Source organism: Aphis gossypii, chromosome 3, assembly GCF_020184175.1.
Source record: "Aphis gossypii isolate Hap1 chromosome 3, ASM2018417v2, whole genome shotgun sequence".
Lineage (NCBI taxonomy): Eukaryota > Metazoa > Arthropoda > Insecta > Hemiptera > Aphididae > Aphis > Aphis gossypii.
In genome coordinates, this window is record NC_065532.1 from 32062710 (window position 1) to 32184211 (window position 121502).

A 121502-nucleotide genomic window follows, 5' to 3' on the forward strand; every position below is an offset into this window, starting at 1 on the left:
CATAGATAACTAGACGAGTCTGTTGACATAAGTATAGTCTTAAATGTTTATACATTTCTCGGTTCTCCACAACTATAAATTACCATTATTGTCTATAGGCATGATTAAGATAATAAATCCAACTTATTTACTAATCCATCTTAAGAATTAATTAAGAATAATGAACTAAAATATTTATTTTATTAGTCCTGCGAGCCTGTAATAATTTGTTCTAGTCTTCAACTTCAATTTCATGAATACAAGACATAGGTAGGTATCGTAATTCATAGTGCCATATAATTAAACTGCCATTTTTAAATTGATTAGGTTCCAACAATTTTCGTTTCCTTTGATACGTATTGTAGGTGTTCGTTTTTCTATGACTATCTGAACACACATGAATTAAAAAGGGTTACATTTGATACCTTAGGGCTTAGGTTGAAGTATCAAACAAATTCTGTGACTTCTTAGTGTTCTACTGTTCGAACTTCGAAGATGTGTACTATTAGTACTTACTAGATGTCTAGATAGTAGATGTTTAAGATATTATGAATTATGACTGTAGTTCATTAATTCTATATTAATAATTTTTAATTTTTATTTATTATGTTTATTGTTTATGAAAATTATCATCAAAATACAATGTAGCCGTACTATAATTACAAATAGTTATACTGACAACACTGTTTACAATCCTTGTTTTTAACCTCAACGCGCATGCGTCAGATACCTGAACCTGTTTTGTTTGTCGGCATTTCAGACTTCAGTTTCCACTTTCCAGCAGGTGAATCAGTTTATTCAGTGTGTGTGTCGTTGTTCGGCGTTGGTTATGTGCTTGTGCGGCTAAAGTTTGTGCATTCAGCTCTAGATCCGTCCGTTACTCTATAAAACAATGTTTAATCATAATTAATTACGTGAATTTTGAGTAATTAAATCGAATATTTTTATTATTTTTTTGTTCCTGTGAAGTATAAAAAGTTTATTAATTGATATTATTAATTTCAGTATAACATCAATAAATAATATGCCAGAATAGTTGTCTACTCTTTAATTTTGGTGAGTACCTTCTTACCATATTAAATTTAATAAATACCTTTATATTTTTTCAAGTCACTTAGCAATTTTAGCTAGAATATACCTAGTTATTTAGTTAGTGTAACTTATATTTTTATTACTTTAGTTTATCATTTTCTTTCAACAATTTTTGTTTTGCATACTTTTTTAGTTACATTTTATTTATGTAGGTAGGGTTTCAAATGTTTCAATAATTTTTTTTATCCATAAATAATTTTATAATTGTATGGAATTATTTGTATTGTTGTCTACAATATTAATAATATTATATAAACTACTTAACCGTGTATTAACTCATTGATGGAAAATAAATTAAAATGTTTTGGTATTTACTACCTACCTATTTATGATTTTTTTAAATCGAACCAGGATATCTTACTTGAGAAAAACATATATTATTTTAAATATAATATGCAATGATTTATAATCATTACTTTTTAAGTTATAAGGTTGAACTTTATTTTTAACTTCAGAGTTTATTTTTCTAATGAAAGTTTACTGAAATGTAGGTAGAAGATACTATTAAAAAATAGTATTTAATACTACTTAAAAGAAGATATTATAAATTCTTTTAAATCATATAACCAGTAGGTATCTACTTATAGTCTATATTCATTATAATTAGGTATTAGATTCGTTGTTATATACCTAGGTATACATTATACTTTGTGTTAATTTATTATATCTAAATTCACTCTATGGATTATTTAATATTATGGAAAAATATCCATGTTTTATAATTTCAGTACAAAATATATGGTTAGAAAAATCCCAAGGACTAAGATTAATTTCAAATTTAACCTAACTTATATATTTTTTTAAGCTCAGAATTGTATGCATTTGCATAATATTTCTTTGTAAACTGAATATTATTCAAAATCCAATTGGTCAAACATTTGTTTGATATTCATAAACTCATAGTATGTATATACAATTCAATTCCAAAAATGTATATTGTATATTTTTGCATATTTTACTAACTTAAAGTAATTATGTTTATTTAAAGATTTTATATATGCCATATGGCATATTATTATGTTAATGTGTGGTTTAATATTAGATTAACAAAAATGAAGTTTAAATTACCTATAGGCTATAAGAGAAATATTATTCAAAAATAAAGAGCCTTTGTGGTCGTTTTTGTTATTAATCATACTAAAAGTTTAATAATTATTAAGAAGTATATTTAATTTAATATTAAAATTTTTATTAAGTTTTAATAGTCTTAAAAAAAAAGATAAGTAATTCATTTTTTTTTATTATTATTACAATCTTTAAATAATTAAGATTTAGGTATGAAGTTCATTTCCATAAAAATGCATAATATGTAGGTATGTATTTCATTGTTTTCAAACTCAAAAAGTTTATACGTTGTTTATAAAACTAACAATATAGTTTTATATTTATGGCATAAGTCAAAAATATAATCATTTATGTAGGTATTCAAAAGAATTTAATATATTGTTGTGTTGATACACAGATGGTTTATGAAGATCGAGTTAAATGCATAATTAATTATATTAGAATTTTTCTTTATTGTTAACAAATAAAATTTCTTAACACTTCTTTGAGCATAAGCTTAGATTTAACATACCTAGTTAATATCTATATTAATTTATCTCAATTGGAAAACATAGGATTATTTTATTTTAAATACAACTAATTTCATAAAATATAAATCATTTTCTTATATAATTTACTATTATTTTCCATTATGTCCTATAAAATTACATTTATTGTTTTTATTTTAGAAATCTACATTATATTAAAAGTCGATTTTTGTACTATGTGTTGACAATTTTAGATTTTGAGTAGAACAAGTGTTTTACACCAAGTTTCATAGTATGATGTAATTTTTCTCAAAACTTGGTTTCGAATTACCTTATAAAAATATATTCACATACAATTGTTCATCTATTGGTAAATAAACTCAAAATATATAAATCTGTGCGAAACTAATTATAAAAATCTTAAAAAAAAAAATACGTGTTTAAAATAGCTTTTTTCTTTAAATGTTCATAATAATACAATACTCTATTGAAGTAAGTTGAACATGATGACTGAGGCGAGTATCCAACACCCACTACTCAGACTCTGTATCCTGTTTGTATACCATTTTAGTATTAATACCCACAAGTATTTTTGTACATATTCAAATATTAAATATCCGTACTATTTTAAAAAAAAGTTTTAAAATTATAGGTACCTACTCAAAAATCAAAATGGTAAAACTAATAAAAACTTTAAAATATTTCGTACCTCTTGTTTAATCTAACATTATAGTGTGTAGAATATAGATATTTCAGTAATATCATAATATCATAATCTGCTTATTAAGTAATACCCGAATTTAGTTTAGAAATGGAAATATATTTTATATAGAAATCAAAATATCTGTATTCTAGGTAAAAATTCTTTATTGTTAATTATAACTTGTAATACAATATCAATATTTTATTTTTATTTTTCATAAGTATACATAGTATAAATTATATACAGTAGACTCTATAAATAGGTAGTTACTAAATATACTAATTAAAATTAATCAGTTATTATTATTATAGATTTTGTTATTTTAGGAAAAATAAACATTTTTTGTGTACACAATTCAAGTTTAATTTATAATATAAACGTATGTATATAGATTATAGAGTATAAACTTATAGTTAATGCAATATTATTAGATCCTGTTTCTTTAATAGTTGATAGTCTATACCGTTAACAACGGCTATCTCGACGACTATTATTGCATTTTATTGAATTATTCGTGTAGTTTTAAATATACTCGTTTAATAGCGTTGTTATAGTTACAAAACCGATTTTATGATCATGTTAATTATGTACCTCGAGGTATTAAGTATTTCTATGCTATATAATCAATGATTTTTTTTGAATTACAAAGTGATTCATACTATCAAAAAATATTTTTTCCATCCTTATATGTTGTGTGGGAACGGCTATTGTATTATATTATTAAAATATTGGGTCCATTGTTGTGTGCCTAGCAGCCACAATAAGCATTAAAACATCAGACAGCTGTGGTTAATCATGATTCACAGACCTGTCTCGTATATCTCCCATCATATCTTCGCTTGTTCATCATCCTGAGTACGACGTTATACGCGTATAGACAAAAAAATTGACATTTTTCACAGTGTTTATATTTTATAATTAATTTCCATGTTTTCTTATTAAAGGTAAATAAATTTCTTCAATGGTTTTATAATGGTGTATTTATGAACTATAATTTTACTTAACATAATAATGTATCGTATAAAAAATTAAAAATGATATTGCGTGACTGTTGTAATATGCATATAAAACAAATAGTATGTAGTAGTAAAGTATTACTTGGTACATTATATATTTTATTATACTTTGGGTTTCTATTTTATATTATTCCAGCATTATTTACAATTATAATTTAAAAAAAAAATATTTATATTATTTAAACGTTGTGTTATGCAGTTAAAATTGAAATACTATGAACGAAATTGTAGGTAACACCATCCGTCGTTTTATGTGGGCGACCAGATTTATGTGTATGTAGCCAAGACATAATGCATAGTGAACCCACTATTTTATTGTTCTTTGTATCATCACGAACTACATCGGTATTAAACGGAAAGAGTAAAATGAAAATAAATCTGTATTGAGATAATATTTGTGTAGTTAAAAGGACACGTTAGATGACAGGTAAGCGGCACAAAAGACCCAAACATTCCAGTAGCGCTCATTGTTAATCCAAAATTGTTTACACGTAACAAAGAATAAATAAAATGAAAAAAAAATACCTACAAATCGTTATTGTGTTTCTATGCATTTTAAGCCTTATAAATTCCGACATTTCAACAATATTTTGCTTTTGACCCACTAAACTATGTAATGTATTTGAAAAATATAAAATGGCGGACAATAGCGTTATACTCAATGAGTCTATAGTTGTTTTGTACCCTTATGTGTAAATTACATGGTGATTGTGTCTGGTTTGTCAGATGTTATACTTGTTTCTCACAAGGTACATCCGTATGGGCCCTTAGGTTATACGCCTACTGCCTTAAATAACACCGTATAATCACATTTCGGTGCAAAATGTTACACTTATTAATTATTATGTTATCGGTTAATCACTTTTTTCTCTCCCTTGTTCGTTCATACGAGCAACATATTACACAGGTAAGTGTGTACCTAATTTTTCTCCGTAACAAATAACGAGATGTTCTTTGTTTGAATTCCAAAGAAATGAAACCTATTCAATTCGAGATTATCAAAGGGTTTGTTAGATGAAAAATAACCAACATAAACGATAAGTTATTATGTTTTTTTTTCAACACTGCCATGCTGTATTTGTTAGATCCCATTAACGACTATCTTGTTCCGATCCATAGAATTGTTATTTATAAAACTGTAATGTAACTAGATGTGCACATTATTTAATTCTATCTTTGTTAAAAAAAATGCTCGTCATGTATTTCTAAATCTCTGTAAACATATAGATAAATGAAAACTTAACATAATAAAAATAAAAATTCTTGGGCCCGACCTGTCTTATTTCGATTAAAGTACACGTATATTTGTAAACTAAAAACTCGTTTTGTGTTCCATCAATGAGTAAAAAAAATCATTCTTAAATCATAAAACATTAAAGTAGTAAAACAGTGATGAGTGATACCAATCGTAACGAGTTAGGTACTTGGGTATGTGAGACGTGATGGTACAGAATATCCCCTATATTAGTCAGTAAATAGGTACTTAGTACTTTTACCGAAACGTTAAGAAACACCTTAACGTATGTGTAATAATCTCTAAAACATCCAAAATAAATCAACTTCCTCCTGTAATTGTAACCCATCAGACTTGATTGATGTTGTTTCTTGCTTATAGGATCAGATTTCCACTACTCATTTTTACTGTATTTAAAGTGTTTAATTTGCCGGCTGAATATAAGTAAAAAAAAAACATATTCACGTCTATAAGTATACTGTATGGTACGATTATATAACCGGTTCGAAAATATTTATACAGGCATCGAATTTGTATAACAAGCACCAGAAAATTCGCATTGACATCGTACACAAGGAAAAGAAAAACATTTTCGTTAACTATATTACCGAAAGAGAGACTGGTTTCCTTTTAAGTATACCGATTGTATATTTTTTTTAAACAATTAAAGCGGAATTTTTGTGCTTTACTCGCTCCTATGTTTTCATTGCAGCAACTGCTTATTGTGATATTATTATATAATATAGTCTCCAATGACCAATACCATTGTAATTAGTATTTGTTCAACTTTTCAATCATTACCAATAATTTATTTGAGGTTTTTTTTTGTATTAACATCAAATGCATTGAAATAAATAATAATACATTGCTTTAAACAAAATTATTGTTTTAAACACTTTTATTTAACAAACTATGCGTATAGAAAAATTCTCGGAACAATTTGTACAACTGTTCAAGTTCTTGATAGGTATACCTTGATATAGTATACTCGTATTAATAATTTTTTATTTTTAATTAAACCTTGTAAAATTATTTATCACAACAGTAGACACAACAAAATGATGAATGATGCTGAATTTAATTATTTCGTTTTTTTTTATATATATTTTTCTATAAAATAAAAATATCCGTCTTAATATTATAATATTCATTAATATTTCAAATCAAGGTTCGAAAGTTATGAATAAATTTATTAATTTTTATAATCCATTAGGTACTATTGCTGTTCAACAATTGTCAATCGTTAAAAATGTAAAATGCACTGAAAGAATTTGTATTTGCATTTATTTATTTTTATTAATAGGTATTATTGCTATTCTATCCATAAAAAATACTCCTTCAAACAATGCCGGTTTTGAAGGAATAATAAATATAATAAATAAACCTACTAGCAGCATCTACAACAGTAGTAGTAGCAGCAGGTCCGGGTTGGGGAAGATTCAGCATTCCAGGTCGGTTGTTGTATCTTGTGGATGGTTTTGTTCCACACCAGTTCAGGTGCGTTCATCCAAAGACAAAACATACACACTGCATTCTCTTATTGGATCTTCAAAACTAATATATTATTCTTGTATAGGTTGTTTTTCTTTTAATTCATTCGTTTGGTTGAATTTTCTTAACAAAAAATAGTTTAAAAAATACTTTTGTACGAGATTTATCTTAAAACGTCTATTTTAATTTAACGTTCTATAGTATATCGCTGAATATAACTCTGTGTTTGTTAACTGGTTTCCTTGTAATAACGCACCTTAAAACTGCATTGTATTGTACATAATAATATGAGCATTGAGCGTCAGTGTTTCGCGTGCCTGGTGCATGCATATCTGTGTCCAGCAAAAAAAAAAAAAAAAATCGTAAAACGATTCCTTAATTTATAAGATAAAATTATACTTAACTATTATTTATGATTAACTAATAAGTATAGTGTGTACTCTGATTTAAAATAGACGTAGGTGAAATACACACAGGATTTGTTATCCAAAATGCAATTTATTTTTTTATACGTATGTATAATATATGTACATTATATATTATATATATATATATATACATATAGGTATGTATAATCATTCTATCCAGACAGCACAATATGCAAACCAACACATCTTTTTACGTCCGCTTCATCTTACATGTCCTTGTTTCCACTCTGTACACATTTTACTAACCAAACCAGACACATAAATATCGTCTTAGAATATTATTAGGTATTCTGACTTAACGTATTTCTGTACATTAGTATATTTCATTATCAGTTACAAACACTGTGTTTATATTAGATGTTTACAAAGTTATCGATACTCAAACATGCTTATGTCGTGTTTATGTTTATATATTATACACTTATGTATATAATATTTATATAATAAAAATATGAACATGTTGACATTGCATTAAATTATTATTATTATTATTTTTATTCCCGAATCTGTACAATACACTATAGCCAAAATCTTTACGCTAGCATTTTTACAAGTGTCAATACTCGATAATCGTGTATAAGTGTATAACACAGTACATTGTTAATTAACACACCAGAGAATGGGTAATCGTCGTTGTGAATATTGAATAAATTAAATAATTAAAACCCAACCTAATTTATTGACATAACTAACAATATAATAATATGTGAGCCATTGTAAATATTTATGAAGATTTTGTGCCTATAAATGTCTTCGTACTTTTAATTATAATTTAAATGTTTCTTAAATTAAATTTTATAAACTCGCGAAAAGTATTTAAATAATTATAAACCAAAATGTATGTTGATTTTTTAGTTTCATTTTAAAACAATAGGTAGGTACTATTATTATAATATTAGACAATATAAAACTCGGATATTTTTAATTTATAAAAGTATTATTATTTTGTCAGTAATAATATGTTCGTTTATTATAGGTCATATAACGTTATCTCTCTATATATATTTTTTTTTGTGAAAAGTATGAGAATTAAAATATTTTTTGGATAACTTCCTGTTTTGCAATCGTTTGAATTCGAACCGCATGCCATACGATAATTAATGCCTATCGATGTGACGGGCCCTATGATACTGACCTAAAATTGTGTATTCACAGAGACAGAATTAAATTTCTCTGTTGATCAAAGGAAATTATATTCGTGCCACTTAACAGTTTCGAACAAATATAATAATTTTACCTAGTGTCTATAAACTTGAAAAATAATTATATGAACATAATATTAATACCAACATTTCATTTAACGAATTAACAAACACGACTGATGTTAACTTCATATTCAAATGGTTCATTAATAAAATTAATGCAATTAAATAACTTTGATTAACTAGGTAGAAACCTGTAAGTTGTAACTCATAAAGAACTTATAATATTTATTAAATTAATTTTTGTATTTCGCTTAGGAAATATAAGCGTACCTATAAGGATAATTAAAAAAAAAAAAATGTTATTTTAGAAGGAATAAAATTTAATAACTAATAATTAATTGTTTTAAATTATATAATGCAAAAAACAAAATTTCGAAAACTTTAACGAGTACTACTATAGAATGTAGATAGAAGAAATTTACAAGTTATAATATAATATACAAGTGACTATACGTATACCTATGAAAATTATTTCGAATTACTACCTATATCTATTTTATATTAATGTGTTACTCTACAATAGTAGCTAACGAAATTTTATCGGAAATAAAAAAAAAATGTATCTACCTTTAAGAACTGATTCCTATCCAAATAACTAATTTTACTAATTTTAGCATGTACTCGTATTATGATTATGAAAACATATTATCGATATGTTACAAAAATTATTACTTATGTTTTTAAAGATGTTTTAATACATCTTAAAACTGAATTATCGCTCTCCTAAACTTATAGTGTAACAAAATAGAAAAAATTAAATTATTTATCACTATTGTGGCAGAAACCCTTATTCAGCTATCTCCTGTCTCTAGCGTTTAAATTACATGATTTGTGCGTTGTGCCCCATTGTCACAAATATGTGTGAATCTACATGACCTTATGTCCTTTTCATCAACGATGAAAGATTTACATTATTATATTATTTTTTTTCTCTTTATATTTATTAAAGGAATCATCTGCACACAACAACTTTACCATTGTTTATTTATTATATTCTTTTAAAGTGTTATCTATATGTCAGCATATCATTACAACTAAAAATCATTAAAAGTATTTTGAAAAAAGCTTTCCTACGTTTTCAATTAGGTATTTGATTATGCAAAATAATTTAAAAACATCGGATAGGTATGTCGCTGAATTGTTTAGTCGTTGACTAAGCATACCTTATAATATTATGAATTATCATAATATTAATTATTTAAGTTAATAGTTAATACGGCAGTATCAATGTACCATATTAATACCTTAGTGTAAAATGTAAATAGATTCGCAGTATAAATAATTTAATATTAGTGTAAATATCATTATGTATAGTAGCTAAATAGTAATATATGTAGTATTAAAAGGTTCAATAAATAATATTTTTTCTAACAACAAAATAATAAAAACAATTTTTATTCAATATACCTATATCCAAGTTTATTCGATTTTTATTAAAAAAATATATTCCATTTGTATTTTTGTCGTTTTTACTTTCCGTAAGTTATTGTACAAACAACTTTTTACAGTGCATATATTTTTAATTACAAAATGGTGTCTATTATGTATTTTTAATATTAATTTAATTGTATTTAATGTTTAAAGTTTTTGATTAAGCTTAAATATTTTATTAACATAAAAAAAATGGAAGATTAAAATTATAACTTAAATAACAGCGGTGTTTCAAAAAAAAAAGTTGTGACTATGTTTTTAGATAATTTTATAATGATATACTTAAAGTATACTGTAAAATATTCAAGTATCCACAGTTATTCATTTTAGAATTTCAAAAAAAAAAAACAATATTATTATTTTAAAAACTGGCCACGAGAATTTTCGTTTTTCAATTTGCTAGATTCTAACCGCAGTGACTTACATATTAAGTAATTGAAATAATGCTTCAATTTTCAACTTTAAATGTGGCTTTACCGCTTTGGAAAGTAAATCGGATGTAGATATATGTACTTTATAAGTTCAAAATTAAGAAAAAATTATTAGAACAATATTATGAATACACCGGCTTCTGGGTGGTACCAGAAACTTATAATTTAATACATAGTACCCCTATAAAATCGTTCTTTTATTTCGCATGATGTTAAATCCATTGTTAGTAGAAATTTGACACCTATAGAAGCCCTTATTTCCTACATGTTTTATATCATATAGGGGTTTGTTTTTTCTAGAAGTATTATAACAATATACTTCATAACAACAACTAGTAACTATTGAAAAAAATGTAGAATTGTACCTAACAAACAATAGATAATTGTTTTCTGATAAAAAAAAAGTTTTGTTTGGTCTACCTTTTTGAAATTAGAATAATATTATATCCTAGTCTATTGAGATAAATTTAAATCTGTATTGAAGGATTTATTATTTCTATTCAGTTGATAATTTTTGGCAATTGGAAAATATTTATTTTATATTCGATGATACATTTTAAGTGTTAAGATAAACTTAAAGTCATGAACTCATGAATACTGTCAATATTGAAGGAAATAAAAAGGATTTTTTGTCTCATTAGTAGTATTTGTAATCGCGTGCAAAAACGCCAAAAACACGTTTTAGTGTGCTAGACTTTATAATATATTGCTTCCTAATGTGATTTATTTAAACCACCAAATAAAACTACCGTAGTGAATAACGTGACATTCTTGTTTCCCAACCTTGGTAAATACAGGTGCTTCTTCTCGCTTCTTGTAATTCTTTTTTTTTTTTTTTTAATATCAAATTTTATGCCTGACAAAAGCATTCAATTTGTTTTAAAAATAGTAACTCATATGGTATTTCTATAATTCAATTAAATAATTACTTTATTTAGTGTACTTAAAGCTTAATATGCTAATATCTAAATTAATAACACACATAATGTGTTAAACAAATTAACATGGAAATGCAATATAAAACTACTATATTCACTATGTATATCTTCTTCATCTTTCTCTGTTAAATAAAAATGTAATAAAACTGGTTTTAACATTATTTGAGAAGTTAACAATTTTGGACACTAAAAAACCTGAAATTTATTACCTGAAATTCTTAGATTTTATATCTATTATTTTTTTTTAAATTTTGTTTTTAATGATGAGTTAATTTAATAAATAATGTCTACACAAATAACTATATATTGGTACCTACATTAATATAAATAGATAACTAAAACAATACTTAGTATTATATTTCAATTAATAATTACTTTGTTTTATTCCAGAAATAATAATGAAGTGAACTACCTAAGCCAATAATTACAATGATTTATTGGGGAGTTTTAATCCCAATTTTAATCATTTTAGAATTTTCAAGAAATACTTCAGGTACGATAATAATTTTTTTTTTTTTATATTTAAACATATATTTTGTTTGATATTTTTAATTTTTTGTCATCATTTTATGAGTATTTATTAATCTAATTATAACTTATCATTTCTAGCAATTGGAATCTATTTTATAAGGTCACCTGAATCATTGGTAGCACCACTTCACGATGAGGTAGTGTTTGACTGCACTCTCAATATCAATGTAGACAATATAAAATGGCTGCATAACTCAAAGGATTTTATACATCCAGCTCCAATACATACCAATAGTAATAGTAGACTTGTTGTTAAAGTAGAGAGTATTGCAGAAACTGGTGATTATCAATGTGTGGCTACTATTGGTGCATCATCTTTAGCATCCACAGCTGCAACATTGAGTTTGGCTACGCTGAAGGAATTTGATAATCGTTCATTATTATTAAGTGATGATAAATTTAAAATTACGCCAGGAAACACAGTTGCTTTGAATTGTGGAAAACCTATTCAAAGTGATCCACCTGCTTTAATTCAATATTATAAAAATGGTCAACCATTACTCAGAACTACTCCAGTAACTTCAGCAGGATCAGTACTGTTGAAAAATATTCAATCTGAACATACTGGTCATTACACATGTTCGGCAACAAACAATATTTTATCCCAAGTAGTAAATTCATCTATGTCTTTATACTTGGATGTTCGTTCAAGTCATGCTGCACTATCACCAAGGTTTATAAGTAAACCATCATCTTTATACATTGCTCAAAAATGTAAATATTTATTTTCAGTAATAATTATTGGTTAATTATTTATATACATTAAATATTTTAATTCCTATATTATATTTAATAATATAAAACATGCTGATTTTTATTTTAAATAATTTAAAACTCATTTATTTATTGATTTTAACCAATATATATTATATTCTAATAATTTTAGATTCAAATGTCAGTATTGAATGTGCCCCTTACGGTGAACCAATGCCTACAGTTAAATGGCTCGGGGTTCATAAGAACATACTCATAAATGACAACAAAACTATTATTGAATCGGGTTTGTTAACTATACGTAATCTTAGTATTGAAGATTCTGGTGTATATGATTGTATTGCTGAAAATAGTTATGGGAAAATCAGTCATTCTATAACACTTCAAGTTCAAGGTAAATATTTTTTTGACAATTGTAGTAACATATATATTATTAACGTATCAAATTATATTTATATTTTAGAACTACCCTATGTTAAGAATGGTCCCAGTGAAACTGTGGTAATAGATGAAGGCAGTTCTGAAACATTAAAATGTGAAGCTATGGGAACACCAATGCCCAAAATTATTTGGTATCTTAATGGCAAACCAGTTAATGATACAAATATACTTGTTAAAGGTTAGTTATTTATGAGCAATAATTAAAGAATTATAAATTATTTAAGAAAAATTATTTTATTCAGGGAGCGTTTTGACTTTGAACAACACTAAAAAGTACCAAGCCGGATTTATTCAATGTTTTGCGTGTAATATCTTAGGATGCTCATATTGGGCTGCTATGATTCAAGTCAATCCAAAACAAATTACACAACTTACTTCTCAACAACATTATTATGAAGGTGATTTCAATAATTTTATTAGTAAAAAAATTTTCTGTTAGCTTATTTTATTTGTAAATATACAAGCTCCCTTTGGAATATTGAAATAGGATGCTGTACAATAATATTAACATTAAATAATTAAGAGTTAATACATTATTATATATTATTATGTATTAACCATGCATGGAAATAATTGTTTTAAATAAATTTTTTTGGCTTTTACTTATTTTAAATACTTAATAAAAATAATTATGGAAGTATATTGTTCTATTAAAAACAGAAAATAATATTAAATTTTTATTAGATTCTACAACACGGTCACCTCAAAGAGATAGAAAAGATAGAAACCATAAAGGAAAAGGTAGAAAAAAAGATAAAAAGAAAAAAGGAAATGGTATGTTAAATTATAAAATATTGTATACCTAGTCTATGTATACAATTTATTCTTTTAAATTGTCAACGCTTTATATTTTTATAGAGATGGTTCCTCCTTCACAACCAAATGTAACCAGATTAACAGAAAATTCAGTGATGGTACGATGGTTTGTTCCACCAAATGATGGACTGCAAATTCAATTTTTTAAATTGCAATATAAAGAAGTTGGTGGTAGTTGGAATACAAGCAGTGATGATATACAAATGCATATTCGATGTTATCAAGTGGACAAGTTATTACCTGATCATTATTATATGTAAGTGTTCAACATAAAAATATTGAATCCCTAGGTCTGAGTTATTATTTTTTTAATATAATATTATCTAAAAATAGGTTTAGCATAAACTAATTTATTTTATAATTATAAATGGTGATTTTACTGATTTAAGAATTACAGTTTTTGAAGATGAGTTTAATACTGTTAAAACAAAATAATTTACAGCTGATGGACTATTTTTATTTTTTAATAACATTAATCTCCATTATGTTTTAGATTTAGAGTGGCTGCAGTGTATTCAAATGCTGATAATAAATCTGGTCCTACTTCAAAACATTTCTTTTTAAGTAGAGGACCACCTAACAGATCTTTAATACCTCCAACTTTAGTATCAGCCAGAGCTGTTGATAGTACTTCTATATTATTAGAATGGGAGGTATGTAGTATAATATATTTAAAAAAATTGTATTTTAAACATTCCTATTAAACATTTATGATTTAATTTTTAGTACCTGAATTCTGTACTAGCTCCAGTTCAAGGGTTCTATGTTTATTATCGAGCTACAAGTACTGCTGGCGATTACACAAAAGCCATTGTAGATGGCCAAGATACCCGTGTATTTGTTGTTACACACTTAACCCCAGATACTTCGTATGATTTGAAATTACAAAGCTTTACTGTACATGAAGCTTCTAATTTTAGCACCATACTCACACACAAAACATTTGGTATGTATCCTTTTATTTTATATCAAAATAAGTAACTTAAATAGTTAATTGTATACAAATTTTTAACATGTACACAGGGTTGGGCAGTATCTTAGATACAATTGTATCTTGTATCGCGATATATTTACCTATTTGAAGTATTAAGTATCTTGTATAGCGATATATTTTTAGTCAATGTATCGAATATTTCATAAATTAATTTTATCAAAATGTACTCGATTTATTAATGTGGTACTATTTGCTTTTTACTATCAAAATAAATTTTTAATATAATTTAATATTTATTTTACTATTACAAATATAGATAAGTTTTTTATTCACAAGTGATTTTTTGTAGATTGTTGGAAATAATTTTTCAATTCATTACCAATAAATCATAATATATGAATCTTGTCATCACTTTTAGAGTTGATAGTGATGAAGATTACGAAAACTTTTTTCATCTCAACCAGAAACTTCTAGAACCATTAAAAAGCTGATTTGAAAGCAGTTAGTTTTTTAATGATAAGAATAAATCTTTAAATATCTTAAGCAATTATTTTATTATAATAAAAACTTTTTATATATTTTAATATCAGCTTGTGCTCTTCAGCATCCATAGAATGAATGTTTCCTTGGCAAGATTTATCAATAACTCTACCAGGAATAAATAATCAGATATAACTTTTGAAAAGAAACAACAATCTTTGTTGTTCTCATTACTTAACAAAGTGGCCACCCCTAAAATAATATATATAATTTTTAAAAACCTATGACTAATTTATTCGAATGTACCTATCGAGTATTGTATCTAGTATTGTGATATTTCAATGCCAAGTATCAAGAATCTATTATATAATATCTCAATACTGCTTTTTATTTCTTAACCCTGTACTTGCATAAGTTTTTGTTTTAGTTATATAGTATATTAACATTATATTATATTATATTATTTAACATTCAAAAATTTAATTTTTAGGAGAACCTAAAACAAGTACAGATACTCCAAAATGGACTGACAACATACCGGATAATGTTGCAAATAATAATAATGTATACTCGACAATTAGTGGTGTGAAGTCACTCTACGTTTTACTTGGTGCAGTTGCAGCTGTAATTGGAGCTATTGTACTACTTATATTTTTTACCGTTTGCATATATAGCAAACGAATGTCATCACACTCCAATTCGCCAGGTAAATAACTGTTTTTTTATAAACTTCCATGTACTGTTATTACAGTTTATTAACTATGTTTTGTTTAATTTTTAGAACTTAACAAGAGTTCTGAAGCAGTATCAGGACTAGAGCCATTATCAATGAATGGTTTTGCCCTGAAAAATGGTAAAATGGTTAATGGATGCACTTTGCCAATGTCTTCCGACAATACGCACGGGCACACTCATCCACCCAACGGATATGTGATACATCCAATTAACATTACTAGTAATCCACTTGCTCCTGACGCTAAAGTAAGTTATTATTTTATTAATTTCAAAAAATTATTTTTATTTAATTAAAAATTATAAATTTTTTTTAATTTTAGAATGCTATAGAGATCTCATATTTAGCAAATCATAATAACAATTGTTCTGAAAATGAAATTAATTCATTGCCCAGACAAGCTATGCCCTTACCCACAGATACTCAAAGGACGTGGCATTCTAAAGATGCAAAAGATGAAAACTATGTCTGAAGTAAAAGTATAGAAACCATTGTACATACAATGTTGTTTTTAAATAAAGAACAGTGTTCATATATCAGACTGAAAGTGGTTTTTTAAACATATAGATAAAATAGAAATCTACAAGACTGAATGTAAAGTCCTGCTAATGAATTGCTCACTGATAAAATACTTTTATAATTATAACAACTCAGTTTTATTATGTGAAAGATTATTTTTGTGTATACTTTTTTTATAAATGTACAATTGAATATTTTGTGTACAATTATCAGTATTGATATTTCAATAATTGCTCTTATTTGTTTGTTAACTATTTTTTTATTTTTACATTGTTTTAATTTTTTAGTTATACAGGGTACTTATGTGATTTATATTAAGAATTTATATCGATACAATTATAGAATTTAGTTTTTAGTGTACCCATAAATAGTTGTGATTTGTGTGTTAAATTAATTTCAACTAAAATGTAATTAATCATGTACATTAACAATATTACTAAACAGTGGCATGTTGAGCTTGTTTTAAATGAACATAAATACAAAATATGTCATTTAACATATTCTAAAATGATAGTTAATTTTAATTTCAATTTTGGCATAAAACCATATAGTTTACTATCTGACTAGTAAGAGAACATGCCGATTTTGTGTATCTCTGCTTGGCACTTGACCATTAAGACTGGCTTAACAATAACAGGATGTTCCATCTAGATCAGTGGTTAATTGCTCCACAAGGGATAAAACACGAATTTTTGAGGAGTAAAGGCTATTTTTTTTTATGAATTTTATATCTTCTATTATTAACTCTGCATCAGTCATATGTACTTCGATTGTAAAAGTAATTGTAATAATAGTTGTTAATAGTTTTGGAGATTACTATATCTTATTTCTTAATGATACTTATAATTTTATTACTTTCAAATAATATTTATTTATTATTTTTTTGGAAAGGAGGGGTATTTCTTAATATTTAATTTGATTTATGGATAATAGTCTCAAAATGGTTGGGAACAATGGGAACTGCTGATACATACAAAAAACTGATTTTTATTAAGTTGCAGCATGTTCTCTTGCTAGATAAAGTATAGTAAAAGTCTATATCATTGCCATCTATGATAGTTTTTGTTTCCTTAAATACTTACAGTTATTTTAATTTATATATACATAATTTTTAATCTCATATTTATGTTCTACTACCTCATCAAACAACCGTCCAAATAATTGCTTTTTAAAAAACTGGTCCACACACGTCACTGTTATAAAATATTCTCTTACTATTAACGTTGTTCGCTCATATTGTAATTCAGTATTAACAATAACTATTTTCTACTTCCTATATTTGTGTTTCTTGTATTATGTTATCTGAATTTTTAAAATTTTAATGTATAGTTATAAATAATTTAACAATGTGTTAAGTCAAGTGCAATTTTAGTTTACTTTTACATAAATTTTATTGTAAATTCATTTTTATATTACATTTTTTTTTTTTACGTATTCTATTATTTTCTTTACAAACCTTTCTTGAGTAACCATTCCTTAACTTTTGATACATGATCCCCATGAATACATAAATGACCACATACTTCATGTACTTTAGTAGCTATTATTTTTTTATCGCCATACACTCTTGTCAAATATTTCTTTATGGCTGCTTCTAATGCCCATATGTTACCATCAACATTATTTATTTGAGTTATACGTCTTGTTCCTCTCATGGAAACTTTAAGATATACAGGTAGCATATGATTACGTGAGCGATGGACAAAGTAAGGATATTCTCCAAATGTTGCTGTAAAATCAAACCATGAATAATAATAAAAATGTGTAAATTGTATAATTTTACACTAGTTACCTAATAATTACATTTAATAGTGGTATAAATGTATAACTCAGTATAATTAGATAAATATAATTTTTAGTAAATACCGTTATCTATTTTATTTTTAAACAATTTGGTAATATCAAAACCTAACCTGTTCAGGACAAGGATCGACTTCTTTGGTGGTAATCAGGATTCATGATTTGTGTGAGAGGATCATCAAATAATAAGTGGCTTTAGATAATGGCTTAACTTTAAATTAAATGAATAGTAGTATGATTAGAACAATAAACAAACTTAAATTTTTATGTCATGGTGGTTATTATTATTTTTAATAACCTAAAAAACTGAGACAATTTTAAAAAGGAAAATTTATTGGAGATTTACAATTTAGAAGAGCAAAGTTGAACTGTTTGCCTAATCTATGTTCACAACTACACATCATAACTCCAAGTGCAAAAATATTAAGTTATAACTGATTAACTACTAGTTAGAAATTTAGAATAGTTATAAATTGAAATTAGAAAAATATTCTGCTTGGTAATTTAATATTAAAATATTTTTTTTTTTAGGAAATTTAAGAATATTTTTTATACTAAAATGTTAATTTGTTGATATTATAAATTATTTTATTTTTTAAAATGATTAATGTTATAATAATAAGACAATTACGCTATAAATATATGAATAAATCAGTGATTATTAACTGGTGTACTGTTATAAATACCATTTTATTTTACAACTATGTTCTGCTATTATTCCTGCTTCTAACTATCTTAAATGTTCCATTATTCAAAAAAAGTTTAGAACCGCTGGTAGATATACATACTACATATAATATAACAGAGGTGACCAAACCGCGGCTCGCATTTTATCGTAACATTTTTACAAACACATTTTTTTAATATCAATTTATGTATTATGTAATAAAATGACCTTTTTCTTTTACATTTTTGGCTCTTTCATGTTTATTAATACATTTAGTGGCTCGCGAGTCATCTTGCTGGCCACCCCTGTAATATAATCAATGCATTGTATTGATGTTGTTTACCTGTTTGTGGCTGCCATCCTGATGGCAAATCTTTCCTGTCAGATGGTGTTGGTATAAGAGTTGACGGAAGTAGTCTCTCTACAAATTTCCATTCTTCTGGAGAAGATGATACTTCATACTTGGCATAACATGATGGATCTTGAGCTATTGGGCTTGAACGGTACGATGAATCACGTTTGCATACTAAATTCTGTATAATAAATTATTAAAATTTGTATAGTTTTATACATAAATATAATTAAGATAAAAAAATTACAATTTTTATAAATTATATTGTGTTTATTAATTTTATTTGTTAATGGTATAAAACCAAATTAAAATTTCTAATTTAAAAAGTATATAACTGTCGAAGATCAATGGATAATTCATATAAATTTATACTTGAATATCCAATGACAATTTAATGCTTTTAGGTTACTTTGAAAACTGTAAAAATTATCAAAAAACTTTCCTGATTAGGTACCTACTTTGCATACATGAGAGAAATAATAAAAAATCAATTGCTTGTAGAAAATTACAAACATCTTTCTTTGTACTTTGTACACAATCGTCAATTAAATTTTCATAACTTAAAATATTTTAAATCAACTCACATTTAATTGCAAAGGCATTCCACTTCTTAACGTAATGTTTTTGAAAAGAATTCGCAGAGCCATGACGAATAACAAACAAAATTGATCTAACTAAAAGGTAAAAATTACTCTAATACAGTAAAATTGTTAATTATGAATTAATGAATTAATAACTACAAAAAAATAATAAATAAAGGCAACTACTCTTGGTATGATCACAGAATATGTCTATCTCCGTGCATATTTTATATAAGCACGATTTAATGCATAGACATAAAATATATGATAAAGATAACATTTATTTTTTATCACAGTCCTTATCATATTTTGAGAAAACTACTTCCCTTTTTGCCGTATAACTGATGTATGTACACAGATATAGATAATAAACTGTTAGCTGTTAGCAATCTAGTTTATTATCTATATCTGTGTGTATGTATAAACCTAATGTATGTATAGCGTCTAAACCACGGTTTAAGATGAATGGTTAAACCACAGAATAGATTAAATCTATTCTGTGGTTAAACATCGAGGTCTGATACATAGATATATAAAAATATTTTTAAATATTTTTTTTATAAAGTATTTTTATATAATATCAGATATACTTTAAGATAACAAATAAAAGTTTTGATAAACGTACACATACACGGGAAGTCGGGAACGGTCCAGTAGAAACCCATTCTTTGAAGTAGTATACACATTTAAAAATTTAAAATCATATCTAGGTACCTGTTATTTTGAACAAAGTTTTATAGATACAATTTAAGGTTTCACAATTATGCCAAAGGGTAAAAAGTTAACGCTTTGTACTTAAAAATACAATTAAATCTCGAAGAATAAAGCGTAGTAGTATTCGACAGTCTTCTGACGCTTATGTTTAATTCAATCTGTATATAATTTATATATTATACTCGCTTATTACTTTATTTTTTAGATTCTGAGCGGAGCGATGAATGTATTGATCTTACAATGTTGTGTGTTTTTTTTGTGTGTGTCTATGTGCACGAGAAAGTGTCGAAATAATACTTCGATTTTTAACTTCAGTAGCTTTTTCGGTTCGTAAGTGAATCTAGTTGGTGCATTGAGGAGGTCATTTTTTGAAATTCCCAATAGTTTTCAAAAGCACCGGGAAAAACCAAAAAATCATTTTTTATATGGATGTAAATATGTAATTCAAAAACTAATCACTGTAAGTACTAGAAATTTTTACTAAATGTTTATGTTAGTGTTATCTATATACATTTAAATTTTCAAAAATGTTTGACTTTTTTTGAGTTATTTATAGACTACTGAAATTTTCGATTTTTATGAAAATTTTTGTTTTGAAATGTCGAACGATTGTTTGAATGACCAAAAAGTTTTGAAAATTTAATACAAAGTTCCTTATGACTCAGTTATAAGTTGTTCTTATTGTAGCTAAAAAAAAATTAAAAATTGTTAGTCACAATTTATTTTTATAAGCGTTTATAGTTCAAATTTTTACGAAATCTGTCGAAAACGCGAAAATTTGAAAGTAATTTTGAAGTTGAAAAATCATAAAATTGTTTGTGTTTATAACTAAGGATTAAAAATATATTATATATCACTAAGTTTTCCACAAGTTTTCCTTCAAGTAGCTATATAGAAAACTCGAAGCATCATTATAGGAAAAATTTTAAGTGCGTTTGAATTTAAAATCTTTTTCAAATTTTTATATTTTAAAAATAGCAGTATAAAAATAAAAATAAAGTTATTTAGTTATTACAGTAAATTTAAATTTTAGATTATAAAATCACAATATTAGGTAAATTATTATACAATAATAATAATAATTTACCATGAAATTTAATTGGCGAATGTACACGTACAACATCGTTAACTAAAAAATACAGATTACAGACAAATAATATAACTATTTCAGTAGATAGCAACGATAAGCAATAAATGTAATTTAACGCCGTCGTTATTATTTGATATTTGGTATTGTCGCAACTCGGCTATCGGCCGATAACATCGTAATAAAACCGATTATTAACTGCCCGATTGAATATTTGCAATGAATTATGATATAACTATAATCTGAGTTTGATAAATTAAATTAAATATTCTATATTTATATTCTCTATTCATAATAATACTATTACAGTAAATAACAATATAATGAAGTACAATTGTTGACAGGGTCCCGAGTTTTGCCTTCCGCATTCCGGATCCGGACCGCGGTCCATCAGTAGCCGTAGCCCATTCGGCTCCCATTTTCCTAAACGGCTCCTGTTTTACAAAAAGATCAATTTCCAAACGGCTCCCGTCAAAAAGGTTTTACGAACAGGTAAATTTCCAAAACGGCTCCGGTTGGCTGTAGCCCATAAGCGTAAAATATGACCCAAACACAACCCAAAAGCATAAAAATAAATAACCCGCATAAGTGCAAAAAAACTTAAAACTGTCTCAAAAGAGGTGTGGTTAAACTTTTGTTGGTGTAAACTAAGTAAATCATAAAACATATACAGAAAAATTATATACTTACTGAGAATTCTTTTATTAAAATAATATTAAATTTTAGTGTTAAAAATATTTTTAAAAATGCATGTATAAGTAGAAATATAAAAACAAAAATCATACATTAGGCATTTTTTTCAGTCATAATTTTATTTATATAATCCATAAGTATTATTTCACTACCTATAGATGAAAATTTGTTTCCTAATGAACTCTAGTTCTTTTAAAATTTTAAGTGTAAGTACTGACATGACTGAATTTTAATTTAATTTTTTTTTTCTACGGGAGCCGTTTAGGTATTTACCTGTTTGTTAGACCTTTTTTGGCGGAAGCCGTTTGGAAATAAGCAAACAATAGACGGGAGTCTGTATGGGATCCGACGCCGCCAGTAGCCGACCCTAGAGAGCCTATATAGCCGACCCCTGTCTTAAATAGGTAATAGGTAGGTGGAGAATGGGCATTGGTGATGTCGTTATCAAATACATCAAAATTAAGAAAACCTAAAAATTACAGCACTTATTTTATGATATTGATATACCATTATACCCAAATGACAAAGTATAAAACTAATACAAAACAGCAATGGACATACAAAATGCCATGTTAAAAAAACAATTTTATTTATATGATATAAATAAAACATATTACATTCTAAAAACACGACTATTTTTACAATATAAAATAGGAAGTCACCTTATAGATTTCGATTTTCGAGTATACTTCGCTATTAAATATGCCATTCAAATAAACATGTTAAATTGATGGGTACATAGGTACGTGATTATTACGTATAGGTACTTATACGATAAATGATTCTAAGCGGAGACAGAATTGTCTACCAGATAGGCAAGATGTCAGTCTTAATTCCTAAGGATATTTTGCAAATTAATTTAAATTATACTACTTTCGGTAATTTATTTTTTTTAATGTTAACATTGTGCAGTACAGTAATATTAAGTTGAATTGATTTTTTCCAAAAAAAGTCGCATATAATGTATTATATTTCGTAGATATTATGAAATTATAATAAAATGTTAATAGACTCTGATCTTAATAAAATAGTTATGCTCTTACAAAATCATAGGTACTGATCTATTCTTAACCTTATACCTAATAAACATATTACATATTTACAAATGTATACATTCAAAAATCAAAATAAACATGAATATTCTCTAATAATAAACCTCATTGCAGACATTATCTATTGGGAAAATTGATGGAATTGACTCTGAACTATGCCGCAAAAATCGGATGTCGACAAAAAAAATCAATTGAGTATTTGAGGAGGTTAGTAAGTATACAACATAAGTTAAATAAATATACTTGATAAATATTTATAGTGTTGTACAATATACAACAGTAATAGGTATAATATATAGTTTTTTATATAAATATACATTATACACACACAAACTGATGTAAAACGTGCTTTAAAACCTACAAATCACAAATGTAAAACTTATAAACTGTAAGACACTCAATAAAAATTAATCAATGTAGGTATAGGAATGGGATATTAGAAAAAAAAGTCCGCGGAAAAATTATTTAATTATATAATAATTATTAGATTAAAAGAAAATTAGTTATAATTAAGTAACTATTAAACAAATATGTTTTATTATTAAATGGGTCGTCATTTTTTCAAATAATTTGTTTTAATCACTCTTACTATAAAGACAGTTTTATACACAATATGTCAACATCACAATAATATCTAAATTATGGTTATAGGTACGGAAAAGGATGAGTAGGGAGTAGTAATAATTTGTCGTTTAATGTAATGTATATACTTAATATACAAATAATTTTAAAATAATAGTTGATTGACAACTTTAATTAATGCATAATTTAATAATTATGACGTATATAATAATATTATTTTTTGTTCGGGATTTTTTTTTTCACCAGACTTCTTATCGTTTACCAATTTACCATATTGTACGTTAGTGACTAGTAAGACAAAGTCAACACATACAGGCGAGACGAATAATTAATTGTTTGCAAACAACAGTTGTTATAATTATATTTACTTAACGAATACTGGTTAAAACCTTCACCAGATGTCCATTTAATAATAATATCATTATTCATTAGGGTTAAAATGACGAGCACAGAAATTTTCTATTTAAAATATGCCAATTTTTTTTCCGTGAATTATGATTATTTTGTTGGACATCAAATTTGCTGGTCGAGCTTTGTTTGCAACCAGGCCCCAGGGGGCAGGGACAAAACATTTATTGGATACGACCCGTTAATGCTAAACGAATTAAAATTAAAATAAGATTTTCAGATTTCATATTAAAGGTATTTTAACTAATAATGAGTTATAAATCAAAGGTTTAAAACCATAAACAAAATTCCGAAGTACAAATTTGGCGCAAAATATGTATTTTAGGCTTTAGCTTTCGTGTAATATAGGTAGGTATCTACTCTAAGAACATAAGTTGTGATTCTTTCTATGCTGAACAACTAGGTAGGTACTTCCCTAACTTATTTTTGATGATATTATATTATGGTGGCATGGTGCGGCTTCACTCTGGTCTCTGGACAGTGGAGACCAATTATTATTATTTCTTATTTCTTATACCGATACGGCGATGAATAACTATTGTATATTTTAAATTGCAAGTGTGGCTAATAAACTTTATTATCCAAATTATATATCAGTGAATGACGTCGGACCGTAGAGCTTAGAGCATTTATAAAATATAAATAATTGTTCTGTAATTATGTATTTATGATATACCTAACAAAAATTATAGATTCAGCAAATTAAGTAATTTATTGGCTATACAGCGTTGATTAGTTTTTATTATTATAATCTAAATAGTTTAACTCGTGAGTCATGAGTAATTATTATTAAATTATAATAATCATTTTTTCATCTTATTTAAATGATACCTATCCATGAGACCCAATATTTATTATTCTGTGAGCTAAATGCCAAAGACATAATCATTGATCTAATTACTATAAATACAAAAGCATATTATGTCGACATAATATAAATATTGTAAATACAGACTTCTCACAGAATTCAATTAAATTTAATTTCATCTGTATAAATCTATGATTATCTTTCGATTGCAACGTTTGCAGCTATAACCGCGACCACTCGATTGTCATAATATGATTAATATGGCACATTAAATAATATGATAATATCTGGTCAGTTTAATGTATACAATCACAGCGGTCAGCGACACAACTTAGTATTTGTTAATTGTTCTTCGGAGTCGACGGAATTCGTATGTTTTTTAGTCTATGATATTCGTATTTTGTTAATCTTTAATAGTTTAATACAGCATTGCGTTTGCGTCAGACCTTACAGTCTTTAAATTTAATATTTATATTTTAAAATAATTGTGATATTATGCATAATAAGTAACTTAAAATTTATTTAGGATTAGGGTACAGACCTACAGAAGTAAGTAGTACAGTTACTACAGTTATTACATATTTACATATTTCAATCAACGTCCAACGAGTCTATGTTCTGTGCTACGATTTAAGACCGTTTTATTCTTCCATTGTAAAAACAGTCAGCTGGCGTGTCATCCGACATACACTGTCTGTACTATATAATATGTTAATGATAAGAGACAACAAGACCTTTTGTTGTTTTCTATAGCGAAATATCTAATGCTATTTTTTTCAAATACTTAACTAAATAGAATGTACAGTGATACACTATTAATTTTGTTATAATTAATTGATTTCTTATTATTTTTACGACGATTTTCAGCCAACCGCGTATAGATCGTGTTCACGGACATTGGTTTTATGATCAATCGTCTTTATTTAATGTCCAATATGTTCTTATTGATACAATAACACAATAATTAATTATTGATCACACTATGAATACTACACAGTTTTAATAATAAAATAAATTATTAGTTTTATTATCGGAGATTGTAGTGAAATGGCCGGTAAAACCCCATCCGAAGTATGTATCTGCTTATACATTGTTACAATTACATCTTAATTGCAAAAACAAAGTTAATCATTTTTTATTTTTTGTAGAAAAGACTCCATAAAGAATTGATATCGCTTGTTAAAGAACCTCCTCCAGGAATGGTTGTAGATGCTGACCAAGCCGAACAAAATCTGAATGTGTTAGTACATAATTAATCTCTACTGATGTGTTGGTTATAAGTTTATACAATTCTTATTTGATGATGTATATGTTATAATATGATTACAAGTATTTATATTTTATATATTATTATGTTATAATATTATAAAAATCTTAAGAGGATGTCATACTTAAATATATTAAGTATCTCCATATTACAAACACACAACATAGAAAATTTACCTTTTGGAAAACCAATTTTGTACAGTTTACTTTAAGATGGATTCACACGTAGCAAATATTTTTAATGATAACAATAATTAAAAACTTTTAATAAATTGGCTCAAAATAAATAGTTCTCTTACAATTAAACATAATTGCTTCCTGCATTTCTTTACATTTGGTACCTAAGAATCCAACTTTAGCATTAGATTTAATTGACCTATTATTAAATTTAAAGATAAAAACCTTATCTTTGTTAGTTTCTTTGGTTATTTTTTATAATATATAAATTTTTTTGCAAATTATAATTGTAAAATATACAATTTAAAATGATTCATAATTGTTTTAAGTTGAATAATCATAAAAAACCCGATTTACAAACGATTTCAAATAGATATTAATATCTTAAAATTATAAATTCACTCTAATGTGTGCTAACAAAAAATTTATTCAACAACTAATCAACACAAATTTCCTATGATGTCCGCTTCCATAGCTATTTTTCATTTAAAGTTAATTGGTTTTACCTAATTATGAATTTTTGTTTAATTAGTTGTTAAGTATTAATTACTCATATGAAACTATGAAAGTATACCAAAAATAAATGATTTGATATGAAAACCAAACTTTTAGATATTCTAGGTAATGTTCAGAAGAATAATACTCAATTTTTACTTTCAAAAATACTAATTTTTGATAAAACATGTCAATGTTTTTCAATTTAATTAAAATAATGTACACATTTCCGATTTATTTTTGTATGTTGATTAATGGAACAATTAAATAACTTAAAAAAAATATATGTTGAAATTTTTAAAAGTTTAGAAGATACTTAAAAAATATGCGTGGTAGGTTTGGTTTTGTTAAAAAAATAAAAAAAAAATAAATAAAAAAGTTAGACCCCCTCTTTAAAGGGTATTTTGCTATATCTTCATCATTCTTAGTATATTATCATATGATGTTGGCCAGTCACTTCCTTCTGGAACACATTGTGTATTATGATGTATAGATTTTATTATGTAAATCTAATATTAATAAAATATTTATTACTCATTTTGTAACAGAACTTTGTATGTTATACAATACAAATTATTCAGCTTAGTTGATTATCTGATGTTTTAGTCTTAAGTAGGTTTATTAATATTCACATTTGTATCAGATATGATTAGGATAAATACAATAAATGAAAATCATTTCATCAAATGAAAAATTAGGTAGAGAAATAAATAAATAATTATTATTCAAAAAATATAAACCAAAATTTTCTAATAATCTAACTATCATTTTATTATTTTTTTCCTTAGTATGATTATTTTTGTTTTAAAATTAATTAATTTTAATGAACCAAATGCTTATATATATCTTAATTAGTATATTGTGTGTTATAGAGATTTTATTTTCTGTTTAATATTTAAGTAATAAATTTTATATTGCAGTTGGACTATAAATATGCAAGGTGCTGAAGGCACTTTATATGATGGTGAACAGTTTCAGTTGCAGTTCAAATTTGGTTCCAGTTATCCTTTTGAATCACCTGAAGTAAAAAATATTTATTTTATTTTAATATTATATTCATTTAAATTTATTTTTATTTTTATTTATTTTAAGGTTACATTTGTGGGCCAAAATATTCCAGTTCATCCACATGTGTATAGTAATGGGCATATTTGTTTATCTATTCTTACTGATGACTGGTCACCAGCACTATCAGTTCAATCAGTGTGTCTTTCAATTATATCTATGCTGAGCAGCTGCAAAGAAAAGGTTATTACACAAAAAAATACATCAATAATAATACATAATAGAATAAAAATTTTTATTTTTATTTACAGAAAAGACCTCCAGATAATAGTTTTTATGTAAAAACATGCAACAAAAATCCTAAAAAAACAAAATGGTGGTATCATGGTAAGCAAATAAAATTCCATACTTATTAAACCATGTGCAGTCGTTGCCAGATAAGTTGAGACGGCGGCTGTATTACGACGGTTATCTGTATTTCAATGTTACTAATAAAAATATATTAATATATATTATATATATATAAATATATTTATTTTTATACATAGATAGATTATTATAATTTATACATAGATTTTACTCATCACGAATAGTTTGAGATATACCTATTGAAAAGCGCCGTCGTCTCAATTTATCTGTTAACAACTGTACTTTTGTAGTTTATGATAAAAATCAAGATTTTGTATTTAATTATTGATTAATTTGTTTTATTTTTTTGTTTAGATGACAAAGTTTGAAGAATTAAACATCCATTATTTTATCTTTTCACTAATATATATTCTCATTAGTGAAAATTGTGATCTTATTATTATTGCAATTAAAATATGTACTCACGTTAACAAAATCATTAATTAGACTCAGATCCTGTTAAATGTACATTTGTTTATTATGTATAAATAAATATGATTACCTTTTAATTATTATACACACTTATAAATATATAATGTACTATTATTTTTCTTAAGTTGAATAGTATATTATATTAAAAAATAATCTCAACCCACATTGCTATTAAAATAGACCATTAACATTATAATATTACAAGGCAATTGTAAAAAATCATATATTTATAAACATCGGTACATTTATGTATTAAATTGTAAATCATAAATAAATGAAGTACGAAGTTGTCAACCAACAGGTATGTCAAAATCACATGAATGATACATTTTGAATTTTTTAACCAATTGATATGGGTTCCAAATTTAATATGTTTCAATAACAGCATTGTCGATGAATTTTATTTCATATATTTTTATGAAACTATATGCACTCTATCTAAGTATGTATTACATTAAAAATATAATTTGATTTATTATGTTTTCAAACTTTTTTAAATATTTTATTTTGTTTGTTTTTCTATTTAATAGTTTTTCCCATCAGTAGCATTACTTTATTTTTTCCTACTGTCAAGCTACAAAGATTTAATTATTTTTTTTTCTATAACAAATAATAGTTAAAGAAAATGAATGTCTTGAAAATTCATTGAATAATTAATCATTTAATGTACAGTTTAGTTAATCATTAGTCTACAATTTTCAATACTTACTGTCTCTCTACCTATTTAGTATTATTATTTATTTATTTAATTTTATATACTTACTTTTTAATGTATATATTAATAATTAATATATTATATATATTTTTTAACTACTTAATAAAACAAAAATATTTATCATTTGCAATCTCAACAAAGTATTTTGTTAGAAACTTATAATTTTGTTCAAAAAAATTGAACTCTTGCAGCTCATTATATACCTATACAGTAAATATATGTCTTAAACATAGCGCAAAATAGGAAAGTTATTAAACTATCGAACCAATGAGTTTGAATTTTAATGATTTTAACTAACCCTAAAAATGTTATTAGTCCATTTTGATGATTAATAAGTATTTTATCGTCAAAAGGTCCAGGTACTGAGCTGGGCTAAATTTTATGTACTCCTGCCAGCCCTCCAAGCGTAATGTTATCTAATTAATTGTATATTATAGTTTTGTTGGTATTACTGACCAATACAGACTTGACACCGGACAATGGTACAGTTAGTACTGGTCTGTCTAGTCAGTCTACGCAGCTCGCAGTAGTTATTAAGGTCTTAAAGGGTGACCTTATGTTAGTGTGCAATTGTGATAATTATTATTATTTTAGTATGTTATAATTATTTAATAACTAATATATATATAAGTTAAGTGTTACATTTATTCTGTCTTTAATTTGATTATCTATTCGCCAAATAAATTTTAACAGTAACTTTTAACTTTTTCCGATCCTGATGGTTTGAACTGACTGACAACTTTTAAGGATCTTTGAATAAAGCACAAAACTGCAGCTTTAAGAAAAGTGGGTGATTCCATTTTGTAAGTATTTTACTACATTATTAAATCTAATAATTATTTATGAATTGGAAATAATAATACCTATTAAAAAGGTTAAAAATATTTTCGTACAATAAATTTAATGATTTTTTAGGATAATGGATAGTCGAAAGGGAAGTACATTTTGTGTGGGGCCCCTCGTTCATCCAATATCCACCGAGTCCCCTTTCTAGTTTTTTTTTTTTTTTAAATCAAGCACTGTATACAAAAGATAGTTGGCTAGGCTATGGTGCACCATGTTTATTTACCATGTTATAGCCTGATATGAAAATAATGTATTTGTGATATTGAAATCATAACTAATACCTTAATCAATGCAACCGTATTAAAAGCTAATGTAAATTTAAATTCACTTGTAATAAATATTTATTATAAACTGCGTCTTGAACTAACATAATATTTTAAATTATGTAATTATGTATATATTATGTGATACATATGTATATAAAATATATACAAGCTTGTCACCCCTGTGGATAGTTGTTTGCAAATTTTGGATCTGTTTCTTTGTCTTACAGTTATTTTGATTATAAAATGCTATAAAGTGTACCTTAGGCACGCAAAATAATAATAATTTAAGGTGTTTATAAATTTGTATAAATCTACTAATAAATAATAATAATATAACGTCGTTAAATGAATAACAATAATAATGATTATTAAACAAAAACAATGGGCAGGGCGTTCTGTGGGTCTTCGCATCATACAGCCAATCAGCGCTTACTTTACTACTTTACTACTTTTCTATTGGTTATTATTATTATTGGACGCGTTTAACGTATCTTTACTACTCGAGTCTTAAGATTGAGTTCGTCAGTCGTAGTTAGAACGCAGTGATCTACACTAAAACCCCGCTTAAACCGTTCAAAGCACCAATCCGTTGTCACATCTCATATACGTCGCAAAATAATAATTGATTCATCGTCGGTATATCGTCGTATACACATTTTGAGGTAGGTCTTGGGCGATTGTTTAACTATATGCTTCAAACAATTATTTTAATATATTATAATATATAGGTAATACATATAAGTCGAAATTCAAATTTTATAGGAGAGGCACAAAACTTATTTAAGTATATGCTGACAAATGATCGTTTATCTGTTCAGAACCATTTTTCACTATTATGTAAGTACTATCATTTATCCGTTACAACTACCAACTTTATACACTTGACATCGTATTACACAGCAAAGCAAGTTTTCCCTCATTTATTAAAGTTTTGTCTTAAAAACATGCATTGGTAGGTACTTGAATAGTTGAAAAGTATCAATTTTAGTACCTATTAAATACAAATTAGCTCAAATAAGCAATAAATTATTCTTAGCTTTAAATGACGCTTTAATAGTATTTTATAGTAAAATTAAATAGTATCAAAAAGTATACAAATAAAATGGAATTAATGTGGTGATTTTTTGTAAATTTGTTTGTAATTTTATAATTTTTTATAGGCATACCTTTCATCATCTTATTAAATTTTCTTTGTTCTCAGATATTCTAGTATTTGGTTACGTACCTACAGTCCTACACATTATCGGATACGTGTAATAGTAATACCATACCTAACTTCATTCGCCGAGTTAGTGATTACTGCGAGCTTTTGACTGGTGATGAGAAAAGGTGATTTGGGTGACTACAGTGGTCAGTGGGTTAGAATATTAAAATACGTAATTATATTATAATAATTATTATTATATCAACAGAAAGAACTCTGCAGTAATGTACTATTTTTGCCTATAGTATACGCCGGGTAACATTTTATTAAGGTTAAAAACTAATAAATTATATTATACTATTTTACTGCCTAATTATTTAAAATAAATATATTTAATTTAACAGTAAAGTATTTAATTGTGTAATTTGAATTGCTCTATTTTTAGTCATTAGTGGTACGTGACTGATTAATAATACCCTTAAGTGGTACGCAATAAACAGTTTGAGAACCGCTGATCTAGAGTAAAGATAGAATTTCCACTTCTAAAACCGTATTACTTTCTAGATGTTTTTAGAATAGGATAATCATTTAACTATTGCTAAGCCGTCTAATAATTTAATTAAACAAAAATCTCATCTTTAATTCATGGCTAACAGTGTGTTCTTTGAAATTCAATTGTTATGTAACCATCAACACTTTTCATTGTCATACACTATAGCGAGAAATATTTTACTAGTTTTATAAGTTTGTGACCTATTCACACATTTCTCTGAGTTTACTGTTTGAAACTGAAATGATTCTGATTTGTGAAAGTCATAGTAAGTATGTTATCAATCATTTTATGAATGATAAAGAAAGATATATCTTTTTTTACTATCATTAAAAATATTATTGTGGATACCAACGTACCATAATTAAGGTAAAAAATATTATTTGTTTTCATAATTGTGTAGGTATTTTGTTATTTATTAATTGTGTATATATTACTTATATTTATCTCAGTCAATACATTTATTATACTTTGAAATTATATGTTTATTTTTAGTTGTCAATGTAATATTTAACTAAGATTTTTTAAATTGTTTTTACGTATTATGATAATACATATCATCTAATATCTATACACATATTCTCATTTTATTTTTAGATTCTGAACGAAGTGATGAATGTATTAATTTTCAATGATATGTGTGTGTTTTTTTTTTGTGTGCCTGTTTACAGCATAACTTGTAGAAATAATGCGTCAATTTCAAACTTCAAGGATGGTTTCCGATGGCAAAGTGAATATCCTTGGTGCATTATAGAGGTCAAAAGTAAGAATTGTCTAACATTTATTAAAAAAATCGATTTTTTTATTAGGTTGTAACTCAAAAACTAATAACTGTAAGTACTAGAAATTTTTTCCAAATGTTTATATTAGCATTACCTATGTACAGTTATATACCATATTTTTGCTTTTTTTGATGATGAAAGAAATTTTCAATGTTTCTGGGTATTTTTTTTTTTTTGAATTGTTAAAAAAAATTTTAGCTGCCCAAAAAAACTTGAAAATTTAATACAAAGTTATTCATAAGTCGTTCTTATTGAAATTAAAAAAAAAATCAAAAATTTCTTTTATAAGAGTTAGTTCAAATTTTTAAGAAGTATGTCTAAATCGCGAAAATTTACAAGTAAATTTGTAGTTGAAAATTCATATCATTTTTTTTTATATCTAAGGTCAACACTAAGTTTTTCATAAGTTTTCCTTCAAATAGCTATAAAAAAAACTTGAAGTGTGCCGTTGTAGGAAAAATGTTATGAGTGTTTGAATTTAAATTTTTTACGAAATCGCGTAACGATAACGATTTATCCTCAAACGATTTCAAATATTTGTTATTATTCAAAAAGTATAAGTCGTAGAGATGCCTGAAAATTTCATAAGTTATTTAGATTGGAATTTTCTTTATATGATTTAGTTTTCAAAATATTTCGTTTATTTTAAGCCTTTAAGGCTATTTATAATCATTTGAAATATTTTTTTAGGTTCTGAACGGAACGATGAATATATTGATTTTACAATGATGTGTGTGTTTTTTTTTTGTGTCTGTGTACAGCATAACTATTTACTAGTCGAAATAATGCTTTAATTTCAAACTTCGGGAGTGGTTTTCGATGGAAAAATGAATATCCTTGGTGGCTTGGTGCTTTATAGAGATAAAAAGTAAGAATTTTCCAACAGTTTTTAAAAAAAAAAACGATTTTTTTTTATATGATTGTAATTCAAAAACTAATTACTGTAAGTACTTGAAATTTTCACTAAATGTTTATATTAGTATTAAAGTTATTCCAATAGAGATAAAAAAAAACTAAAGAATACATAGGCATATTTTTTTTTTATTAGCATTTGAAGTTAAAATTTTGACAAAAATCGTCAAAATCATGAATATTTACAAATTATTTTATAGATATAATTCATAAAAAATTTTTTTAAGTAGCTTAGAGTTAAAAATTTAATACAAGATTTTCCATAAGCTTACAATAATTATAAAAGAACTTCAATTTTGGTGTATTCAGGCCATTAAAACATATAAACCACCTTTTTCACCAACCACTAGAAATTATTTCTAGGCTGACAAATCATCTCCGTTCAGAATCGTTTTTCGTTTACAATGATACTTATCAGTTATCATTGGATTCAAATGTATACATCCATTAGAGTGACCTACTACCTATACAGCAAGTAAAAAATCGTTACTCTTTTTTTCTTATTGATTTTTATAATATCGGCTTCTAATGCCATTAGTTTAAATCATATTTACATTATGTTTACAATATAGGTTTAAAGCTTATACTCATTTTTATATTATTATATATTATATATTTTATTCTATTCAATATTATGTATACTATATAATTTAAATAATACATAATATCTAGTCAGTCGTTAGAGTTAAAAAATAATAATAATATACATCATTTAAAAAAAGGGTTTTTAAGTGAAACAGTTTTAAGAAATTGTAAAGGAAATTATAAATATATTAGATTTATCTTGTCAATTTACGCTTACCTACTTAACAATAGGACGCAATCGGAACACAAAAAAGGTAGGGAAAAAATCGTTTACCTGTGTCAGGGACGCAATCGACGAACTCCGATCAACTATATATGTACGATGTACCTACTTAAATACTTAATATTATAATAATTAATAAATATAAAATATAATATAATACCTATTCATTTTATAACTTTAAAAATTAATATTCATGAATCGTGATACATACATATTATGTAGGTATTTGTATTTAGTTTATACTGTAATTTTTTTCAAGTGGTTCTTTTTTTAATATTGTATTAATAGGTATTTAATTTATATTATTATTGCAAAAAAATGTTTGAAACTGAACTTTAACTGTTAATATAATATATACTTACAACTTACTTACCTAACCGGTTCAATTCATTTTAGCACTCGGAAACCGTTGAGATTTGAAAAAAAAAACAGTGGTCCAAAATTCACTCTTTCATGGTACGTTGATTATATTTTTTCAATATAGTATTATTGTGTTCAGCCAAAAATTGTTTTCAAATTTTAATGATTGCCGAGTTGTAAAACGAACTAAAGCTGGCCAAGTTACACCTAAGGTAAAAAAAAATTACTAAGGATTTATAAATATTTAACCAATTAACCATGGAACGACTATATAGTGGAACAAAAGGTAGAGATTTTCAGCCGTTTCGGTCATCAACAATAACCTAACGGATGCTTAATTTTTAAACAAATATGTTTGTGTCTCATTGTCAGCTTGTTGTAATCTGGTAGCTATCTGTTTTAAATTTTATATATTATCACTTTATTACTCGACACCACGGTTTAGGATCTTAAACCGTGCTCGACACTCATCTATCTCGATGTCTATAGTTCAGTCGTTGATAATAAAAGATCATAAATTATCTATGAGTCCAGTGCTTTCGAGAACATTCTCTTAAGTTCGTGTCGTTTGTGATCAAGTTTTACATCAATTACATTACGCAGGGTCATAGCTGCTGATAATAAAAAATTATCTTCTACTATCTATGAAAGATGAGATAAAAAATATTCTTGTGGAGTAGGCCAACCGAAAAATGTAAACAAACTTAACACATCGATCAGCTGATTAGATATTTGAGTGTTGCTTTAATTTTGTTCTGTGGTATGACTGTGCTGTTTGTTTTGATTATAATTTAATGACGAATAAAAAGATTATAGTGACTAGTGCGCACAAAAACAACGTAAAAAAACTGTTGTGATTATTACTTACTGTTTACAAATACGGAAAATTTTTAATCAGACCTACATTGAACTAAATTCGCGGGATTCGATTTTCTGTCGTTAAGCACTAGGTTATTCGAGAAATCCAACGACGCGTTTGTAAGTAAAACTGTACGAGTCCAGTGTCGTTTGATCCGAGAAAAACAATTGCGCATTTAGCGGTTTTAACCAGACGTAGGTAAGACGATGACAATTCCGGTTGTCGGTAATTTTATTTGACATGTGCGGATGTTTTGTTTCGCTAGAATGAGAAGATGGCTGCTACTCTGCTAGAGAATACTAAAGGATGACTGATTCCGAAACTCATCTGCTGTCTTTCAGTCTCGATAATTTGGAAATCGACCCCACCAGGTATGCATTGTTTGTAGTACAATTGATTTGTAGGAAATGTCTGTGTTTTTGTTTGAGTACGTACATTAGTTAATACGACTTTAGGAGTATCAGTTATGGGAAAAAGTGATTTAAATTATTATTTATTATTCTATTTAATAAATTTCGATTCACGAGTAACTAATATTGGTATGTTTTTATCAGATTATTATGTTTACTTAAGTTCTTTGAAATTAATGTACTTGATCTCAGTGTTATTATTATTATTATTATTATTTGACCCCTCCCCCAACCCTACCACCACAACCGTCTTGCAGGACAGCTTCTTTGTGAAAGTAGAAAATAGATTTGATACATAAATAGAAATATCTATTTTCAGTTTTTGTCAAAGGTTAAAATTTTGTCAATATCAAAGTAGTAATTTATTTATGTACACATACAATATATTTATTTTATTATGGTAAAATTATAAATTAAAACTCTCAATAATGTTAAGCTTATTAAATCATAAGTATCTCATTAGTCGGGTAGATGTCATTGTTTTTATGAATTTAACATTAACTTATCTAATCTTATTTTAATTTTATACTGGCCTGTTAAAAATTTAAATGAAGCGCCTAAACTAGAATTGAATTGTTTTAAACTAAAAAATGATTGTTACATTTTTTAGACCCCATAAGTATCCCGGAAACGTCGTGGAAAAGGACAATGACAATAAAGAACCATATCCTACTGGTTGTGTAATATGCCGCTGCATGAATACAAAATCATTAACCTGTGCTTATCCTCAAAAACAAAATACTGAATTGCCAACAAAAGATTGCATTCTAAGGCCTCCCAAGTTAAACAGAGTAGAAAGGTGTAAGCAACAATATGCAGCAGCATCTCCAGTACCTGTCAATCGAAGGTTTAATCGTAAGCAATTAAATCGAAAATGGTCAACCGATGATGAATTTCTATCGGAATTATCATTGAATAATAACAACAATAGTAATGAGTGTACAAACGTCATACCGTGTACAGACGATGTAACAATTGACGAGTTAGCCAGTTATTTTGAAGATCTAGTACACATTCCTAAAAAAATGTCCGACATGGCTGAACTGATGTACAATTAAACATACACATATAGATCATATTTTATTGTTATTCTGTTTGTTTATCTTTTAGGTAAAACTTTTATCGGCTTAAAAAAAAATGTAATAATAATAATTTGTTGTAATCAATCATATTCAATTTGTTATATTACATATAGCAATTGAGGAGAATACTGATTTAAATGTTATTACATGAATTGTTATCAACGATTGTTTTAAAAGACCAAGTCATGTAACAGTATAATTATTTAGTCACTTTTTGAATAATCATATGATGTGTACAAGGAAGTAAATTACTAATACTTCATTACTATTCGTTATGTAATATACTGATAGTCAAGTGTGTATTCTCAATAAATTTTTTACTAAAATAGTTTGGTTGTAAGAATATAAATTTAATATACATCTACTTATCACTTTTATTAATTTAGAATTTAATTTCTCAATTGCATATAGTTAACTATTTAAAATTATACAAATTCTATATACTATATTCACAAATTATATTTTTTATTAATTGTAAAACAAACTGCACATTTAATATTTTTAATAAATGAAGCTAGTATATTCAGAATAACAGAACATTTAAAAGAAAATTATTTATCATTAGCTACGAATAAATTGAAATTGTACATTTTTTTTTTTTTTTTTTGTTTAATTTCATTATGTAAAGACAAAATTTGTATTAATTTTAGTAGAATTATGTAAAATTTATTTTGCAAAAATCATTAAATAATAGTTATTAACTAAATTATGAACAGTTATTAGATTTTAAATATGTACAAAATACCATGACATGGGTTGAAAGATTATATAAATATTAGAATGTAATAATTGATCAAAATTTATATGTAATAATTTTTATTACTATTAACAAAATAATGTTATCTTATAATTTAAATGTATTATTTTTCTCTTAGAACATATTAATATATCAATTCATTTTTAATCTTACAAAATAATAAGCTTTCAACTTTCTAGAATTTATATAAATATCTTGTTTAACTGTTGTATAATTATAAACATGTATAATTTAAATTAAACATTGTTTTATTTTAATTCAAACAACCAAACCAAATTAATTTTAGTAATATTACCTATATTATGTTCTGTTTTTGAAATTTATATACGTACTTATAATTAAATGTTTTATTTATCTACTAAAGTATTTTATTGAATATTTTTTTTTTCTGGAAAGGGTAATTATTTGTCTAACTAATGAGTGTTAGTGATCTTTTGTTATGTCAAATGTATGTGATTTTATAGATGACCTTTTATTATCAATTAAATTTAAATAATTTTGAAAGTATAAATTTAAAATTACTAAGAAATATTGTTTTAATTTTGTAAGTTTTTAAAGTAAAAAAATAAAATAAATTTGATTGCCCAATAGTACAATTCATCTTTAGTTGTTATTTAAAATATTTTGTAAAATATTATGTGAGTGATAAATAATGTAGTCACAGTCTAACATCAGTTATTCCATATATTTGATATCTTTTTCAAGACATGCTCAACAAATACAAAACAATACTGTTGTCAGAAATTTAGTAAATTATAATCATTTATATAAACAAGTAGACACCGACACAATGTATTATTTGAATAGAAAACCAATCAATCATTTGTTATTAGAACAGCCTATTTTTTGTGCATCACTTTTTGGACCATTTGCACATCCCTTCCCACAACAACCATTAATAGGTCGATAATTTGGTGTCCAAGCACCTAAACTATTATTACTGTAATAATCCATCGGATAACTTTCATTAGAATTGAATTCAATTTGATTCATAACTACAGCGCCCTCATAAGGCGACAAAAATGGTTTTTCGAATGCAGTGCCCCAATCGATAGACAACCTCGGACATGCAATCTGTATCCAAGCATCAACTGTATCTCCAAATAAGGATAATTTTTGTGGAAATATCTCTGATAAGAGGATAGTCACAGAGTTTTTCATTTGTGATCTCATTTGTTCCTAGAAATGACACAGTACAATATAAATTGAATATTATTGCATACTAAACAAACAAGCACATTTAAGTATTAACCATACATGAAAATAATCCAAAACTTTGGTACTTCCTTGTCTGCCCAGAGTGCCTAAGACCAAACCAAACGTTTTTGCACCTTTGGCTCGTTCAATTGCTTTCAGTCTTGTAGCTTTCATGACATCGTGATCATAGTATTCCCTGGTCAATTTTCTTTCATAAGGGTCATACCTAAAGTTAATACATATGTCATAAATACTATTATATTGGCTAATGAATAAAATATGTCTCATTAATGAATTGTATAATGTTACAATATAAATTGTAAAGTTTTAACTGTTAATACTTATTTTTCATATTTATTTAATTAATTTTTTGAATTAAACTTTATTTCAGTTTCACGGCTTGGTTGTTAGTGTTACATGATTTATATTTGTTAGTATTTAATAAAATAGGCAAGTGTTCAAAATACTAATTTAAAACAATATTTATCAGGTACAACATGTTTTAAGCAACAATCTATAAATATTTGTAAATCGTATAACCTAGTATAATATGGAATCTAATAATCTAACAAATAATTGTTGATTTAATACATGTGTTACAAACAAGTCATAATGAAAGAAAATTAAACAAATGTATCCGTACTTGTTTACCTATATGCTTCGAGTTCAGGATTAGCTATCATTATTGATTCTAAATGGAAACGGCCATCACCTAGATAAATCAAGCAATCAGCATCTGAAACCTTTGGTGAGGTACATCCTAAAATTTCTCCGGGCGACAGTGGTTTTTCTTGAGGAACTTTCACAGAATAACTAAACAGAAAAATTAGGAAAATAGAAAATTCTTCAATCGAGGTGTTAGTTATTTATAACAATTATTAAAATGTTCAGCTACTAACCCATCTGTTTTTAATTTATTAATCAACCCTTGCAAAGTGGTAACAAATTGAACTGTGCTCACAAACAACAACCTCTGTTGTTTAGTGAAGTTCAATTTCACGGTTTCGATAAGGTGGATGGCGTCAATCTTGATGTCGACAAATACATATAACACTTTGACTCCTTCGGTTTGATCAACGGGAACGAGACAACTGTGGCCATAGTGCACTAACAGGTCGACACCAAGTGCTTTGGCTGTGAAATCGTCAACACAACAAGCACCGTAGGTAACATCGCCCATAATTACCGCATCTGCACCTGTGAATCTTTCGATAATGTCGCACAACTGTACAGCAAACATAGTCAGGCCTTCGGGCATTTGCAGTGCAACGCGTTTGGCTTGCATTTGACGCAGTCGCCATATGGTCTTCGGAAGTTCAAAGTTGTAGTTAGGTGGTAACGTTTGTATAGCGGCGATTAATTCAGGGTCGTTGGTGATTTCATCAGGTATTTTGTTCATCACTTTGGCTGACGGTCTGAACACCTTCCGCTCAGTCTTAGCCTTAACGACTACGGCATCAGACATGATTTATATTTTAATTAATATGCCGGTACGTTATAAAAGTAAACCAACTATGTTCATATTCATTCGGTTATTCACAAATAATATTAATGACCAATTATTGCTTCAAATCTTGAACATCGATAATATAATTTAATAGATTCTATAAAAAATTTAAATTTTGAATAATAGGGCATAGGCTTACCGCTTGAGTTCTCCACGCACAAAATAATTAAATAATATTAAATAAATTGTTATCATAATATTTTTAAGATTTCGAGTTTTATCATTTCTTATCAAACATCACAGAAATTACAGAATAACAACTCAAGCTTAAACGTCTAACTCCACGGAAATACTTCTGTCTTCTATAAAAGTGTTTAAAATCATAGAAAAAATTTATTTTATTCTATAGTGAAACCTTAACAAACTAAATTGAATAGTTTTGCAAAATTTGCTGTTAACTCGAATATTGCATTATTGCTGATACATAAATACTTATTTAATCAAGCATGTTAATTCTACAATAATTCTCCCCTACTTATTCTATAATAAAATTATTTCTCTACTTTGTACAAATATTAGTTTTACTTTAATATGGTATGAACTATGAATGTGTCATGTAAGCACATTTAATTATACAAAGTACACAGGAGCAGCAAAAAAGTAGGACTTCAACCCTTTATATTAATTTAGAAACAACAGAATACACGGTAGTCAGTAGGGATAAACCAAAGTCTAAATAATAAAACTTATTAAAATATACTTGTAGTATGATGCATGTATTCACTGGAAGCATTAAATACTTTTAATTTCCAGAAGATCCATATTTTAGTAGGTACAATCTAGAAACCAAAAATTGTATTTTAATCTAAAGTCATATAATTAAGATATTCAATACTATCCATTAAATATTATATTAATTATAGATACTACTTAATTTATTTATAACAAATGATAGTACATAATTCATGAAGTGTAGGTATCGTTTTATATCGTTATTCTGGTGACAATTACATAATATTTTTTGTAGCTATAATTATAGGAACTGTTAATAAATGCACGCTAATATTAAATTATAAACATAATATATATTTAAAAATTTACAGATACAAATTATTTTTTAAATAATTATCATAATCTTTTAATTGAGAAAGAAAACCAGCATTAGGATTAATAGTTAATCTTGTCTCTTTAACAAGTTTAAAAGCTTGATCAAAACCAATTTTTAAATGCTTCATAGCATATGCTATAACAATTGTTGGTGAACGAGATATGCCAGCATTACAATGAATAAATACACGACGATTCTGTAAACGAATATTTTCAATGTATAAAAAACATTCATCAAAAATACTGTTCATATTAAATGATGGCAAATCATAGGCTTCAATAAATTTGTACATAAAATCATTGTACTTGGGCACTGTAACACCAATACTTAATATATCAGTTATTTGTAATGCATTTAAAATATTTAAGTCACAAGCAATATCTTGTGAGCCAAAATATAAAAATTCAAACACATGACCAGCATGAAGATCTGGATTTGAATCAACAATAAAACCATAAGTTTGTTCGTTCAACAAACATTGTTTTTTAAAACCATCTGCTGATTTTATTTCTTTAAAAATAAGACCACTTTCTGTAATTACTTTTGTTTCAACACTTTTTAAACTACTTTTTTTACTTTTTAACTGATCTAAGAAGCTCATGATTTTTAATCTTTTCAATCGACTTGGCAGTACGGGCTGCAAGTGAAATTCTTCGATTTTCTATACGTTGTTTCACTATTTCTTTTTTTAAATCTAATGTCATTTCCACAGGACTTTCATCTTGAACTGGTTGTTCCAATTGATTGTTTTCTACTGGTAAAGTTAAGTCTTTTTCATCATATCCAATGTCGTACAAATATAAGCCATGACTTGGTGCTGTTGAAACTTTTGTATTCCAACTATCAATCGATGGATTATTAAACATGTATTTAACATCATCATATGTAATTATTTTTTGTGCAACTTTAATAAGTATACCAACAGTACGTCTAATCTAAAAAAACAAAACAAAAAAAAAATAACAATTTAGTTGAAATATCATGATTAAATGTCTAATCACATAATTTGTATTTATAAAAGGGATCTTAAGTTATTTTAAATAGTCAAGATGTGTAAAAGTCTTCATGGTTATAAAAGTAGAGGCTTAGAAAATTGTTTAAGTTTACAAGTGTTTAAACAATCAATAATTAGATTTTGAATTATGAGAAAAGTTAAATATGTTTTAGTAGCAGATCTTAGAAGTTGTAATTTAGTGGTAGATAAATGAAAAAATGAAAATGGTAAATATATTTTTTTTAAAAAAATATCTAACATAATGTCTTTAATATAACATTATTTATAGGGGTTATTAGGAAAAATAGCAATATTTTATATTAAGACTTATGTATATGAAAAAATTATAGAACTTCAGAATATTCAATGCTTGAATAATAAATAATTCTGTTTATCATAAATTAATTTTATAAATAAAATAAATACTTCTGCTATTAAATTAATACTTAAATATTACTAATGAAAATAACAATTAAAAAATAATTATTAAGTTATGTTGATCATAAACTCTTACTTGTTTGTAAAGAAATGATTTTGCATCAACATGAATATCCCAATAGTTATAATATTTGTCAAATTCCGTCGGATAAAATGAACGCCCTGGAACTATTTCAATATTATTCCATGTGCGTATTGTACTCAGGCTAGAGAAAACAAATTTAAATATCAAAATTCAAAAGTGTAAAAATTGTAATGTATAACATATGTAAAATACATTGGTTAAATTGCTCGAGATTTAGAATCTACATTTTTTAATAATAATATATGCAACTTATTATACAATTTAAATGTTTTTTTCTTATATTGCATAAATTCTAAAAAAATAAATCATCAATGTGTCAAGATAATATTAGTAAAATATAAAATATCAATATTAATGAACTACAAATTTATATCACTAGATATTTTAATTTTTTCTATGGACTTATAATTATATTTTCTGGGATACAAAAATTAAAAATATCAAATAATTAACTCAGTCAAATGAATCAATTAGAAGGTATTTTAGACCCATGACTATGGTTTAATTTAAATTAGCTTTAATCATATTTAATCAAAATTATAAATATTTAATATTCTATCTATTTGTGTTATAAAGGAACTTTGGTAGCAATTAGTTTTTTTTTTTTTTGAGTGGCAGTTAAACATCTATTTTATTCCCTAACAGTTTAGTAAATCCATAACCCAATGAACAAGTCAAATTGACAAACTTTTACAACTAATAATTATAATATTTAATATTCATCTTAACTGTATTTTATAATTTACACTAATGATAAATAAGAGTAATTTAAAAATGTATCATAATATTATAAAATAATATATATTATAATAGGTAAATAGAAATGACTAAAGTAGTATTGTTTAATATTTAAATACTCTTCATTATTTTTACTCTGGTTGAGTGGTAAAGTTGAACAAAGTCAAATTGACGAAGATCTTTTTTAACGTGAATAGAGCATATAATTTATAATATATTAAAAAAAAAAAAAAGTACTCAGTATTTGTTCCAGATTTTCCCATAAATGTTTTAAAATCTTTAGTTCCAATAAATAGTGGTAGTACATTCTTCACTAGTTCTACATCAAAATCAGTACTTGTACTGAAATCAGACAAAAAAAACAAACATAGATATTAGTTTCAAATTAAAAGGAATTATTTAATGATAAGATAATAACTCACTGAATAAAATAGCAACGTTTCTCTTCTGTAATTGGAATTGGAAACACAAATCGTTCAGTATATAGATCTTTAAATTCTGGTTTGAGTACTGCTAATCGATATAAATACTTTCTCCACTTGGCGCATGCTCTTGCATTGAAATCATTGGGAACTATTTGAGCACCAATTAGCCTTTTATATGATAAAACATTAAATTTTTTATATTACTATTACATTGAATCAATACAATAATTTGTAAAAATAACTTTTAAAGGACCTACCACAATAATAATGAATAGTAAAATATACAATTATTATTAGTTGAATCGAAATTTATTCACAATCTATAAAAGTATGTTAGTTACTTACTAATTATTAAATAGTTAATATTTTAAATATTTTATAACTTTAATAATCATAATTTGATGATTTGAAATAAAAAATAATATAATTTATTATCATATATTTTAAACATACTTAATAGGAACTTCACAGGAGCTTAGGAAGTTATTCACCTGGAATACAAGTTTGTTGGGATGACATTGATATGGTAGTTCTAAATCTAAATGAGCAGATGACTTAAACGAATGAACTCCTTGATCTGTCCTATAAGTAAAATAAAAAATTACTTATTAATATCAAATTTTGAAAACATAATTTCAAATTTTAGAGCTGAATATTTAATACTATAATAATATTTATTGCAGAACATAATAATATAATAAATAGCAAAAACTTAAAACATGTGTTATATATATTGTAATTTAGTAAAATTACTATTTTAACATTATGTGAATTTAAAGAACTTTAAAAATTGAAAATAAAATCAGTTTTGAATAATTGATTCTTATTAGTTAGTTGAGGATGATTTAAAAAAAAGAATCTACTATCTAATCTAAGTATCTATGTAATTGATCAAATAATATTCACATAGCTTAAAATTATATTAATTTTTAAAGATATAGAATGCCACTATAATATTATTAGAGTACAACATATATTTTATACTCTAATCAGAAAAAGAAGATACCAGGTCGGCTGACTACTACACATGGACAAGTTAACATTCTGTGCACTTTGCTTACAAACCATTTCAAGTGAGACTTTGAATAATTTTAACTTGACCTGTCTACTGCCAATGAAAACTGGTTACCACCTGGTTACTTTCCTATTCTGAATAGAGCATAGTATATAATAAGTAAGTTGTTATAATTTTGCTCTCAAAACAAAAAATTATACTCAGTATTATCAATACATTACTATATTAAATGTTAACTAACCGGCTTGATATATGTAATTTTGGAGTATTTAGAGGTTGTAATTGCTTTAAAGCATATTCTAATAATCCTTGTACTGAAGATGGGTCATCATTATGTAGCATATCATAAGTCAATTGTCGTTGTACTCCGCTAAAAATGTAAACATAATCTAATTCAGTATGTATAAAAATGTTTAAGACTTCAATTAGTATTATACAACCTACATATCTACTTAAAGCCCAACAAATAATACAATAAATAATTAAAGTTGTAACTGGTTTGTTAAATTTAAAAACATCACATTTTGTAAGTGAGATTTCAGTATAGAGTTGAGATAGGTACTATATGAGGTTAATTTTTATTTATTTCAAGTATAATATTAACTCACTCATGAAAAAAACAGTATAATTGATAATGCACCTAATACTCAATATATAAATATACATATATTTCTTTTAAATAGATAATTAATTTCTTAAATTGTACAAAAGAAATGTTTTTTTTACTGGATGGCAAGATGTCATCAGCACAATTAATAAAAAAATAATAAAAGGTTGTATAAGAAAACATTTAAATTATAAATGGTGAACTAATCGTTCCTTGACATAATTTAAAAACCCATGATCGTTACATTACATTTTTTATGCAACTTGGAAGTTGGGATTACATATTTACATTTTTAATATACAAATATCGAAAGTTATAACATAGAGTAAGTACCTTTAAATTTCTTACCGAAATCTAGTTCCAATATATGAAAAATATATTAAATATCGGTTTATAGTCATATTTTTTGTTTGTAAAAAGTGAATTGAAATAAAATAACAAACGCAAACGTCAACACGTGAAATAATATGCGTTAAAATAATAGAATGTTAAATGCTCGACGCTCGTGAACATTTTATCTTCTACCGACCGGCGACCATGATACAATTGATAATATTATTATTGTTATTAGCTACTGATAAAAATATAAGAACGAGAAGTCCCGTACTATACTGTAATACTGTAGTCCTGTAATAGAATTTGTATTTCGTGACTGCTTATTAATTTTGTCAGTAAGTCTTGTAGTACTATAACTACTACTGAAATGCAATAATTGTTGTACTTATCAGCAGTGGCCGAACTACTTTTAAATAGGTGGTGCAAACACAAATTTTAAACATTCACCCATGCCTACCTTGTCGCCCTCAAAAATATTATTTCCATTTGGCCATCAATGATCAAAGTATAATTATGGTCATACCATTAAGTGCCAGTTTTTCAAAAAATAATATAGATTTCAGGTTGCGCAAATGCACTGCCTTAAGTACGTATTCGGAGCCGCGGTTAATCAGTTATCAATCAATTTTCCAAAAGATGAACACGAATGCTTAGGAAAATCTTAGATCATAGTATCATACATAATAATTATATACGTAATATTATATAAAAAATTATTTAATGGAATAACCAAAATATGAAATAACTATAATCAACTGCATACAGCCCGATACAGGAGATGCGGCCTCTGTAAACACAAGAATTAAATTATTTTAGAAGGAATCTAGAAAGTTTAATTATTTTATATATATTATAATGGATATAATTTAAATAAGAAAAAAATTGTTCTGCATATTTACTAATGTAATGATGAATTGATAAAAGGTCTTCAGTGGCTCTCCAACTTTAATATACCAAGGGGTAAGAATGGACAGGTCTAAATAAATAGGTAAGTAGGTACCAATAATACTAGATCAACGATTAGGATAATAAAAGTATACTGTATAATCAACTCATATAATATTATATTCTGTTTTAATAAATTCATGATTTTTTAAACAAATTTATCAATTAAGTTAATCTTTATATAAATTATGACAATATTAATATATAAACTAATACATAATGTTTAATTAAATAATCACTAAACTTATTAGCTATTATTGTAATTAGTAGGTATTTGAAAATATAACATCTTTTTATTTATGAAGTTACAAAATTTGAGTAAGTAGGTACTTATAATCTTACAAAATCACAAATTATTATCTCCAGCTGATACTATAATATATAGACGTATATAAGTATTTATAACAATTAAAGCTTAAAGTTCATTGTAAATTAAAATATTTTTATTTCCTGTGTATTTTTGAATGAATTGAATTCCTTGACATCCATCTAGAGAAAAAGCCAAGTCTTTCTTTTGAAGATTTTTTTTTTTACAAAATGTTTCCAACAAATTAATATCGATGTTATTATGTCTGTATTTAATAAATGCCCATACCTTTGATACACCAAATTTCACGGATACAATCGTATTTTCTGAATATTGTTCGTCATTGGTAAGTTTATACGCTTTTTGTATGGGCTCCACTTCTAAATATCCTATCACCTTAAAATTGGGTAATACCGCTAAATATATAGAATATTTATTTGATTGAATATTTGTATTTGAAATACCATATTCTAAGCACACAAAATCATTCACATCTTTGATTGATTTTTTTATGTTATCATTATTATAATGGTTTTCACGTAACATTAAAATTTTAAAGAATAAATCATTTTGCTTAATATTAACAGTGTCATCATCTAATACATTGCCATTAAAACGTAATTTATAAATATTTTGATGTAAAAGATTGTGAAAAGATTCGCTCCAATAAAGAGGAATATCAGTTGTAGGAATTCCACAAGCGCAAAGTTTTTTTACATGTTTTGGTTTTAATGTCGATAAAAACACTGGGACTATAGCTCCATTTGGCAACTCTACCATATAGTTATCTTTACCTGTATCATATTCTAGACCAATATCTTCAACAGTTTCATTTGTTTTCACACAGTTCTTTATTTTTTTCTTATCACACGATTTTTTAATTCGCAAAATATCCGATGAACTTCCCAGTGTTTTTTCAAGTGAACTTTTTAATTTACTTCGTTTTGTATTTTTTATTTTAGTATTAGTGGTTTTTTTAATTTTTAATTTACTAGAACGACTACAATGATTACAAACTGGTTCAGGTATTACACTTTCTTCAATTGTTAATTGAGAATTCGATCCTTGTTTAGAAAATGATTTTGCTTCATTACTATTGGAATCGTCATTGTTTAATTTAAGTTCTGGTTTAAACATTTCAATTTTATCAACCGTTTTAGTTTGTTCAACTTCTGTAGCTTTATTATCAATTAAATTTGGTACGTTTATAATATCGTTTGATGGTTGTTGCTTTACTATCTCATTACAAATATCTAAACTTATGTCTAATGGTGTTTTAATTTGTATAATTGAATTATCTGTATCGGGTGTGGGATAAAATTGACTATTTGTATTACTGCTGTTTTCTTTTCTAACGATTAATACATCAGATAGACTACAATCTGATAATAGTTGATCTAAGTTCAGTTCATTATTAGTATAAGGATATTTTTGTTGAAAGTTAACAGTATCAGTTTTTACATGAGAAAAATCAAAATCTGTTATATCTGATGACATCGACGATTCTAAATCGTTACTAATATTTTCGGCAATATTAGAAATATCAATCGATGTTGGTCGTTTCTTATTTGTTAAACTCGAATAAGATTCATTTTGTTTTGACTCTTTGCTAACAGGTGAAGTATTAATTTCTTTATTTTTTGATATAATTCTTAAATATTTTATATCAGGAAAATCAGAATCAGAAGAAGATTCAAAGGCGTTTGCAAATTCTTTATTTAAATCAATTGAATTACGATTTGCGGTATTTTTATTCTTAAACCCGTGTTTTTTTTTCTTGTAATTCGACACATTTTTTAAACCAGATAAATTATATTTATCCTTCGATGAGTTTAATGAGTATGATAGAAAACTAGAATCTGATTCATATATTGGTTTCTTTCTTTTAAGTTTTTTAAAATATCGTAATGAGTTGTTTGTAGTTTGGCGTGATAAGCTTGACGCTAGTTCTGTATTAAAAGTTTTATTAAAATCTATTTTAGCAGAATCAAGTTTTATATTATTACTTCTAATTTCATTTTCTGAGTCTGAACTAGTAGATAAATTATAGGAAGTAGATGATTTTGAAACAGTCGCCATTGTGGTTTTCTGTATTTCTGAGTTTCTAAATTTTTAAATTTAAGCTGGTACTGGCTAGGTCACTATGTAGGTATGTGCTATTTTGAAAATTTGATTATTGTATTTTTATGAATTTCTGAAACAATATGTACTAAATGATTAGGTACCTATACATTTTAGGAAATATACTTGTATAGTTGTATGTCATAAAGTTAGGTTAGGTTATAGTTAGGTTAGTAGGTATAGATATCTATATTATCCTAGATAATTTTTAAACTACTTAGTACCTAGGTATGTAAAATTAATAGGTAAGTTAGTAATCCTACAGATAGTTGTTCTACGATACATGTACAATGCACTCTGCACATAATGTATTTCAAGGTGTAGAGGTTAGAAAGGCCCCATATAGATCTTCCCATAAACACAAATACTTACAGCGTTAGCGATTTTTCCCATAGTCTAACGCCAATTGTCTATAATAATTATGCTAGTAAGAAATAATAATAATATACAAATAAGTAGTATAAACTATAAATCTATTAATACATAGAGGCTAATGAAAAAAATATGCATTTTAATATTTTATATACCTACACAAAATAATACACTTTAGAAAATTATTTAATTATTATATTTATAACAATTTATCTACATAATTTAGAATACAAATTATATTTGTATTCGTCTTGATTCTAAAAACGTATAGAAATTTAAAAATTTTACATATTAAAATGTCATTGCTTCTATATATACGTAGGTATAGCAAAATTGTAAAATTCATAAATATAATATAACAGATGTTAAAGTTTTAAATTTCTACAAATAATGTTATTAAATTATAATTAAATAGGTAGGTAATCAACATCGTTATTTATCGTTCAAATAAATAATTCCGTTTAAATTTGAGTTTAAAATTTCTATAAAAAATTATTGTCTTTACATACTTTTCATATTTCATGATTTCAGAACAAACAACTCATAACTGATTTTATGAGGAATTTTGAATTCAATTTTCAAATCTAAAATATAAAAATAATTTTTTTATAAATTTCAAACAAAATAATTTTCTATTAATAATTTTGTAGAAGTTCTAACTTTAAATACATAAAAATATATAGTGAAAATAATTTTTCGATATTTTGTAATTGAGAAATTAACAACTTATACTTTTGAGGCCTTGTATTAAATTTTCAAGCATTTTTACCTAGTGAATAATTTTTAATTGACGTAAAAAAAAAGAAAAATTTCTTATGTTTATAAACATCCCAGAAATATTTTAAAAACTATATTTCGTAATAAGAAAATGACAATATTATAAACATTTTGTGAAAATTTCAAGTATATTTGGTTATTAATTTTCGAGTTACCTACACAAAAAAAATACTGGATTTTTTTAAGTAAATCTAATTGCTATCTATCCAAAATTACCCTCAACATTGAAAATCAAAGCATTTTATCAGCTATCATGTTCCTAGACATAAAAGAAAAAGTACACATCATTGTGACATTGTAAAATAAATATATTCATCGCCCCGCTCAGAATTTAAAAATGAAATTTTGAATTATTTTATTATAATTCCATATTGATTTGAACTATTTGAAGTAAGTTGAAACATTATATTTTTTTGAAACGATTTAAGTTTCATAATACGTAGTCATTTAAAATGAACTCCCAGCATCGGACATGACAAGAAGATAAACTCATTATATTTTATGTAAATTATTTGTAATAAGTTATGAGTTATGGATGTTATAACTAATAATAAATAATGATTAGCTACCTATAATAATATTATTATCATAGAATGTCAATATATTTTTTGAAGTATTTTTATATTAGGTATATTTGGTATAATAATAGGTACAGGAAAATACCTTGGAAAATATTTATTTTTTAATTATTTATATTATTTGAAGATGGTTCGATTGAAACTAGACACTATATAGTGACTAGTTGTTTTGATTAAATTTAAAATAATATTTTTTGAAATTCATGAACTTTTTTTTAAGCTACCTATAAAAACTATTTATTCAGTTTATGCTCATATTATTTTAACAACTATTAATAACTCATTAAGTTTTGTTTAATATAAGTACAATATTAAATTAAATAGATACCGACCTAAACATCTAGTGATACTCCATATCATCTTGGGCCTTTGCCTGTTTCGTAAATAAATATTAATGTGTTCATCAATAAGTTGTTATTTTTTCAACCAGCAGAGATTTAAATGAAATATACTGAATAACATAATGATTATTATTTTAAATTATAAATTGAACAACTATCTTACTTACTATCTCACGGCCACACAGTACATATTATGAAAAATAAATAGGACAATTTATTCTTGTTCTATCTACTTGGTGCAACGTTTTTGGGGTTTCCGTTTCACAAAAAAAAAATATAAATAAATAGTTGATTACTCGACTAGGTATTCTAATTGGCATTATCTAACAATATGATATTATACATCTCAATAAGCCATAGAAGTGGTCTTTAATTAACGTGGACCGCGATAAAACGTAATAATAGTTAATACTACGATACTTGTCGTATTATTTTGACGAAGAAAGCATAAGAGATTACGGTTTTGAGACTGAATTAATTAATTTTGTAATTAATTCGCCCATCGATATTGTTCTGTAAATCACATACTTAAATAGGTAATTATGAAAAATATATCAAGTTATTAAGTATAAAAATTAAATCGTTATTACTTTTTGTCTTTACGGTAAACAGCTAGTGAAGCCACTGACCCTAGTATATAAATAATTTACGTATAATTCTAAGAATATTTATATAATAATATCATAATAATTATTACAATTGGTTGTTTTATTTTTTATTTTTCAATACTATTTTGCAGTTTAAATTGTTTACAATGTTTAAATACCTATAATATAAGTAGGTAAGCCTGTACCTGAAATGCAGAATTACGAATTATCAAAAAGACAGTTGTTATCTTCAGATTACAATAATATGATACAGTGCTAACGAAAATACAAACGTAGAAATTACCAAATTACTGTTCACCCTCGGTGACATCCCCGAGTCACGAAGGGATGCCCAACTGATTTTCTGGGATCATAATAATATTATATATTATCACAGCTGCTAGTAGTATCTACAGCCGCCAGCCGTGACTCGACAAATTTTGTCCAATTCTTTGTTATCCTCCCGCGCAATAACCGTCAAGACATTCCACAGTTGCCGGACGCCAGTGGACAGTCATTTTGCGTCTAGGATGCTCACGAAGAAGACCGTCAATGCTGTGAACGCTGTAAGTACATTGCCAATTATCATAAATCATTTAAGTAGGTAGTTAAATAGTTTTTTTGGTCAAAAAGTTATCATCATTTTTTTTTTTAGATACGAATAGATGTAGGTATTTATTTTATATTTGTATATACATCTATCATAACTAGTAACACGTAAACATAACTGCTTAATTGTATTGATTTTTTTTATACCACATGGCATAAAATCTTTAATTATTTATTAGGTATGCTATAGAAATCGGTTATAGGTAACGAATTCCATAGGACAGTGAATTTTTTTTTATTGTTACCGGTTAACATGAGAGCTCATCGAAAAATAAATATTTATTTTACTTATAATATATAATCCATATTAATACCATAGGCGTGTCCAGACCTTTGGCGCAGAAGGTGAAACCTGACGCTTATCCAAGGGGCTAAGGGGCCTTAGCAAAGTATGCAGTTAAATATGTCCCCAAAAAAATTAATACACCAAAATTTATAGTTCTAAAAATTATATTTTTTCTTTAAATATTTAATTTTAATAATTTTATATTATCTCTCTAAGTATTACCTAACTAAATTTTATACCACTTTATTATAATCTAATCTACAATTAAAATAAAATGAGTCTCTATTGCCTTTATGAGAAATTATAATATAGGAACAGTTAAATATAATAATTTGTGTCTTTGATCATGAAAAATATTCACCGAAGTTCATGATTTTCGAAACATTTTTAAAATATGTTCTTATTATCAAAAATATATCTTTTGAACCCAAAAATGTCAAAATATGCAAAAATATCTAGTAAAAAGTAGAGAATTTGGTCACAAACATGTGAAATGTATTGTGTACCTAGATACTCGGTACTTTGCATACAAAAAAATTAACCAGAAAAAATATGCAAATGCATAAAAGTCCTTGCTCTACATATTAATAAAATGTATTTAGACAGGTTGTCTTTAATATGTACATAATAAAAAAAAAGATAATCATGTATATTTTTCTCTATAGGTAATTCGTTGTATTTTTTTTTTTGTAGCCAATATCTTGCTATAATATACTATACTCTAAAACATAACATATAATCATATTGGCTCGTATTTGGACTTAGTATTTTGCTCATAGTAAGCTATACTTGTTATAGTGCTTTCTACTGTATTATTTAATAAGTATAAACATAGGTGAAACAACAGGTCAGTCCATGGCCTGACCTAATACTGGCTGGATATCATAGTATCATACTGACTTAGTAGAATTTAAAATAAAAATTTAGAATTTTTTTTTCATATTTATCACTTAGCCTGTCCTAATAAAATTGTCTAGTTTCACTTATGAGTATAAAGTATAAATTTTTTCACAGTATACCAATAATTTATTTATTTTTTTCCAGGGCCTTTTATTAATCACTGTTTTTGTTTGGTCATATGTTGTTGCTGCTGCTCAGATGATTCATCAACAAACATCATCTTGTAATTAATGAATTATCACATCTAAAATATTTGATATTTATAAATCTTTAAGAGTCCTTTTATTAATTGTCTTGGTTGTGTGAAGTAAACATGGAATCAACTACTGCAAAGTCGTCATTTGAATCGTCTTTTAAAACATTATCAAAGGAAATTAATGACATGTTAATTAATATTGAGAAAAACCCCGCCGAAAATGATAATTTCCATAATGTTTTACAAAAAATCAATCAACTTCAAGAGTTGTTAAATGATTCCAAAACATTTTTACCTGCTTATAATATGAAAAAGAATTCTGATGAAATCAAAGAACTTACTAAGTGTTACGAACAATTGCATGAAAAAATGCAGCCCAAGAAGAAATTTACTTTTGGTAAACAACCAACTACATCAGCAGTTAAAGCTAAAGTAGAAGACAAATTTGAACCGATAAAAGAGTCAAAAGTTTATAAAGCAGACTGTGGATTTAAAAATCGTTCTAACGAAAATCATTTAATTCTCGAGGAAGATGAAACTTTTATGAAAGATGTAGCTTTAGATGAATTGACCAATTGCATTGTCCTTATTTGTGGTACACCTAGTACCGTGCGTGCAACATCATTGACAATGGTTAATGTATATGTATGTGCAAAAACATCAATTTATATTGAGAACTGTAAGGAGTGTACATTTATATGTGGATCTCAACAGTTGCGCATTCATGATACCGTGGATACTAAATTTTATATGTACGTTACTAGTAGCGCTATAATAGAAAACTCTAAAAAGTTACAATTTGCTCCTATTTCATTCAATACAAGCTTAATACTTAAAAAAGCATTTGAAATGGCTGATTTTGATTTGTCTAAAAATAATTGGAAAATTGTTAATGACTTTGATTGGTTGTCTTCAGATCCATCGCCAAATTGGTGTGAAATACCGGAACAAGAACGTAAACAACCTTATGAAGATAACATGTTACTTTATTTATTTCCAAAATTATTAAATAAAGGTGGAACAATATTTTCATAAGAAAATATGTCTTTCACTTTTACATCGATTAATTTAATTTATATTTATGATTTAATCTTAAAATAATTTTATTCTTATAAAGTTATTTTTTTTTTTTTTTTAAATTAATTAATTTTTTTTAAAATAATTTTAATTTATTTCTTTAAATAATTTTCTTTTATTTTTTAAAAAATAATTAAATTTTTTTTTTTTTTTTTATAACTAATTTAGTTTTAGGTTTTTTTTTTAGCTTTAATTAATTTTTTTTATAAATTCAATTCAACTTTTATAATAGCTTTAATTCATTTTTTTTTACAACTTAAAATAGAAACTAATAGAATTAATATACTACTTGTAATATTAGTTTTAAGACATAAGAAAAATAATTCATTAATATATTTTGGCAGAATTTATAATACATTGTGTTAAATTTTTAACTTGGTAAAACTGAACAAACCAAGATACAAAATTTTATTTTTTAAATCTATGAATTATTCTATGGGTAATTGTAAAACTAATAATAAATTATATACATGCATATATTGCTGGATACATAGTACAATATTGAAATCTGTGATTATTACAATTTTTTTAAAATACTTACTGAAATGCTTGTAACATGTTCTTTTTGAAATATGTTGTACTATGTAAATTACGATTTACTATTAAAACAATATCCTTGTACACTTTACTTTTTGCACAATTTTAAGCTAAGTGGTTAGCTCAGTGGCCAAATAGTATATCTATCATTTAGGTATTTTTGGTTCACATTTTGTGACTAAAAACAGTGTATTAGTATAATCAGATCACATTAAATACTAAAAATTGATAAGTGTTGCTTATCATAAAAATATTAATATTCTGGAATTACTTACAATGACTACACTGTTGTTGGGAACTGGTTTCGGAGAAGAAGAGTGGATACTTCATACCTAAAGAAGTCTACAGCACATCATTTTCAGATGTACAATAGTTATTGATTCTACAGTACCTTCATACCTCATACTATTGTACTTTTCATCTACTAACTTGTGTTTTATTGAAATAAACAGCCAATTAAACTTAAAGTGACACTATTAAATAATTTAATTCTACAACATTTTAGTCACAGACAGTCTGCATTCTACATTCTATTGTTATTTACCAAAATACATTTTGGTTGAATAGTATCTGTCTGTAATGACTATAATGTACTAAATAATTGAATTAAAGTAGTTTTTTTTTTTTTTGTAAGATTGCACTACCGGCTCTTTTTTTCATTTATCTTATAATATACTAAAAAAGTAAGGATTGTTGCCTGTGTAGTAAATGTATATCATAGACACTTATGCAATTTTATATTGGGTATTATTTTATTTAAACATAATATATTGGTGCCTCACATTTTTTAATTCTCAAATCAAATTTTTATTAACTATTTACTTATTTATTCAATTTGTAAAACTAGTTCAAAGGTATAAAACTAATTTTTATTAAGTATTCATTATTATAAATGATCAATTTTACAACAGAAATTACCATAAAAATGATCAGGATTTATTTTATTCACTGTATTCAAAACTTAAATAATTTAAATAAAATATGCAAAACATAGTTGATGCACTAACACATGAATCAAGAGAAATAAATTAATTTGACTTTGGTATTTTTCCAGTTATATACCACAACTATAACTTCTATTATACAAGTTATCACCATTTCAGGAAGCTAGAAAAGACTTTAATTTATGAAGGTTTTAAAATCATTGTGTTTGAATTATTTTCATACATACTTTTTCTAAATTAAGAGTATAATAATTAACAGTTTTTAATGGTTAACTAAAAATAATATTAGTATGATCTCATGTACCTATAGATACCTATATTACTGTATGAAATAATATTACCTTCATATAATAATATAATCCATTTACTTATAAAATGCACATCACTGCCATGTTGCGAAGAAGAAAATTAATGATAAGTGTTTTTAACCTAAGGGGATTGGTGACGGTGATTTCCTGTCTTTGTCTAACCGACGCACAACATAAGAATTCTAAAAACAGATTTGAATTTTTCATCTCAAGTCTACTTGAGAACAGCCAGTACACATTTTTGATATTAAAGTATAACTTTTTAAACAATTGAAATATGACAATTTTTTAATTATTCATTTGTAATATTTTATGCCGGCAGTACACATTCGCCGAGACAGTCTCGACGAATATACGAGAATGCACAAGTATGAACTAGGTGCTCTTGTGCTCGCGACTCGAATAGCCTCTTGTCCTTTGACTCTTGCAATAAAAACCGCCTTCCGACCGAGCGCCGTCGAGGCGAGGCGAGACAAGGTGTGAAGTGACACGAGCGCGTCTAGTTCACTCTCCCGCTCGGCTGCTCTTGCGAAGTCTCGGCGAATGTGTACTGCCGGCATTAGGATTTTGGGAAATAATATCAAAAATGTGGACTGACTGTTCTTAAGAAGACTTGACAACAAATTCAAATTTCAAAATTCTTATTACTTTACTGTATCAATCGGTACAGTGAACAAAAAACATGTCTGAATTCTTATGTTGCGCTTGTGTTAGATAAAGACAGGCAATTACCATCACTAATCCTCTTAATGAACTAAAACCAGAAATACATTTTTGTATATTATACACAAACGTTAACTATTTTGGTCACGTTAAAAAAAAATAGGTTGAATTTCACTTTGCAAATAAAAATATATTATTCATTTCAAAATACTTATTTTAATTAATATAAAATATATGAGTAGATTTGTTGATAAGTAAATATTATAATTTATAAAAATAAATAAATAACAGTTGAATATAATAAATGGTTTTTTTTTACATCCAAGTTATTTTTGTTGATGAAACAATCCCAAAACCAGTCTTATTTAAAAGGATAATGCACTTATTAAACTTTCTCAACCAAGAGAGCAATTCCTTGACCTCCTCCAATACAGGCAGAACCAATTCCATACTTAAAATTTCTTCGTCTGAAACCAAAATAACAAATATATAAATTGTATGTGTGGTTAATTTGTGTATAGCTTACTATTGTAAGCTTATTACGGTTAGCTGTGAGATATTACTGTTGAGCACTACAATGAATTAATTAAAAAATTAAAATTCTGTTCATCATACTTAGACATGATTTTCTTGACCAGATTTTTCAAATAAATCTTTATTTGACTGTTTTTACAGTAAGTTTTAACTTTTTGAAAAATTTAAATTTACAGGTTTAAAATATAAATATACCTACATAAAATAAAAATTAAATGATATGGTTTGTATAATAAATTAATCAACTAGATATTTAAACCATATTGTAAACGTAGACAGATAGTAGAAAATGATGGCTGACAACAACATTGTCACTATATTTAATAAATGGGGGATGCATCATTTACAAATTTGGATGGGATACAGTTTAATTTTCATGTGGGCGGAATATACACCATAGACTTGTAAAAAATTTATATTTGCTATAATTTATAGTATTATCATCTATAAGTATGTAAAACACTGTAAACAATGCAATGCGTTAAAGACTTTTAGAACTTAGTAAAATGCATTAAAATCTAATTAATTACACTTAGTATTTTTAAGAATAAGGAGAAAAGGTATTTTAAATTTAAAGAAACTGAATTAATTTATAAAAGGTTCAAATTTGATCCTTTAAGAAAACAGTTAAAAAATGGTTTATTGTGAAAAACAATATTTAAAGCATTGTACTTTAGTATTTATAATAAAATAAAATAAAATAAAATAGGAAAACCGTTTAAGTTCAAAAAAGAAAAAAAATTTTAATTGAACATAGAGTTGCTATAGGAGAAATAAAATAAATTTGAAATTTAAGTTAATTATTAATTGGTTATAATACAAAGTGCAATGTTCATTAAAATGCTCATTTAGTTGATGATTATTATCAATGTTTAAAAGTCTTATTGTAACAGATTTCATGTATGTTCGGCATTAAAAGTGATGTAATACATAAATAACATTAAGAGGTCAAGCTAAATATACACTTCCTAGTTGTAATGTACCAATAATAAATGTGTTAAAAATTAACTTGGTTACCTGAGTTCATGGACAAGATGACTAGTAATTCTGGCTCCCGATGCTGCCAATGGATGCCCAAGTGCAATAGCACCACCATTAACATTAAGTTTTTCAATGTCAAGTTTTAATTCTTTTTGGCAAGCAAGAGTTTGAGCTCCAAATGCTTCATTAATCTTAAGAATACAAATTATAATGAATACAATATTCGATTGTAAGTTTGGAGAAAACTATTAAAAAAAATAATTTAAGTTACCTCAACTAAGTCAATATCGTTAAGGGTTTTTCCAGTAAGGCTTAATAGTTTTGAAATTGATGGTGCTGGACCAATACCCATTATGCTTGGATCAACACCTACTACTGAGTAACCAACTAATCTTGCCAGCGGAGTCAGAGAATGTTTTTTCAATGCTTCCTCGCTAGCTAATACAACAGCTCCTGCACCATCACATATACCCTATTTATTAAATAAATTATGAAGAATATTGGTAACCTTCAAGAAGAATAACATTACAAAGATTAATACACCAAAAATGCTCTTACAGATGCTGAACCAGCAGTTACAACTCCATTCTTTTTAAAAACTGTAGGTAATTTTCCTAATGTTTCAAGAGTAGTCTTTGGCTTTGGATGTTCATCGACATCAACTACTACATCTGCTTTTTTTACTTTTATGGTCACAGGAGCTAATTCAGCATTGAATACACAGTTATCTTGTGCTAGAAAATAATTTAAAAACTTGTTAGTACAATGTGTACAAATTTTGAACTTAAATAAAGTTATAAAATTGTAAGTAACTTTTTTTTTACCTTGTTGCCATAAAGTTTGTGAACGCAAAGCAAATTTGTCTACTTCTTGTCTTGTGATTTTGTATTGTTCAGCTAATTTTTCAGCAGTCAATGCCATTGGTAATTGACAATATGTATCAGTTAATCCAGTCCAAAGACTGTCTTCAAAAACATACGCTGATCCAAGAGGTATACCAAAACGGGCATTACGAACAACATGTGGAGCCTGACTCATGCTATCTACTCCTCCAGTCAATACAACATTAGACTCGCCAGACATGATACTCTGATAAAATACAAAATACATGTTATCTAACTAAGTATTAAGCAAAACAAAAATATTTTTGAACAATTTTAATTTTTAATAAATATTTTGATAAAATACAAATAGGATGTCATATATATTTCATAAGTTTAATTTTAAGTAGATACCTGTGCCCCATTAACAATGGATTGGAATCCAGATCCGCATAATCTGTTAATACCTAATGCATGGCGATCTTGCGGAATTCCACAATGAAGTAGTACATGTCTGGGTAAAAATGCACCATCTGAGGACGTATTCTACACATACAAAATAAAAATTATAAATTATTTGGTTTTGGAGTATAATGCTTAGGTTGGCTAATTTGGGATGACCTTTGTCCACACTTTATTTATATTTATTTAATAGGTACTTTCTATTGTTATAATTTGTTATATATTATATTACTGTTCATAATGTTTTATTAAGCCTGTCATAATATCTTGTACATTAATTTTAAACAGCCGTTAAGCATAAATATTCAAAAAATAAAAATAAATAAATATATTCAATAAAATAATGTAAAATAATGTACATAATAATAATAATTTAAATAACTGTATGTATGGAACTTACCATTAGAACATTTCCAATGACAACTGAATCAACAATATTTGGGTCAATGTTACCAGCTGCAAGTGCAGCCTTTGCAGCAACTATTTGTAGTTCAGTAGATGAAGTTTTCACAAATTTACCACCATATGTACCAAAAGGAGTTCTCTTAGCCGCCACAATAAAAACACCTGATAGAATGAACAACAAATTATTAAAATTTAATTTAAAATTATTAAATTATAATTATAAAAAATTCATAATACTATAATGATTGTTTTGATATAGGTATAACAATGAACAGTTTACCTTTTGCTAAAGCCATCTTGCGAATTGTAATTGATCAAATCTGAAGAAAATATTTGAGAAATAACTGGCTCGATGGTCAAGCAATGACTGAAAGTGGGATTAGTGCTAGTTGTAGGATGGATTGAAGAATAATGAGTACAGTTAAAATTATTATTGTTTTGGTGTTGTGACACAAGTGTCAAGTACACTGTACTACTGTAGTACTGTATACGAACGCAACAGAAGAACCATGAACAAAAAAGTGGATAACATACGTGTAATCATGTATATAGGTATAGTTTTATGGTATAATATTCATATTATTTATTACCTAATCAAATTCCAAAGTCAATTCTCAAATGATTAAAATAAAAATAAAAACTGATAAAGATAAAACCATGGCAGAACAGCTGTTGATTGTTGATTCATGCATGGTCATTCTGTGTTACTACGTCACTGAATCTTTAGTTTAAACATAATTGTTACAACTTTACAAGTACTTATACTAATACCATTGAGTATAGATAGTATACTATCTATACTCAATGCTAATACCTACTACCTAGACTCTAGAGTCTAGATTATTATTATTATTATTATTATTATTATTATTAATTTCTTCAATAAGTTTGCTCTTAAAAAATTCGACCAACATTTTCAATTTTTTTAATACATTGTAATAAATCATATGCGAATTCAGTCAAACGGACTTCAAAATATTTTGGAAGATGTTTGACTGTATTACTGTAAGTTGTAACATTTTCTTCTTCAGCATTTTTTTTAAGTACTTACCTTCTTTTTTTCTAACACCAGACTGGTGAAATTGGTAAAAGTATGTTGAAGTTGAAGAACAAAGTTGTATAGTGTTAGATAATATAATTCTATCATATTATAGTAAGTAACTCCCAAGCCAAAGCTGAGCGATAAAGGCCAGTCTATTAATAAGGGTCATACGGTCTATGCAAAGATGTATTTAGGAATTTTGCGCCCCACGTTATATCTGAGTGCCATAACTTTTTTTTATCACTCAAATAACCTAGGTAGGTACCGTATTATATCAAAATGTTCTCCAAAATTTACCGCCCCGGGCCCAAGCTCCCTTAGGCCCCCCTAAATACGTCACTGGGTCTATGCTAAAATCTAACAGATAATTTAATATATATGAATTAATACAACACACAAAAATGAATATAGTATTTAATAATATAGAAAAATAATATTATTTGCTAGTTTGCTACGCAATTTTGAATATTGTAGTACAGATTTCATTTTTTGTACTACATAAAGTGTGTCGTAGTAGGTACACATAATTTTAGGGCCTGAAACATAGGTAAATATTAACTAAGAATAAGTGGAATTATTTTATATTTAATATTTTAAACATTTATTCTTAAGTTTAAATTACAATAAACTATTTATATAGGTAATAATTACCTAATATGATAGGTATATTAGGCTGATAATAGACTAGGATAATAAAATAAAATGTTTTATTTTATTCACACAAATTTATTAAATTTTCATAAATAATATGTTTTTATTTTTCATACATCTATATTCTATGTATAAAAATTTATACCTTTAAAAATAATTTAAATACATTGGTATCAATTTAGATTAAAATACATGTACCTAATAATGTTATAAATTATAATAAAAGATTAAATATACAAAAATCAATATATGTATATATATTTATATGTTTATATGTGTTAAAGATATAATAAACTGTTAAACTTACACTAAAATAAAAATAATTGAATACATGTGTACTTTTTTGCATCGAGGAATGAATCTTAACAGTTTTAAACTGCGGAGATTAATATAAAGATTAATATTGAGTGGTTCAGTAGCTTAAGTTTGGTCAAATATTTGGGGGTCTTAAAAGCACTCAAAAGCTCATTATACTATTCTCATTGTTTTAATTCTATGGTGTTTATCACATTATTAATTTAATTATTGTTTATTTATAAATGTATTACATTATTCATACATTTATTTTCATCAAATTATAAGTGATACTGAGTATAGAGAATAATTATTTTTATAAGTAAATAAAATATGCATCTATATATTTATAATATAGGTATACTATGTACAGACGACTGTATAAAAGTCGTACAATGGAGAAAAACATTACATAAAATCATATGATATATGGCTAGGTATCGTATACCTAAATATTATATATGCTTACCTATAAAACTAGAAATAGTATAGAGAATAGAATTGAAAGTATATATTATACTACCTCAATGGCTGTATATAGTATACAGTGTTCTACTGTAACTATAGATTACGGTATAAAGTTTTAACTAGGTTTATAACATATAGATACTAACTAATATTATTGTAACTGCTATGAAAAATAGTTTGATAATAATAATAGGGCTCGAGTTTTAAAGGATAATAACTAATTATTAAAAAAGTACACGATTGTTTTAAAAAAGCAAAAAAAAAGTATTTTTTTTTCTTTTATAATTTTATTAGAGATTATACAATCTATATCTAAAGCCTAAAGGTATAATAAGAATATGTGCTACATTATATAAAAAACATGAATTTGGTTAGGGAAGAAACCATTCAGTGATCACATTTCCTTTTAAAAAAAAGCATGACCAAAAATTAAAATAAACTAGTTATAAAAAAAAAATAAAAAATTTAAAATGTTAATTTAAATTAGAAAAATAATTAACTACTATGTATTTCTCTAGATATTCAGAAGTAGGTAGTGAAACTGACTTTATTTCCCGACACAATATTTTTATACGTAGAAAACAAATTCTTTACATTTTTATCTATAACAAAAATCTAAAATTATTTGACAGTAAATCGTTATTTAACGAGTGAATACAAATTTAAAGTATGGATAAAAAATTTTTTAATTGGCCAACTTTCAAGTACTTTTATAATTATTGCAAGCCAAACTTATGGAAAATCTTGTAAGTATTAAATTTTTAACTCTAAGCTACTTATACGAACATTTTTATGAATTATCACACTATAAAAAAATTTACAAATATTCATGATTTTAACGAATTTTTGTATTTCAAATGTTAATAAAAAAAAATTGTGCCTATGTATTCTTATAAGTTATGAAACACCATAAGACTAACTATGAGGAGCTTTAAATTACATTTTCAAGTATTTTGACTTATCGATATTTATAAAAAAAAAAAAACTAAATAAAAACGAATATTTCAATTTCCTATAAATAGCCTTAAGATAAGCAAAATATTTTGAAAATTAAATCTTGTAAAGAAAATGCCAATTTTGTAAACTAGTAAAATTTTAAAGTATCAACGACTTATACTTTTTGAATAATAACAAATATTTAAAATCGTTAGAGGATAAATCGTTATCGTCAAGCGATTTTGTAAAAATTTAAAATTCAAACGCTCATAACATTTTTCCTTTAACGACGCTTTGAGTTTTTTCTATAGCCATTTGAAGGAAAACTTACGAAAAATTTAGTGTTGAATTTCTTAACCTAAGATATAAATACAAACAATTTTATGAATTTTCAAATACAAAATTACTTGCACATTTTTGCGGTTTTGACATATTTCGTAAAAATTTAAACTTTAAATACTTATAAAAAAAAAATTTTGACTAAAGATTTTTGATTTTTTTTAACTATATAAGAAGAACGGCTTATGAGATACGTTGTATTAAATTTTCAAGTGTTTTTGGGCACTCAAAATTTTTTTATCGACACTCAGAAAAATCAAAAATTTCAGTTGTCTATAAATAGTTCAAAAAATGTCAAAATATTTTGAAAAATTTAACCATATATAGATAACGCTAATATAAACATTTAGTGATAATTTCAAGTATGTATATAGTGGTGTTAGTTTTTGAGTTAACACACACACACTTCGTTCAGAATCTAAAAGCAATAAAAATGCAAAAAAAGCATTTACTTAAAAAAAGCCAAAATAAATTGTATCAGAATGACGTGAAACGAATTTCATGTATAAAACATAGATTTCTATCTCACATATAAAATAAAAAGCTTATGCTTTAAAATCCGAACCCTAATAATAAATAATACTACTATAACTTAACCTTATAAAAAGCAATTGAATTATTAAAAAAAGATACTTTCAGTTAACTTTCTTGGAGTTTAAAAAGACCCATGAAACAAGGAGTTTTAAAATACGATCTGGGATTTCTATTTATTTCTGTATATATACCTATATATTTACATAATGTGCAAATAATTGTAATTCAATATTTCTTAACTATTAGATTACTGAGTATTTATTACTATAGCATAAGGAGTTTTTTGACAAAATAAGGAAATTTAGCTGTCATGAATATAGTTTAACGCGTTTTAATGTTGACTAGGTATACCTCCTACTGGCCGCTATTCTCGCGTAACCTATTTGATCGCGTACCGGGTGAATTTAATTCTTGCATCGCAAATCTATCAATTTTTATTTTTATTGTAGAAAAACTATTTGGCACTCGTATAATCGTATATGTTGTAAATTATTAAGATACTGATAGTACGAACTTAATGTACTTGATACTTGTGTAGTTACGTGTAATGTATTAATGTATATACGTATATATACATGTAATTTGTATATTTAAGTATCAAATATATAATAATATTGAGCAAATATAATAAGTACATATTTCGTCTTAAATTTGGCAACAACTAAATTAAATTTTGGTTTTTATAACAATTTTAGTTACCGGTTATTTATTTTGGTTTATTACAGTATTTCTGTATAAAAAAATATTTTATAATTGTTATGAATAAAATTAGATATAGTTAGGTTAAAATGAATAATATATTTCTAGATACATTTATGTTTTTTTATAGAGGTTATTTTTAAATTTTTTCCAATATTTTTATTTAAAATGCCGTTATAGTTTTGAGTTTGAATACCGATTTTAATTATTATTTTTTTTCTTTTTAAATTTCGGATTTTATTATATATACCTACCAGCTACTATTTATTAGTTTATTACTATTTATTATTATAACGTAGTATCCATTTATTGGCCGATTTTTATTTCAACAGTTTTTCAAGTCTTAAATTATTTAGTCAAATATTATTATCTACCTATATATATATAGAGAGAGTGATCAGTTGGTTTCACAGACCGTACCTTTGACGACGTCGTCCGTGTACGCCACCATTATCCGGTAGTTGATCTGGTTCGGGTCCGTTTTGCCGTACATATACTTGTGCAGACTGTTGCTGAGCATCCACACCCTCTGCGCTGGCTCCTTGTCTACCTTGAGGTCGTTGGGGAAACTGATCGGTGTCGGGCCGCTGGACAACAGGCCCTGCGTGACCGATCCGAACGGGCGCTCGGTGTGCCAACAGCCCACCTTGCCCGCGGTTACCAGGTTATAGTACATGACGCCCTTCGCGTCCATCGCCATGCCGGACGATTGGCACGACTGGTGGCGCGCGCACCGCGACTCGTCGAGCGCGAAAAAATGCTCTATGATGTCGCCTTCGCTGAGCGTGCCGTTACGCAGCGATGCGGTGGGCACGTAGAACTCGTTGTTGCTGGACAGCGAATGGAAGTAGAGCACCCGCTGACCGGCACCGCCGACGTCCGGCGACAGGCACATGCCGAAAATACCGTCCATCCAGTTGAACGTTATGCCGTCCATGCTGTAATGGCAGTACAGCGGGTCCGGATAGAAATACGGATGGTTGATCCGGCGAGAGGCGTCCTGTACGACACAGTAAAAAAAAAAAACAAAGGTATGTACTTATATGGGTAGGTACCTATTATATTGTCTTAACGATTTTAATACGATCGATCGATGAAGCGCGCACGACCGATAGAAGACTACTGAGCGCAAGCTAGACATGTGCAGCGAGTTTAGGATTTATTATATAATATAATAAAACAAAGTTGTTTAAAATAAAATAGAAAAATAATGTTTTGATAAGCAATAAAGAAATCTGATTGGTCGTCTATTACGTAAGTATATACGTACCTCCTTATAGCTGTAAACAACCAATCCGTATTGAAATACGTCTGACATGTAGGCGTACGCGTCTTCACAATTATCGTTGAGAATCTCAACGACAATGTTTGTAAACAGCGAATCTTTTAACGTTTGATTTGCCGGTATGATAAAACGCCTAATGTGTGTGTCGGTTTTCAAATCGAACACGTCTAGTTTGGCCGGACATAATTGATCGACACTGTTCGCCAAGTTTATCGCGCCTGTATCCAACACCCACAATCGGTCACACTTGTCCACTTCCATCCGGAACACGGACACCAAACCATGACAGCGGTTCATATTATTAGCGTACCTGGAAATTTATGAGATACGATTACGGTTTTACGTACTCAGTTCGCTACGATTTTGAACCACCCGACCGAATCGTGGTCATCAATTATTTTTAAATTAACACTGTGAAAAAGAGATAAAAAAAACCAATTACCAGTTCCACGAGGGATATGGCTTCAGCATTGGAGACTTGGTGTAACTGTTCAAATCCACGTACGCTAACGTTACTGGTATTCCCGGTCTCCACTGCGGCAGGCTTAAAAACATCTTGTTTTTCCACACTTCCAACCCCAACAGTAGATTGTTAATCGGTATAAATGCACCGGTATTGATAGCCATCTGTTTCGTATCTTGATTGGGATATTCTAGATCTATTTGGCCCCACGTAAAACGATCTTTAAATCCCGTGTTTTCGTTTCGGCCTTTTCTGTATGGTTTTTTCACATTTTTGCGTTTAGGGTAGTCTGTAGGGGTTTTGTTTCCCATCATCCACATAGATAATAGCCATGGCACCAGTACTTCTGAAATATTAAAATTAAAAAAAATATATATGTATATATAATAATAGTAAATAATACTTTAATAGGTACCTATCTAACTATTTTGAGGTATATATTTAACGAAGATAATACAAATATAATAATAATAATATTAAAAACAATAATAAATATAATATATATATACATAAGTGATGGATATTAAATAGCTGTCTATAAAGACGATTAAAATTTAAACGACCATGTATGTTTAACTATGAATAATATATTGTAATAAATACATTTAACAATAGAAAAATAAAAAATATTTGGTAATTTATTTCATAAGAGTATAGAAATTATTATATTTTTAAGTTGTTTTACATTTTCTTGGAAGTTTAACCGAGTCTATTATATTACCCATTTGATCGCTGTGTTATAATATAATATACCTAGTTTATAACTGTTAGAGTTGTTTCACGGTAGATTTGTTAAAAATTAGCAATAGTTGCTTATTACCTGACCGTTTTGGTATCAGGAGAAACACTTTTCCCTTTTACTTTATTTTACAAAAAAATCATTTTTATCTACGTTCAGGGTCTTCAAGTCACTGCGCTTGGAAGCGATTCATTTAATGGATTTTGAATCATTACCTGTTGATGACACTGGGAAGTTTACTTGGCTTACTGTTGAAACTTCAGCATGATGCTGTGGTTTCATCCAATTATAATCTGCAGGCCAAACGTATGAGTGAGGTTGTTCGTATTGACCCATCTAAAATAAATTATAGTTATATGGTATAATTTAATTAACTGACTTATATTTTTGTTATTTTATTTAGATTTTCGCAAGAAAATATATATAATGTGTAAATAAAATACAACAAGCATATTTGATAATTTACAAAATTATAGGTGTTTAAAAGTCAAACTATCAAATATAGGCATAGAACTTACTTATAAGTATAAACTATACTAACTATGAACTAATCTATTATAATTAGTAATTAAACTAATATGATATTATATAAAATTAAACATTTTTTCTAATCATCATAATGAATTAAACGATATTTAATGTAGGTTATGGCTATTGTATTTAGATAGTATGATACCTATATAGATAGTCAAGTTACTGTCAATAATTATTGCCGTAATATCAAATTCTATTGCGGTAATACTTACTGGAGCGAATCGGTGTGTTATTTTAAACGTTTGTTAAATGTGTACAAATAGTGCTTTACAGATCTATTGGTATATCGTAAATGTATAGGTACCTATGTATAAACAGATTTTGTCTTTGTAAGAAAAATTATTTTAGATTAAATAAAAATATAATAGTTTAATAAATATTGTTATGTGTTTTTATGAAATTATTAAAACTCAAATAAAAAATAATTTAGTAGTAATAACGTACCTGAAAGACATATTTACGCATATGTATATTATAATATTATTTGGGTAACTATTCTAATATATTTTCTTATTATTAAGGTATCTACTACTAGATGAAATTACAAGCTATAATAAATTAATATAATCTTGTGAAAGTATTTCAAAGCCTTTAAACTTTAAAGACATAAAATTTTATTTAATATTTAGGAAAATATGATTTATATCATATACTGATTACATGCAAGTAATCGAAGACATTGCACCTTTGATTCCATGAATTTTAAAGACATAAATAAATATTAGAATTAGTAAAAAATATTTTCTGAATAATTCGTATAAATTATAAAAAACGAGTGTGTAATTAATAAAATATTTGTTTTAGTTTATGAAATTAAAAATTGAAAAAGTTATAACAATTTAAATATAAGCAATGTTTGTATTAAAAAATAAAAAACATTTTGCTGCACATAATGCAATATTATATACTTTAATATAAAATATGTAAGTATATAATATGAAGTTAAACATTTTATTCGAGTTAATTTACTGAAATATAATACATATGTGTATTGTGTATAATAGATATTCGTTACTTACTGTAAGTTTGTGACAAATCCACTTTTAATTACAACCGTAATGTATAAATTAAGTCGTTTAGGTAGGTATATTTAATTGGTGTAAATTATAATTCGCGGAGAACACGTCGCGCGTCGGATTGTCTAAGTTATCGTTTGATTCTGATCCGCATGAGAGACGTTAATGCGGCGTTGGAATCGAAACAGCGACTAAAGACTGAACTGTCCAAACGGCGAATGTGCAGTAATAAATAATAATAATAATGGTTTCACTCAATCGTGCACAACAATGGTCTCCGGGTTGTGGCAGACGTCGTCGTCGACACGACGCCACCACAGTGTTCCGCACAATCGCGTTAGATATTCGTGACTAGGATATAGTATAAGAGCAGATCTTTATGAAGTCATGGCAGTTGAATGAAAAATTACGTGTTCAACAGACTAAATTAATATGAAAAAAAAATTTTAAGCGAATTAATTTCAAATAAACGGTCGTTTTGCAATTATAGGTGCCCTGCAAATGAATACATTTGGTTCAACTGTAAATAAACCAACAGTGACGTAACAATAATATTCATAATTTATCCTGCTCAGTCTAAAAAATGATTTTTACATTTTTTATTATTGCTCATTCTAAAATGTTAATTTTTTGAGCGATTTAATGAAAATTGTAGATATATTATATATTTAATAGTTGTCGAGCACTTGTCAAAAAAACAATGAATAGTAGAATACTAATTGTGTATTGTTATTGGTTAGTATACAAAAATCGACTAATTGTAAATTTGTTAAAATGTATTTAAAACAAATTTCCTATTTTTTTTTGTTTAAGTATAATTTTGTCTAAATTGGTAAAAATTCAAAGGATTTCCTAATTTAGAATCATGGGTTTCAGGAGAACACATAAGGATGTAATTTTATTTGACTCAAATTATCACAAAACTTTGGAAATGTCTTTAAACTAGATAGTACAAAGATTGAAAAGGCAAGGACACAAGAATGCGACTGTGGCGGTGCACCATCAGACGATGCACTCATCAATGGATTGCAGTGGATGGGTGGTGAAATGGTAAGTAATGGTATCCGTGATGAATGAATTTTACATGGAGTCATGGAAAATATTATAGAAGGTAATAGGTATATTGGCAGATGATAAAGGATTGCAGGCTGCCACCAGTAACTTTCTTCGCAACAACAATGATACGGTAGAAAGAGATCAAAAGGAGGAACGAAATACGAAGGCGTCGAGTTCAGGTCAGTCGCAGCTAAGGTTGAAAAGTATTATTTACTCGATATGAAGAAAAATTGTAATACACTAGTGTACGCTGAAAGCAAAAGATAAAGAGGGTAGAGCTTTTTTATGATTATTTTTAAAATTATTGTTTGGGTACTCGTATAATTTGCTACATATCTATACCGTAAAATGTTATCTACCAATAACACTGTACTTACATTATATTATGTACAGCAATTTTTTTTGGCTTTGATCGATATATTTTTTTTTTTTTTTTTTGGGGTAATTCAAAAACGAATTACCGTAGATATTTGAAATTCTTACTAAATATTTATAATAGTTTTATTTTTATAATAAATTTATAATTATTAGTATAATGCCCTACTTAGATTTCTTTGATATTTTAGTGTCAAATAATATGTAACAGTGTGAAAACAATTTTTAATATTGAAATCTCAGGTGAACGTAGACAGGATTTTATAATAATAAAATTGTAAGAGTACATAATATTTGATTTATTTTAAATACCACAGCAGGCAGTTTTATTCTGTGAAATGAACGAATGTTAGACACTTATGTGTGTAATATACTATTATGTAATATTTACAAAGGATAGAAGCATTGTAGTGAATATAGTGGTATATAGATACCAATTATATTTCTTATTATTATTTTATTTTTAAGACGTAATCATATCATGATGATGACATGTGATTTAAAAATAATAGTTAATAACTTGGTTTTTGTTAGTATCTTGTTTTTATTAAAATTTTTCTAGAACGACACTCTATTATTGTTAGTTTAAATAAAACGTGTGTGTTTTTAAATTGCTTATATAATTTAAAGTTATCTTTGATAAAATGTCATAAAACCTTTAACTGAATATAATTATTTGGTATACTATACCTTTTATACCTGATCGAATTTTTCGTTCCACTTATTATGTACTGCAATAAGTACCTATTTGGTTGTAATCGTTATGATTTACGAATAACTACAGTTTATAATGTTTGTATTATAGTGAGTGGTTATTATATATAGGTACATAAATCTAAAGAATGACCACATTTTAAATTTTAGTTATTTTTACCATTAAAAATATGTTATTGATATTATAGATAAATGTGTAATGTTACTTCTATACCAACATTAAAGAATGATGAATAAAAAACTAGGATATAAAATGTAACGTACTAAAACTTGCCTTTATTAGACCATTTTTTGTAGTTATATTGGGGGGGAGAGGTTTTAGTAAGCTCTACTGATTTTTAAAACTAGTAAACTCTCTCAAGTTGATATAATGTTTATCTGAAAGGAATATAATATTATGTATGTTCATAACATATTAATGTAAAAATTCAATTAAAATATTTTGTATTTGATGTTATTTAATCATTGGTTTTTTTTTTTTTTTTAGTTCTTATTTCAACTATAATTATAGCTCTCAACTAAAGAAATTTATTTATATTATTATTAATTATTATTATTTTTATACTTATTATAATTTATAAACTTAGACTTTTTTAAACTTTGTATGTTCATATTTGTTATAAACATTAAAGAATTATAATGGTATAAATGATAATGTATAAACGAAGTTATTATAGATTTGGGAGAGTTTACAATCACCCATATTTGAAACACAACTAGTTGATAGTCAAATAATGCACTACCTTAAGTGCGTGCACTGACCTGCTCCTTTTATTACGCATCATTTGTACTAGTATAATGCCCTATGAAGAGATCAGTAAGATATATTCAACATTTTTTTATAAGAATAGAAAGTGGCTAATCTTATTTCAATAGTTAACTTTTATTATGATTTCAATTTTATTATTTCAGCAATACATTTTAGATGTCATTAATACTATTGAATTACTTTTATAGTTATATATATATATGATCTAATATGTATTTCTTATAATGATTGTTTCGAATACTTGAGGTGTAGTTTTGTATTTTTCCAATACTCTAAGAAGTTTTTTAAAAATGTTTTATCTTGATAAAGTTACTCCTTTCTACTATTCTCTTATTATAATTTATTTTCGTAAAATATCACTTATTGGCCTTTCTAATGTTTTTTGAATGACTTGCTTTTTTATCAAATTCTCAGCACATGATGTATTCAAAATAAAATTGTAAATGAAAATTATTCATTGAATATTAATAAAAAGTATCAACATTTTATCTACAATTATAGTTTTTTTTTATTTTTACAATAATTATGGAGTCTGCCAGCGGGCTTAATCATAAAATGTGTATTTTATTCTTATTTGCAATATGGTATTCAAGTAGTATTATAGTGATTAGTGGTGACTCGTAGATATCAAAAGGATAGATTTATAATTTAAAATATATTCAACAACAAAGGTTTCTGATCTATCGCTATCCAATCACTTAAACGCGTCACATTGTCACTTACTGTTACAGTAATAAGTTCATCTCAATATTGTACCTTTTAACGCTCATCATTTTTTTTTATACCATAACTGGTCAAACATTTTAGCGTTGCATATTACGTCGCTTTTACTTATTTGTTAAGAAAATAAAGTGTACCTAACTCTAATTTCTCTCCTCATTAAGTATTATCATTGATTATCAATGGTACTATCCATAATTATTTTGGGATATATAAAACCAACGTCTTGATCTTGATATTCTACATAATTATACTGCTCATCGTGTACCTACTACCTACCATAAGATTTTTATTTAATATTTGATTATCTGTGACCATGGTATCTCTTCTTTGACGAAAAAGAGAATTATATTTTTTCAAACATCGGTAAAAAATTAAGCTTAAAACTAACTAACTAAAATAAGTTTTTTATTTTGATGTACCTAAATTAAATTATATTTTTATTACTAAAATGAGCTATTTAATTGTAAAATTTTGATATTTTTCTTCGAATTGGTAGTATATATCGTACAAATTATTACCACTTTATCACGGGCATTATTTATTTAAGCGTTGAGTTTATTATTTAGGTATTTAAATGTATCATTTAAAAAAAATATATTTTTTTTAAAGGTTTTCAGCATTACATTTTATCAGTCTATTTTTGCTTAAACTTTAATACAATAAGTCCTAAAATCTTAACTAAATATATGGTACACGAGTATTCACACATAAATTGACCAAGCTGAATAAGATTGATTTTATTTAGAAGGTAATAAGTAACGAATTTTAAAATACAAACTTTTCAATAATTTAAAATAATTATATATTGTATTAATATACCTATACATCATTATAAAAGTTAGTATTTAGTAGTAAAATCAATACATTCCTCGCCTCTTAAAATATGTTTAATAACAAATAATTCAACAATATATTAATTTTTTTTTTCGTCTAGCCGCGGTAAATACTTATTTATGATGAATATAAATACTATATTTAAAGATTTACTATTACCTACTATAAAAGTACCAGTTGTATTAAGTAATCAAGTGGAATTGGTATTTTTGATTTCATAAAATATATTATCCATAAAACAACTTTATTTACAGAATCGCGTTTTATACATTGATATTTCAATTAATATGCTTCAAACACGGCAATTTTAACTTGTATTGTATCACTTATAAAACGGTATAGGGTATAGATCAGAAATTCCCAATCGGGGTGCCGTGAACTTTTTTTAGGGTTCCGCGAAATTATTTGAAATGTATTTTTTATTATATTATTTATGCATTAATAATTAAAAATAAAAATATATAGTTCATTTTAAATGTAATAATTTGTTTTATAAAATATAATATGTGCAGTGGCGTGCGGTAGTATTGAAAGCTGGGTAAGCGTAAAAAAATACCGTCACTTATTAAGATAAATTATTAATTATTTAGGTTAATAAAAAATAGTTTTTTTTTTAATGCATATTATTTATTTACCTTTTTATAAATAAAATCGATTCGTCTATCTTTTTTTTTAAAAATTCATTGGTAACTTTATCATAAACATCTAAAATTGTGTTTTGTTTTTATTAATAAAATATTATAAAAAAAATATTAAAATATTGTATCGTGATTAACCAAAAAAAAAACCAACTATCGAAAGTTTGGTACCAGAAAAAGTATTTAAAAACGCTCGATGTAGCTTCGGACTGTTGCATAAAATTGTAGACACCCCACCCTACCACACCCGACTATACCTACCATACTATATGAGCCAGGTGCCCAGGTGATCAAAATCCGAAGCGCTTCTGTCTATATATTGCCTACCTACATGAACTTAATTTATTAGTTTTCTTATCAATTACTATAAAATTATAAAATAGATGAAAATAGTATAGAATAGTATTGCTCATTAATAAAATGAATTAACTATATTTGTTTTTCTTCCTTTTTGAGCGGGTATGCAACGTTTACCTCGCTTGCCCTGACTGCACGCCACTGAATATGTGTATATAGTACATTATATCTACATTCTACATCTTACGACTTTTGTTTATACTACTTATGCAGTTATGCACTGTTAAATAAAACCGAAGTTGTCAATAGGGTGCCTCCGAATTTTTAGAAAATGACTAAGGGTGCCGTGAGTCAAAAAAGGTTGGAAACCTTTGGCATAGATAAAGCGCAGCTCGACCGCAAACGAATGACCTTTGAAATCCTTCAAGAGACTATGAGAGTATGAGGACTGCAGCTATTTAAAATTTTAAATTATATTCAAAAACTGATAAACATTTTGCAGGATCATTTATGAAAGTTAAATTTATCTCAACCTTAAATATTTATTTGATATATTAACTGAGTATACAGTATACACCTATCGACTATAGCCTAGTACTTAGTAGGTACTTATTATGTTTATTTTTTTTTTTTACTGTACCTATACATAAATTTATTTATTATTAAAATTATGCAATAAAAATAAAAATATTAAGTAAATATGAGTTTTGTAATTTTATTGTAACAAAATTAAAGCCTTAACCATGACCAATGGCTTCAAACATAATTATTATTTTTAATATCCATGTCTAATTTTTTTTTTTTTAATTATTATATACTTCAAATAATTTTCATTTAATATTTTACACATTCATTATACCTTTTATCTACAAATTGAGAACTCTTGCCCTCTTTTCCACTAAAAAATATTTAGTGGGCCAACAATATTTTTTTAAGATAAATTTTGAGTATTATTATAACACATAGGGAGGATTTTGGGGGTTAATCAACTCACTGTTTCGAAATTTTTTTTTAAAAACATGGTGACATGGCCATGTGAGATTAACTTGTTTACATACCATGCGTTAACACTTATTTTTATAATTTATAAAATATGTGTGTACATAATTTATTTTGTCATATTAATTTAAGATTAACGATAAAAATATTTATTTTTTTTTCATTTAAGCTTTACATATATTTACAGTAATACCTATTACTAGTAAACTCAATACACATAATAAGTAATAACTAATATCTATAGGTAATGAGTAATGACTAACGAAAAACGAGTATTTATTAAATTTTATATTATATAATATTAAGTGAGGTCATATGGGTTGCATACGAGAAATCAAATCAAGAGTTTTTCTGGTCATAAATTGTCATCATATAACAACAGTTGGATAATAAACTAATATAATAATTAATCTGTTATAAAATGTAAACATAAGCAAAACGTTTAAATAATATATGACACATATTCTTATATTTTAAATTATCTATTCGAGTAAGTATATGAAAACATGGTAAACACTATACTTAAAATTATATACAGGTTGTTAGTAAAATATTTAGTTAGATTTTCTGTTGTACCTAGTCGAGCGTTAAGCTTAAATTAATAATATTTTCAATAATTGATTACAATAATAACTAATAAATAATACTTGTTTGTACTGTTTTATGAGCATTATGTTGTAGTTGCACGATTATAACATATTATTTGTTACTTATATACTAATTCACAATTTACATTTATAAACTTATAATATTGATTATGGGTAACCATTTAATAATTATATAGTAATAAGTCATAACTAATAACGATAAATATTATTCAATCTAGCCTTACGAGTTATGATTATTATTCGTTTTAAATGTATAGGTATTCACAAATCACAATCATTATTATAATCACTGTAATAATAATAAAAAAAATTTAAGGGATTAGGTATAGACAAACGTCATACAGTAATGTAAATACGTCTGTTTTATGAAAACGTTCGTAGAATCACGCAGAAGACATCGTAAGCTATCTTTAAAATTAAAAAATTAAACTATTGAAATTAGTCTCAGTTATGTACGCGTATTAAATGTATTATGTAGACTATATAGGTATATCTAAATTTAATTTAAATTAAATTGTATAATTATTTCTCGTCGTCTAAACACATCACCTAATTTTCTTACAATGGTTTATGCACATGCACTAATCACATTTAGAACGTACAATGTATTATTTTATTATTCAGTACACACTTACTTATGTCTTTCACTTAACGCATACACACACCGCTAACGTATATAATTATAAACTAATGAGCTTCTGGAAACAACGCGTGAGACTACTTCCGCTATATAATATGCGCATTACGCAACCGCGATCTCTAAACATAATATGAGTACAAACTATAGATAATAACGCTACTGACGTATTGTATGTCTTATGAGGTTATGTACGGTTTATACATATATATATTTAAAAAAAAATTAACTATAACGCTGCAGAAGTCGATTTTAAATTACTTCTGAAAATGATAATAATGGATCGTTGGAAGTCGTACGTCTTGTACGTATACAGTCACACACAATGATCACAATGGTCCGCACAAGCGACAATCATATTACAATATTAACCTAATCGGTGTCACCTAAGAGGACCGGATCCGCGTTTCACTCGGTTCCTTCGACGAGACTTGCCCAAACAGTCGTTGTTTTTCAGTTGACCGTTGACCATGTTCATACGGCAGTCGTAAGACAACGACGTCGGTTTACCGTGACTGTGTACGTTTACGTTTCCGGTCAACACCAACGACTTGACGGGTGTCCGCTGTACGCCATTTTTGTTTTCAAACACCCTGGAAATTCTAGAGTAGCTCCACGGTTCCGTGTTCGCAGGTAACACACGCCATTCGTGCAGTATGTTATCATCAAGCGTTTCGACTAAGAACTCATCCTCATTATCATCGTTGAAAATTGCGCTATATTGAAAAAAAAATTAATTAGTATTATGAATTTAAATGTGTACCTCTTTAGATCATAATATTGTGATCTAGGGTGTATCCCTAGATTCCGACGAGAAAAGGATTATATAAATTACCGCAGCCAGAGAAACCAATCCGTATAGATGTGAAGCCTTTTTTTTTTTTACAAAAATACACATTAACTGCTGCAATACAAACATATTATATTTACAGAAAAATATTTTAAATAAATTAAATATTTATATATAATATATACAATATATTGATTATAAATAATAAATACTATAATAGTTCATATAATTTGTTAGTCCTTGAAACATTATAAGGTTTGTTAGTTATTATATAAATTATACTAAAAAAAATGTGATTCCTTTAAATACATAATTGTGTCAAGGTTAAATAATTTTGTGCAAATATGCATGTAATCGTGTACCAATTTTTCACAGTTATCACAAATTAAAGTGTAAAACTACGTCAACTAATATATATTACACATTAATTTTTTTAATTTAATTTTAATAAACATTTAAGCAAGCATCCCTTTACCGTATTTACTTCTTTTAACCACTAAATACTAAGCGATCTTTTGTGGGGTCAAGATTTTGTACATCGGGTGGCGATTTCATATCGACATTTCCAGACCTCTTATCGCATCCCGTGCGTTTTATCAAATCGTCAACTCGACCAACCAGCACCCTGTACTTGACCGATTTACGATTTGTGACCATAGTTGTGAAATGATTTTGAAGTTGACATGACACTGCCCACACTTTGTCACCCACAATTTTCATACCACTGGGAAATTGAAAATCTTCGTCACTCTAAAAAAATAACAAATAATATATGATTATAAATAATAATAGGTAAGTATTTTGAGTTGTATGTAAAACGTAATATCTATCTTAGATGGATTCATGTTTTCTATAAATTTATTGTTAACCTGAGATTTAACTCTTGACGTTTTTCATAAAACTGAAATATCATCCTTAAGAGTTTGCCAGTAGTCAATGATGATCCATAAATTCACTTGTCTTATATAAGTAATGATCCTATCAATTTTAATATGTATCTTTTACAAAGCTTAACTCGTAAAATGTAATTTAATACAAAATACGGAAATTTACACAGTGACGTGTTTAAATCGTCATGTATACAAAATGAAACTACATACATCATTATACCTAGTATTAGGTATCGATAATTTAATTAATTATATGAGAGTAGTAATAAGTTATTATATTCACCTTATATATCGTGTGGGTGTGTTTTGTTGTAAATGGGTCCTGGCTGTTCCAGCAACCTAAACTGTTATCCATTGATGCGTATATAAGTACTCCACTGTCTGTCATAACTTCAACACTAGATTGGGTGTCTCTGACTTCCGAGGATAAAAAAAATGTACCCGAACCGTCGATTAAGCCATTTTGAAATAGCGATTTATTTTGTAATGTATTGGTATACACCCACGATTCTCTAATGCTAGCGAATGCATGGAAATATAATTTTCGATCGTTTTTTGTTATAGGACCTAAACATTTCCGAACATAGAGACATTATAATATACTATAGTATAGTCACTAATAAAATTTAAAATATATTACCTAAGGCTAACCCTAATACTCCATCCATTAAGTCAAAGTTAACTCCTTTGATTTTAAAATGAGCTTTATTTGGATACGGATAGAAATATGCTTGATCTACCACCCAGCTTTCGTCATTTTTAAAATCGTACACGACAAGTTTATACGCAGTAGTATCAGCTATATAAGCAAATGTATTACGGCCTTTTGAATCTCTGACATCGACTTCGATGTTAGTAAACAACGAAACGTCTTTAACCTGTGATGATGGAAATTTATATGTTCCTATATAACAATGATAATGAGACAAAATTATAAAGACGTCAGTGTTTTGAAAAAAATATAATAAAATAATTTCCAGACTTAATCATAATATTTAGACTTACTTATAACCCTATCGTCATTTTTCAAGTCAAATATTAAAAGTTTTGGGGGGCAAATGGAGCGAGCTGTCATCTCAAATTGGTCCAATGTGCCGACATCAACAATCCAAAATCGACCGAGATGGTCAATCTAAATATATAGGTAAGTATGAATTAATTTTGAAATAATTTTTTATAGTTTGGTTCAACTCGTTCACTCACTTTCATTCTAAATACGGAAATAATCGTATCGTCGCAATTGACCGTGTCTTCCGAAATAGTATTAGCCTTCCAATTTGGGTAGGGGGCTAATAGTACTGAGTCAGGGCGATCCCCTGGAACTATTTCTGCGATCGATGCAGGATTTCCCGGTTTGATACGAGGAATAGTTACGAACACTCGTTGTTTGGAAGCAGAATTTGAATTCGAACCCATATAATTAAAGTATAATTTTCCTTCAGATGCACCTATAAGTCAGAAGAGAAAGTAAAATGTTTTAAATTATTTACATATTATTATTTATTTGCATTATAATAAGGCATTTGTTATGTTCACAAAGAATAATGCGTTATATATAATTAATTATTTTATGTTAATAACGATAAACATAGAATTATTTATATAAAAAAATAAATAAATAAATATCTAAGCTATTTTTTTTTTAGATTTGCACATGGTTGAAACGTAATATTAATACCTAGTTTCGTAATTCATAGAGTCAATTATTTTAAATTATATTAAATATTTAAACATTTCATCATTAAATATCATTAATAAAATATAATAGTAATAAAATCGAAATATATTAATTAAATGCAGCTAGATAATAATGATGTTCTATTTGTTTTTTATTTTATACAAAATTCATCATTTATTATAATTATTATAAAAACTTTGCAGCACGGAGCTTTGCAATAACCCGTTTCTGAACGTTTTGGGATAGATTTCAAATGCAAAATATTAATAAATATCAAAAAGTATTATATTTTCTGTCAAAAAATAAAATAAAAATTCGATAACAATAGCGGTTACTTGATTTATGTGTGACGAAATGGAGTTTTTATTCATTAAACAAAGATTGATTTAAATAGAAAAAAAATACTGTGATATACCGGTGGATTTTGTTACGCACAGGAAATAAAATAAAACGTGCATATTATAATATGTATAAAAAAAAGTAAACACATTTTTTCCACTTTAATGTCAATAATAATAGTATACAATTTGTGTTCACGTTATGACCTGTAATTTTTCGCGATACCTACTGAACTAATTGTAAAACAAACGGTTTAGGTGCGAGTGACTATAATATAATACGGATTAGTGATTTAAATATATATATATGTATACATTTCAGCTACGCTTAAATCAATACACACACAATTTGCATATATAGAAATTTACCGAAGATTTCGACAAATGGATTACAAGTAGGTTGCTCATAAGCGTAACTAGACCTGGTAAATGATAACTGGGGTAGGGGGCTCAAGTCTCGCATAAAATTATTTCTTACTTAATAGACCTTGTTCAGTGAAAATGTATCGATTTTACAATAATTTGTGTTTTTATATTGTGTTTGTGTATGTACACGTTTAACGGGAAAAATAAAAAAATAAACACTTCAATCTTAAATTTTGAGGGTGGTTTCTGATGGTAAATTGAATCTATAGTTGGTACTTTTTAAAAGGTAAAAATTGAAAATTCTCAGTACTATTTGTCAAGCTTTATATCGATATATATATATATATTTATATTTTGCTTGTTTTTAATATACTCGTACTAAAAAAATAATTTTGACAAAATAAATAGACAATACTATGTAAATTAATTTATGTATATAATGTAAGTACCTAATATATAATTACATGGTTAATATACTTTAGATCCCCTCCCCGATCTAAGACGGGGCCTTGGTGCATGTATATATATCAAATACCTATGCAACAATATTATAATATGCTATTTATATAATATATATAATATATATAAGGTTTACGTGTACTCAACAAAACAATTAAATGACACAGGAATAATAGTGTACTGAATACACATATGACACATCGTGTCTGAATCGTGTCGGATTGTCTTTTATATTTTATAATTAAAACGTGCAACACACTATTATACATTATATTCACCATGAAATTTGTCGACGTCCAGTATGACACAGTTTTCCGGAATGAACTTCCTGGAATTTATGGCTAGTTCCCGGTGATTGGGGCTGGCGAATGTGTAGTCCACGTACACCCAGCTGTATTCGACGTTCATCGTCCCTGCAGCCGCGCTCACGAGCACCGCCGCCATCAATGTCGAAATCAACCCACCGCCGCAACAGCAACGATATGGCACCATCGTAGTGGTTTGAATTTACTGCACACTGAGACAACAATTAAATGAGACGTTATTCGTTAGTATATATAGTTGTTTACCTGTACGCTATCGAATATAATATATATGATGATATGTGTAGGTAATAGGTACTATTATAGGTACTGCGGCCAAAAATCATTAACACGGCGGACCGGAACGAGGAAAAAAACGGCAAAACTCGTGATATTACATAATTATTTATTTCGTATAATAGTCGACATTTATGAAATAGTTTGCTTGGTTTTTACCGCACGTATTATTCTATGTATGAAAGAATAAAATTGTCCAAACCGTCTCTGTACATACGCTAATAACGCATGCAAGTTTTTATAGATGCTATGAATCTTGCAAGCCGTCAGATACAAAGTGCATGCTATATATATATTGCATGAAAACAAAATTGGTTTCTTCAAAAGAAGATAAAACTGCTGAACAATTTATGAACTCGTCTTCTGTTTATATATTATATCCGTGTACCAGGTATTATTTATTTTTACCTTATATTTTCTCCTATAGTCTTATCGAATTGTTCGTCCAAAGCAACGAAAACGTTTAACTACCTACTTATTATAACTTATAATATATATATATTTAAATGATGCATTATACTGACACTGAGCACTATAATATATAGTGTACCTACCGTTTATATGATGTGTACCTGTACGGTAGAAGTACTTAAGGAGAATGTTGAATGTGCAATACCGTGTATTATACGGTGTATACTCGTATAAAACAAGGGGCAGAGAAGTATATGGATATCAATTCTTAAGTTAGTATATCTACTTTCAAGACCACTGAAATCGTCGACGCGCAATATAATATTATCTATTATAATTGTACACGAAAATACAATGGGCTAAGGTGACCGACCAGATAAATAAAGTTAAAATAGGATTACAATTTAGACGTATATGTATATGTGTGTGTGGTGGCCAGTGTGCTGTAAAAAAAAAAAACACTTAGCGATAATAGAGCTAGTTGACCACTTGGTGTCATAGAACTTGTGTTAACAACAATTTTCTGACGTGTATGCATAATAATATATTAAAATGAATTAATAAATGCGCCAGTTACCTAGCTAAATCGTATATAATTATTATAAATTCGTATTATTATAATACGAAAGCGGTTTTAAATTTAAGCGACCGGGGTGGTCCGACCGACCCCGGCCGAATTCGTTTAATTATAAGTTATAACTTTCGCATAATATAATATTATGTATACAATTTCAAACGATGATATTATGACGTTGTACGTGAGAGCGAATAATAATTACTTATCCGAGAATATTTGTAACGGAATCTCAAAAATAAAGTCCAATAATAACAAAACCAACACATCATACACACATATTTTTATATTGTCGGTTGAATGGAATAGGAAAATATTATGAGAAGGTACTATTATTACTATATTATGTATACATGCGTGACTATATATAATATACTTACATAAACAAGTATTTTAATAAGACCACTGGTGCACCGATTTTTTTTCACTTTTTTAAATAGTCGATGACCTAACGAGGATGAGTTAAATTCTTTAAACCGTTAGAAAAATTAAATAATCGTTACATTACCTATATATTAGTATGAGTACTTATAATAATGTATCTATACGCACTAGCTACCTATAATATTTAATCAATGTATGCGTAAAAAACGAATTTACCTATAATAAGTGACTTAGACTTTACGTAAATACATAACATCAAGACATTGAATTTCTAGGTATACGTAAATGCACAATGTGTAACTTGCTTTAGAGAAGTTTTTCCAGAAACGATAAATTTTAAATAGGTCCAAATCTTTACGTTTCACTAGCGTTTACAAAACAAACAGTTCATAAGTTGATCGCTCTAATAATTATTGGGTTTTTGATAACAATAAATTAAAAACACTAAAAAAAATTATCATTGAACATTAAAACATAATAAACTAAATATATTGTATATTTATTCAGACTTTGGATCATCAATCTTAGGTTAGCTAAATTTAAAATTAGACATGAGGTAGACAATCAGACAATCTATTGGTAAATAATATCGTTCTATTAGAACTAAATACCTGTATTAATCGCGATTTTTTTGTGTATTTGATTAACTTATACTTTATAGACTATTACACTCGTTACAATATACTTATTGGTGTTCGATGACCGTGACCAATAAACGTAAAATGCAAAAAAAAATATTAGATTACGAAATGTTTATTTTAATTCGGATTTCGGAGTTATGTGTAACACCATCCAAACGTTGTGGACTTAATTTGATTACTAATTCGGTAAAATAATATGACCTTTAATTAATCTTCATTAATTAAGCGAAAAACGTTTTTAAATCAAGGCTGTTTTAAAATAAAAACAAATGTTAACGTTTTATGCTATTTACTATATTACCTTTTTTTTCAAAGATCGTTTCTTCATCCTATTGTTACCGCACGTTTCGCATCCATAATATATAGGACTGATTATTTAAATAGTTATTTAAACTTGAGTATAAATTAGTGTTAAGTACTCGACCGCCTAAAATAAAAGTCTGGATTTGAATAGTTTTTTAATGAAAAATACTCTAGAGTCTAGATTAGTTGTTTTAAGTCTTAACATTACTTATTTCATAGGTACAACTGTATACAAGGTACATAAAGTCAGTTAGGTACTGCTTGAAAGGTATAATTCCTGATTTCCTGTGAATTCTGTAAATTTGTTATTTCTGCTAACGATCATCACATGGTATTTAGTTTCATCTTGTTTTACTTTGAAACATGTATGTATCTCTTTTCCAAATTCATAATATTTTTCATATATTTACCTTATTGTAAACATATGTTTTGTAGTTACTATAGCGGACTATACCCTCTAATAATAAACCCATTTTGGTACTTCTATATATTATGTAATGTTCTTATAGGAGAATTTTCTAGTCTATGTCATATTGATGTTGACAAATGTATACAACATAATATATTTATAACTTTTGTGTACTCGTACATTGAAAAAAAATTCTTCTTCTGGTTGAGAATTTCCCATAAAATTATTAACATAAATAAATATTTTATTAAGTATGATATTAATACAAATATACAATATACCTAATACATATTACTATTTATAAATTTACTTGTTTAGAAGCTTTTTGTTTTTAATTTAGTAGATAATTTAAGTCATGGTTAAGGTCTCTAATAAAGGAGACTGCATCGATTTCACCATCAAACACGACAAGAAAATAAATTTAATTTTAAATCGATGCTCCGCTTCAACAATAATACATACGCTCGTACATATTTTTGAAATTCAGATTAATAGATTATAATATCAAGTGATTTTTACGGTTTTTACTAAATAGCATTTGAAGTGAGCGTCTTTAGAAATTACTTCAAATCAGCACATCTAGTAACACGTTAATAAGAATTTGATTAGTTATGCATACATATTTAGTTATGTTTATATAACGACATAACACAATATATAAATAAATCACATGCTTATATTCGACACTATTAACGTTAGAATAATGATTACTCGTATAATATATTCTATCACATAGGTAGAATCGCGTTACGCCGTAAATAATAATAATATATAAGTACCATGATTTTGGTCTGTATAACTACTTTATATATTACTCGCTCTGATGAGTTGATGTATAATGCTTGTAAAACGAATTCACCGTATAAAATATAAAAATTATAATCATTGAAATTGCACCCGATCAATTTCGTTTATTTTCGTCACATTTTATCCATATTCATATACGAGTAGGTACTATAAAATATATTAAGTTATCTATTCATATGTATCATGTATGTACTATAGATTCATAATCGTTCGAAAACCTATTTACTTGTGTACAGCGGATCAATAGCGAATTGCATTAGGTACCTACATATTTATTATTATAAGCCACGGTATATTTGTATAAAATGAAATGTCAATATGATTTATATTACAACATGAATGCCGAATGGTTTTAAATTCCGAGTCGAACTATGTATATAAGTACCTATTAATCGATTAAATATATACATACATAGACAAGGTTATTTTTTCTAAAAACACTTTTAACAATAGTATAAAAATTGAGAAAGTTCAAAGTACTTACAAAACGGATCATCTATTTGACTATTTAAATATTTTAATAACAAATAATATAATATTATAATATTATGATTTTATACATTTTTCAGTAGTTTTAGAAGAACAACGTCAAGGATCATTAATATTAATGCTCTCCATTACGCCAAAATAGGTTTTTTTAAAAAAAATATAGACTATCTTTTGTGTTTGCATACAGCGTTTGTATAAATGTTTAATTTCCTGACCGTTATTGCCATTGATTTTTGGTCCGTGTACTCGTGTACTTGAACTCGAGTGTGTCCTTATAGTGGCGCAGACATAGAAAACACATTTATATTGAAGGACATTATCCCGAGTCAATCATCGCCGGTCCTGACCAGGAAATCTGATTTCAAGTATTTTTGTGCGTGTAAAAATAACGAATAACCAGTGTCCACAATATATTATAATATTATTGATTACCTATTATAGTCTATAACAAAAATAACAGTATAAAACGACACGATATTACAATAACATTTGGCGTGCCGTATTTAGCTATAGGTACATAACAATAATATTATTATTGTGTAGGTATCTATAAACACGCAGACCACTACATACATCACTAATATACAGCAGGTGTGTATTGTAGGTTAGAACGGTGCATACACATTATGCATTTATCGTTATATCAATACGTACATAGATTTAGTTCATGTCATAGATAAACAATAAATGATAATAATTAATCTACTGCGAATGTCTTGTGTATAAAGTACAACAAAACCATAATATAATAATGCATAATGCATGTTAAACTATCAATGAAATTAGATTTCCTGCAGTTATAATATTATTATTTATTACATGTTTATTATTATTACGTATTTGACATCGCGTCATCGCGAGATGGTTTATAGCGTTTTTACTCGGGTTTTCTCGGTTTTATTTTCAGTTTTGTTTTTAGTTCTATCCGCAGCAGTAGCGGCAATTGTATCGTTTACTATATAGTTCTTCTGCGGCGACAGCGTTACAAATGGAAAACGAAAAATAATAAATCACATCTCGAATTCTCAAACTCATAAATTATACCCAATAATTATAACTAATATTTAACATTAACGGATAAATGCCAGTTAGAGTTGCACAAAACGAAATCGGCCGTGATCACAACAATAATAAAATGCTATCGCGGGCACAAAACGCGGCAACAGTGTAACAGATAATAACACACCAACGCCACTACTAGAAACACGCAAAAATGCGATTTGTATTGAATTCTGAAATTGCGAAATAAAAAAAATCGATCTCACACTTTTTTGTTATTTTTGATTAACTACACATAAACGTTGTTGCCCGTATAATCGAAATTGTACATTGACACGCGGGCAGATAGAATAATATTATTACTAGGAAACCGTACATTAACTATATACCTATTACGTTATGATATTTACTATATGACGTATAAACGATAAACTGTTTATATAGGTACATATTATATCGATAATAGTGTTATTGGATTTAAATCATACGATAAATAACAACAGTTAAAGGCTTATAATAGTTAAATTTCAACATCTATTTTTTTTTTTTTTTTTTGTTACTAATAAGGAACTTTGAGGGCCACATATTATTAAATATATCAATAAATTATTTCCAGACGTAACAATATTATAGTCACCATTAATTATGCTCACAAAAGAAGCAATTTAACTTTTAAACACTATAATCTAATCATTCGCCTTTTTTCATTCGCTACGATGGTACGAAAACACATCATCACCTCCGAAGAAACTAAATATAATGATTTTTATAACTTCTCATCACGACTCTCCATAAAATTAAATTATATCTTGTATGAAAATAAATAGGTATATAGATATTAAGTTACAAGTTTACGATCTAAAAAACAAAGTTATTATAATCGCGTTCCTTCCTTATTTATTGCTAATAAAACGTTATTCATTTATTATAAACGAAGGAATTCAAGAAATAAAATAAACGTGTTTCAGAAAAATTTATTTTTGTCTGCTTATTTCTGTATCTGATTTACACTATTACCGTATGTCTGTATGCTAGTAACAAGTTTGGAGAATACTTAAAATTTATAACGGCTCATATTATCGTGGTGTAAGGTGTTAATTCATTAAATGTATCTGTATAAAATATATGGAAATATATTATATTCTGTATAGGTATAAGCTTGTTAAATGTTAAATGTCAAAAAATTAGAAATTAAAAAAATAATTGAATATTGTAAATAATATTTGAATTTGATTTGAATGATGATCATAACTATGAATTATGATTATAGTAACATTACTATGATATAATATAGGTATAGGTATATTATAAATATATTTTTATTTATTAAAACCATTTCACATACCGTAGATCATTATATATATATGTATATAATACATAGTCATTAGCCATATATAAGATATATCCTATATATTCACTATAGTGAAATGTAAAGATATCTAATACTAGTTTAGATTTCGATTAATAAATATTTGTCTCAATAATTGCTCCGTTATTGACCACCAAATACATTTAACTGGACCTATATATCGGGATTTAAATAGAAAAATAAATTGACAATTGTAATATATATATGTATATAAATTAGAAAACATTGAACATTTATTACGTACAGTATATAATACTATAATAGCGCTTGAAAATTGTACTAGGTACTGTAAGTCTGTAACCCTGTAATCAGCTATAGTAACTCATATATAGTCATACACACGTCATAAGAAGTAGGTAATAGTAAAATGTTACGCTGTTATTAAGTATTATTTTTGTAACAATAACTAGAGAGCTCTTGAATTCGTTTATTACACTTGATGTTACAGGCAAAATATTATATTATATATATATTGTATACTTATATATTATGTATTTATTAGTTCATCACCAGTATCACAGGAAACATATCTGTGCTATACGAGTATTATAATTAAAAATGTCGTATAAAACTTGAGAATAATTATTTAATATTTACTGATTACTAAGTTCAAGTATAATAATAAATAAAAATTAAAAATCATCTGATTTATGTTATTAGATTTGTTGACATATTCAAATTCTAGATAGCTATGGGAATACAAATATTTTTGCATAGAAAAGACAGCTTTGTTTATGTAACTCTCATCAAATTATATTATTAAAAATTCGAGTTTAGACTATAATAAGACAAGTAATTATACTAATAAAGTTATCTGCAAAAGAAAGAAATAATGAGTGTAATAGCCCATAGGTAAATAGTAATTTATTAATAATTGTTTTTGTAGCTAATATATACATATTTTCAGTTGATAAATATTAATTTTATAAATGTTTCATTAAAAACAGTATAACTAGTACAAAATCCTATTCGAAAGATATAGTTATACAACAATTTAAAAATTTTAACGTTTATTTTAAGCGTATAGGTTTAACTATAGGTAATACTATTATACACAATATAGGTACTATAATATTGGTAATAGTATTATTTTTTTATAGATTATTATAAATAAGTTTATTTTTAGGATTTTTAATATATACATTACACATATTAGTTTATTATTCCTTATAGGTATGCTCTATAAAGTAGGTACTTAAACTGTTTTTTACAACTTAATTCATAGGTATATTATTCTTTTGTATTAAAATAAATTATTTTGATGTTAAAACTAAAAATAATCGCCGTTTTATCGTTTTTAAATTTATGTATACAAATGTAAAACATGCTTAAAAAACTTAACATTCACAACATAAGTAAAGTCAACAAAAATAATTGAATGCTAATTTTTACTTATGAACAATGCGATTTTTATTTAAATTATTATCTATCCTTTTTTAATGGATTATACCTACTAGTGAAATTTGGCAAAACTACGAATAATTAAATCTTAAATTAATGTAGACTTACGTTTGTATATTTTTTTCTTGTAATTATCACGTGTGGCACTATTTATAAACATTAAACATCACTTATTAAAAAAAATTTTAATTTTATTGAATTTCGTAAAAGCCACTAGAATTAGTTAAATTACAATTATTTCAGTTAAATGTACACATTATGTTTACTACGATGTTGATTGCATAGTACTAAATGACCGTTAACACCGACAGAAACCCGAGCGAAACGTAAAAAGTATTTTCCCTCCTTTTCCAATTAATCAGCACTCGGTTTGCGAGTAGGGCCTGTTTTATGTTACAATTGTCTGTGTATAATATGACTAATATTATTATTTTATGTTATAACTTGATATCTCTTCGAACCATCTTATTTTAACCATTTGCATACCCAAGTCATTTATATAATCAATAATTAATAATAGTACGTTTATTATAGTAGCACTATATTTATAAGTATAAACGGAATAGTTCTTAAAACACGTTATTATTTGAACTACAATATTTTAATACAAGCACCATTAGAAAAATTCTCGATATAATACCAGTTTGTTATTAATCTGCTTTCAGACTGGACTTAAATTATAAATTATTATAATATGCTATTGTACATGTGTATAGGTACTTATATTTTATTTTTCGGAATAAAGTAGTTTATGCATAAATACCTAACCTAATCGCGAGTAGCTTAATAATATAATTTATTGTGTAGTATATTATATAATATAAGTTAAAATAAAATATATCTCAATTTAAATAAATGTAACTCTGTGAATAAGCTGTTGAAGCTATACGAGATATATAAAATAATCAATAACTTTAAAAAAAAAATTGAAATTTTTTATCTGAATACCTATATTTTTTGAGAATAAAATAAGTTCATTTTGAAAACATAACATATTTTAATTATCTATACGATAAACTAATACACAAAGAAAATAATGGTAATAATAATAATAATAATATTATGTAATTGTACTTACAAGGTTATATTTTTGATTTTACCAAATGAATCTTAATTCTTAATGTTGTGGTATGTTAGAAAAAATGTATAAGTTATAAACGTTTTCAATAATAAAAACAATAACTTTATTTGTGATCAACAAATATTAAAAGTATAACTTAATTAAAAATACTTAACAGTTTGTCGATTAATTAAAATATTTAACAGCTAAAAAAATGTTTGATATATTCTTCGCTGCACGAAAAATAAAAAATATTTTTATTCTAAAATACGATTAAATATAATTAAAGCACCTAAAAAGTAGTAATTACATTAATCATTGGTTATTAGGGGTAACTTTACAAAAATTCCAATTAAAATAATAATACCTAATAATAATAACAACAGTAAATGTAGACTGAATGTTATGAATTCCACCAAAAGGTGGTGTACTAGCGTCACACAATTCAGAGGAACCCGATTGAACATAGTTTACCTTTTTGAAAATTCGATTGAGAATAATCAAACGAATATAATGTTGCCAATTTTTCTATCTCGTTTTATTCGTTAGTAGTTTTACTATAATACGAGTCGACCAGAGTCGTATCAGAGGTATAATTTAATCGTAATAAGGCATGGTGGTTATTTTCACTGGTGGTTTAATATTTATTATATCCTATAATATAGGGTAGGGCATTTATAATAATATTTTTTTTGTCGTTGTGGTAAACATTTAAAAATTTAAAGTAATAAAAAATTCAAAAGATCACTTACTACTTAGAACTTTACTGAGTGATTTTTTCTATTTATTTATATTAAACCTATTAAAATGGAAATAAAAACTAATGATTTTTAAATGAATCTGCAATAAAATAAATTATGACTAACTAAATCAAAACATCTAGAAAATCTAAAAAATACATTTAAGCTAAATTATTTATTACTAAGTACTTAACTATATACAATATACATAGTAAGTAGTAAATATTTGTTATGTATTTTACTATTTTAAAACTTAAACATATAAAATATTAAACGTAAGTACCTACATTAGAGATTGTATTTATTATAATTAGGTATTATAACTATTTACAACAACTAGTTTTAGATATTTTGTATATGTGTGCGAATGTGACTGCAGTAAATATATAACATGTTAGACAATATATTTAGCCATAGGTAAATTAATTTTTTCCTAATTTTCAAAAATCAATCAATGCAAAAAACGCGTTTAAGTTGTTAGTACCTACAACTTCATTATTTTAAAATTATTCTCATATACATATTTCCTTTGTTAAATTCTCCAATATATATTAGTGAATTACGTAATATATACATTATACATATATCGTACATACGTATAGCACCTATCAATAATATTTTGACTTATAAGTTATAAGTGTTATAACTATCACTTATTTTTCAAGAGCATAAAATGACTCCAACAGAAGAAAAGTTTAAAAAAAATATTAAATTATTAAATATTTGATATATTTATCGTTTTGCGAATGATTTATTTCGCGTGTTTCGTATTATATATGTTTGTAAAACAAATTGAATTCACTACAATTTCTATTTTATTATGAATAATTATATGATCCACGCAAGATAACAGGAATAATATATATCTAATATACAATGTCCATCCTATGTGAAAGGAATTGGCAATTATTATTAACGAAAACTCTAGCTCAAGTGAGGAGAATCCATAACGGCGGAAAAAATATGTTCTAAAAAAATAATAAAGAGTAGTATGTACGGTGACTATTTCTAAAATCTAGCAAATGACACGCTTTTATAAACACATGATTCTGTATCTATGAAAGTAAAGAAAATGGTTTTATAATTAAATTAAATTATATTATTAACATTTGTAACATTCGTTTTCGGGATACATATTTTTGAAGTAGCTATATTATATAGCGTATAAGAGTATAAGGTCAAGTTTGAATATTTTTATTCATGTGAATTTCGAAAAAAGAGATTTTTCTCGAAATAATTTTTCTATTCATGTCTTATATTATTTAGTCTGTAAGTAAATGCTTTTATTATTCAATAAACATGCCAGCATGTGATATGTCTAAAATAAACGTATAGCATAATGGATCTAGGAAATGGCTAAATTAGATTGTCTATATTGCACGTGTTCATGTTTTCACGGCCAACCAAATTTACGTAATTGCAAGTCTTTAAAGTTATTCCATTATACACTCTAGTAATTGATTGATCATATTGTTCAACGGTCAAATTAAATTAAATATTTTTAATATAGCAAATATTTTGATTAATGACGTTCAAAATGATTTATTCGTTAAAGAGCAATGCAACATAAACAAAATATAGGTATACTTATTACTTATATATCTAATTGTTTTTATACATATTATAATTTGTAGTAAATAGTGAAAGTACTATGCCACTACGCCGGCACATGTTAAATAAATATATGCTTTAAACAAAAACAATGACAACAGAAAGAAAATTATTATACAGAAATAGTGACAATAGAAGGAAAATTAAAAACAAAAAGTAATTAAAATAATTAAAAAAAAAAAAAAACGTTTTTAATCGTAATTATTAATATTGGCGAAAGTCAACATGTAAACATTAAAATTAAATTAAAAAAAAAAAACGATTTATTAGATGTTATTTCTATGTTTGAGTGGTCAATTTATCTAAAATGATGAACATTTACAAGTGTTGTTCTTGCAAATCATACTACTTTAATCAATTAACCAATTAAAATTTGAAAATTTGAAGTATTGAATTTATTCTAAATTAATGAAAATTATAAATTAATTAGTAATAAACTTGATTTTAATCATTTATATCTTATCTCTAATCGTTCATATTTTATTGCTATACTCGGAGTATATCTGATAAAATTATGCCAATAATAATAGAGTTACTACTTTCGTTTTTTTTCATGACTAAATAATAGTTTGTATTTGTTTTTTTTTTTAAATAAGATCAGGAAATAAATTGATAACTATTGACATAAACAATCAATACAATTTTATAAAAAGTGAGTACTTGACATTATGAATAATAATATATGTGCTGACATTTTCAACCATCTGAAATTGTTAGGTATAACAATTTAATATTTTTATTATCGCTATGTATGAATTGACTTTGGTTTTAAATTTTACAATTTTAATGATAATTATTGTTTATAAATCTAAAAGATAGTTAGTTCTATTTTAAGATATTACTAAATTAATTTACACCTATAAACAGATTTAAGTATTAAATAAACATTGAAAAAAAGTTATCTAACAAAATAAATAATAAACAGAACGGAAAATAATGAACTTTTGATCAGATGAATACAATTACATATTATAAACCGACAAAAAAAAACTACACTTATAATAATATGTAGTACCCACACACACATCATCGTAAACCACTCCTGTTAGAATTTAAAATGCTTCACTTCTTCTTTTATTTTTTTAATTTTTAATTTTTTGTAAACAATTACAAATTTCAGACGGAATATTAAATCATCAGCGTATTTTAACCACAAACACTATTGAACGTTGAATTATAATTTATGAACAGTTAGTAAAGCTGTTTAAACGTTGATCCAAACTACATTGTACAGCCTATCACTTGAATAATATAGTATAGTAAATTAGTAAAGTATAGTATAGTATTACAACACTGCTGTTCAATATTACGATATTATGATTTTATACTTTTTATAGGATAACGATAATAAACACATTGTTTGTAATCATTGAAAAAAAATTAAACAATTGTCTATAATTCACATGGATCTACAGTAAATAATACATTATTTTTTTGCAAATAACAAGTACTATTAAAATAAACCAGTTATGTAGTTAACTATATCAGTAATCAAGTAAAAATTACCATAGATATCAACATTGAAAATAAATCTTTATAACACATTTACATATTTGACAAATTAACTTAGATTTTAAATAATCTACATAAATAATACATAATACAATCAACTCAATACAAAAACTCGTAATATCACTTTATGAATTTTAACAATAACACAAGAAAGTTATGGTTGACTCGGTATGGTAAGAAATCGTTTTTAAATCCAATAGATAAAACTAAATCACATGCACCTAAAGGCTAAAATATAATACGCCTAAAATACAATGCTTACCGCATTGAAATTATTGAATATACATTATGTAATAATTTTCGAATAGATACAAACTCCGACTACAATGAGGTAAAACAATGTTCAAAAGCAAATGATACTAAAAATAATAACAAACAAGACTATTCTAATAAAATTTTTGAATCAAATAAAGAATGTAAAAACTCAGGATTATCAATAATAAGCAGTCTCAACACTAGATACCAACTAAATTTTAAAAACTATATTCAAGAACTTTATAAAGCATTAATAAAAGAATGTAACTATAACTTATTAGATTTAAATTCAGTAAACACGTCATTAGACTGTGAGTCCTTGACGAGTGTCACTAATCGAACATTGAAAGCTATACAGGTACTCTAGAATAGATTAAAGGATTAAAAAGTTTAATAAAATACACAAAAAAAATAATTATATTAAAATATATACGATTGGCAAATGCAATTTTATTGAAATTTGTATTCCTAAATCCTAATGTATTAATAAAATTATTAATGTTCCTATTTAATTTACATTTAAATTTTAAGGTCGGGAGTTTTTGTTTTTTTTTTCAGAATAAACAAATATTTTCTATATTAGGATATTTCCCAATAATTTCTAAAGAGCTGAAAAACCGTGGTTGGGTGGAAAAACGAGATCCGCACAGACCACCAATAAATTATTCTCAATATTTAAAATCATCACGTAAATATTTTATCAGCATTCATATTTTCAGATCAATTGCATTCTTTGTTATACCTATCAATTTAATTATGCACAATTTATACTTTAAGCATATATGGTTAATTGGATCGAATCACCTCCACTGATATCGTCAACTAATGAAAAGGAAGGTGCCATGGAACGCCTGAAAAGCTTACAATCGTGGAGTATTCTTAAAAACAAAAGATCTGATTTTATTTTCGTCACTAGAAAGCACTTGATTAATTGGTCCACTTTAAGTCAATTTACATGTGTCAGTCAGATGACAAGACATGTATTTTGTACCAAAGTACTTACCAATACATACCTATTTACAGCTAGTTATTAAATATTTGGCTTATTGACAAATTAAAGTTATTTCGGAATAGCAAGTGTTCATCTAAATTAATTAGATTTTAATTACTAAAGCTACAACCTCTAGAACACTTGATTGAAAACACTTTCTGGATAGTTTATTTAGACCAAAATCATAAATAAATAAGTTAAGACGTATTTGAAACGTAAGTTTCTTAGATATTATTTTTAAAATGACATACCGCCTTTATAATTATTTTTTTTTATATAAATTAAGTGTCATATTTAATTAAGCTCAGCTTAGAAGAGGCGGCTGAAAGTATTTTTATTCGAAAATGCTTGTTTTGATTATTTTTATTATTAATTAGTCTTTACATAATTTCTTACAATAAAATAAAAACTATTTATTTAAAATATCTCAATTTTCCTTAAAACACAAATGATACATAAAATATTATACTTCAATATAATATAACAACATAACGAATTAATTAGCTGATCAAACTATATGATGAAATACCTATTTTGAAATACAGAATGGTTTAGCACAATGTTTGGAATCTTATAAAAATGTTCAGACAAATTTGATGTTTCCGAGATGTCATTATATTCGAAATGAAGCAGACAGTGATGCGTTTGTGGAAGACTATATTACAACAGCGTTAGTAAGCACACTAAAAATTATTGTAAAAGCGATTGAAAATAATAAACGAATTTTCAATGTAAATGGCAATGTAAGTTTCGACTCAATAGTAAGTGTACAATATTATAGAAATTGTTTCCTTCATGAACTCACTAGATACCATATAAAATTATCAATTTTGTGGAACAACGTATTATAAAATTTCTGAATAAACAAATAACTGGTAATACAGAAACAGGTATATGGAAGTTCAAGAGTCAAAAAGAAATATGGAGCGAATTTATGATTTATTACACAAAACTGATCATTGATAGTAATGCACAATTTAATCAAGCGTATACAAGTGAATTAGAAGTAAATCGATGTCGTGTAATAATTTTTTAAAATAATTGTTGATAATTTAAACAAGGTATGTAACCGCTCTCTGTAAAGTAGGGGTCAAGTGTATACTACACTTACTACACTGTGTAGTTCGTCATTGAGTTAGGCCATTGTAATAGATGTGTTAAATTTGAATTCAATGATAAATTATTGGTATCATTATTTATACTTATTATACTTATAATTAAAATTATTAAATTAAATTAAATAGATAGCTTATAAATTATATATATGTAGAATAAAGGGTTAAAAATTATGACAGTATTATATGATATAACTGATATTAGATTGATAACTTATAATATAGGTAGTAAAGGAACTTGCACACGTGTACCTTTTTTTACCATGTAGGAACTAACATAATATATATTTTGTTTACCTTCTAGGTCTCGTGTAGGAACTTACGTTCACCCAAATTTTTGATATTTAATAAGAACTATTTATAAAAAATTTTATGTGTGTACTCTTTATGAAAAAAAATTAAACATATTTTTATATAATTTTAGCTACAAAACATTTTGAACGTTTTTAATATATTGTATTATATTATATAGTCAAAATTTGAACTTCAAATGTTTATTAAACATAAAAAGTCTATGTGTTTTTAAATTTCTATGGAATAATTTCTATAGATCTCTTTGTATTATTTTTAGTAAGCTTAAAAGTTAATAGCATGAACTAAGATATATAATAGATGCATATCTATTTCGTGATTAATAGTTTATTATCAACAACTTTTTAAAAAAAAAAAAAAAAATAATTTTTTAACACTTTTAAAATTATTATAATTTAAATATTTCGAAAATTATAGTAAGTAAATAATATTTTATTATAAAAATTCGGTGAATATACATATAGTATCCTGTATCAAGTATTTACAGTAGTTTTTTTGAATTAGAAAAAAATGTTTTTGCATTAAAATGCATTTTTTCTATCTATTAATAAAAATATTAGGAATTTTCATTTTTAACTTTCCAAAGTACCACTTATATTTTCTATTATAAAAGATAAGATACCTATAATGTTTAAAAATTAAAACATTTTTATCAAAGTTAGGAAAAACCGTAAAATAACCACTATTACAAAATTAATAGGTACATTCATCGCTCCGCTCAGAATTAAAATGTGTAAGAGGTTTAGAGGTTGAGAGATTTTGTATCACAACAACTACCTCCTTTCCGTCCTCCGAGTTTTGGAGTATCCCAAAAGAAGCGAGGTACACTTTTAAACACTGGGGTAGTCTGTTTGTACTCATATTTCACTATTTCAGATTATTTCTTGTATTATAAAATAATAACTGAATTATAAATTATTAAAATATAAGGTGAATATAATTAAAAAAAAACAAAAATCTTATAACGCCTAATTCTGCCTTTATCAAATTGTTTAAAGCATTTTCCTACGAAATTATAACGTTTAGATCATGTAATAATCATAAATTTACAATACAAACAATATTGTTCAACAAAATAACTTAATTAGAACTTTATTTTCTAAAAAAATGGTATTCTCAAATAATGCCATGAAATGTATGTATGCTTTATACTTACATTGGTCGTAGGTTTTCCAATTTTCATGAAAGCATTACTTCTTTGAGTCAATTTTTCTGATATTTCAATTTTCGTCACTGATGACACAATATAAGTTTAATATTTTTTGACATATTTTAATGGTAAAATTATGATCACATCACACGGCGTTTTTGATAGACTATTTTAGCTACATCACTGTTAGTTCATTTTTCCAGCCATCTATAAGGAACCTGTAAATGACATATTTTTTATAAAAATGACCTAAGAGTCGAGAGGTAGGTAAATATTGAAGAATTTTCTATAGGTGATTATATTTAAAAATAAAAAGATGTGTTTTGAATTTTTTTAAAAAAAGAAATAATTTTATTGTATTAAAATTAAAAAGTATTGCAAGCTAACTTTTCATAAGTCAGAATATTTTTTATTAATTTTTATTATATACATAGGGAATATTGTTATTTAATTATTTAATTCTGAAAGTTAAAATATTTATAACACTCAAAAATTTGTAATTTTGCTAACAATTCACTACAGTTAAATAATAGAGAAATCCAAGTCCTATATAGTTTATAAATTATATGTATTCTAAAATATTTTAAATTTTTTAATCAAATTACTATAAGTACCTACATAGTTATCACACATATAGCTACGATACACGTATTTTAAGTTTTTATAATATTTTTTAAATATTTTGATCTACCGCATTCAAAAATACTTTTGAAGGTCTGTGCAGTTTACAAGCTGTACTAAGTACTAACTATATTTCTGATACTAGTTGTATTGATGATTAGCAGTAAACATATTAATATTATGATAATTTAGTATTTCTACGCATTACGCAAAAAAACATACATATTGAGATAACTAATAACAAATAATTTTTCAATTCACAATTAATTAAAAAAAAAAAAAAAATCAACAAAGATTTGCAAGTAAAATCACAGCATTGGTTTGATATCGATTTGTCAGTAGAATTGTGATTAATTCAGATGTTGTAGTAATAAGAATAATTAATTGTTATTTTGCTACAGCTAGATGTTTACGCGAAATGTAAATATTTACTGGAAAAAGTGAAACCGTATCGTCCTCAGCACTATATAGACGGTATTACCAACACATGGATCATAAAACCTACGTCGAACTGTTCTGGTCACGGAATTATGTTGTCTAGGGATTTGCCAACGATTTAACGAAAAATAACTGAAACTGATATCTTAAGAAATAATTATATTTTACAGAAATATATAGGTAAAAATAGTCTGAACTAGTAATATTTAAAAATAATCAAGATAAAAAAAGCTACCAAAATCGTTTTTTTATTTTTAGAGAGACCCCTTTTAGTTTATACGTGTAAAATTGATTTGCGACAATGGTTTTTAGTGACCAATATGAGTCCAGTGGTTGTGTGGATGTACAAGTTAGTATACCAAAGCTTTTATTTTTATCATAATTTGTAATAGTCAAGATATCGTAAGGACTACACTAGCACAACGGTTTACAAAAAAAATGTTTATTGTTTTTTTTTTTCACAGAGAGGGTTACGTCCGATTTTGTGCTAACAGTTTTTCCATGGAAAACACGCACGAATCTATTCATCTCAGCAACGTTAGACTGCAACTCAAATATCGAAAAATAAGGAATTCACAAGTACCTGAAGAGTGTATGTGGGATTACAAAGAACTGCAAAACCATCTGAGGTATAAAACGTGCGACTGATATTAGGCGTATAAAATAACCGAACTGTATTTATTTATTATTATTATCGTACTTTTTAAACTGTTTTAAACTCGACGGATAAATGTCAAGTTAAAACATTTATCAACCAAAACTCGTCCAAAAATTTACTATTGATTGTTGTCTGACCGTATATTAAAATAAACACACACGCACAAAAAAAAAACTATACGATCGAAATTATTTAATTAACACTAACACAAACTATATTAATACATATTATTATACTGCACACGATCGTAATCCCTGTTGCGCGTTTTTTCTAAATATTTTTAACAGTGTAGGTATTTGCGTGTCGCCAACTTTGCAGTCTTACGACAAAATACCCTTTTCAGAAATATTGGACAAGAATACGTATGGGATGAACTGATATTTCCCGGAATGAGCGAGAGCATTTACGCCGTGTTACAAGCTGCTACGGACACTTCGTTTTACCGCGACAACACTTTTCAATTGCTAGGAGCCGATTTCTTAATCACGGACAATTTTATACCGTATTTGATCGAGATCAATTCCATTCCCGGGCTGAATCCATCTACGAGCGTTATCGCCAACTTGGTGCCTAAGCTTCTAAGTGACATCGTGAAAGGTAACTCATTTTTTTTTAAACTATAGTGTTGTAAATTATTTGATTTTATCGATTTAAGCGTGTTTTAATACTGGATTAATGTGTTTGGCAAGACGTAAGCAAGTACGCATACGTCATATATGGTATAATAATTGATTCAATACGTTTGTTCTTAAATTATAATAGATATAAATATATATACATTCTAAAATGATCTCAAAATCGTATTTTCCGTTTCAAGCAAATTACTATACAATGATAAATACATATCGTAATATACTATATTACAAGCTGTTATATTGTATTATAAGGTATATTTTCTAAATTGCTAATCGATTAAAGATAAATTTAAATCAGTTTAAGTCACGTTTAAAAACAAAAAACTGTTTGAAAAAAATGAACTTAGAAATTTCCGAAACACTTTAAATTTCCCAAAAAGTATTTATATACTGTTAAACATACTATTTATAGTACGACTCGCACTTTAATCAATGTATATTTAAAAGTACATGTTGTGATTTTATTTACTTTATTATAGGGATAATTAAAATTATTAAATTTTTTTTAATTTTGTATTTGATAACTGAGCTACTTTATAACTTAATTTTCTATGATTAAACTGTTTCTTTCGTACAACTCGGTATAAGTACCTACAATTGATCTTATGACAATTACCACCGTAATGCTGGTACCAGATACACATGTTTTCCATTCACGAGAAATCTTAACATAAGTAATGGCCAACACGTTTTATTTGTATTGATGCTATAGTATGTATGTATTCGATGATGTAGATAAAAAAGTTATTATACTTGTTATGCATGACCTATAAATTATAACAATGATATTATATTGTTATTATTTAAGCAGGCTGACGAGCAAAATATATTAAAAGTACTACGAAAATATAAGTTGTATTTTATCCGACCTCGTCCGTTTTATAAAAATCAGTACACGTGTGATATGTACATTAATATCATTGTAGAAAATTAATATTGTACTTTTATTCGGCCAAACATTTGTATAGTGACGGTGGACTACAAGAAAAACTCGAACGCCGACACTGGGCTGTTTGTAAAGGTTGTGCCAGAAAAATGGAAACCCGCCTCGGCGGTCGTGGTGGACAGCTGCAATCAAATCAATTCGTCGACGACTGAAGTACCGTTCACGTTCGATTACCACCGTCGGTGGATGGACTTCGTCAATAAAAAGTTGGTGGCATTGCGGCTAAATAGGTAATGAAAAATTTTAAATATAGGTATTTTAATAACTGTTGCTGTATTTCTGTATTATGATTATAGTTATTTCAATGTATCAATATGATATGCCAGATACTCGACAATGTCGATTTGTTTTCGTATACGTTTAACACGCATGTAGTATGTTTAGGTACATATTATTATTTATGGTATTTTTATAATGTATATATATATAGTAATTTATATACTTATCGGAAACTGGAATACGTTTTCACACCGTTCATTATACTATTTACAACAATAATAAGACGAATTCAAGTTTTCATGAAAATTATTCACGCTCCGGATTCCTTCGAGCAATAATTCACAATGCGTCAATGCTCGTCTGTAGCAGAAGTTGTGGGCAGCGCGGTTATAGGTTAGGTTAAGTAGTAGACACTACTTATGTACAAGGTGATTCTTTTAAAAATAAACATTCATTTTTCGAAACGTATTAACGTTTTTGAAAATATAATTTATTAATTTTACATAATATTATGTTATTGAAAAACCACAATAAATCATAATGTTGTTACTGAAGCAGAATATTTTTTAGAAAATTACGATCCATAAAACTAATTTTTGTAGAGCAATTAATTAATTACAAAAAGTATTTTGTGTATAGATAAGCTATAAGTTAAGTGAGGTTCCAAGTGACACAAAATATTTTCATTATCGTTAATAATTTTTTTTTTAAATACTCACAGAGTTCTGTGATAAATGAATCACCCAGTACACTAGTATGAATATTATAATATAATCTGCAGCCAACATACTATAACATTAAAAATATACCTATAATCATAATTATAGATAAAACAGTGACCACTGACTAGTACACTACATTTGCGGTTTCAAAAAATATGTTGTTAGAACCACAAACCCGTTCGCAAACTCCCGTAACGGACGTCACATCCCAATTGACGATTATTATAAAATCGAAAATTAATAAACCGAAATAACGAAGAAATAAAACATTGACAAACCCAATTGATGTCGTGGTACCTATTATATTTATATATTAATACAATACAACGAACACTATTTTGTGAGTAGGTAACTGGTCCGCGGTCATCGTTTTTGACGTTCGTTGATCGATAATAATATAATATGATATAAAAATATAATGAAAGCAAAACGTCTGTAAGTACACCATGAATAAGATAATATGTACCTATTGATGAGTGACATTATAACAATATTTTATGTTATATTTGTATACAATATTATAAATTTATACGCTAGTATTGGTACGATGCCACTTCGACATAATATTATTATTATATACCTATACTCGTATCAATGTGATTAAGCAACAATGTTAGCACAAAATAGTTTTCAACCGGATCTCAATTTATCACAGACGTATACTATATTTGAACAATTGTTGACCTACAATCATGGGACATAAAGGCTAAAGAAAATAGGGAAAAAAAAATCTATTATGAGTTATGACTGTAAGTAAATAAAAAATATGTAGGTACCATACACGTATACCTATGTATATTGTTTAATTTATAAAAACGATAATGATAATAATTAAGTACTTAACATACTAACATAAATAGCTGGAAAAAAATATACGAACCTAACACCAGTTAAAGTTTAGATCATTAAAAAAATATTTAAAAATATTAAATATTTTTTAATAAAATCAATTAAATTTGAATTATGTTCAATCGATCGTCACTGACAAAATTCAATAGCAGTAGGTATTTTATTTTTTTGTAAATATCGGAATATTATTTTTTGGCAATCATACAATTTGTTCTATGTAATATTTATTAGCAGCAATATCGAGTAACTTTGAATTTTTATATACTTAATGATATTTAATTCAACGTCTTTGTTAACGTACTAAAATTAATCTTTAAGACTTAACATACTTACATACCATTCCTTAACGTTATTTTAAATTATATTAAAAATCCATGTTTATCAAGATCTATTTTCTGTATGAATCATGTATGGTGGTATAGAACTAATAATACCTAATTACATTTGATATGAACTTAGCATATTCATACTCTACATATTTTTATTATAGATAAAATAATTTTCCCTCATAAAGCATAACTATAGGTACAATATAGTATTAATAAAAGTATAAAAGTGACATTCATTTTTCTATAAGTAATAATAAACAAAGCTCTATAATAACGTAAGTACGTGTTTCAATAATAATAATGTTAATATTAATATTAATGTTATTTTTAATGGACTTAATTAAATGACAACCATATCATTCAATTAATATTTTTTGTATAGTTTCTACTTTCTATAGTTAAATCCGATTACTAGATACATTTTTTTTTCTGATCGATTATATTACGCTACATTATACCTATTGGTTGGTCCTAGCAATCGATTCATAATATTATTATTACATTACAAAAGCAAACGCAAACTTATTTTTATTACTTAATTTACTATAAGTTTTTCACGCTATAGTAGTTCTATTAAATTTTAAATTTGTGATTATGATTTCGAATTCTGAACGTCTGAAAACTTTTCGCAACAGTGTTCTATAAACGAACATTGAAAATTCGAGTTGTTTATGATCAGTACCTATATTAGTCCGTTCATCAACAACTGAAAAAAAGTATACGCAATATTAAAATTTCAACGTGAAATATATACTACAAGGGTCAACAAAAACGTGTATTTATTTTTAATTCAAAAACTTTGAAAATATAAGACTTATATCTTACATTTTTCTTGTAGAAATTAAAAATATTAATTAATATTTCTACTTGCATTTTAAATAATATTAGTTGTTATTGTTGTATTTCATATAGGTAGGTATATATATGTTTCGTAGATACTTGAAATTAATTGTTACTATATTATTAAATTGTAATTTTATATAAACAACAATTTTTCAAAATATTTAAACATATTTCATATTTATGATATTCATTATACCATGAACCTATTCAAACGGTTCTATATTATGTATAGCAGTACACGTTATTAACTCATATTATAATGATTGATTATATGATAAAATATGTGAATGTGTTGTTTTTTAAAAAAAAATAGTTCAACGTATCTACTGCGTCACTAAAAATAAAAAATAAATTACTAATAGTAAGTATCCACAAATTATAAATTTTCTTATAGAAACAGAGGCTGCAGACATACTAGCTCCATTCTTCATTTACAGTGATTTATGATATTTATCTTTTAATTCATATTTAAAACAACCGTAACAGTGACAAACTCAATAACAACTAACAAGGTTCACTCGAAACCTACAATACAACTGAACACTTCCTCTACGATTTTAAACATGACTCTAATTTCCAATCAAAAGTTCGAAACCAAATCCCGATATACTGCAGTACACTTGGGTACCCTATTTTTCGACTGATGAACTTAAAACTTCCTAGGTTTAAACTGTTTAAAGTACTTCTAATCAGGAGTAGGTATGATTCAGACCTATAACTATAATTCCAATCTCTTTAAAACTGCGAACTTTGATCCAACAATTCGATATTGCAAAGCCACAGGTGAAACCTTATATAAATGTTATACCAAAATGACAATTATATATTTCTTTCATTTTAACGTATCAGTTGACAGTTGTAATATTTTGTTAACTTTATCCTGTACTAATACGACTAAGTGACTTAAACGCTCCTATAAAAAAGACATATCTAGTCGTTTTTTTAATAGTTGTATTGTATATTAAAGGTTTAACGATACCCATTACTCGTTATATTTATAGATCTTTGCAATGATGTAAAATAATATATTATATACAATTCATATAGGTAAGTACCTAATAAGTAATAAATAATAACCCATAGTTTAATATTTATCTTATAAATTACATTATACAAATACAACTAAGAAATAAGAAGTATAAAATATATAGACACCATTTTATGTCAATAATAATAATCGGATGCCATAAGAATATAAAATTTTGTCCTGATACATGTGAAAATAATGGAATCGCATAACTATGTATAATATTATAATCGCAAATCGGTCTTGAAAAAATAAGATAACAAAACTGTATCACGAGGGTATTTATGGTGCGTTACGAATAAAAAAATACCTAATAGGATACCGTTTAAGAATTCTGAGGAAGAGGAAAAAAAATAAAAAAATAGGAAAGATATATAACGGAAATGAAATAATAGCTTTAGGACTGCACAGAGAAGTGGGGAGACGTGGTCAATGTCAATGGCTCCGCAGCCGCCGCCAGTAATAGCCACTGAAGAAATTCTCCGTTGTCGTTTACATCGCGGCGCCGATTGACGATCAGTCACGAACGTCCATCATTACATAGCTCATTTTAATTCGATCGCGTTTTCAACGGTACAAAGACAGCTCCCACAGTTCACAGATAAAATCCGAATACCTATAGAAATCCTATGCATCAACACTGCACTGCAAGTCAGAAATTTAGAGAATACGGTAAGTTGCACATAAAATATTCACAGATAAGCTTTAACAGGGGTGTATAGGAAATTTGAAGCCTATAGCTTGTTGTATGGAAACTAAAACTAAAATATAAGACCACACTTAATTGAGTTAAGTATTTTTATACATATGTTAATAAAAAACAATAATTACACAATATTGTTAAATGGAGTAAAATTGAAAGGGATAAGTATACTCCACTTAAGTAGTACTTAGTCAACTACTCTGCACGATCTGAATCTAAATTGTAACTGCTTATTAATAAAAGAAACAATTTAAACAATATTTTATTATTCTGGTATACTGAATGATCAACTAATCCTCAATTTTGTTAATTTATCATGCATTTATTCTAATATTTTAATACTTGGAATTTTCAAGTACCTATCTTCCTAAACTTAGGGGGAAGTACGTATGAGTGCATTTACCCAAAACAGAACACTTTAGGGCATACAACGTTTGGGCGTAATATTTCTCTTCATAATAGTAAGTTTGGACACATAACATATTTTTTGCATTTATTAGTATATTATACAAAATCTGAGCCTATTAGCTTTACCCAGAAGACACCGCGAGGAGGTTGGCTCAATAATCTTCCAAAAACATTTAAAGATTTTTCTTTTTTAAATATCCTAATTTAATTTTGTATATTAATAGTTCATTATTTATTAATATTATTGTAAATTATGATCTTTTCTATTAATTAATTCATTAATTGTTTACAATATTCAATATTGTGCCCAAAGGTGTTTTCTAAACTGCGGCCAAACAGGTTATGCTCCTAAACTTATGATGACCGTATTTTCAAATAATTAGAGTACCATAAAATTGATGAAAAATTTTTTAAATGAGAACCACATTATTTTACAGTTATAATTATTAAGTAGATAATTTATGTGTAATATTTATAGAAGATAATACATTGAAATTCGTACAAGTAGATATTTCTTGAGTTATTGACTAGGTTATTTACTTAAGTATACGTTATTGCCTGATCTTGGTTTATTGTCGAGTATGATAAATAGGCGGGTACTAAATACTATGCATATTTTATATTTAAAGAAAACCCATAATTAAGGACTAACTATTATCTTTATATAAATCGTAGAGAAATAACTCGTTTGAAATTTGATTTAAATGCATCAAAATGTTCAAAAAATTACGTGTTCTACAATAAACAGAAAAAAAACAATATTTATTTAAAAAAATAAGTTAGTTACGTCATTAGTTATAGGTATTTCTTAAATGGCATACAAAATCTAAGTATTAGTGTAATAGGTGGTTGTACCGATGTCTGAATGTTTCATACTTTCTCAACTAGTCAACTGGATACATATATAAATGTCCAAAAATAAATCCAAATAATTATTTTAATACCTACATAGTAAAATAGTTATTAACAATTTATTAAATTGGGTACAAAAATCAACATTTTATTTATGGAAAACTATATAGATTTCACTGAATAAATAATAATGTTTAATAAATATAAATAGTGATCACCGGGGATAAGATTTATATGCATTGACATACTATTTTTCTTTTATGACAGCGATTTCTGCTTTTTTTTTATTTGCATATCTAAAAATCACGTCAAGTTATAGCAAATAGTGGTTATTTTATTTTGACTTTTTATTTTGCATATTTAAATTTATTGTAAACACGTAAAATTCATTGTTATAGCATATTTTAAACAGTTGTATATGACGATAGAAGGAAATAGAATATTATTATTATTTTTTATTATTTACCTAGTAGGAATAGTAATTTAATTTATATTTTATCTTATTAATTGTCATTTTATATTCATAAAAATCGAAATAGTAAATACTAAATTATATTCAATACCTACAAAACATTATAAAAGTCTAAACCAGGTACCTAGTGATCACTGATCACTCTCATTAATGTATGTATAGCTTGATAAGTATATTTTAAAATATAATATATCATCCAATTCTGTACGATTTTATTAATATTTAATATATTATCTACTATATATATTTTAGATGCATAAAATCAGCAAAATTATTTTGATCTTTAAATATTTAAACCACATACTTATAATATTTATATTTCTTACAATTAACTATATGATCAGTGATTATAAATTATATAAACAAAATAATTAAATATATAATAAAACTTTTTAACATAAAAATTAACAAACTTGTTAACGCTGTAGAAATATTTTAACCAATTTTTTAGATGGGTAGCGTAGGTATAACAAATAAATTCAAGAGCTTAGTAAAAAATGTTAAGCCGCCACTGCTCTATTTAATAGAATACAACTTGCGATACTTATAAAGTTTGAATAAATACGCAGGTACTCCTATAGTTGAAATATATATTTATTAAAATTATATTTACGATCTTGAATTTTGATTATATACAGTTTAGGTGACTTTGATTAGCTCTGCAGACTGGAACGTAAACCATCGACGATACCGTATTGGGAAATTGTAATTTTCACGCCCATTGAAACAGATAAATAATTATTATTGCAAAGACGACGGAAGTACGTCCGGCAGCGTTGCGTCTTCAGCAACAGTTACAACATATACGCTGTCGAACGCGCTGTGCGTGTATTACGGAAGGGGTAACACCCAAAGGAGAAGACACATATTACTGTTTCTCTTATAGTAGCAGCGAGCACATGGTTCAGTGACAATATGTCCAGGAAAATGGGAGCTTCGACTCCCTCATATTATCCGTCCGAAGCCGATTTCGTAGTCAAGACGCCCCAAAAACCAGTCGATGCCAGTAAACCTCGTCATCATTCCGATCAAGTACGAACCTACATTTAGTTAATTAATTTGTATTTATAAAAATTATAATGTAGTATAATGCTTATATAATAGCTTATAATTATAATGGAATAGTTTTTTTTTTATTTTCAAAAAAAAATATATGTATAGGTACACATAAAACGATCAGTTAGCTGCATGTACCTCCCATTGTTCAAAAACAAGTTTAGGTCAACTCCATAGATAACATGGAAACAATTCAGTAATTATTATTTTAATCCATTCAATTTATATTGTAGGCCAAAGCCAGAAACAATGTGGGTGACATATAACACAAAATCATAATAATTGTCAAGCAATTTGAACAATGTTCATTAAAAACGCATTTTTTTATCAGAGCACTAAATAAACAATATAATTCCTATATTTAATTCAAAATTCAATCATGATTTATTATAGAGCTGTATAGTAATACAAGTGTTTTAAAATAATGTATTATTTTAATATTTTTTTTCTTGTGTATTTAAGAATATACATAGTTTTTTTAACCTATATTAATTCTGTTTAAGAACTTACGAATATATATAACGTTATAACTTTATAAACACATTCATTTTTCAATTTTATTTAAACTTAGTTCTTATCTAATGAGACAAGATAGTATTATTTAAATATTAAAAAAACTTCACCAAATAATTGAATATATTGAATTATTGAATTACTTAAACGATAATCGTTTATTATTTACTAGAAAAATGATCATTGATTTTAGATACAATACATCAGCCTGATCGGACTGATGCAAGTAGTTACCGGAAGTCTGATGGTCGTTTTTGGCGTGCTGTCGATGTTACACGAGGCGTCCCTGTCCAGTGTGGGCGCCGGTCTTTGGAGCGGCGCAATGGCCATGGGTAACGGAGTAGTTGGGTTGATGGCTAGCTTGAACGGATGTCTTTCTCCAGACAGGACACTATCTCCACTTTCCTTCACAATTTATCTTGCTCTGTGTTTAGTGTCCGTGGGTGTCAGTAATCTGGCCATCATACTTACAGCTATTGGACTGCTGAAAGACTCACAGAAGCCATATTACATAATTCCAAAAGACAAGGTCAGGTTCAAACTAAAATTAAGTTAAGACTTACGGTGTGTACTAATGTTCACGGTTTGTCAATTCGATCGAAACATTGTTTTACATTGTTATATACAATATTATTTAGAGTGTACCGCTTGAAAATAATATTGTTTGAAATTTGTAGTAATTATACAATGACAATAGGTAACCAAGTATTTTGTATTAGAGTCGAAATTTAAATAAGTTTCAAGTTGTAAGCTTAAAGTTGACATTTCTGGTATTTAGGAATCCATTGATTATTTTTTAGCAATAAAAAAAGTTTGAGAATCGTTAGTATAAATCGTATTCGTTTGTTGCAGACGCATTATAAAACTTTAACGGCGGATCAGTTACAGACAAATTGGGCTCCCGTATTGGCGAATTTAGGTTTACTGCTTGCAACGTCTGTACAATGTCTAACCACAATGTTGGCCGCCTTTCGTTTCTACCGACTCGTTAGATTGATTGTGGCCGGTGAACAACAAACTTCATGGTCGAATTCAAGACACAGGAGTTCGTCATGTTGTAGTTCAAGCGTCGGAAGCAAACAGAAACTTGTACAAAAGTGGTTGGTGCAACAAACCCCATCCCACCTGGACCAAGCTCATCAACAGATAAAATATCCTGGGAAGGTCTACGGCAATAAAATGGTAAGTTATAATATTTTCAAATTAATTTTCACCAACATACAGTTATATTCAACTTTAAAAAAAATAGATTAATCAAGGTTATAAAATATAATTATATTTAATTGTCTACACATCTATATAAAACCACTAAATACATATAGTACAGTTTTAAATTATTTTTTTATTAACACATGTTATAGTTAGTTATCATCTGTGACTGGTAGATAAACATATTACCTTTAATACCTGTATAATAACCGTTAGTAACAACAATAATAATTCTCACGTCACGATGACAAACCTAAATAAATGTTTTCAAATCGAAGTGAGTAGGTATATATATTATTATATTTTTAACAAATAGGAATAATATATCTGTAATCAGCGTGTTTAAAAATAAATTGAATTAAAAAACAATTTGAAATGAGCTCGGAAATTATAGGACAAACCAAACGTACAAAAAATGAAGTTCTTTAAAAAATAATTAACATACCTAAGTATTTAATATGTTATTTTTCGTGTGAATAAATAAAAAAATATATAATACTTTATTATTTATTTAGATTATAATTATTACAATATGTACTATCAAACTATAATACTAATAGCATTAATTGTATATTCTATAATCAACACTACTAGGTATAAATATTTTTCAATATGAAAAATTTATTTTATTTTATTCTATATTATAAAAATGTGTGAAAATGTACTCAGTATTATATAGTTTCAAAATCAAAAAATATCTCTCTATAGTGTTCATTGATCCAAATAATATTTCAAAAATAAGCGATCGTAATTAATTTTGATCTAGGTAGAGTACCTACCTCAATTTCAATATAAACTGTATCCATTTATCACAGCAGTATATGACAGATATAAACGTTTAAGAAGCACTTTCCCAAATTAGAGAAAATTACAATTTACAATGCATTTACAACTACTATTGTATACCTATATACTATAGCACAGTATTTTAAAATTTCTTGAAGTCTAAATATTCGCGGTAACATAAGAGATATTTTGATAAGACTTTCTTTACCGATAAACAGTATAGAGAGGGTTTCATTTTCTTTTACAATCACTATTTATTATTTCAAAATCTAGTAACACAATTCAAACGAGTAGTTTCTGAATTATAAGTATTTAAAGTTTAAGCGAGAGAAGTAGTAGACCAACATTTTACGGAGTATCTCTATAGTATTCCACTCCACTTCACTCATCTAAACTTTAAATACTTGTTACTCTTTCGAATTTTGATTTTTAGGTATCGAAATATTCCAAAAAGTATTTTGTTTCAGAATATTAAATTGAAAAAAGTAAAAAAGCAAAAAAAAATATTTTCAAAAACTTTCAATAGATTTTGAAATAAAATGTGTTGTTTGATAAAAGAATCACCCTGTAAAAAATACTTATAAATTATAAGTCATAATATAACAAACGCGGAACCCATTTTTAAATAGCTTTTCCTCATCACCGAACAACGGTAAAAAAAATAATAGCATAATAATATAGACAATTTCCAATATAAATAAATATTAATGATGAAGATAGTTATTTATTTATTTATTATTGTAATTTTTTTCCTATAACATTTTTTGCATTACACTTTTATTCCGTTGTTTTTTTATTCTCGTAAAAACTATCGGCAACTATATGGCTGTGGTTCCGTTGCGAGCTCGTCTGTATAATTGGTTCTTTTTTTTCCTTCAAAGTATCCCTACGCGCACTCGCACACTATATTATAGGTAAATACTATTATTCTTCTGAACAGCAGCAGCATAACAACATTGACAACGTGCGTGTATACAACTACGATAATAAATATATTATGTATATAAGCTGGTATGGAACGAAATAAAGATGGAGGAATTAGTTCCAGCCCAGTTATCGGCTCGGACGGAAATATCTCTTTCTTTTCATTCTCCTTATAACAAATACGGGCATTATTCTCTCCTACGCGTCCGTCTGAATGGTCAGCGTTAGCCGTAGCCCGTTTATACCCTACGAACAAACAGGAGAGAAAATATATAAAGAAAAAACAGAGTCGCCGCGTTAGTACAATACTCCGGTCTGCAGAACTATACTTGAACGTAATGTAGGCCGATAAAAAACGTACTATAAGAATATACACGGAGTGACACATTAAACGAGAGAGAGATTACTCTATTTATGCGGTATTTACCTCTGAAGAAGGCGGCGCGATGGTCACTGCAAGTATTAAAAGATCTTAAGCAGGATTACTTGCCCACAGTATGGTTTGTGTTTTAGAGGATACTTCGACATTATTATTACTCGAAAAATTAATTGAAAACCAAAGAATGAAATGTTTAAGTTTTATAATTAATGTTAGTTACCTACTTAGTTTTTCCGATTTTTCTTTTATCGCAGTCCTTGTCCCGGACGCCAAATACTCTGGGTCCTTTATTATGTAGGCAATGAAAACCACGCGTTCAGATGGATCCTGCAGGGACTACGAGTGTTCGACGTTGACACTCCTCGGATCTGGTCATCGTCTGTCGTCGAATCAGATCGGATCCGAAGAATATTATAGATACGTCCTAGACGTGCGCATATATTGAAACGAACTTAGCAGACAACAGTAAATTTACGACAAATGTATAATATATTGTACCTATATAATGTTTATGGACTTTGGTCTATGGCTTATAGAGACTAAGAATATGTGTGTGTGTGCGTTCGTGTATATATGTATATATATCACGTGGACGTGTACGAAACGAACAATGTGTAATGACAGTATGAAATAATAATTGCCGTTTGGGAAAAACTGTCACACATAAATGTCGTCGTAGTTATACTGTGACGTGTGTTGTGCAGTGTATATATAGGTACGCGGTGTTTTGGTCGCGCAATTTGAAACCGTTAGGTAGGTATTCAGTTTACGATCGCACGGTTGTTAATTTTGTTATTATTATTTTGTATAAAATATTGAGGCGTATAATGTGTATTTATCATTGTTTATTTACTTCTTATATGGTCCAAAATGAAATTGTGTTATCCAATGGTAACAGATTATATTAATAAATTCTATATAATATATTCATAGTCATATGTAGTGCGTATATATTACTACGATAGGTATTATAATATATAGAGTATTGTTATGGACGAACGACACTTGAAATTTGTTTTTCGATATTACACTAACGGTTAATATTATTATTTATTAACTTTTGTTTAACTCCGGGAAAATTTTATTTTACCCAAAACATGGTTTTTGAAATAAACTTTTTTTTTAAACATGAATATTTTATATTAGTTTTATTTTAATATTTACATATTTAATATATTAATTGTAATTCCTTAGATATTTAACATTATTTGATCGACATTTTAAATCTTTGACCAAAATCAACCGTCAACCAGTACATTATGATTATTTTAATATATATTTTTCCGTCCATGTAAAAGTACCTATTAGTTATCTTCAAATGAATGCCTCAACTATGAAAGTATAACACGTATACATAATTAATATATACCTACCTAGGTAATCAAAATTCATAATAGTAAAACGTCTAACATTATTTTTCGGAACTAAAAAAACATTTAATGTGATTCTATTGATATAATATTGTAACAACTAAGAAATTACAATTATCATATATGCATGCCAAACAAAGAAACAAACAAAAAAAAACAGTAGGTATAACATAAAACCTAGTATGATTTGTATTTATAACTTAGACGTTTGAATAATAGGTATAGATAATTTATCAATATAAAAGATCTAGGTGTCACTAATTCAAAAATCATAGAAAATCATTTACAATAAAAGTAGCGCTTGCCATTTCTCACATTATAGTATTACCTATACGTATACGTAAATATGTAAGAAACGCATATACTTGCCTATTTAAATATATATTTATACCATAAAAATATATTTCTAGGGAAAAAAATAAAACACTCACACAGGTTCGCAAACTTAAAAGATTGTAAAATAATTGTATATAATTAATTAATACTTACCAATAAACTAATTTACTTACTAATATTTAATTAAAAAAAATCTTTTTATAGGTAACCTGATTAAAAATTAAATGATAATTGGTAACATCAGTATCATCAAAAGGAATAATTTATGGGTAATGAACTTATGAATAATTTTAAGAACCTATAATGAAAAAGCAAGTTTCTGTATAAATGATGTATATAATAATTAAACACATCGTGGGAGTCAAGTCATGGTGGAAAAGTAAAATATAATAAAGATAGGTAGGTATTACGCAATGTATAGAAGCATAAGCTAAATACATATAAAGTATTATATATGTACGTTATTCACATAATACTTAATTTTTAAATGTATTTAAATAATTATATTCTTTTAAAAACACTTAGTAAACTTATTTGTCTAGGACATGAATTTAACTAAGTAGGCAAATTTTAGATTAAACAAAAATTTGATGATTAGAATTTTTTTTTTTTAATCAAAGCACAAAGATAATATTTTATAGATTCTGAGTGAGTCAATATTGGTACTAAAATTAAGGATTTTTCTTTATATTAAAAAATTGCATTATATCTATAATGCTGAGCGATTTTTGATAGTAAATTAGATCTATTTTGTATTACTTTGACGTTAGGGGTATAATATAAAATAAATACTACAAACCAAAACAAAATTACAGAAAAATGGTAACTTTTAACTAAAATCAATTTTATATTTATGTTATAATTCAAAAATTAATAATTATATAGACGTGCAGCAAGAAATATTTTTTTTAATCGCATGTATAAATATAGGTATAATTAGCAAAAATTAGTTAAGCCTTATAACACATAACTAATAGAAAAATAAATTACTTATAGTATTATAAAAATACAGCATGTCCGTCTTCGTTTAGAATTGTTTTTTATATGCAATAATTTATCATTAAATTTTACATCTACTAGCTAAAATATATATTTCAGTACGGCCTACTCAATTACTATGAGGTACTAATATAAAATCAAAACCCACTATTTACTGTAGAGCGACTTCCCCGATTTTATTAAATATAAAAACACAAAATAAGTAGGTATTCTAATATATTTTAAATACTTAACAAATCGTATGATTATCCACTGACCGCTATAATATTATATGTGACGTTACTTTTCCCGTTTTAATGCCTTAGATGTTACGCCATCACGCTTTGGCGCTTGACTTTATTATATCATAAATAATAAATTGAATTCACAGTTAAATTACCTATTTTACGTCGCAGAGTTTGCTTGTATAATATAGTTGTATATAATATTATGACTAACACAATAAAATTGTCTTGTTCAAAGGGTGTTTACGATGAAACAAGAACCTTACCCAAGTGGAAAAGTCATCGAACGGCGCCAAAACTGAAACCGGCAAAACTGGACAGAAAGGAAAGGAGACCGTCAAATGATGCTGCGGACGTGCACAGGGCATACACGGGTATGGACAGAGAGATTGTGGAAGAGTTCATTTCTGTCACTATGGACCCAAAACACTATAGCTGATATTTTATACAATATACGTTGGTTGAAAATTGTATTATATATCACTTAAAAAGGCTTGTCATCTATATTTGAAACGTGACTGCCTATACTATGTTTGCGATGGAAATATATTTTATTCGAACACGGAGACCTCTCTGAAAATGTTCATTTGAAAAATGCATTTTTAAAATACTATACGAAAATAGGTATATCTATAACAAATTTATGAATTGTACACGTGTACCTCTACAAACAGATATAATACAGTATACATGTTATATACAAAATATTAACATCGTGCATTTTGCGTGATATATTTATATTGTAATGCCCATGTTTTCATTATGTTTGAAAAAGATATTAAATAATATTTAAATACTGTAATATTGGCCTATCATATTATTTATTTTACACGATCATGGCAACATGACCGATATTATCAACTTTACTATACTACCGATAAGGCAATATAACCTACCTGTATCAGATGGATACACACTAAATATAGCTACAAATTTAAGTTCAGACAGTCTTAAATAATACAATTTAGCACCTAATTACAGACTTTTCACAAAATATAGGTATAGGTACATGAGATTATTAATTATTATCTATCAATAAAATAAAATAAATGTAGGTACCGAAAAATTATTTTCAAACAAATTATATTAATTATTTAGTAAATAAATTTATACACATTGTGAACATTATTGCAGTTATATTACAAAATACATCATTATAATAATTTAATAAGAAATAATTATACTATAGAACCGTAATTAAATTAATCATATAAGTTGCTAGAAATGCCCTTACGAAAATTCGGATAAAAAAATTAATAATAAAAACAGTGACGTAACCTGAATTTAATAAATTTGGTTACATCACGAAATCGTTCAGAAAAAAAATGTTATATCCAGCTCAAAAACATAATAACATAGATATTATATTATATCAAAAGTAAAAATTTTTTTATGCTAATATCTAAAACTATACGGGAAATGTATGTTAATGCCTGTTTCATACAATAACATACCTATATGTTGGCAAAAATAAAAATTGATTATAACTATTGTATGATAGGTAATTAAGAAATGTATATTTTTCCGAAAAAAAAATAACAACGTACCTAATAAATAAAACTTATTTATGAGTATATTTAATAACAAAAAAAAAAAAAAGAATGAAAAGGTTGTAGAGTATAATAATAAAATACCTGACAGTTTACTGGAGGTTTTAGTAACACTTTTGTTAAGGAACAAGTCCAATATTTTGACATTTTCAGATTTTTATAGAAATATGTGAAGTATTTGTATTTGCTTTTTATTCTTTTACTATTTGGTGTAAAAACGAAACATATCTACCTACATATTCCTATACTACTGTATGTCTGTATGTATATCTTTATTTAATTTATTTCGAAAAGGGAACATAATAAGTTACACAAATTACAAAATAAATTTTGTTTCTCCTATAAAATTTGGATTTTGACGTATAATATGTATTATATATTATAATACATTAAAATAATTACTTAAAAAGTTCCTATAAAATCACATACGACCCACCTCAGAATGTGCATATAGAATCGACGATGAATCCATTATTATTGTCGGCGTATATGAGATATGACAACGGCTCGGTGCTTTAAACGGTCTTGCGGGATTTGAAGTATAGATCACTGCGTTCTAACTATGACTAAGTACTAACGAACCTAATCTTGAGACTCGAGTAGATAAGATAGGTAAAAATGCATCCAACAACAAAAATAAAAACCAATAGAAAAGTAGTATAGTAGTAAACTGAGTGCTGATTGGCAGTATGATGTGAAGACCCACAAAATGCCCTGCTCATTGTTGTTAAATATTCATTATTGTTTATCATTTAATAACGTTATAATATTATTATATAATATATTTCCCGAGTGTAAGAATAATGATATTAATGTAAGAAAAAAATTGTGTTTATTATTTATAAGTATATTTATGATAATTTATAAACACCTTAACTTATTATTATTTTGCGTAGGTTTAAGGTACGTACACTTTTTAGCATTTTGCGATTGAAATAAATATGACAAAAAAATTTCCCACAATTTTCAAACTATCCACGGGGTGATAACTAATATATTACCGAATAATAGTAGGATCAATATGTGCTAATTTTTGTCAAATTACATCTAGAATAGGAAAAGGCAAAATGTTCAAATTATTGTAGGTACTTATTCCGATAATAAATAAATACCTACAAATTAAATACAGCACACTATACCAATATTTCAAAATAATAGTTAAAATGTGTACCTATTAACGTTTTTATTTTTACCTAACTGTAATTTGAACATTATCTTCCATTTACCTTTTTGAACTTGAGTGTATATACTTCGAACTTTAATTTAGGTAAGCAATGCAGTTTAACAGTAACCATTCAAAAACAAAAAATTATCAATGAATATTGTAAAATAATAAGCAATATATTTTAAACAAAAATAACAATAATATTATACTTAACAACCGAAGCAATCAAATTAGACAACCAAAATCCAATGAATTTGCTGTTTGAAAATAATTTTTGAAACAATACGCTATAGTATAACAGTCCAGGTTCACATATCTTTTCAACATCACTTCGACCAAATTTAGAATGAAGAATTTTCATGGTATGCATGATCCTATTTATTAATTTGAGTTAGTGTTATATATAGGTACCTATTTTTTAATTTATTTAAGAGTCACTAAAATATTAACATTACCTATAAACCGAATAGTACCTCAACTACCATAACTTCAGCCAACGTATAATAATATTTTATAAATTATTTTTAAGTGTAATATTCTAACCTTCAAATTTGTATACTATTACGCAAATTCATTTGTTCGATAAAAGTTCAGCTCTTTCAGGATTCACGTGGTAGAATCCCAAATCGAAATAGTAATAAAAAAATTTCAACAAAATTATCATAACCACGATCGATACAAACAAAAATAGACAGGACCAACGCCATACATTTCGTTTTTGGTTTAAATTCCCATCAATATATATATAAATGTTACTGCTACTTTCTGCAGATTGGTCGTGGATAGTAGTTTTTCGAATGTTCTTTGAAAATAATAAAGTACCAGTTCGTTTATTGTTCGACTATAAAAAAAATAAGAAATAAAAGAATTACAAAACAAAAAAAATCTACTTAAGTATTTCATGTCTTTGTAGTAATAAGTAAAAACACTATTAGGGGTTATTACAATAACACTATATTAACTCCAGTAACTTAAAACGTGCCAATGTAACCTAAGACGCTTCAAATTTTCAAATTCCTATTTAATTAAAAGTGGAGAAAAATTTGTTAAAAACATAGAATTTAAAAAAAAAAGAAAAAATGTAGCCGGTATAGACACCAGCTAATTTTTAGTACCTACTTTTCTTTATAAAAAAAATACGAAATTGTCTTACCATAAG

At 26.5% G+C, this 121502-nt stretch overlaps 13 protein-coding genes and 1 long non-coding RNA gene across 23 annotated transcripts; 6 read left to right on the top strand and 8 right to left on the bottom strand.

Annotated features, from left to right (window-relative positions):
- The first annotated feature begins 738 nt into the window (after positions 1 to 738).
- On the top strand, positions 739 to 18082 carry LOC114129250 (interference hedgehog-like). 2 transcript variants are annotated; one of them, XM_027993923.2, is made up of 14 exons: positions 739 to 904; positions 985 to 1035; positions 11871 to 11973; positions 12090 to 12725; positions 12898 to 13119; positions 13189 to 13344; positions 13409 to 13564; positions 13851 to 13940; positions 14025 to 14238; positions 14476 to 14635; positions 14709 to 14928; positions 15887 to 16102; positions 16178 to 16377; positions 16452 to 18082. In XM_027993923.2, exons 3-14 carry the CDS (start codon positions 11910 to 11912, stop codon positions 16599 to 16601), a joined length of 2484 nt encoding a protein of 827 aa, XP_027849724.2. In that variant the 5' UTR covers positions 739 to 904; positions 985 to 1035; positions 11871 to 11909; the 3' UTR covers positions 16602 to 18082. The 2 variants fall into 2 exon arrangements, with proteins under 2 accessions (XP_027849724.2, XP_027849723.2); XM_027993922.2 differs by having other exon boundaries at positions 740 to 1035.
- Positions 18000 to 20303, bottom strand: LOC114129257 (probable 39S ribosomal protein L49, mitochondrial). The gene is made up of 3 exons (XM_027993930.2): positions 20052 to 20303; positions 19459 to 19648; positions 18000 to 18377 (listed from the first exon to the last, which is right to left on the bottom strand). The coding sequence occupies exons 1-3, from the start codon at positions 20112 to 20114 to the stop codon at positions 18097 to 18099; spliced, it is 534 nt and encodes a 177-aa protein (XP_027849731.1). The 5' UTR covers positions 20115 to 20303; the 3' UTR covers positions 18000 to 18096.
- Positions 20304 to 25808: 5505 nt separating this feature from the next.
- Positions 25809 to 29252, top strand: LOC114129266 (ubiquitin-conjugating enzyme E2 W). Its single transcript, XM_027993945.2, has 7 exons — positions 25809 to 25941; positions 26260 to 26463; positions 26541 to 26632; positions 28251 to 28353; positions 28423 to 28578; positions 28647 to 28722; positions 29059 to 29252. Exons 2-7 carry the CDS (start codon positions 26440 to 26442, stop codon positions 29070 to 29072), a joined length of 465 nt encoding a protein of 154 aa, XP_027849746.1. The 5' UTR covers positions 25809 to 25941; positions 26260 to 26439; the 3' UTR covers positions 29073 to 29252.
- A 7435-nt stretch (positions 29253 to 36687) lies between these two features.
- LOC114129260 (uncharacterized) lies at positions 36688 to 38282 on the top strand. The gene is given in 3 exon segments (XM_050204654.1): positions 36688 to 36722; positions 36725 to 36788; positions 37438 to 38282. Coding segments are annotated over 3 exon segments (543 nt in total). The 5' UTR covers positions 36688 to 36691; the 3' UTR covers positions 37886 to 38282.
- Positions 38283 to 39332: 1050 nt separating this feature from the next.
- LOC114129255 (2-(3-amino-3-carboxypropyl)histidine synthase subunit 1) lies at positions 39333 to 41542 on the bottom strand. The gene is made up of 4 exons (XM_027993928.2): positions 40763 to 41542; positions 40515 to 40676; positions 39924 to 40089; positions 39333 to 39845 (listed from the first exon to the last, which is right to left on the bottom strand). The coding sequence occupies exons 1-4, from the start codon at positions 41326 to 41328 to the stop codon at positions 39486 to 39488; spliced, it is 1254 nt and encodes a 417-aa protein (XP_027849729.1). The 5' UTR covers positions 41329 to 41542; the 3' UTR covers positions 39333 to 39485.
- An 831-nt stretch (positions 41543 to 42373) lies between these two features.
- Positions 42374 to 43019, bottom strand: LOC126551425 (dual specificity protein phosphatase 19). The gene has a single exon (XM_050204653.1). It carries the CDS (start codon positions 43017 to 43019, stop codon positions 42408 to 42410), a length of 612 nt encoding a protein of 203 aa, XP_050060610.1. The 3' UTR covers positions 42374 to 42407.
- Positions 42991 to 47339, bottom strand: LOC114129263 (tRNA pseudouridine synthase-like 1). Its single transcript, XM_027993940.2, has 7 exons — positions 47069 to 47339; positions 46355 to 46483; positions 45552 to 45680; positions 45096 to 45266; positions 44911 to 45015; positions 43927 to 44056; positions 42991 to 43353 (listed from the first exon to the last, which is right to left on the bottom strand). The coding sequence occupies exons 1-7, from the start codon at positions 47119 to 47121 to the stop codon at positions 42991 to 42993; spliced, it is 1080 nt and encodes a 359-aa protein (XP_027849741.1). The 5' UTR covers positions 47122 to 47339.
- A 904-nt stretch (positions 47340 to 48243) lies between these two features.
- LOC114129234 (uncharacterized) lies at positions 48244 to 53221 on the bottom strand. Of its 6 annotated transcripts, XM_027993892.2 has the most exons (5): positions 53088 to 53221; positions 52665 to 53010; positions 52489 to 52607; positions 50315 to 50502; positions 48244 to 50257 (listed from the first exon to the last, which is right to left on the bottom strand). In XM_027993892.2, exons 4-5 carry the CDS (start codon positions 50385 to 50387, stop codon positions 48417 to 48419), a joined length of 1914 nt encoding a protein of 637 aa, XP_027849693.2. In that variant the 5' UTR covers positions 50388 to 50502; positions 52489 to 52607; positions 52665 to 53010; positions 53088 to 53221; the 3' UTR covers positions 48244 to 48416. The 6 variants fall into 6 exon arrangements, with proteins under 6 accessions (XP_027849693.2, XP_050060602.1, XP_050060604.1 ...); XM_050204645.1 differs by having other exon boundaries at positions 48244 to 50502; XM_050204647.1 differs by having other exon boundaries at positions 48244 to 50502; positions 52661 to 53010.
- A 129-nt stretch (positions 53222 to 53350) lies between these two features.
- Positions 53351 to 58924, top strand: LOC114129265 (tubulin-specific chaperone C). Its single transcript, XM_027993943.2, has 2 exons — positions 53351 to 53650; positions 55024 to 58924. The coding sequence occupies exon 2, from the start codon at positions 55193 to 55195 to the stop codon at positions 56108 to 56110; it is 918 nt and encodes a 305-aa protein (XP_027849744.1). The 5' UTR covers positions 53351 to 53650; positions 55024 to 55192; the 3' UTR covers positions 56111 to 58924.
- Positions 58774 to 62300, bottom strand: LOC114129238 (3-ketoacyl-CoA thiolase, mitochondrial). The gene is made up of 8 exons (XM_027993897.2): positions 62088 to 62300; positions 61803 to 61969; positions 61355 to 61486; positions 60944 to 61208; positions 60678 to 60853; positions 60391 to 60591; positions 60156 to 60310; positions 58774 to 59071 (listed from the first exon to the last, which is right to left on the bottom strand). Exons 1-8 carry the CDS (start codon positions 62101 to 62103, stop codon positions 58990 to 58992), a joined length of 1194 nt encoding a protein of 397 aa, XP_027849698.2. The 5' UTR covers positions 62104 to 62300; the 3' UTR covers positions 58774 to 58989.
- A 997-nt stretch (positions 62301 to 63297) lies between these two features.
- On the bottom strand, positions 63298 to 71017 carry LOC114129235 (protein yellow-like). 2 transcript variants are annotated; one of them, XM_027993893.2, is made up of 6 exons: positions 70811 to 71017; positions 69473 to 69593; positions 68498 to 68864; positions 68041 to 68365; positions 67145 to 67770; positions 63298 to 63385 (listed from the first exon to the last, which is right to left on the bottom strand). In XM_027993893.2, the coding sequence occupies exons 2-5, from the start codon at positions 69591 to 69593 to the stop codon at positions 67168 to 67170; spliced, it is 1416 nt and encodes a 471-aa protein (XP_027849694.2). In that variant the 5' UTR covers positions 70811 to 71017; the 3' UTR covers positions 63298 to 63385; positions 67145 to 67167. The 2 variants fall into 2 exon arrangements, with proteins under 2 accessions (XP_027849694.2, XP_050060608.1); XM_050204651.1 differs by lacking the exon at positions 63298 to 63385 and having other exon boundaries at positions 63701 to 67770; positions 70811 to 71016.
- A 6466-nt stretch (positions 71018 to 77483) lies between these two features.
- Positions 77484 to 91660, bottom strand: LOC114129236 (protein yellow-like). Of its 3 annotated transcripts, XM_027993896.2 has the most exons (8): positions 91473 to 91660; positions 83257 to 83495; positions 81341 to 81585; positions 81143 to 81269; positions 80778 to 81041; positions 80421 to 80704; positions 79819 to 79997; positions 77484 to 79173 (listed from the first exon to the last, which is right to left on the bottom strand). In XM_027993896.2, the coding sequence occupies exons 2-8, from the start codon at positions 83468 to 83470 to the stop codon at positions 78840 to 78842; spliced, it is 1647 nt and encodes a 548-aa protein (XP_027849697.2). In that variant the 5' UTR covers positions 83471 to 83495; positions 91473 to 91660; the 3' UTR covers positions 77484 to 78839. The 3 variants fall into 3 exon arrangements, with proteins under 3 accessions (XP_027849697.2, XP_027849696.2, XP_027849695.2); XM_027993895.2 differs by lacking the exons at positions 77484 to 79173; positions 91473 to 91660 and adding an exon at positions 85889 to 85975 and having other exon boundaries at positions 79360 to 79997; XM_027993894.2 differs by lacking the exons at positions 77484 to 79173; positions 91473 to 91660 and adding an exon at positions 84132 to 84149 and having other exon boundaries at positions 79360 to 79997.
- A 4617-nt stretch (positions 91661 to 96277) lies between these two features.
- LOC114129245 (tubulin glycylase 3A-like) lies at positions 96278 to 103674 on the top strand. The gene is given in 11 exon segments (XM_050204022.1): positions 96278 to 96460; positions 96596 to 96900; positions 97101 to 97230; positions 97320 to 97537; positions 98079 to 98276; positions 98342 to 98539; positions 101133 to 101349; positions 101428 to 101518; positions 101634 to 101798; positions 102171 to 102424; positions 103431 to 103674. Coding segments are annotated over 11 exon segments (2034 nt in total). The 5' UTR covers positions 96278 to 96414; the 3' UTR covers positions 103643 to 103674.
- Positions 103675 to 114492: 10818 nt separating this feature from the next.
- On the top strand, positions 114493 to 118003 carry LOC114129258 (uncharacterized). Its single transcript, XR_007605067.1, has 3 exons — positions 114493 to 115452; positions 116610 to 116804; positions 117867 to 118003. It is a non-coding gene; the product is annotated as an uncharacterized LOC114129258 (long non-coding RNA).
- The last annotated feature ends 3499 nt before the right edge of the window (positions 118004 to 121502 follow it).

What these genes read in the sequence shown, in the direction of transcription:
- LOC114129263 (XM_027993940.2), bottom strand. Translation starts at nt 47,121, where the DNA reads ATGACTATAAACCGATATTTAATATATTTTTCATATATTGGAACTAGA. An exon ending in AAATCTGGAACAAATACTGA is followed by an intron (nt 44,057 to 44,910) that starts GTACTTTTTTTT and finishes TGTTTTCTCTAG; the next exon opens with CCTGAGTACAATACGCACAT. An exon ending in AATCATTTCTTTACAAACAA is followed by an intron (nt 43,354 to 43,926) that starts GTAAGAGTTTAT and finishes TTGTTTTTTTAG; the next exon opens with ATTAGACGTACTGTTGGTAT.
- LOC114129257 (XM_027993930.2), bottom strand. Translation starts at nt 20,114, where the DNA reads ATGGCTCTGCGAATTCTTTTCAAAAACATTACGTTAAGAAGTGGAATG. An exon ending in GAATGCCTTTGCAATTAAAT is followed by an intron (nt 19,649 to 20,051) that starts GTGAGTTGATTT and finishes TTTATTATACAG; the next exon opens with AATTTAGTATGCAAACGTGA. An exon ending in AGGATGGCAGCCACAAACAG is followed by an intron (nt 18,378 to 19,458) that starts GTAAACAACATC and finishes TTGATTTTACAG; the next exon opens with CAACATTTGGAGAATATCCT.
- LOC114129234 (XM_050204648.1), bottom strand. Translation starts at nt 50,387, where the DNA reads ATGGCGACTGTTTCAAAATCATCTACTTCCTATAATTTATCTACTAGT.
- LOC114129235 (XM_027993893.2), bottom strand. Translation starts at nt 69,593, where the DNA reads ATGGGTCAATACGAACAACCTCACTCATACGTTTGGCCTGCAGATTAT. An exon ending in CTTCCCAGTGTCATCAACAG is followed by an intron (nt 68,865 to 69,472) that starts GTAATGATTCAA and finishes TTAATATTTCAG; the next exon opens with AAGTACTGGTGCCATGGCTA. An exon ending in CCATATCCCTCGTGGAACTG is followed by an intron (nt 68,366 to 68,497) that starts GTAATTGGTTTT and finishes ATAAATTTCCAG; the next exon opens with GTACGCTAATAATATGAACC.
- LOC114129265 (XM_027993943.2), top strand. Translation starts at nt 55,193, where the DNA reads ATGGAATCAACTACTGCAAAGTCGTCATTTGAATCGTCTTTTAAAACA.
- LOC126551425 (XM_050204653.1), bottom strand. Translation starts at nt 43,019, where the DNA reads ATGAGCTTCTTAGATCAGTTAAAAAGTAAAAAAAGTAGTTTAAAAAGT.
- LOC114129255 (XM_027993928.2), bottom strand. Translation starts at nt 41,328, where the DNA reads ATGTCTGATGCCGTAGTCGTTAAGGCTAAGACTGAGCGGAAGGTGTTC. An exon ending in AATAAATTAAAAACAGATGG is followed by an intron (nt 40,677 to 40,762) that starts GTTAGTAGCTGA and finishes TTTTCTGTTTAG; the next exon opens with TTATTCTGTGAAAGTTCCTC. An exon ending in CCTGAACTCGAAGCATATAG is followed by an intron (nt 40,090 to 40,514) that starts GTAAACAAGTAC and finishes TATTAACTTTAG; the next exon opens with GTATGACCCTTATGAAAGAA.
- LOC114129250 (XM_027993923.2), top strand. Translation starts at nt 11,910, where the DNA reads ATGATTTATTGGGGAGTTTTAATCCCAATTTTAATCATTTTAGAATTT. An exon ending in TACAAATATACTTGTTAAAG is followed by an intron (nt 13,345 to 13,408) that starts GTTAGTTATTTA and finishes TATTTTATTCAG; the next exon opens with GGAGCGTTTTGACTTTGAAC. An exon ending in TAAAAAGAAAAAAGGAAATG is followed by an intron (nt 13,941 to 14,024) that starts GTATGTTAAATT and finishes ATATTTTTATAG; the next exon opens with AGATGGTTCCTCCTTCACAA.
- LOC114129238 (XM_027993897.2), bottom strand. An exon ending in TCATTGGAAATGTTCTAATG is followed by an intron (nt 61,487 to 61,802) that starts GTAAGTTCCATA and finishes TTGTATGTGTAG; the next exon opens with AATACGTCCTCAGATGGTGC. An exon ending in TAACTGCTGGTTCAGCATCT is followed by an intron (nt 60,592 to 60,677) that starts GTAAGAGCATTT and finishes TTTAATAAATAG; the next exon opens with GGTATATGTGATGGTGCAGG.
- LOC114129236 (XM_027993896.2), bottom strand. Translation starts at nt 83,470, where the DNA reads ATGGTGCCATATCGTTGCTGTTGCGGCGGTGGGTTGATTTCGACATTG. An exon ending in GGACGTCGACAAATTTCATG is followed by an intron (nt 81,586 to 83,256) that starts GTGAATATAATG and finishes TCTGACTTATAG; the next exon opens with GTGCATCTGAAGGAAAATTA. An exon ending in AGTATTAGGGTTAGCCTTAG is followed by an intron (nt 80,705 to 80,777) that starts GTAATATATTTT and finishes GGAAATGTTTAG; the next exon opens with GTCCTATAACAAAAAACGAT.
- LOC114129266 (XM_027993945.2), top strand. Translation starts at nt 26,440, where the DNA reads ATGGCCGGTAAAACCCCATCCGAA. An exon ending in CCGGTAAAACCCCATCCGAA is followed by an intron (nt 26,464 to 26,540) that starts GTATGTATCTGC and finishes TATTTTTTGTAG; the next exon opens with AAAAGACTCCATAAAGAATT. An exon ending in TGAGCAGCTGCAAAGAAAAG is followed by an intron (nt 28,579 to 28,646) that starts GTTATTACACAA and finishes TTTTATTTACAG; the next exon opens with AAAAGACCTCCAGATAATAG.